The 143481-nt window shown below is 42.2% G+C and overlaps 7 protein-coding genes, 1 long non-coding RNA gene and 2 pseudogenes across 25 annotated transcripts in view; 9 read left to right on the forward strand and 1 right to left on the reverse strand.

Moving 5' to 3' along the window:
- The first annotated feature begins 4568 nt into the window (after window positions 1-4568).
- LOC149984122 (uncharacterized) lies at window positions 4569-7736 on the forward strand (annotated as a pseudogene). Its single transcript, XR_016495005.1, has 3 exons — window positions 4569-4605; window positions 4697-4749; window positions 6446-7736. The product of XR_016495005.1 is annotated as an uncharacterized LOC149984122 (transcript).
- Window positions 7737-10454: 2718 nt separating this feature from the next.
- On the forward strand, window positions 10455-11413 carry LOC149984123 (uncharacterized; annotated as a pseudogene).
- A 380-nt stretch (window positions 11414-11793) lies between these two features.
- On the forward strand, window positions 11794-12859 carry LOC149984124 (uncharacterized). The gene is made up of 2 exons (XR_016495401.1): window positions 11794-11929; window positions 12044-12859. It is a non-coding gene; the product is annotated as an uncharacterized LOC149984124 (long non-coding RNA).
- A 2943-nt stretch (window positions 12860-15802) lies between these two features.
- On the forward strand, window positions 15803-21296 carry LOC110522302 (DNA repair protein RAD51 homolog 1). Of its 2 annotated transcripts, XM_036975877.2 has the most exons (10): window positions 15803-16143; window positions 16675-16783; window positions 16954-17091; window positions 17218-17335; window positions 17454-17545; window positions 17689-17783; window positions 18002-18115; window positions 19970-20099; window positions 20291-20412; window positions 20581-21296. In XM_036975877.2, the coding sequence occupies exons 2-10, from the start codon at window positions 16703-16705 to the stop codon at window positions 20702-20704; spliced, it is 1014 nt and encodes a 337-aa protein (XP_036831772.1). In that variant the 5' UTR covers window positions 15803-16143; window positions 16675-16702; the 3' UTR covers window positions 20705-21296. The 2 variants fall into 2 exon arrangements, with proteins under 2 accessions (XP_036831772.1, XP_090089043.1); XM_090232917.1 differs by lacking the exon at window positions 18002-18115 and having other exon boundaries at window positions 15830-16143.
- A 256-nt stretch (window positions 21297-21552) lies between these two features.
- On the reverse strand, window positions 21553-26798 carry rmdn3 (regulator of microtubule dynamics 3). Of its 2 annotated transcripts, none has more exons than XM_021600580.3 (12): window positions 25903-26798; window positions 25559-25736; window positions 25288-25428; window positions 23971-24310; window positions 23738-23840; window positions 23587-23647; window positions 23424-23499; window positions 23163-23240; window positions 22946-23044; window positions 22778-22831; window positions 22575-22655; window positions 21553-22481 (listed from the first exon to the last, which is right to left on the reverse strand). In XM_021600580.3, exons 1-12 carry the CDS (start codon window positions 26117-26119, stop codon window positions 22395-22397), a joined length of 1515 nt encoding a protein of 504 aa, XP_021456255.3. In that variant the 5' UTR covers window positions 26120-26798; the 3' UTR covers window positions 21553-22394. The 2 variants fall into 2 exon arrangements, with proteins under 2 accessions (XP_021456255.3, XP_090089042.1); XM_090232916.1 differs by having other exon boundaries at window positions 26676-26755.
- Window positions 26799-38995: 12197 nt separating this feature from the next.
- Window positions 38996-43528, forward strand: LOC110522305 (cdc42 effector protein 3-like). Its single transcript, XM_021600604.3, has 2 exons — window positions 38996-39239; window positions 41121-43528. Exon 2 carries the CDS (start codon window positions 41198-41200, stop codon window positions 41813-41815), a length of 618 nt encoding a protein of 205 aa, XP_021456279.1. The 5' UTR covers window positions 38996-39239; window positions 41121-41197; the 3' UTR covers window positions 41816-43528.
- A 5802-nt stretch (window positions 43529-49330) lies between these two features.
- Window positions 49331-63946, forward strand: LOC110521060 (inverted formin-2). Its single transcript, XM_090232920.1, has 5 exons — window positions 49331-49530; window positions 60647-61065; window positions 61153-61268; window positions 61527-61686; window positions 63909-63946. Exons 2-5 carry the CDS (start codon window positions 60669-60671, stop codon window positions 63944-63946), a joined length of 711 nt encoding a protein of 236 aa, XP_090089046.1. The 5' UTR covers window positions 49331-49530; window positions 60647-60668.
- LOC149984125 (inverted formin-2-like) lies at window positions 63834-78975 on the forward strand. Its single transcript, XM_090232918.1, has 18 exons — window positions 63834-63942; window positions 64115-64256; window positions 64339-64471; window positions 64573-65382; window positions 65523-65662; window positions 65792-65853; window positions 65961-66063; window positions 66219-66304; window positions 66390-66490; window positions 66599-66669; window positions 66798-66976; window positions 67104-67227; window positions 67379-67543; window positions 67765-67867; window positions 68833-68985; window positions 69421-69927; window positions 70056-70093; window positions 78674-78975. Exons 2-18 carry the CDS (start codon window positions 64167-64169, stop codon window positions 78725-78727), a joined length of 2919 nt encoding a protein of 972 aa, XP_090089044.1. The 5' UTR covers window positions 63834-63942; window positions 64115-64166; the 3' UTR covers window positions 78728-78975.
- A 548-nt stretch (window positions 78976-79523) lies between these two features.
- On the forward strand, window positions 79524-92967 carry LOC110522301 (adenylosuccinate synthetase isozyme 1 B). Of its 2 annotated transcripts, XM_036975885.2 has the most exons (14): window positions 79524-79983; window positions 88050-88152; window positions 88292-88354; window positions 88502-88552; window positions 89034-89100; window positions 89391-89498; window positions 89640-89721; window positions 90016-90142; window positions 90550-90704; window positions 90870-90994; window positions 91159-91256; window positions 91410-91559; window positions 91663-91743; window positions 92212-92967. In XM_036975885.2, exons 1-13 carry the CDS (start codon window positions 79816-79818, stop codon window positions 91713-91715), a joined length of 1350 nt encoding a protein of 449 aa, XP_036831780.1. In that variant the 5' UTR covers window positions 79524-79815; the 3' UTR covers window positions 91716-91743; window positions 92212-92967. The 2 variants fall into 2 exon arrangements, with proteins under 2 accessions (XP_036831780.1, XP_021456268.1); XM_021600593.3 differs by having other exon boundaries at window positions 91663-92967.
- A 9861-nt stretch (window positions 92968-102828) lies between these two features.
- Window positions 102829-143481, forward strand: part of LOC110522300 (RAC-alpha serine/threonine-protein kinase) — a 61292-nt gene continuing 20639 nt past the window's right edge. For 2 of the 14 annotated variants that reach the window (XM_036975887.2, XM_090232928.1), the window contains exons 1-3: window positions 108849-109012; window positions 131420-131544; window positions 137847-138027. In XM_036975887.2, coding sequence (XP_036831782.1) covers window positions 137982-138027 — 46 coding nt within the window. In that variant the 5' untranslated portion in view covers window positions 108849-109012; window positions 131420-131544; window positions 137847-137981. Of the gene's footprint in view, window positions 103248-108726; window positions 109013-109832; window positions 110596-131419; window positions 131545-137846; window positions 138028-143481 lie in introns of those variants that run through there. The other 12 variants (XM_090232924.1, XM_090232929.1, XM_021600585.3 and 9 more) reach the window with 11 other exon arrangements.

Below are 143481 nucleotides of genomic sequence, written 5' to 3' on the forward strand. Positions count from 1 at the left end.
TTTGCACGCCCAATTTTTCAGTTTTTGATTTGTTAAAAAAGTTTGAAATATCCAATAAATGTCGTTCCACTTCATGATTGTGTCCCACTTGTTGTTTTTTCTTCACAAAAAAATACAGTTTTATATCTTTATGTTTGAGGCCTGAAATGTGGCAAAAGGTCGCAAAGTTCAAGGGGGCCGAATACTTTCGCAAGGCACTGTACTTGTCCTCTTGCTCAGTTGTACACCGGGGCCTCACACTCCTCTTTCTATTCTGATTAGAGACAGTTTGAGCTGTTCTGTGAAGGGACTAGTACACAGTATTGTACAAGATCTTCAGTTTCTTGGCAATTTCTCACATGGAATAGCCTTAATTTCCCAGAACAAGAATAGACTGACGAGTTTCAGAAGAAAGATGTTTCTTTCTGGCCATTTTGAGCCTGTAATCGAACCCACAAATGCTGATGCTCCAGATACTCAACTAGTCTATAAAAGGCAAGATTTATTGCTTCTTTAAATCAGGACAACAGTTTTCAGCTGTGCTAACATAATTGCAAAATGGTTTTCTAATGATCAATTAGCCTTTTAAAATGATAAACTTGGATTAGCAAACACAATGTGCCATTGGAACACAGGAGTGATGGTTGCTGATAATGGGCCTCTGTACGCCTCTGTAGATATTCATTTTTTTTTTTAAATCAGCCGTTTCCAGCCACAATAGTCATTTACAACATTAACAATGTCTACACTGTATTTCTGATCAATTTGATGTTATTTTAATGGTCAAAAAATGTTTGCTTTTCTTTCAAAAACAAGGACATTTCTAAGTGACCCCAAACTTTTGAACGGTAGTGTACCTACTTATTAACAAAATTAATGAAGTTTGTTTTAAATTATTCATAAATATTATCCTGCCAACCACTATATGAAGAAGTAAAAACAATACATAAATTCAAATTTCCCTCAAGAATTTCCCTGTATTTAGCACCATCCATCATTCCTTCTATTCTGACCAGTTTCCCTGTGCTTGCCAATGGAAAAACATCCCCACAGCATGATGCTGCCAGCACCATTCTTCACTGTGAGGATGGTGTTCTCAGGGTGATGGAGAGGTGTTGGGTTTGCACCAGACATTTACTTTGATGGCCAAAAAGCAACATTTTAGTCTCATCTGACCAGAGTACCTTCTTCCATATGTTTGGGGAGTCTCCCACATGCCTTTTGGTGAACACCAAGCGTGTTTGCTTATTTTTTTCTTTAAGAAATCTTCTTAGGGCTAGGCCCCTTTTTTCTCCACTTCCTGCCTGAATGATGTGCCCAAAGTAAACTGCCTGTAGCTCAGGCCTGAAGCCAGGATATGCATATAATTGCTATCATTGGGAAGAAAACACTTTGAAGTTTGTAGAAATGTTAAAATAATATAGGAGAATATAACACAATAGATATGGTAAGAGAAAATCCAAAGAAAAAACAACTGGAAATGGGGTGTTTTGAGAGACCATCCTCTTAGAAATATGAAGAAAGATTTTACCTAACAAAACGACAGTACGTGTTATAGTTGGGACCCTTTGGAAGACAAATCAGAGGATGATTTACAAAAAGTAAGTGAATATTTAATCGTTATATGTGAATGTATGAAACCTGTGCCAGTGGAAAAATATTTTGATGTGGGGCACCTTCCTCAAACAATCGCACAGCATGTTTGTGCTGTAATAGCTACTGTAAATCAGAGTGCAGTTAGATTAATACGAAGTTAAGCTTTCAGCCGATATAAGACACTTATATGTAGCTAAATGTTTAAAATCCATAATATTTATGAATATTTATTTGAATTGCGCGCCCTCCAGTTTCACTGGAAGATCCTTAAGTTAAACAATGGCTTTTTCTGGCCACTCTTCTATAAAGCCCTGCTCTGTGTTGTGTACGGCTTAAAGTGGTCATATGGACAGATACTCCAATCTCCGCTGTGGAGCTTTGCAGCTCCTTCAGGGTTATCTTTGGTCTCTTTGTTGCCTCTCTGATAAATGACCTCCTTGCCTGGTCCGTGAGTTTTGGTGGAAGAAATTTGTCTTGGCCCCAAAAACCCTCACAAACTTTTAGAGATGCACAGTTGAGAGCATCCAGTCGGGCTGTATCACCGCCTGGTACGGCAACTGCACTGCCCTTAACCACAGAGCTCTCCAGGGGGTGGTGCGGTCTGCTCAAGGCATCACCGGGGGCAAACTACCTGCCCTCCAGGACACCTACAGCACCCGATGTCACAGGAAGGCCAAAAATATCATTAAAGACAACAACCACCCGAGCAACTGATTGACAAAATAATTCTCACTCGACCAACAGCCTATCAACCACAATCTACCAGTCAACTACATGGGGTCATCCCTAATATTTGGTGTGTAGTTGGTTGGCTTTGCTAGTTAGCAAGCTGAGATCTCTGCTCAAGTTGGCTAACGTTAGCTCAAACCAAAATAAAATTATAGTTGTCACATGCGCTGAATACAATAGGTGTAGACCTTACTGTGAAATGTTTACTTACAAGCCCTCAACCGTTCAAGAAATAGAGTTAAGAAAATATTTACTAAATAAACAAATGTAAAAAGGAACCCAATAATATAACAATAACGAGGTTATATACAGGGGGTACCGGTATCAAGTCAATGTACTGGGGTACAGGTTAGTCGAGGTAATTTATTAATGTAGTGAGGGGTAAAATGACTAGCATGCTAGTGATGATTTAGGGAGAATAGGCTAGCTCCCTGTAGGATCAAGAGGGGATGGGGAGAAGATTAGATGTGCAGGTGCTTCAATTGGGTTGTTGCAGTACCCAGATGAGATGACAGTGACATTCTGGTGTAATGTCTATTAAATATTACAGCCACAACATCATGACCATGCATCTGCAGACCAGCGAGGAGGAGAAATGCCTGCTTTGGTGAGCTAGAACAACATCAACTATAAATATCAGATGGACATTTTCTAGGAAAAGCATGGACAGAGCTAGCCATCTGCAGTAACATTATTACTTGACAACACCTATCTGTATTAAATATGATTATGTTTTCATCTTTTTGTACTGTAATGCTATATGTCTTAAGTTGTATAAATCATCAGCATGAAGAATCCAGAATTCTGCTGAATTGTCAAGTGGACTGAATTCTCATTCAAATAATGTTGTGCCTCTTTCAGATCTGCCAAACAAGCACAACTCTGCTTCTGTTGGGTAGGCTCCTTCCATGATGGCCCTGTCTAGGATCAGTTTAGCCTTTTAGATCATAATGAATCAAATGATATGGACTGATGGGACCTGACCCTAGATCAGCACTCCTACTCTTGGATGCTTTGTGAATATGGACCCTGTGTGATTGTAGGCATGCCTTCACTAATTTTCACTGATTAATGTGAGACAATAGTCATTAACAAGAACAGTGAGTGTTGTTGGAGTTGTTCAGACATATTTTGTAAATGGGAATGTTTAACTGAGCTGGAGTGGACTGCATTTCAATTTAAATGATTCTCTAGGATGTCTAACATCTATCATTATCCATGACTATCATCCACATGAAATCCAACACCACTTTTCTAATGAACACTCCTCAATCTATTGTACATGGAACAACGTTCTCTAAATTCATGATTAATATTCCCTTTTGTCAATAATCGCTTCAAAACATCGTTGCAACATGTTTGACTGACTTTAAGGAGGTTAAGGGGCCCATCAGATTTCATATTATGTCAAAGTTATCAATTCGGAAGATGGTGCCTGACTGTTGATGTTCACAGAATTCTCCAGAGAAATTAGCACCTGTCAACCTCGGATATGCATTAAGTAAAGTGGACTTGTAAAGTGAACAAACATGGATAAACAAACGTCACTGTCTGTCACCTGAAACATGTCTCTCGACCTGTGTGCACCTACGTTGTAAACTTTCATTCATAGGCTAGGTTGTAGCAACCTCATTATGTGTATAGGGAAAATGTTAGTATCATGTTGTAGCCTAAACCTATCACTATTACATTGAACTGGGTGAATGGAATATGAATGACAGTCATCCAATGTGACAGTCGTCCCTCATCCTAAATGGCATTGACCGCCACTGGTGCAAATCATACTTTACATGCTTATACACTTATTACATTATTTTACCTTCATATACGTAGGGCTAAAATAACAAATGGAGTCAAACTTGCTTATACAGCTTTTGTTGTAAAAGTGGATGAAGATTTATTGACGTCCAGGAGGTCGCAGTATAACGTTTGTATCCACACAAACCAGACAGTTTGAAGAAGTTGATCCGTCTGCGCATGCTCAAGGGGGGGCGGTTCAATTCAAAACCAACAACAACTTTGATGGCTACTAGCTAACATATTACAATTGTTCGAGAACAAGTTGCTAAGGTATGAATGTGGCAAATTATACATTTCCGTTATTATGTGAGCAACTTAACTAGCTAACGTTAAGTTAGTTCTTTACTTAAAAGTCGTAAGTTCCGACACATCCAGCACTTCTTGCTCACGTTAAATACTTTCATTTCATCCAAACTTTCAAAAATGTCAGTGTTTTTTCATGCGTTTAAAACACAAGTATTCATATGGGTTCCATTGATGATGGGGCTCAACCAATTACAGGTAGGCCTAGATTCTCTGATATCTTAGGTATACACTGTAGAATGCACTCTGTGACCAAGACGCCTGTTTTGCCTTCCGTTTGTGAATGTAGACATAGAAACCTTGTTGAATGCTCCCCTCCATGTTTCACACCAAAGAAATAAGGTAAGCTATGACTGAAAAATGGGATGGTTCTTTAAGTTGGACATTCCGATGGCACAGCTACATTTATCCAATGTTTATATACAGTACCAGTCAAAAGTTTGGATACACCTACTCATTCAAGGGGTTTACTTTATTTTTATTATTTTCTACATTGTAGAATAATAGTGAATACATAAAGTATGAAGCATCATATGGAATCATGTAGTAACTAAAAAAAGTGTTAAACAAATCCAAATACATTTTAAATGAGATTCTTCAAAGTAGCCACCCTTTGCCTTGATGACAACTTTGCACACTCTTGGCATTCTCTCAACCAGCTTCATGAGGAATGCTTTTCCAACAGTCTTGAAGGAGTTCCCACATGCTGAGCACTTGTTGGCTGTAGCCACCCCACTCTGACCATTGTACTCGCCCCAGCAGAGCTGGTTAGGTTGTTTTCATGTTATCCTGAGTGTTAGTGACTGTGCTGCTGGCAAAATTGTATTATCTTTTCTGCCGACGTTTACTGACACCGGCCATATTCAACGGGTGTTGAGTGTTTGTAAATTCATCAGTTCTGGCACACTCAGACGAGAGTACTCTGAAATCGGAGTAGATGGCCCGACTGAATTTACGAACGCACCCGAAATGTTTACTTGCATAGTGGAGTCTTTTGGTAAGACATGTAGCAAACTAGCTAAACAATGAACATCATAACTCATGACGTTACTACCCTGCATGAATCTGCAGGTAGCTAACAAATGTCTATCAACAATTGTTAAATTCCACTTAACTTGGTCCTCCAAAAAGTGGAGAGTAAAATGTATGCATTTTTACTACGCGGTACATAAAAAATAAAATTAAAAAAAAGCTGCGTTAGATACGATCGCCAAAACATACTGACCAGCTCAAATAGTTATATGTTATATGGCAAACCAATCCAAACTCATCTCTCGGCATGTCCAGCCCACTCATTATCTCAGCCAATCATTCCTAGCGGGAAGGTTGCTGTTTTTTTCTGTGGCTAAACCAACTAGGCTTGTAATTTTGCAATTGTATTCGTTCACATGTTTGAGAAGGCATTTCTGCCAAAAAACTATTTGCGTTCAAACGGCTCTCCTGTGAAATAGTTAATCGTGACAAACGCATAGTTTCCTGAAACTGGTCACATATGGAGTTGGTCTTTTACCAAATAGGGCTGTCTTCTGTATACCACCCCTACCTTGTCACTACACAACTGATTGGCTCCAATGCATTAAGAAGGTAAGAAATTCCACAAATGAACTTTTAACTAGGCACACGTGTTAAATGAAATGCATTCTAGCTGATTACCTCAAAGCTGGTTGAAAGAATGCCAAGCCTGTGCAAAGCTTTCATCAAGGCAATGGATTGAAGAATATAAAATATATTTTGATTTGTTTAACACTTTTTTTGGTTACTACATGATTCCATGTGTTATTTCATAGTTTTTATGTCTTCACTATTATTCTACAATGTAGAAAATAGTAAAAATAAGAGAAACCCTTGAATGAGTAGCTGTGTCCAAACTTTTGACTGGTACTGTAGGTACTTACAAATTCATGAATCATATGAATAGTATTAACTATTGCCCCCCCAAAAATGTACCATGCAAGTGCGCTACGTACTGTGTTAGTCTTTGTAGTAGTGGACTTCGCTATTAATGAGACACTAAAGTAATTTATGTTTCCCCTAATAGGAAAATGTAATGTTCAACCAGGATGATGATGGGGAGAAAACGATTATGTTCACAGGAGAGGAGACAGCATTTATGTCTATGACTCACAGTCACACAATACTCATCGCCAATGATTCAGAATCCTCTATTGTTCTGCCACATGAAAGCAATGTAAATATATCTAACTATGGCAACGTGGATTTTACTTTTTCAATTAAGAAAAGTGAGACTGTGTGTTCCCAGGACTCAATAGAGAATTGTGCCCTCTTTAAAAACACTTCCACCTCAGTCAGAGATATAGATCCAGAACAAAATCATGTGGCCCCAGGGGCAATCCAACTCCCAAATCCTCAACTACAATGGCATTCCACAGAGCTGTATCCCCTCCAGAAAAAATGGACAACAAATGTTTCAATGCTGCGCTCAATGCGCGCAGGTCTAGAGTTGATAAAGAGAATCAGGTTCCAGCTTTGTCGACAACGCGGAGAGACCGAACAGTGGCCTCAGTTAGCCCTAAAAGGCAAGGTCCACAGTTCATGAATACATCTACGATGCAAACTGAACAGGATTAGTTGGATCTGACAAAAAGCCATACAACTTTGATAGATGGCAAAGGAGTATTTCAGTGTCTACAAACTGTAAGGTCTGAAGAACACTGGCTTAGGGGAAGCCCTTTCAGCCAGGTTTCTGTCTCTACTGATCCAAATGAAATGGAGTTGACCTGGTGCCAAACTTTTGCCATTGACTTCAAAGCCATTGGGATGATAGGCTCAAATCCCCTTCGGAACATTGAAAGCATTAGTGTGGTCTTCACATCAGATCCCAATTAAACCCAGATCTTCTCAGATGATGACCATGGTATGGAGATGACTGCAGCTCTCAATGTACCTCTCCAGGAGAATGTGTGTGCTCTGACCAAGAAAGGTGAATCATCAAACTGGATGTTTCCCAAGAAAAACAGAATCTCCTTTGAGCCAAATCAACAGACCTTTCATATCACCTCATGCCCAAACTGGGATGACATAGAGATGACAAGATGTCAAACAGTTGCCTTTGATTTCAAAAGTGTAGGCCTAATCATAATCCCCTTACTGGGGAATACAAACCACAGTTTATCCTGCATGAAATTCTCTCAGAAGTGTTTGTTACAGAAGACTGTAATGGTATGGATATGACCGAGGCCCTCACTAGAAATATTGTGGCCAACAGTGACCAATGAGCCACTCCAGTTGCTTGTTCCCCACAACAGAGATGTCCCTTCATGCTGATCGAAGTACCAACATGGAGAGACCAACTCAGAGAAGTTGTAATGTATGGGAACCTGCATCCTCTGATCCAGATGACATGGAAATCACAAAAAGCCTAACTGTTGTTATTGATTCCAATTCTTGTGTGATGGAGAGGCCTTCTCTTAGCAAACCCAATACCGAGTTTGACCTGGGTCTATCCTTAGTGCCATCCTCTATGGAAACTGCCATGTTCTCAGACAATGCTCACAGTGTGGAGAGGGCTCTGCATCAGGGAAACGTCAGAGGGTTCAGTGTTTCTGTAGCCATATTGGATCCTGATGACATGGAAATAACTAGAAGTCAAACTGTTGCAATCAACACCAAAAGCCTCAATGTGGTCAATCGCATGCAAAACCCTACTAGGAAAAATATCTCCTTCATGTCAGCTTCCAACAGAGCCAGTCATCTATCAGAGGATGACTGGTATCGACATGACCAAATCTCTCACTGTGTCTATAGATCACAGAAATTGTCTGAACATAACAGATGAGACCACTAGCAGATTGTTCCCCATAACAAAACACCAAAAGGAGAGGTTTGAGGAGAGCCAGGATAGAGCAGAACTTAGTACCGATGACATGGAAATCACAAGGAGCCAAACTGGGGTCATTGACGCCAGATGTTTTGGTGTCGCAACGCCTTCACTCCGAGGTGGTAAAGGAAGATCTGTCAGCACGTTGGATTCAACTAAAACACTTCTCGGGGAAGATGGCAATGGTATGGACATGACTCAAGCTCTCACTGCACAGATATGGGAAAATGTTTGTCATTCTGCCAATGGGAATGAGACTTTGGCTAGGATGTCCACCATCTCAAAGACACATTTTAATAGAGAAAAGGGCAATTATTTTGTTGGAGTGGGTCACAAAACCGATCAACATCAGTCTTTTGGATTCAGATTATATGGATATGACAAGAAGTCAGACCGGTGTTATTGAGTCTGACAATATCAAGATGGGGCTTCATGACCCTTTCAGTGCGAGGAAACATTTTATCCAGTGTGAGTGGGACCCTGCAGATGGTTCCTCCCTCAGAGCAGAGTGCACGTGGTGGGATTACATTTCAGTAAGGTGCTGAAAGCGTCTGCAGTAGTAAGGCACCTACAGTGGGGAGAACAAGTATTTGATACACTGCCGATTTTGCAAGTTTTCGTACTTACAAAGCATGTAGAGGTCTGTCATTTTTATCATAGGTACACTTCAACTGTGAGAGACGGAATCTAAAACAAAAATCCAGAAAATCACATTGTAATGATTTTTAAGTAATTCATTTGCATTTTATTGCATGACATAAGTATTTGATACATCAGAAAAGCAGAACTTAATATTTGTTATAGAACCCTTTGTTTGCAATTACAGAGATCATACATTTCCTGTAGTTCTTGACCAGGTTTTCACACACTGCAGCAGGGATTTTGTCCCACTCCTCCATACAGACCTTCTCCAGATTCTTCAGGTTTCGGGGCTGTCACTGGGCAATGCGGACTTTCAGCTCCCTCCAAAGATTTTCTATTGGGTTCAGGTCTGGAGACTGGCTGGGCCACTCCAGGACCTTGAGATGCTTCTTACGGAGCCACTCCTTAGTTGCCCTGGCTGTGTGTTTTGGGTTGTTGTCATGCTGGAAGACCCAGCCACGACCCATCTTCGATGCTCTTACTGAGGGAAGGAGGTTGTTGGCCAAGATCTTGCGATACATGGCCCCATCCATCCTCCCCTCAGTACGGTGCAGTCGTCCTGTCCCCTTTGCAGAAAAGCATCCACAAAGAATGATGCTTCCACCTCCATGCTTCACGGTTAGGATGGTGTTCTTGGGGTTGTACTAATCCTTCTTCTTGCTCCAAACACGGTGAGTGGAGTTTAGACAAAAAGCTCTATTTTTGTCTCATCAGACCACATGACCTTCTCCCATTCCTCCTCTGGATCATCCAGATGGTCATTGGCAAACTTCAGACAGGCCTGGACATGCGCTGGCTTGAGCAGGGGGACCTTGCGTGCGCTTCAGGATTTTAATCCATGACGGCGTAGTGTGTTACTAATGGTTTTCTTTGAGACTGTGGTCCCAGCTCTCTTCAGGTCATTGACCAGGTCCTGCCGTGTAGTTCTGGGCTGATCCCTCACCTTCCTCGTGATCATTGATGCCCCACGAGGTGAGATCTTGCATGGAGCCCCAGACCGAGGCTGATTGACCGTCATCTTGAACTTCTTTCATTTTCTAATAATTGCGTCAACAGTTGTTGCCTTCTCACCAAGCTGCTTGCCTATTGTCTTGTAGCCCATCCCAGCCTTGTGCAGGTCTCCAATTTTATCCCTGATGTCCTTACACCCTCTCTGGTCTTGGCCATTGTGGAGAGGTTGGGGTCTGTTTGATTGAGTGTGTGGACAGGTGTCTTTTATACAGGTAACAAGTTCAAACAAGTGCAGTTAATACAGGTAATGAGTGGAGAACAGGAGGGCTTCTTAAAGAAAAACTAACAGGTCTGTGAGAGCCGGAATTCTTACTGGTTGGTAAGTGATCAAATACTTATGTCATGCAATAAAATGCTAATTAATTACTTAAAAATCATTCAATGTGATTTTCTGGATTTTGGTTTTAGATTCCGTCTCTCACAGTTGAAGTGTATCTAAGATAAAAATTACAGACCTCTACATGCTTTGTAGGTAGGAAAACCTGCAAAATCGGCAGTGTATCAAATACTTGTTCTCCCCACTGTACATCTTCTGGCTCTGATTAAATGGAACTGACAAGGAGCTAGACTGTTGCAATTGAATCCAAATGGATTAACGCAAATTGAACAACATGATGCACTCACCAATGTGAAGAGCCCTTTATCCACCACAAAGGCAATTTCTTTGTTTCTACCGGAGGGTCAACTTGGAGTAATCCCCACTAACCTTAGAGAACACTTTAATGGATTGGCAGACATAAATGATCCTGATCTGAAAGACGAAGACTGCTCCTGTATTCCTAACAAACCAGAAAGATCATTGCCTCTTCAGTCTCAAAATATGATAATGTACCTCCAAAGAAGGCAAAGACCAGGCGAATGAGTTTGGCCGATCTCCAGTTGAAACTTAATCATATGAGCCGCATGATAAACGAATCCACTGAAGTGATGGGTAGCTGCACTGCACCTTCATCTCAGCTGGCGAGGACCTCCAACAAACACCGTGTAAAGACAGAATCCTGAACAGCTATAGATTACAGGTCTAAAACCATGGGATTAATGACTGAGAATCCAGCAAGTGTTGCATTGGCAGACCATTTTATTATTAATATCAAACCTAATATGACTACTACTTTGAACTGGAAGAGTAAAAGCCTTACATCACGACTGTCATTTGGTGGTTTCCTGCCCAAACTCCCGCAAAAGGGCCAAACCGTCAGAACTAAACCAGACTGAGTGCAATAGTGTGACTGATTTTGGGAAACTTCTGAAGAATTGCTTGGGTGGCACTCATGGACTGAGGAGCAACAACCTGATGGACAACATTGATAATGAAGTGCTTCCAGATATTAGCAGTGAAGCAGAATTATCTGAAACTTGGGACACATTCTCCTCAGATGGTCAATGACGGGGAAAATATTTTCCAAGGCAGATTACCCACTCGCCGTCGGATCCTTACAAGGCACCCAGACCTATGTCACCGATATCTCTGTCTCTTTCTTCTGCGAATGACGGGGATGAGAGCCTTGCCAGGTGTCTGGAGTAAATCCTTCGCGTACGACTCGTTAAAGGGAGGGGGAAAAAATCTTCCAGTACGGGGTGAGTAATCGCTGTCCTGATATCTAGAAGCTCTTTTCGGTCATAAGAGACAGTGGCAGAAACATTATGTACAAAATAAGTTAGAAATAATGCGAAAAAACAATCACAATTGGTTAGGGGACCGTAAAACGGCAGCCATCTCCCCCGGCGCCATTATAGATGGATCACACACCATACTGTAGAAATACAACTCATAGAAAGAACATTCACCCTCATATCAGACCACCAGAGTATGTTGACTGAAATGGGACTGACCATTCTTGGACATTTTCTATATATAGATACATATAATAGATATCTGATTGAAAACATTTTTCTTTATATCAGAGTTCGAATCCTGTTTTCCAATCTCAAGACATTTACCAAGTTTGAGATGACCGTAGTTGTTACCTCCACCTACCCCATCTGTCTCCTTCATGTGCAGAACTTCCAAAATCACATTGGAAACACAACGTAAGACTTAAGGTTTATCTTCTCACGCACACTTCTGTTTCTAGGCAATTGATTGTACTTTGTTGCATCAGGGCACCTTAAACAACTGTAACACTCTTCATTGTTTCTATACAGGAAAGACCAGGTGGAGGACATTGTATCATCAGTAACACCAGCCAAGAACTACTTGATCAAGATTGTCAAGAGGATCCATGAATGTCTGCTGTGAGACCAGCTCCAGTAAATAATGGTGCTATATTCCATGTAGTGAATGAAAAAATGTACACTGAACAAAAATAGAAATGCAACAATTTCAAAGATTTTACTGAGTTACAGTTCATATAAGGAAATCAGTCAATTGAAATAAATTCATTAGGCCCTAATCTATGGATTTCACATGACTCGGCAGGGGTGCAGCCTTGGGTGGGCCGGGGATGGCATAGACCCACCCACTGGGCAGCCAGGCCCAGCCAATCAGAATGAGTTTTATCCCACAAAAGGGATTTTTACAAACAGAAATACTCCTCAGCATCTCAGCCCCACCCACCCCTTCACAGGCAATATGCCACACCTGGCAGGTGGATGGATTGTCTTAACAAAGGAGAAATGCTCAATAATAGGGATGTAAACAACTTTGTGCACAAAATTTGAGAGAAATAAGCTTTTTGTGCGTATGGAAAATGTCTGGGATCTTTTTATTTCAGCTCACGAAACACCCCATTATGCATTCTATGCGATAGTTTTAAATGTTGTCTACTGTACATTTGAATAATTATTGTATCATTTTTAAGGGAGGAATAGTTATCTTGTATTGTAAAAGCTTGCATTTGCATATCACCATGTATTGCCTCAAGAAAAACAATGGAGTGAATGACATTGACAACTGAAAAAAGCTTGAACAACACAAATTGTCTTAATTGACAATCGTTATTAAAATGTTAATACAACTTTTACCCATGTTTTCTCCTCTGTAGGATAGCAATTCTGTCTGTAAACTTGGCTCTTCATTACCCTTTCTGTGAGCAAATGGGGGAAACGGATCATGTTATATTGTATTGACAATCATACCGACATGATTTCATAGTATGGAAAGTCAACAGGATCATTACATTGACATACTGGTATGCTCATATGGCTCCATCTCAACAGTCTAAAGTGGTCTCCTCTTCATCGTCTCTGATTTGTAATGAGTAGGACTAGCAACAGCATAGGCTATAATAGTGCGCCCTGCCCACTGAATTTTGCTTGTTTCCATATACGCTGTGTTTTTCCAGATCAGTGCAGAGAAAGATTCTAAATGGTGCAGATCAAGGGGATGAAACACGGTGAGGAAGTTGATTTAGAGATGCAACCCAGCCTTTGAGGTAGAAAAGAACCAAACACTTTCAAATCCTAGCCCAAAGGAAATTGGAGGTGAGCTCTCCCATCCACATTGATGGGGCTGCAGTGGAGCAAGTTGAGAGCTTCAAGGTCCTCTGTGTCAAAATCACTAAAGACTTAAAATAGTCCAAACACACACAGTCTTGAAGAAGGCATGATAGCGCCTCTTCCTCATGAGGAGTTTGGCATGGGCCTTCAAATCCTCAAAAGGTTCTACAGCTCTACAATTGAGAGCATCTTGACTGGCTGCATCACTGCCTGGTATGGTAATAGCAGCTTCCTCGATCGCATGGCGCTACAGAGGGTGGTGCGGACAGCCCAGTACATCACTGGGGCCAAGCTCCCTGCCATCCAGGACATCTAGACTACATGACCAGCAGTATGTGGACACCTGCTCATCGACCATCTCATTCCAAAATCATGAGCATTAATATGGAGTTGGTCCCCCCTTTGCTGCTAAACAGCCTCGACTCTTCTGGAAAGGCTTTCCACTAGATGTTGGAACATTTCTGCAGGGACTTGACCATTAGTAGGTCGGGCACTGATGTTGGGCGATTAGGCCTGGCTCGCAGTCGGCGTTCCAATTCATCGCAAAGGTATTTCGATGGAGTTGAGGTCAGGACTCTGCAGGCCAGTCAAGTTCTTCCACACCAATCTCGACAAACCATTTCTGTATGGATCTCACTTTGTGAACGGGGGCATTGTCATGCTGAAACAGGAAAGGGCCTTCCCCAAACTGTTGCCACAAAGTTGGAAGCACAGAATCGTCTAGAATGTTTTGGGGCGGCAGGGTAGCCTAGTGGTTAGAGTGTTGGACTAGTAACCGAAAGGTTTCATGTTCAAATCTGTCGCTCTGCCCCTGAACAGGCAGTTAACCTACTGTTCCTAGGCTGTCATTGAAAATAAGAAGGTTTTTTTTTTAAAGTAATTGTATGCTGTAGCATTAAGATTTCCCTTCACTGGAACTAAGGGGCCTAGCCTGAACCATTATTCCTCCTCCACCAAACTTTACAGTTGGCACTATGCATTGGGGCAGGTAGTGTTCTGCTGGCATCCACCAAACCCAGATTTGTCCGTCAGACTGCCAGATGGTGGAGCTTGATTCATCACTCCAATGGCAGCAAGTTTTACACCACTCTAGCCGACGCTTGGTGCTCTTATGCTTGTGTGCAGCTGCTTGGTCATGGAAACCCATTTCATGAAGCTCCCGACAAACAGTTAATGTGCTTACATTGCTTCCAGAGGCAGTTTGGAACTCGGTATATGAGTGTTGCAACAACGGACAGATGTTTTTTTTTACACGCTTCAGCACTCGGTAGTCCCATTCCGTGAGCTTGTGTGGCCTACTACTTCGTGGCTGAGCCGTTGTTGCTTCTACTAGATGTCTCCACTTCACACTAACAGCACTTACAGTTGACGGGGGCAGCTCTAGCAGGGCAGAAATGTGACATACTGACTTGTTGGAAAGGTGACATCCTATGACGGTGCCAAGTTGAAAGTCACTGAGCTCTTCAGTAAGGCAAAATATATAGCCAAAGGGGCTTTAACACAAATTAAAATTGATATTCGTGCTCCACAGGGTAGAGGTGAGGCCAAATGTAAGATCAGAGCCATTTTGTGTGGCAGAAGAGTTGGGACTCCGAGCCAAAGGCCTGAATTTATATGCCCTCCAAAGAAAGGTTGGTGGACCAAGATTCAAAGGTCAGTTTAGGAAGGAAGAGGTGGTGTTTGCTTGGTTGCACCTAGGACATTTTACATTTAAAGTGTCATTACATTTGGTTGGCAAGCATGTGAATGGTTTCTGTACGGCCGGTGTATATGGTTGATGAAACTATGGAGCATGTGCTATTGTATTGTTGTATGGGGAAGAGAGTGAAAGATTAATGTGTAGGGTTAGAGGTTGGAAGGGTTTGTTAGAAGTTAGTAGGGCTCTTTTTTATTTTCTTAGTAGTGCAGGATCGGGTAGGAGTAGGAGGGTTTGGTTTTCTTAAAGGCCCAGTGCAGTCAACAACGCAATTTTCCTGTGTTTTATGTATATTTCTACAGAATGAGGTTGGAATAATACTGAGAAAGCGTGAAAATGACGATAATGCCCCTTTAGTGGAAGAGCTGTTTGAAAGGACCACCTGAAATTTCAGCCTGTTTTGGTGGAGTTTTGGTCTGCCTGGTGACATTACCAGGCAGTAAATTAGTTAATAGGTCTATAAGAAAGAGAGTTACAAACCTCTCTGTCAATAACAGCTAGTTTTCAGTTTTCCCCTCCCCACTCAGACCACTCCTAGACAGTCCTAGCAAAATTCTTTGTTGAGAAATATGTCTTTGTGGAGAAGCTATTTTTGTTTCTATTTGACTATTTTAATTGAAAAACAATCACACTTAATTGTTACCCAGAAATTATTTGATATTGTTATAAAAAGGCTGCATTGGACATTTAATGTTTCGTTCAATTCTTATATCTGTGATCTGTGATTGACTTTACACCCGGGTACAGTAGGTGGCGGCATGCGCCTCTTAACGTTTGTTTGCGGCCCACTATTATATTAGAGATGAAGCGCTCCCAGCGCTCTGGACGTCACTAGTTACCACAGACACAAAGTCATAAACCCCGCATATTTCTAGTTTCTCTTCTTAAAATGTGATTTTAACCCTAACCATACTCACATATTTCTAGCCTTACGCCTAACCTGGAATTAAGACCAAAGAGCGAATGTTGTTTTGACCAACTTTGTGGCTGTGATTACTAGTGAAACCCCAACCCTCGAGTGAAAGTACAGCGTATTTACGTAGCACGCTCAATAGCTAAATTGAGTTACGAGCGGGAGATTTTTGTTCAAGGAAAGCAAGAGAAACTAGTGGTAAGTGGACGCTGTTATTGTAACATTGGACATCATATTCATCACTTTAAATTAACATAAGCTAGCGACTATTTTGAGCGAAATGTGGATAACTCAGCCTTATTGAAGTACACGAAAGCCATGTCACAAACCATTTCATTGTTGGCTCAGCTGAACAAATAGCTTAAGATAGCTACGTTTCATAACACAATATCGGTCATACTCAAAGACTTCAGTATTTAACGTTAGGTATTTTTACTATCTAGGTAAGTCTTATATGTTCAAGTACATTTTTATGTGATAACAAGATGCGAAGAAGTCATCAACAACTTGACTATGTTAGCAAGTCAGTTGCAATTTCCAGTTGTGTAAACTAGCTAACTAGAATAATTTTGGATTCCATTCCAACAAGAAAACAACCCTGTCTTGATCAAGTTTAATAGCATTTGAGTGTGTCTCAGTAACTAACACAGAAGGAAACGACTAACGTTATATGCCTTTCAGTTTCACCCTCTGTGAAAACAACTTAACGTTATTTTATGACCTTAACAGACATACCTCGCCTGTCCATAAAAAAAAGATGGCTATGAGAAGCGAGGCCAGGGCAGAGGCAGAGGTAGAGGAGGAGAGCTTTGGACCACAGCCACTGAGCAGACTTGAGGTAGGTGTTGGAGCATTTATGCCCATACTAATTTATCTGGGTACAGTATTAGTGTGTTTGGCTGATATTGACTGAGGATATTCCCTGTACTAGGCAGAACTGACGATCAATATTAACATGTCTAAACGTCAAATGCATGATTGCAAATGATTCTACAATGTCCCACACAGCAATGTGGCATCAGTGCCAGTGACCTAAAGAAACTGGAGGATGCAGGGTTCCACACCATTGAGGCAGTGGCCTATGCCCCCAAGAAGGAGCTGCTCAACATCAAGGGGATCAGTGAGGCCAAAGCAGACAAAGTCCTGGTTAGGTCACCTTAATTTACCAATCTCTTGAGTTATTTTCTGCTCATTTTGGGTTGCCCACAGCTGATATTAGGCCTGCTATTATGACTGAATGATGTTCCTATACCTCTATGGTAACTCCTTCAGGCTGAAGCTGCCAAACTAGTGCCCATGGGCTTCACCACAGCAACAGAGTTCCACCAACGCAGAGCTGAAATCATCCAGATCTCCACTGGGTCCAAAGAGCTGGACAAGCTGTTACAGGGTGAGGATGGAGTCTCTTTACCAGTTACTTAGAACCTTAGACATGACTCTGTTTTTCCACTTGCCCATTTTTATTTGTCACTATCATGGGTATGAAAGGCTTTATCACTCTCTCTCAGGTGGGATAGAGACGGGCTCCATCACAGAGATGTTTGGAGAGTTCCGAACAGGAAAGACGCAACTGTGCCACACCCTTGCAGTCACCTGTCAGGTACTTGCCATGATGACATTATTTAGCACTAACAAAGGTAGACTTGGCTGTATACTCCTATCACATCTGCTGACATCTTATGACAATAGCACTCTCAGAACATTGTTTGTGTTCTTGTTCTGTAATGTTTTCCCCCAACTCAGTTGCCCATTGACCAGGGTGGTGGAGAGGGCAAAGCCATGTACATTGACACTGAGGGGACCTTCAGACCAGAGAGGTTACTGGCTGTAGCAGAGAGGTGAGTTCTCTCATGGACCAACACAATAACAATGGAGTAACTACTGGGTTATATGACACTGACACTTATGACACTGAGTGAAATTTGGAGCAACACTATTCCACTACAGGAATAACGCACATCAATTTCTGTCTGTTCAGAGAGTTACCATAGTACATGCAGTACTTCCTTCAAAAAACTGTACCACACTAGAATGTACTGTTTTTTTTTTTTATTAGGTATGGACTTGTTGGGAGTGACGTTCTGGACAACGTAGCCTACGCTAGGGCCTTTAACACAGACCACCAGACCCAGCTGCTTTACCAAGCCTCAGCCATGATGGCAGAGTCTAGGTCAGACCCCCCATCCCCCCCTCCTATCCATCTCCCCCTCCTATCCATCCCCCCCTCCTATCCATCTCTCCCCCCTCTCCTATCCATCTCTCCCCCCTCTCCTATCCATCTCTCCCCCCTCTCCTATCCATCTCTCCCCCCTCTCCTATCCATCTCTCCCCCCTCTCCTATCCATCTCTCTCCCCCCCTCTCCTATCCATCTCTCTCCCCCCCTCTCCTATCCATCTCCCCCCTCTCCTATCCATCTCCCCCCCTTCCTATCCATCTCCCCCCCTTCCTATCCATCTCCCCCCCCTTCCTATCCATCTCCCCCCCCTCTCCTATCCATCTCCCCCCATCCATCTCCCCCCCCTCCTATCCATCTCCCCCCATCCATCCCCCCCCCCCTCCTATCCATCTCCCCCCATCCATCTCCCCCCTCCTATCCATCTCCCCCCCCTCCTATCCATCTCCCCCCTCTCCTCTCCATCTCCCCCCTCTCCTATCCATCTCCCCCCTCTCCTATCCATCTTCCCCCCCTCTCCTATCCATCTTCCCCCCCTCCATCTCCTATCCATCTTCCCCCCCTCCATCTCCTATCCATCTTCCCCCCCTCCATCTCCTATCCATCTCCCCCCCTCCATCTCCTATCCATCTCCCCTCCCTCCATCTCCTATCCATCTCCCCCCTCTCCTATCCATCTCCCCCCTCTCCTATCCATCTCCCCCCTCTCCTATCCATCTCCCCCCTTCTCCTATCCATCTTCCCCCTCTCCTATCCATCTTCCCCCCCTCCATCTCCTATCCATCTTCCCCCCCTCCATCTCCTATCCATCTTCCCCCCCTCCATCTCCTATCCATCTTCCCCCCCTCCATCTCCTATCCATCTTCCCCCCCTCCATCTCCTATCCATCTCCCCCCTCCATCTCCTATCCATCTCCCCCCTCCATCTCCTATCCATCTCCCCCCTCTTCTATCCATCTCCCCCCTCTCCTATCCATCTCCCCCCCCTCTCCTATCCATCTCTCCCCCCTCTCCTATCCATCTCTCCCCCCTCTCCTATCCATCTCTCCCCCCTCTCCTATCCATCTCTCCCCCCTCTCCTATCCATCTCTCCCCCCCCTCCTATCCATCTCTCCCCCCCCTCCTATCCATCTCTCCCCCCCCTCCTATCCATCTCTCCCCCCCCTCCTATCCATCTCTCCCCCCCCTCCTATCCATCTCTCCCCCCCCTCCTATCCATCTCTCTCCCCCCTCCTATCCATCTCTCTCCCCCTCTCCTATCCATCTCTCTCCCCCTCTCCTATCCATCTCTCCCCCCCTCTCCTATCCATCTCTCCCCCCCTCTCCTATCCATCTCTCCCCCCCTCTCCTATCCATCTCTCCCCCCCATCTCTCCTATCCATCTCCCCCATCTCTCCTATCCATCTCCCCCCCCTCTCCTATCCATCTCCCCCCCCTCTCCTATCCATCTCCCCCCTCTCCATCTCTCCCCCTCCTATCCATCTCCCCCCCTCTCCTATCCATCCATCCCCCCCGCTCCTATCCATCCATCCCCCCCGCTCCTATCCATCCATCCCCCTCTCTATCCATTCTTCCCCCTATCCCTCATCCATTCTTCCCCCTCTATCCATCCCCCTTTTCTCGATCCATCCCTGCCTTCCCTTGATCTATCTATCTATCCCTCCCTTAACCCTGTTCCTGAGGGTTCTGATCCTTCAAATGTTTTTCTATTTCTCACATTCCTTGTTTTCCTTCCATGTTGATAGTATTGTTTATGACATGAATTGAAGTGATCTGGAATAAGGCCACTACCCTCTGGTCACCCAGTCTGCAACGCTATACATCTCTAACCATATGGCCCCTTCTCTCTCAGGTATGCCATGCTGATAGTGGACAGTGCCATGGCCCTCTACAGGACAGACTACTCAGGGAGGGGAGAGCTCGCTGCACGGCAAGGCCACCTGGGACGCTTCCTGAGAATGCTGCTGAGACTAGCAGATGAAGTAAGGCCAGGGTTAGAATTACAGGGGCTTTGTCTGTTTGCTGAATTCCTTATCCATGACTCTGGTGTCGATCTAATACAATACGTTTGGCAGTAATGTTCTGAACACTACCTTATGGGCCCATGTGTGTGTGCACAACTCTCTTCACAGTATGGTCATAATGCTAAACTTAGTCTCTCTCGCCTTGTCAGTTTGGCGTTGCTGTAGTGATAACCAATCAGGTGGTGGCCCAGGTAGATGGTGCTGCTATGTTCTCTGCAGACCCTAAAAAACCCATCGGGGGCAACATCATGGCACATGCGTCCACTACACGGTGAGTAGCTCCATTGACCACATTGGGCGTTGCAGAATAAAGACTGGGGGTTAGTTTTTTACATTCTGCTCCCTATTTGTTACGTTTTAATGGTTTCTAACATAGCATACCACTTGTTAAGCCCCTGGTGTTCTAGAGCAATTTAGCTAAACCTCTCCTTGTTTTTAGACTGTACTTGAGGAAAGGCCGTGGGGAGACGAGGATCTGCAAAATCTATGACTCACCCTGCCTCCCTGAGTCTGAAGCCATGTTTGCCATCAACGCAGATGGGGTGGGTGATGCCAAGGACTGAGCTCAGTTGGAACCATGCCACGTGAGAGCATGGTTGCATTTCATGAGGCCATGCCACTGTAGACTTGCACAATGGCAGCTCTCTTGGGCTGTGTACACTTACCTGAGGTAAGGGCTAATATGGGAGATGCTGGCCATAACGGCTACTTTGCATGGAGTGTTGCCCATTTCCCAGAAGAACTCAGTGATGCACATTCTTTGGCCAACACTGTATACAGATCTGTATGGCCCTATGAAGCTGAGAACCAGAGGGAGCTCAGCTTCACATAAATGTGGAATTTTTTTCACCAAACCAATAGACTTAAGATAATTATTGTATTAACTCCACTGGAGGATATGGACTTATTATTTAAGAAGTGTTGTATTGTGACTTCGGTTTTTCAAGGATGTCTGGTTTTCTACAAGTGTTCTTCTTTACAACCATTGTTTGGATTTGACATTCCCACTGTATATCAGATCTATTCTATTATTAAGAGCAGATGTTTGAGTAAACATACCAGTACAGACCCCTTGACACTCCTTTTTCCCTATCATTACAGAACTATACTTTCTGTATAAGATGCATTGTATTAAAACCATTAGGATACCCTGTCTCTGGTCTACATCTGAAGTTATTTGAATTCTGACTTAGTTGACAAATCATAATTTCCCAATTGTACTAATGACCATTAAAAAATACCATGGAATTGTTGATCATTTTTGGCGACAGATTACCATACGACAGTGGATAAACAAAGATGCATTTAACTGTGGTCCTCATGAATATACTACAAGTAAATAGTACAATAAAAAGCTTTTCAAAACCAGGCCAGTTTCATAACTGTCACAGGGAAAGATTATGACAGGACATCCATTAAAGGACTTTATTTTACCAGGTAAGTTGACTGCGAACACATTCTCACTTACAGGAATGTGTATATGAATGTTAAGCAATAACTTGCCCTATTGAAACCAGCAAATGGAGGAATATAAATGCAATGAGTGCCAAGTAAACGTTATCTTTAACAAACAAATAAATAATCAAAGGTAAACATTTTCTCAAACAAATCAAAGGCAGCATAACACTCTGGAATTAAAGTAGACAACCTAAGGGTCCATGCTTCTAAAATGGTATTACATGGACTTAAGACTGGACTTGTGCTTAGGTCATTGAAACATTACACACAAAATATCTTTAATAATAATCTTGCTATCTATATGAGCTGTGAGGCTAAAGGGGGACATGTTTTGATCCCATTTGGTTTTACATTTAGGATAGGTTGTCAACATTGTATCACAACACCATCTAAACAACGGTAGGGCTTATGTTTGTACAGGGGGATTAGTCCCGATCTAAGTTACTCTCCACACAATGCACACATTTGGTCAACAACACTAGCAAGAAACAAACATGCTAAATTACAGTAGTACCGGTTAGATGAAAGTGCTTTGAAAACATAGCATATTAAGTGAAGTGAAAGGCAAAGATCATTCTGAAGAAGGTACTTACTCCAATTGAGAGGTCATGTGACTGCAATATAAATAGCTCACTCCATATCGATTCAGTGACATAGGAAGTTGAATATCTACTTGGCGTACTGAGGAGAGAGAAAGTTGTCGGTAGACGTTTCAACTACACAGCTGATTGGGTGGCCTGTGATGAGCGGACTAGTTTGCCAATGGCCATCCAGTGGCAACTGCTGTGTCCTGCCCTATTTGTCCCCACCGTCAAGGGAGAGCTCAGTCACTTTGTCAATCAAGGCTCCCAGCTCTGCCTCCAACTTAGCACTATCCTCCTCCTAAAGAATGAAAAGAAAGGTAAGTGCTGCCTAGAAAAGTCAACCCTGTGTGCAGTGAGTGCTCATCTCCATCTCAAAGAAATGTCTGCTTACCTCACTGGAGCCACTAGGCATCTTCAACGCCAACAGGGCCCAGTTTTTGGCCTCTGACACATTCCCCAGCTCCTTGTGACACTGGAAATCAAAACCACCAAGAGAACAAATCAGAGGATCAAAAAAGTTACCTTTTACACTAGTTACAAACTGAGAAATCCACTGTTTAATTGATCTTGTCTACAGAAGTGCATTTCCAATACCTTGGCGATGTAAAGCCTCACTGTCTTGGAGAATCCTGGGTTCAGCTCCTCTGCCTGAAATCAAACAAGGTGGAATAAAAAAATAAAACTGACAAAACATTTAAATTATTTTTTCCCTTCTGTATAGAGGCTAGCAGTCGATTTGGCTTTGGACAACTGATTAAGTACCTTGAGGAAGTTTCCAAGGGCGTCGTCGAGAGTAGATGTTGGTGGTTTGTCATACAAGGCAGCTGCCGCCTTCTTCTCCAGCCAGCCAAGAGTGGAAACCTACAGAGGAAAAAGGATAGGAAACACGTTTTAGTTAGCATAGGACTGGTTGTATGGTTGTTGTTTTTCAGTCAAGTCCCAAGATAAGGATTTGGGATAAAAAGCTTGTTCAGCTTACCTCATAACACCAGCGCCCCAAAAGGTAGAAACACAGTGGGTCATCGTCCCTAAGGGCAATCGCTCGGTCTAAATGCTCCTAGCACAAAGGAAGGGTGAATAGTGCATACAAAAGTCACTTTCATTGTTTACCGTTTACAACATTTTAGAAAAGTGCAGATCTTGACATTTACAATTGTTTTCTGATATAGATTACACTTTATGAACGGAGGACTTGGATGACTATTCCAATAGGATTCTGAATAGAGTAACAAAAACACACCTTTAGAATGTGACTGCTTTTCAGTTTGCTATGCATAGTCTCGTATTGGGAGGTAAGGCCTGTGAGAACAGCAAACCTGTGGAGTATTGAAAGTGATTAAAAATATATATTTTACCATTTTGCAAAGGGTCAGCGCAACATCTGACGGTTTTCAGTGACTCACCACTTGTGACATTCCGCATTCAGGCCATTCTTCTTTAGAGCAAACTCTGCTTCTTCCCGACCTGTGGAGAATAGATCAAAGGTCAAAAGCGAACCATCTGACAGTGCGTGTTAAAGTGAGAGTTCACTACAAAATCAAATGTTTTCTTTACCTTGTTCTGCATACGACTTCTTCTCCTGCTTGTCCTCGGTAGAATCATACATGTCACTGTAGGCACGGGCCAGTCGCCATAGAAACTCCCTGCTGTCGCCATACTGGTATCACAAAAAAACAAAATATGACAGATGTAGCTACTGAACAAAAAAATATTTTAACTTCAGCAACATGAAAACAAAATTTGCCACAAAAGATCCACATTCTCAGACTCCTTTCATTTGGACTGACCTGTAGCTTGTTTGCAAGGAGCAGATGGAAGCCCTCTGCCTTCAGCCTAGCATCACCCGTATGAAGGATATCACTCTGGGCCAGGAGTAATGCCAACTCCCCACTTGGCACTTCAGCCATCACCTCCAACATCTCCTCCTCATCGTCGTCCTCATTATCTTCGTCTTCCTCCTGTGGTTCCTCTCCCTCCTCCTGGGAGTCCTCCTGGCGTAGAGTGATGGTCGTGGCACAGCTCTTGTCCTCATCGGAATCCTCCTCCGGCTCTCTTTCTGCCTCCTTGTCGGTCTCCCGATCCGTGTCCCGATCCGTGTAGTCTGACTCAGCGTTGGCGGTGGAGTACCTGAGACAGTATAGGCAGACAGTTAATGTCACTACAAAAGTATAGTCCAAGGGCCACCCATCAAAATGGTGTTGTTCCGTGACCCAGGAAACAAAACTGCAAAATGTCAAAAACATTACATAGGTAATGTTATGAATATGAACACTGTTTCAAACTTGTAAAAGTTGCACATTAGTTATGTTTATGTTATGTTTATGTCGCAAAATCATTGCGCATCTTGTGTAATTTCCCTAGCAATGTCCCGACATTGCCATGTTTCACCTTGGTTACTTTTGTTGCACACTGCCTCACAGAACTATGTGAGATCAGTGCTCATCCTTGCATAAGCTCAAGCAACACGTTACCGATCCTTCACTGATCCAGTTGAACCACAAAACAAAGAAATGTTTTAACCATATACAGTGGTTCTCAGTTAATCTAAGACATTTTGGCAGGTGTATTTAGCCTACAAGGGACATCATTATTTTGCCTGCTAGCCAAACTAAAGACAGCACATCGGTTTCTAGATAATACAGCTCACAAAACATTTAAGGTCACGACAGCTACATAAAGCGCTGTTCTGGCATCAGAGAAAAATCAATTTAGCAGCTTTCAACAGCTTTTTATCTTGTATTATTTCGGATTCCTCAGATCCGGTACATACCTTGCTTTCTGCAAGCATGGACAACAAAATGTGCGTAACAATTGCAACCTCATTGCTGCTAGGGGAAATTACCCAAAATGCACTATGATTTCAAAATTGTACCTTTGCTTTAATATTTAACGTGCAACTTTTACAAGTTTGAACCACACAGTGTTCATATTCATAAAATTAAGGAATGTAATGATGTTGAAACTGTTGTTTTCTGGGTCACAGAATGCCTTTTCTGAAGCCTTTTTTGGTGGGTGGCTCATGGACAATTAGCCCTATGCTCATGTTCCTACAATGCTATCTATCCCATATCTATCCCAGTGATTGCAGTCCATGCTGATCTTACCCTCCCTCGCTGGTCTCCCCTCCATACACGCCTTGACTGGCAGAGAAATAGATGGAGCTGGAGCTCATGGAGTCAGTGCGTTCCCGATGGCTGATGATGTGGCGGCGTCTGCGTGCCCTCTGGCTATCCTCAACACCCTTCCTGCACAGAGCAGCAAAGAGACATTCAACATACATGTCTTGAACAAAAGACACTGAACAAAAAACCTGAAACATGATATATCCTAGATTCAGTGTCCACTTTGTGAACCCATGTGGCCACCACCACTCACTTGACATCCTGGATAATCTGCTGGGCGATGTCCTGCAGGCCAGTCCTGAGCTCAGCCACCTCGAAGCGGAGGGAAGACACACAGGTCAGCACCTCATCCAGTTGGTTCCTCAGCTCCACCTGCTCAGGGGACAACCCCTGCACCACCGCCTCCAGGGCCTGCTGCTGGGCCACCACCTCTGTGGAGGGACAAACGGAGACAGAAGAGATATAGCTAGGTTGTCTGGGGGGGCTGTATAGACACACACCATTGCAAATATACTCATTACACACGTGCTGACAGCTAGACACACAAACGGACAGTCTCAGATTATGCTGCTATGCCATGCAGTGCTTACCACCTACCTTGTTCAAGTGACTCAATCTGAAGGGGTGTTCCATCTGGGCTGTCTATCAAGTACTCAGGGGGGTTAGTGTGGAGTAATAATGTTTGAGATCTTTTTCTACTAATTTCTTTGTAGATTATAAATGTAATCAAGCCTACACCCGCGGTGGCTCCTACACCCAGTCCTATCATCCAATTTCTCCCTAACGGCTTCATGTTGTGCCAAATTGGGACCATAGCAACTTCTTTAGATATCTTATTTAGCTAAGTTTTTGTTTGATAATTGCCTTGGTCTATTGATAAAATTCTAGCTAGCTAGCTAGATAAATGACTTATAGGGTAACTGGCAATAACTTTCTGTCCGTCTCGAAAACCCTCATGGTAGCGATATTGATAACGTCAGTCACTTTTGCTTTCGAAATGATCTGACAGCTAGCTAGCTTACTATCATAGATACAGTGAAATAAACGCTGAATTTTAAGGTTAGCTAGCTATCTTGCAATCAATAACGCCAAGCTATCTGACATATTTAGCTTTGTTAATCAATATTTAACATTTGCTGTAAATAAAATAGAGATCTGCTAGCAAGCGATGTTAGCTAGTTAGGAACGATTAATATCGTCACCCTCGGTTCTAGCTGTCAAATCAAGACGCTCGCATCGTGGTACTACTGACAGTGTGACGACTAGCAAACGTTTCAGGAAAATGCTGTTAAATTATCTCAGCTAGCTACCTACTCTATTTCCGCCTGCTGATAAGATACGTTTAATTGGTATAATGTAAGAACAGTAACCTTAAAACGCCACATTCGCTTGCATTTCGATCTGTGCGGAGGGGGAAGATAAAAATGCTGGACTCCATGAAACGTGTCACATATGAATAATTCCGTCGAGAAACTATGTTTCCATAAACGTTTCTAAAGGTCTTTGGGAGATTTATTTTGCGACCAAAAATGGTGTTTCCCAGCTATTTAAATTACCATCACCAAACATCGGTTTCATGATAGGCAAGGTTCTTGCAAGTCAATAATATTTGTTTTGTATTTATCATTTAGGCTACTTTTCCAGTGTAACATTTGTTTGTAGCACATTTGATTGAATTAGACCAGGGCAATCCAACCCTATTGCTGGAGAGCTACCGTCCTGTGGTTTTTGCTCCAACCCTAGTCTAGCATACCTGATTCTAATAATTAGCTAGTTGATAAGAATTAGTTTAATTAAAACTGGAGATGGAGTGAAAATCTACAGGAGGTTAGCTGTCCAGCAAACGGGTTGGAGAAACCTCAAAACTAATTTGGTGAGTGAAAATGGATCTAGGAAAACATGTTTTTCAATATCTTTCGGGTTTTCCAGTAATATTTCCTCAGCACCGAATGGCAAGTTCACAGACAGAGTTTAAAACAATCTGTCATTTTACTGTAGCATAGCCTTAAAGGATATTAAAGATAGTGTCTGTTGACTTGTCATTGATTTTAATCAGTGCACAAACCACTCACCCAGTTAGCTCTATCATCTGAAGCAACCACAAAGCGTTATTTTTCCACACGGAGAGCGACATCAAAAAGTCCATCTGGGAAGTTTTTTTTAAGGATGCTTAGATACTCATCAGCACACTATTCTGCCTGGTCAGTAGCCTATTTCTATTTTCAACATTGATTTATGCACATGTTGAGAGCGACATGCAGTGGTGGAAAAAATATCCAATTGTCATACTTGAGTAAAATGTATAGTTACCTTAATCAATAGTTACTCAAGTAAAAGTAAGTCCCCTAGTAAAATACCACTTGAGTAAAAGTATTTGGTTCTAAATTTACTTAAGTATCAAAAGTAAAAGTATAAATCATCTCGAATTCCTTCTAATAAGCAAAGGTGGCACCATTTTCATGTTTTTAAAATGTATGGATAGCCAAGGGCGCACTCCGACATCAATTACAAAGAAGCATTTGCGTTTAGTGAGTTCACCAGATCAGAGGCAGTAGGGATGACCATGTGTTGTCTTGATAAGTGTGTGAATTGGACCATTTTCTTGTCCTGTTAAGCATTCAATATGTAACAAGAACTTTGGTGTGTCAGTTAAAATGTGTGGATTATGTGTGGATTAGATTATTTTATTTAGGAATGTAGTGAAGTTTTAGTGAAGTTGTCATATATATTTATAGTAAAGTACAGATGCCCCAAAAAACTACTTAAGGAGTACTTTAAACTATTTTTACTTAAGTACCTTACACCACTGGTGACATGTATGTCTGCTACAATCTGTTTTATTTAACTACAGCCACACAATTATCTCAATTTAATGTAAACATGTGTTGTGGAATTTCTGCAATTTGTGTAGGAACTAATTGGTCATAGCCATAGCAAATGAGAAAAATGTCAGTCCAAATGCCGAATTGCATTTGGGAGGTCATTTGAAATGTAATTTTACCTTGCATTGTCACTGTGGTTTAGGAGACTGGTCCAACAAGGGTTGGTGGTGAGTTTTCAGACCCATCCATAATAAACTATTTATGAGCCAGAAAGACATTTGGAAACAACTTGTGGTGAATTTGAATAATTTACAGTTTTTTTTTTAAAGCTCAGAATCTACAGAATTTGTAGTCTAACAAGTGTTTTATTAACATGCCTTCATAGGGCAAACAAATGCCCTAGTGTTACTTTGAGTTTCTTTATGAATTTACAACAAATACCCAAACACCATAGTGTTTGTTTATAAAGCCTTTTGTCTGCCATGGATTTGCAATGTACATACTTTTTATTATGATGCATAATAAGGCAAATAATAACTAGATAATTGCATTTACAGTTGGGAGTACCATGTGGATGAGCCTCCCTGGGTGATTCTGGAGAAGCTGGGCTTCTCTGCAGCGACCATGACAGGTGTGGGGCAAACACTGTTGTGGCATCTACTGTACACAAGCACACCATGTGACAGTCATTACACAAACCACTGTGTGTCACTGCTGCAACAAGGCATGAGTATTTTCACCATAGTCGGTCAGAATTGTACTACTGCATCACTGTGTGTTTGATTGGAGGGGTGTCCATGGTCAGTGCTAACTTTGGTGAGGATGTATTTTTTTCTCTCTAATGTATGTCTGTGTCATTTTATTGTTGATAATAGAATATGACGTGGCTACAGTACTGATGTCATAGTGTAACTACAGTGCCTTCAGAAAGTATTCACCCTGCTGGACTTTTTCCAGATTTTGTTAGACTGATGGATTTTAAATGGATTTTGTCACTGGCCTACACACAATACCCTATAATGTGGAATTACGTTTTTGGCATTTTTATAAAATAGCTTAACATTAAAAGCTGAAATGTCTTGAGTCAACTATTCAAGTTATGGCAAGCCTAAATACGTTTAGGAGTCAAGGTTTGCTTAACTTGCATAATTTGCATGGCCTCACCCTGTTTGACTACCTCATCTCTGTACCCCAAACAATTTTCTGTAAGGTCCCTCAGTCGAGCTGTGAATTTCAAACCGATTCAACCATATAGACTAGATAGCTTTTCCAATGCTTCACAAATAACGGCACCTATTGGTAGATTATACATTTTTTTAAATAAATAAAAAAAGAGACATAATTACCCCCAGTCACTACAAACATACATGCGTCCTTCCTAATTCCGTTGCTGGAGAAGAAGGAAACCACTTGGGGATTTCACCATGAGGACAATGGTGACTTTCAAACAGATTTTAATGACTGTGATAAGAGAACTGAGGATGGATCGACAACATTTTAGTTACTCCACAATTATAACCTATTTGACAGAATGAGAAGGTAGGCTTTACAGATTTTTCTTCAAATGTGCATGCTGTTTGTAATAAGGCACTAAAGTAACACTGCAAAGAATGTGGCAAAGAAATTAACTTTGTCCTGAGTACAAAGTCTTATGTTTGGGGCAAATTCAACACAACACGTCACTGAGAACCACTCTTCATATTTTCAAGCATAGTGTTGGCTGTATCATGTTATGGGTATGCTTGTCATTGACAAGGACTAGGGAGTTTTAGGCTTAAAAGAAACAGAATAGAGCTAAGCACAGGCAAAATCCTAGAAAAGTTGGTCTGCTTTCCAACTGACACTGGGAAACAAATGCACCTTTCAGCAGGACAATAACTTAAAACACAAGGCTAAATATACACAAGGTGCTTACCAAGAAGACAATGAATGTTCCTGAGTGGCCTAGTTAGTTTTGACTTGAATCTGCTTGAAAATCTATGGCAAGACATGAAAACGGCTGTCTAGCAATGATGAACAACCAACTTGACAGAGCTTGAAGAATTAGAATGTGGAAATGTTGCACAACCCAGGTGGGCAAAGCTCTTAGTCTTACCCAGAAAGACTCACAGCTGTAATCGCTGCCAATGGTGACTCTATGTATTGACGCAGGGGTGTGAATACTTACAGTATGTAGATGAGATTTCTGTATTTCAATAAATTTGCAAAAATGGTTTTACTTTGTCATTATGTGCTAGTGTGTGTAGATAGGTGAGGGAAAAAAGTCTAATTTGAATTCAGCCTGAATAACAAGCGGTATGAATATACTTTTGAGACATTCAAACAAATTGAACAATGATGTAGCTACATTTACTATTGCACATACAGTCCTCTGTCACTAAATTGTTGGTTGTGACAAATCTTATGTTGCACATTTGGTTTCATGTATTTTAAGACATCAGTAAATCACAAAATAAAGTTACCCCAGTTTTTGTGCTAATGTTTTCTCATTATATGCTGTTTATTTATGACTGCAATGTTCCAATCTATTGTATTCCTCTTGCATACCAGTGGTAATTGTGTAAAGTGGTTTGTAGCAGTGGCCCGAGGCTCTATACACATATTTTGCATAAGTAGAAGTTTCGTGTGAACCTGCCACAGAGTTGAAGGGGGATGTTCATGCTGTTTCTGTCTGTTAAAGTCATCAGAGATGGAATTAAGGTTGACTGGCAAAGTAAGTTTTATTATTGGCTGTTTTCTTGCACTCTCTTCACAGCTCACAATACCAGTCACTGACAGACGTAAACTAGAGATCTTAGCCGATGAGTGACATCCCTTATTTGGCTACAACAGGTCTAAGGTGTGCAAAGTGAGTGTCTGCCTCCCATATTGCTCTGTGCATTTTTCGCAAGCTTCAGATTAATGTACCTTTTGTCATCTTCCTTCTGCTGCAGAGGGGAAATGCTTATGAAATCTGAAATAGCCTGGTAGGCTATTTCTCACAGGGGATCATCACCTGAGCATGTTAGTGAGATATGTGCAACAGTCTCAGATCAACAGCACTGACACACATTTACCCCACCAGATATGCCACCAGTGGGTGTTTTTACAGTCCCCAGGTCCAGAACAAATTCAAGGAAACATACAGTATTATACAGAGCCATGAGTGCCTGGAACTCCCTTCTATCTTCTATAGCGCAAGAGAACAACAGACCTGGTTTCAAAAACAATTCAAGCGACACCTCACGGAACAATGCCTCTCCCCCATGTGACATACGTGTGCGTGTGTGTACTGACATGTACAGTGCATTTGGAAAGTATTCAGACCCTTTGACTTTTTTCATATTTCACAGCCTTATTCTAAAATGGATTATATCTTCTTCTTTTTTGCTTATCTAAACACAATAACCCATAATGACAAAACAAAACCTTTTTTTTTAGACTTATGCAAATGTATTAAAAACAAAATGGAAATATCACATTTACATAAGTATTCAGACCCTCCACTCAGTACTTTTGTTGAAGCACCCTTTGACAGCAATTACAGCCTCGAGTCTGCTTGGGTGTGACGATACAAGCTTGGCACACCTGTATTTGGGGTTTCTCCCATTCTTCTCTGCAGATCCTCTCAACCTCTATCAGGTTGGATGGGAGCGTCGCTGCACAGCAATTTTCAGGTCTCTCCAGAGATGTTCGATCAGGTTCAAGTCCAGGCTCTGGTTGGGCCACTCAAGGACATTCATTGACTTGTCCCGAAGCAACTCCTGCATTGTCTTGGTTGTGTGCTTAGGGTCGTTGTCCTGTTGGATGGTGAACCTCATAACTGAGGAACCTGTATAAACAGAGTTAGGGTAATGTGGCTGTATTGTCTTTAATGAGGTCACAACCATGAAACAAAATGGACTGGGTCGTAGCTGGCTTCTCTACTGACCGTTTCCACATTCTCCCGAATAGGAATATTGTTCAATTCTCAAATTCTGGGATGTAGTAGAATTTGTCGGGAGAGTTCCTTTGTTCTACTGTGACCCCCTCTCTCCCATATTGCATGGTCAGGGAGACTGTCTCTGCAAGGAATTTACGATATGGTTGTAAAGTCAAACTGTAAAGTACAAAATTCATGACACTACCCACAAGGTGAAGACATCAGGGCCCATATTCATAAAGTGTCTCAGAGTAGGAGTGATAAACCAGGATCAATTTACTTTTTTTTAGATCATAATCAATATTATTATATGGCCAGTGTTGACATGATCTTAAATCAGCACTCCTACTCTGACACACTGTGAATATGAGCCAATTGATTGATATTCTTTGGAGAGATTGCATGTTCTTCAGGTGTGAGGAAAATGGGTTTGTTTGCATATTAGATCAACATGATGGTGCAAGAAATCCTTATCTAATGATTGTGAGAAGCAAACCGGGTCTGGAATGCACCATGTGTACATAACAGGCCGACTTTCTCTTAGAAATCAAGGTGTTCAGCTAGTGATTTACTAATGCAATTATTTCTGAATATTTGAAGGGTACATTTTTCCACTTGGTCATGGACTGGAAAACCCTAGGACCAGACTCATAATTTGCTGTGCAAACCAAAATGTTGTGTGCCTTCAAATTCACGATTCAGAAACAAGCATAACAGTCTATCATAATGCTCAAATCCACAAGTTGGCAAAGAAAAGGAGAAAAAGATAGATGCGACAATTGATTCACAATACCATGATGTACTGTAAAATAATCTGAGTCAGTGTTTATAGCGTACTTAGTATTCTAGTGAGAGATTTATTAGATAATTCACCCTCAGGACTATCATGGCAAACTGAACATTGTGTCTCTGAGTGGCGTTTTCTATTTCAATACTGAAGGGATTGTGCAAGCTGAGGTCGCTTCTTACAGACGACAGGCGCCATGGCTCCACATGGCCAGGTGAGTTTCAGTTGGACCTGTGCCATAGGGACTGGGTGTCAGCATAAATTAGTCCACGTCCACATTAGTCCACGTCATTTCAACGAGGATAATTGGGTAATATTTGGTTGAGAAATTGATCAATGAGATCACAACCTGTATTCATCCACTCAAAGACAGCCAAAAGACGTTGTTTTAAACATAAATTCATAAAAACATAAATTCATATCCCAAGATGGCATAGCAGTCAGACGTCCTTTGTCCTTGTCTTGTCGTGTCCCATACATATATATATATATATATATACATATATATATATATATATATACAGTGCCTTGCGAAAGTATTCGGCCCCCTTGAACTTTGCGACCTTTTGCCACATTTCAGGCTTCAAACATAAAGATATAAAACTGTATTTTTTTGTGAAGAATCAACAACAAGTGGGACACAATCATGAAGTGGAACGACATTTATTGGATATTTCAAACTTTTTTAACATATCGAAAAATGAAAAATTGGGTGTGCAAAATTATTCAGCCCCTTTTACTTTCAGTGCAGCAAACTCTCTCCAGAAGTTCAGTGAGGATCTCTGAATGATCCAATGTTGACCTAAATGACTAATGATGATAAATACAATCCACCTGTGTGTAATCAAGTCTCCGTATAAATGCACCTGCACTGTGATAGTCTCAGAGGTCCGTTAAAAGCGCAGAGAGCATCATGAAGAACAAGGAACACACCAGGCAGGTCCGAGATACTGTTGTGAAGAAGTTTAAAGCCGGATTTGGATACAAAAAGATTTCCCAAGCTTTAAACATCCCAAGGAGCACTGTGCAAGCGATAATATTGAAATGGAAGGAGTATCAGACCACTGCAAATCTACCAAGACCTGGCCGTCCCTCTAAACTTTCAGCTCATACAAGGAGAAGACTGATCAGAGATGCAGCCAAGAGGCCCATGATCACTCTGGATGAACTGCAGAGATCTACAGCTGAGGTGGGAGACTCTGTCCATAGGACAACAATCAGTCATATATTGCACAAATCTGGCCTCTATGGAAGAGTGGCAAGAAGAAAGCCATTTCTTAAAGATATCCATAAAAAGTGTTGTTTAAAGTTTGCCACAAGCCACCTGGGAGACACACCAAACATGTGGAAGAAGGTGTTCTGGTCAGATGAAACCAAAATTGAACTTTTTGGCAACAATGCAAAACGTTATGTTTGGCGTAAAAGCAACACAGCTCATCACCCTGAACACACCATCCCCACTGTCAAACATGGTGGTGGCAGTATCATGGTTTGTGCCTGCTTTTCTTCAGCAGGGACAGGGAAGATGGTTAAAATTGATGGGAAGATGGATGGAGCCAAATACAGGACCATTCTGGAAAAAAACCTGATGGAGTCTGCAAAAGACCTGCGACTGGGAGATTTGTCTTCCAACAAGAAAATGATCCAAAACATAAAGCAAAATCTACAATGGAATGGTTCAAAAATAAACATATCCAGGTGTTAGAATGGCCAAGTCAAAGTCCAGACCTGAATCCAATCGAGAATCTGTGGAAAGAACTGAAAACTGCTGTTCACAAATGCTCTCCATCCAACCTCACTGAGCTCGAGCTGTTTTGCAAGGAGGAATGGGAAAAAAATTCAGTCTCTCGATGTGCAAAACTGATAGAGACATACCCCAAGCGACTTACAGCTGTAATCGCAGCAAAAGGTGGCGCTACAAAGTATTAACTTAAGGGGGCTGAATAATTTTGCACGCCCAATTTTTCAGTTTTTGATTTGTTAAAAAAGTTTGAAATATCCAATAAATGTCGTTCCACTTCATGATTGTGTCCCACTTGTTGTTGATTCTTCACAAAAAAATACAGTTTTATATCTTTATGTTTGAAGCCTGAAATGTGGCAAAAGGTCGCAAAGTTCAAGGGGGCCGAATACTTTCGCAAGGCACTGTATATACACACACACCTTTCTTCTCGTATCTTTTATACATTTTCTTTTCCAAAAACTCAACTCCAAAACACTCTCCTGCAACCCGCCTCACCAATTTAAAAAAAAAAAGAAAAGGTATAATTTACCTCAAATCTGAAATCGAATAGAAGCTAGCCAGAAGCTAGCCAGTTTACTGGCTATAACGTTAGTATTCAGCTAACCACTGTTTGTGGTCATCAGCTATCCTTTAGCTCGAAAATCTATCGCCAGTTTTGTACAACGCGACTCAGACCAGAACATACCGGATCTATTTCTCTCCATATCCCTGGATTTCAACCGCAAGCTCTGGACAGTTACACCTGGATCTCGCAGCTAGCTAGCTGCTATCCGTGTGACTATTGGCTTACGTCGATCCCGGAGCAAACATCAATTATTCCGGAGCTAGCCAGCTGAAGAGTTCCATCAGCCACTTCTGGGCTACAATCACCTATCCGGTCCCGTTTTTACTGCCAATGCGGAGCCCCACCGGGCCTTCACGATGGGATAGCAGCTAGCTAGCTGCGAGATCCAGGTGTAACTGTCCAGAGCTTGCGGTTTTAATCGACCTGGCCTGGGTATCCTGGAAGGATATTGATCTCATCCCGTCAGTAGAGGATGCCTGGTTATTTTTTTTAAATGCCTTCCTCACCTTCTTAAATAAGCATGCCCCATTCAATAAATTTAGAACCAGGAACAGATATAGCCCTTGGTTCTCTCCAGACCTGACTGCCCTTAACCAACACAAAAACATCCTATAGCGTTCTGCATTAGCATCGAACAGCCCCCGTGATATGCAACTTTTCAGGGAAGCTAGAAACCAATATACACAAGCAGTTAGAAAAGCAAAGGCTAGCTTTTTCAAGCAGAAACTCTGCAAACTCAAAAAAGTTCTGGGACACTGTAAAGTCCATGGAGAATAAGAACACCTCCTCCCAGCTGCCCACTGCACTGAAGATAGGAAACACTGTCACCACCGTTAAATCCACTATAATTGCGAATTTCAATAAGCATTTTTCTACGGCTGGCCATGCTTTCCACCTGGCTACCCCTACCCCGGTCAAAAGCATTGCACCCCCCCACAGCAACTCGCCCAAGCCTTCCCCATTTCTCCTTCTCCCAAATCCAGTCAGCTGATGTTCTGAAAGAGCGGCAAAATCTGGACCCCTACAAATCAGCCGGGCTAGACAATATGGACCCTTTCTTTCTAAAATTATCTGCCGAAATTGTTGCCACCCCTATTACTAGCCTGTTCAACCTCTCTTTCGTGTCGTCTGAGATTCCCAAAGATTGGAAAGCAGCTGCGGTCATCCCCCTCTTCAAAGTGGGGGACACTCTTGACCCAAACTGCTACAGACTATCCTACCCTGCCTTTCTAAGGTCTTTGAAAGCCAAGTCAACAAACTGATTACCGACCATTTCGAATCCCACCATACCTTCTCCGCTATGCAAACTGGTTTCAGAGCTGGTCATGGGTGCACCTCAGCCACGCTCAAGGTCCTAAACGATATCTTAACCGCCATCGATAAGAAACAATACTGTGCAGCCGTATTCATTGACCTGGCCAAGGCTTTCGACTCTGTCAATCACCACATCCTCATCGGCAGACTCGACAGCCTTGGTTTCTCAAATGATTGCCTCGCCTGGTTCACCAGTTACTTCTCTGATAGAGTTCAGTGTGTCAAATCGTAGGGTACAGGGTTCAATTCTCGGACCGACTCTCTTCTCTGTATACATCAATGATGTCGCTCTTGCTGCTGGAGTCTCTGATCCACCTCTATGCAGACGACACCCTTCTTTGGACACTGTGTTAACAACCCTCCAGGCAAGCTTCAATGCCATACAACTCTCCTTCCGTGGCCTCCAATTGCTATTAAATACAAGTAAAACTAAATGCATGATGTTCAACTGATCGCTGCCTGCACCTGCCCGCCTGTCCAACATCACTACTCTGGACGGCTCTGACATATGTGGACAACTATAAATACCTAGGAGTCTGGCTAGACTGTAAACTCTCCTTCCAGACTCACATCAAACATCTCCAATCCAAAGTTAAATCTAGAATTGGCTTCCTTTTTTGCAACAAAGCATCCTTCACTCATGCTGCCAAACATACCCTTGTAAAACTGACCACCCTACCAATCCTCGACTTCGGCAATGTCATTTATAAAATAGCCTCCAATACCCTACTCAATAAATTGGATGCAGTCTATCACAGTGCCACCCGTTTCATCACCAAAGCCCCATACACTACCCACCACTGCGACCTGTACGCTCTCGTTGGCTGGCCCTCTCTTCATACTCGTCGCCAAACCCACTGGCTCCAGGTCATCTACAAGACCCTGCTAGGTAAAGTCCCCCCATATCTCAGCTCGCTGGTCAACATAGCAGCACCCACCTGTAGCACACGCTCCAGCAGGTATATCTCTCTGGTCACCTCCAAAACCAATTCTTCCTTTGGCCGCCTCTCCTTCCAGTTCTCTGCTGCCAATTACTGGAACGAACTACAAAAATCTCTGAAACTGGAAACACTTATCTCCCTCACTATTTTAAGCACCAGCTGTCAGAGCAGCTCAGAGATTGCTGCACCTGTACATAGCCCATCTATAATTTAGCCCAAACAACTACCTCTTTCCCTACTGTATTTATTTATTTAGTTCCTTTGCACCCCATTATTTCTATCTCTACTTTGCACATTCTTCCACTGTAAATCTACCATTCCAGTGTTTTACTTGCTATATTGTATTTACTTCGCCACCATGGCCTTTTTTTTGTTGCCTTTACCTCCCTTTTCTCACCTCACTTGCTCACATTGTATATAGACTTATTTTTCTACTGTATTATTGACTGTATGTTTGTTTTACTCCATGTGTAACTCTGTGTTGTTGTATTTGACGAACTGCTTTGCTTTATCTGGCCAGGTTGCAATTGTAAATGAGAACTTGTTCTCAACTTGCCTACCTGGTTAAATAAAGGTGAAATAAAAAAAATAAAAAATAAAAATAAAAAGGTACAACATATTATATTCAAAGTTTGCTTATGCTGAAATTTGGTTACCATGATGACATTACCATGCGGTTGAAATTTCACCCTTTTTTCAAATCCAATGTATTTTCTACGTAACAATACATTGACAAATTACATTGAAACAACAGATTCAACCAGTTTGTGTCCAGTGTGTGGCTACTGGGACCACTTAACAGCACTCAAAACCGAAAATTCCTTTCACAATATCCAATCATTACAGACCCAGTCAAGCTGAATTTGTTTACTGTATTTATGAATCATCAAGCTGGGGTGGCACACACATAATTACAAGGTGTCTGTATGCATAAAACAACAGGATATTCCATCTCATTTTCATATTCTAGACTTAAGATCTTTTGATTGCTGTTTATACACTACAGGCAGGATATCCTCCCTAGCAAACCTCACCAAACATCCTACTCATTCTATTTCTGTAGTGTTATATCAAACTAGAGTATTCTGACTTGCTCCACGCATCCCATACTTAGGTTAATGACACACTGGGTGCCGATAGCAGCCACGATGCAATATGATTCATAATAGATTCTCCACAGTTTTTGTTGTATTCCACATTTGACAGATAGGAGCAGTTATGTTTATTTTTAGAGAAATGTCAGAGGGAAAATGTTTACATAAACAGTGATGTAAATAGTGAATTGACTTAAATAGATATCTGTTTTTGAGTATTTTGTGGCGAATGCCTGGTGATCAGAAGGTAGTGAGTGATTTTTATTTGTCCCCCCCCAATCCTACCCCTTCCTATACATGTACAGTAGACCTAAGTAAGTTCCATTGGAAAACCCACACCCTATAGGAAGAGATGCTTTGGCTTCTTCCCCAGGAATTCACCAACCCATAGGGCAAGTGATACAGTAACATCTATCACTGCCCCCTTTCCCTACCTAACTTGAAGAAATGCAAGCAGTGTAGAGTTCACATGAGCGTCACACTTCTACAATAAAAGGTGATCCTCTTTTCTACAGCTTATTTAGACTAGAGAACTACCCGAGAGAAGATAGTCACAGGCACACAGACAGAGATTAATCAAGGGGGAGGGACTGGAGGTTTATCACTTCATACAAACGCCCCACAGACACAGGTGAGCTGATAAGGCTGTCCGGGGCGCTCATTCAAACACAGAACGTCTGGAGAGCTGTGTGTTCTAACCCAACAGAGAAGAGTGAAATATATTGAGTGAGCATAAAGTTACCTCAGGATATAAAGACAGACACAGGTAAACTTTCAAGACTTTTAAGCAATAAGTGAATGAACGCCATGCTTCTGAAAGAAAGGTGCTATCTAGAACCTAAAAGGGTTCTTCTGTTGTTCCCATAGGAGAACGCTTTGAAGAACCCTTTTTGGTTCCAGGCAGAACCCTTTTTGTTTTCAGGTAGAACTCTTTTTGGTTCCAGGTAGAACCATTTCCACAGAGGGTTCTACATGGAACCTAAAAGGGTTCTACCTAGAGCCAAAAAGGGGACAGCCGAATAATCCTTTTGGAACCGTTTTTTTCTAAGCGTGTACAGTAAAGGTTTTTCCTCACTACAACTTGATCAAACGGTGTGGCCTATACACGGCTTTAGTTAGTGGTTACCGTGTTGACTTTGTCAGTAGAACAACTACCTTTCCAAAGAAATTGTTTATATTAATCTGGAAACAGCATAACAAGTTGTCAGTCCTACTGGATTTGAATCATACCAGCCACCTCAGTTTACCTGAGGCAGTATCTGACACATTGTCCTCATAGCTGCAGTAAGTAACTAACCACTATCAAATATCCCGATCTCTGAGAAACCTTTAAAAGCCACATACAAATCTTAGATAAATAATTGGGTCTCCATTGGAGCTAATTTGTTGAGGATCCATAATTGGAACTATCATGAAGTTTGTTGAATCTTGTACTAACTGTACAGAACTGTACAACTTGGATTTCTGTATTGTCTGAAAGATAGGGCAAATTCCTTAAAAGCAGCATTTTTTTGTGGGGGGGGGGGGGGGGGGGGTTGACTAACAATACAAGCAAGACAACATAACCTTCACATTTTAGACAAATTAAGAAAGTCCCTAACCAGTTTGTCTTCCAGTCAGGAGTGAACGTTTTCCTTAGAATTCCCAACTGTTGTTCCATTACAGGTATATGAATATGAAACACTAACCTTGGGGAAAAAATATGATCTTTCCAATCTTAATCTGAGTGAAATGTGGAACTACCAGTTAGAACAAGCCATGATTGCAACACTATCTCAAAAGTTCAAGCAGCTTTAGACACATATGGTGTGAACCAGTGGAGGCTGCTGAGGGGAGTACGGCTCATAATAATAGCTGGAACGGAGCAAATGGAATGGCATCAAACACATGGAAACTTCAGCCATTACCTCGAGCCTGTCCTTCCCAATTAAGGTGCCACCAACCTCCTGTGGTGTGAATGATGACATTGAGTGAAATCAAATCTAATGTAATCATAGCAACATTCAAAGAAAAAAACGTTTTTTAATGCTTTAAAGTAATAAAAGCAAGCCTCCAAGATTACTTATTAACAAACTAAGGTACCCCAGTGTTCACGTTCCAGTACAAGAGGTCAGAGGAGGCTGGTGGGAGGAGCTTTAGGATCAATGTAATGGCTGGAATGGAATCAATGGAACAGAGTCAAACACGTTATTTCCAGGTACCCTTCCATTGTTTCCATTGCAGCCATTAACATTGAGCCCCATCCTCCTATAGCTCCTCCCCAGCCTCCTCTGTACGAGGTTGTTTAGACTTTTCCCTCTGTGAGACAATTAATTCAACATTTTTTAAGCATCAACTCTTACTAGATTAACCTTTGTGCAGAAAGCTATGTGTGTGAAGTTAGAAGAGTATTACAGTGTGTTAGCTTTGACATGCACAATAAAAACTGGTTCCTATATTATACAGTCACTGCTGCAGGAACCAGTCCATAAATGGAACAATCTCAACCTGGAATCCAAGGTCATGGCAATTGTGGCAAATTTTAGCAAAGGTTGGAATTTGGGGTGTATCTATGAAATGCCAAAATGAAAAATAAAACTATGGAATGATTATCAGATAATTATAAATGAGTTTTCTCTATCTATTTTGTTTGTCCTCACAATTTCAGAGTTGCCCAAAGGCCAACTAGACCCTTCAACTGAGTGACCTTGAACTCACTAACTGACGTTACACACAATCAAGTCAATGCCTCTGAAGAATTCCCTGTACTTGAAATCGGCCACGATGCGCTGGCCCCGCAAGCAGAAGCGCCGTGAGCTTCTGTCAGTCAACATGATCAGCCTACCACTGGGCGACTTCCGTCACCTCTCCCACATCGGATTGGATGCCCACGGTGATACCTTCGGCGACTTCACAGCCTTTCACCGGACTGGTAGTCTCATCCTCCACAGCTCTCAAAGCCACCAGGACCTCTACTGCAAAGGGACCTCCCCAGCCCCACCCAAGCCCCCACGACTCCTCAGCCCAGAAGAGATGGATGCACAGTCCGCCGAAGCCAGAACCCTTCCCCAGGCTTTCAGGCACAATAAGTGCCACTCCCTGCCTTTACTGGATGATGTGGAGGTGGTGGAGCATGATGGGTTGTACCAACGAGAGGAGGTAAAGCAGGAGCAGGAAGAGGAGGGAGGGTTAACTATGGGTCCGGATGGATTTGAATTAAATGCGGCCCCCCAGCAGGTTCCTTGTCCCCCAGTGGAGGCCTCTCCAGTGGTCGAGGAAGACTCATCTTTTGCCCTGAACCTTGACCTGGGGCCATCCATACTAGAAGATGTCCTGCAGGTGATGGACCAGCTTTACCAGTGAGACTTTGAGAACAGTGCCCCTCATACATATGATTGTAATATATTTTGTTCTAAGGGCCTTTCAAGAAACCCAAGACACTGTACCAGACACTATACATAGGGAGAACTCCAAACTCCTTCCTTTCTAATGGGAATTGAAAGAGGTTGTGCCATGGATGGACAAATTGGCTGAATCATTGTCAACTGTCAGGATGCTAATCGGCACAATTGTTTTCAATTACTGCCTACATAGAGGACAGATTGTATAATATTTCCTTCTTTTGGATGCAATATTATATAATTAGAGGGATGTGTCATATCTGGGTCAACGCATTGGACATTTACCCTTCTCAGGTGAAAGCTCTGTGAGCCAATGACACCACTCCACCTGGGTCATGTGACCTAATGACGGACAATGTCACATATTTGTATCTAGAGGAGACATGTTGTGAAAGGGAAGAAAGACAGATTGTAAACTATGAGACAGGGCTGTGAGACAGACATTTATGACTGAAGCTTGTCTGACAACTTCTGTGGTGAAACACCGAAAGAACACTGGTTGCTAATGAGAACTAGCTCTCCCATAGTATCTAAGTCAGCTACAGTATGACTCACTCAAGTGTATACGTATAGACCGATCTCTTGTTTTTCTTACCAAGTACTCAAGGGGAAAGTTCACTAACAAACCTTTATGAATATACTACTTTATGCGTCTTTATGACATGGTTTATGGCTTGACTGTGAATAGTATCAGTCTATAAAAGTTTCTTCGGAAAAGCAAAGATCACCAACAATCCTTTTCCCATATCATAATCTGTTAGACTAAAGTGGAGCATGAACTCTGCCCAGCACAATGAAAGCACATTGTGTTTAAACTCTATAGAATAAGCTTTCATTTGTGAAATAAAAAACAGAAAGGTAAGATAGTGCTTACTTTTTGCATCTGAGCCAATTTATTCTTTAACATCACTGCTTCCTCCTGGTGGCCCATCTTGTAACAACTATCACATCCATTTGTCTTTCTACACCACCTGAAGGACATATTTCACAGCCTTATATTGGCTGGTATGTGCATCTTCAGTACTTCATGGTCCAATGGGTCAATGTCCATTATTTAAATATATTCGTTTTTATAAATCTCCCTCAAGCTTTTTGACAGAAACTACTGTATCAAGAATAATCCAGAGCAAATTACAGTTGAGTACCTACTTGTTTTACTTGTTTTTACTAGGGACCACAACGCTACTTTGCCCCATAACAAATATACATTTAATAAGATCTATAGTCAGTATGGCCATCCATGTTATTATAATGCATTCTTTATTTATCACACTCATTTCACTCCCTGTATCCTATGTAATATCCTCCATTTTGTTCCCTCGACTCTTGGGATTCATGCAATCTCAACAATGGGACTGAGGCACAACCACACCAATTATTGTGTTCTGCATCTGTGTGAGATAACATGAATCAGCTTGTTGTCTGTGGAAGATACACTGTGTTTACCCGCTGCAAACCCATTCAAATACACGGCTGTTCTCAACAAGTCTGCCTTTTTGAGCAGACTCTCCTTCACAGGCTTGGTAGAAGCCTGGGCACGGCATAGGTTGTCAGAAAACCGACGCTGTTCCAAAAACATCCGTTGTGAATGTTGACATGGCCATTTTATTGGAATAATTCATCCAGGCTACTATTTTATGGGTTGGCTTAAATAAAGGTAACTGATGAAGGGTTATCGTACAGTTTTATTGACTCAAATTGTATTGGTCACATACACATGGTCAGCAGATGTTAATGTGAGTGCAGTGAAATGCTTGTGGTTCTACTTCCGACAGTGCAGTAATATCTAACAAGTAATCTAGCAATTCCACAACAACTACCTAATACACACAAATCTAAAGGGATGGAATAAGAATATGTACATATACATACTGTATGGATGAGCGATGGCCGAGCGGCATAGGCAAGATGGAATAGATGGTATAAGATACAGTTGAAGTTGGAAGTTTACATACACCTTGGCCAAATACATTTAAACTCAGTTTTTCACAATTCCTGACATTTAATCCTAGTAAAGATTGCCTGTCTTAGGCCAATTAGGATCACCACTTTATTTTAAGAATGTGAAATGTCAGAATAATAGTAGAGAGAATGATTCATTTCAGCTTTTATTTCTTTTTCACATTCCCAGTGTGTCAGAATTTTGGCCCATTCCTCCTGACAGAGCTGGTGTAATTGAGTCAGGTTTGTAGGCCTCCTTGCTTGTACACATTTTTTCAGTTCTGCCCACAAATTTTCTACAGGATTGAGGTCAGGGCTTTGTGTTGGCCACTCCAATACGTTGACTTTGTAGTCCTTAAACCATTTGCCACAACTTTGGAAGAATGCTTGGGGTCATTGTCCATTTGGAAGACCCATTTGCGACCAAGCTTTAACTTCCTGACTGATGTCTTGAGATGTTGCTTCAATATATCCACATGATTTTCCTGCCTCATGATACCATCTAGTTTGTGAAGTGCACCAGTTCCTCCTGCAGCAAAGCAACCACACAACATGATGCTGCCACCCTCGTGATTCATGGTTGGGATGGTGTTCTTCAGCTTGCAAGCATCCCCCTTTTTCCTCCAAACATAACGATGGTCATTATGGCCAAACAGTTCTATTTTTGTTTCATCAGACGAGGACATTTCTCCAAAAAGTACGATCTTCGTCCCCATGTGCAGTTACAAACTGTGTCTGGCTTTTTTATGGCAGTTTTGGAGCAGTGGCTTCTTCCTTGCTGAGTGGCCTTTCAGGTTATGTCGATATAGGACTAGTTTTTACTGTGGATATAGATACTTTTGTACCTGTTTCCTCCAGCATCTTCACAAGGTCCTTTGCTGTTGTTCTGGGATTGATTTGCACTTCTCACACCAAAGTATGTTCATCACTAGGAGACAGAACGCGCCTCCTTCCTGAGCAGTATGACAGCTGCATGGTCCTATCATGTTTATACTTGCGTACTATTGTTTGTACAGATGAACGCGGTACCTTCAGGTGTTTGGAAATTGCTCCCAAGGATGAAGCAGACTTGTGGAGGTCTACAATTTTTTTCTGAGGTCTTGGCTGATTTCTTTTCATTTTCCCATGATGTCAAGCAAAATGACACTGAGTTTGAAGGTAGGCCTTGAAATACGTCCACAGGTACACTTCCAATTGACTCAAATTATGTCAATTAGCCTATCAGAAGCTTCTAAAGCCATGATATCCTTTTCTGGAATTTTCCAAGTTGTTTAAAGGCACAGTCAACTTAGTGTATGTAAACTTCTGACCCATTGGAATTGTGATACAGTGAATTATAAGTAAAATAATCTATCTGTAAACAATTGTTGGAAAAACTTGTGCCTTGCACAAAGTAGATGTCCGAACCAACTTGCCAAAACAATAGTTTGTTAACAAGAAATTTGTGGAGTGGTTAAAAAAACAGTTTTATTGACTCCAACTTAAGTGTATGTAAACTTCTGACTTCTACTGTACATATGAGATGCGTAATGTAAGATATGTAAACATTGTTAAAGTGGCATTAATTAAAGTGAGTAGTGATCCATTTATTATAGTGGCCAATGATTTGAGTCTGTATCTAGGCAGCAGCCTCTCTGAGTTAGTGATTGTTGTTTAACAGACTGATGGCCTTGAGATAGAAGCTGTTTTTCAGTCTCTTTCAGCTTTGATGCAACTGTTCTGGCCTCGCCTTCTGGATGGTAGCGGGGAGAACAGGCAGCAGCTCGGGTGGTTGTTGTCCTTGATGATCTTTTTGGCCTTCCTGTGACATCGGGTGCTGTAGGTGTCCTGGAGGGCAGGTAGTTTGCCGCCGGTGATGCATTGTCCATCCTCTGGAGAACCTTGCGGTTGAGGGCAGTGCAGTTGCCTTACCAGGCGGTGATACATTCCCAACAGGATGCTCTCAATTGTGCATCTGTAAAACGTTTGTCAGGTTTTTAGGTGACAAGCCAAATTTCTTCAGCCTCCTGAGGTTGAAGTGGTGCTGTTGCGCCTTCTTCACCAGTCTGTCTGTGTTGGTGGACCATTTCAGTTTGTCTGTAAAGTGTAGCCCGAGGATCTTTCCACCTTCTCCACTACTGTCCCGTCGATGTGGATAGGGGGTGCTCCCTCTGCTGTTTCTTGAAGTCCACAATCCTCTCCTTTGTTTTGTTGATGTTGAGGAAGAGGTTGTTTTCCTGACACCCCACACGAGTGCTCTCACCTCCTCCCTGTAGGCTGTCTTGTCATTGTTGGTAATCAAGCCCACTACTGTAGTGTCGTCTGCAAACTGGATGATCGAGTTGGAGGCGTGCATGGCCATGCAGTCATGGGTGAACAGGGAGTACAGGAGGGGGCTGAGCACGCAACCTTGCGGGGCCCCAGTGTTGAGGATCAGCGAAGTGGAGATGTTGTTTCCTACCTTCACCACCTAGGGGCGGCCCGTGAAGAAAGTCCAGGACCCAATTGTACAGGGCAGGATTGAGACCCAGGGCCTCAAGCTTAATGATGAGCTTGGAGGGTACTATGGTGTGGAATGCTGAGCTGTAGTCAATGAATAGCATTCTTACATAGGTGTTCCTCTTGTCCAGATGGGATAAGGCGAGGGTTAGCCTTGCGAGGGTTAGCACGTTTAAATGTCTTACTCACGTCGGCCACGGAGAAGGAGAGGGGGGTCCTTGGTAGCGCGGCGCGTCGGTGGCACTGTATTATCCTCAAAGCGGGCAAAGAAGGTGTTTTAGTTTGTCTGGAAGCAAGATGTCGGTGTCCGTGACGTGGCTGGTTTTCTTTTTATAGTCCGTAATTGCCTGTAGATCTGGCCACAAACGTCTCATATCTGAGCCGTTGAATTGCGACACCACTTTGTCCCTGTACCGACATTTCAGTTGTTTGACTGCCTTGCGGAGAGAATAACTACACTGTTTATATTCGGCCATATACCCTGTCATCTTTCCATGGTTAAATGAGGTGGTTCGCGCTTTCTGTTTTGTTCAAATGCCGCCATCTATCCACGGTTTCTGGTTAGGGTAGGTTTTAATAGTCACAGTGGGTACATCTCCAATGCACTTCCTTATATACTCACTCACTGAGTCAACGTATAAATCGATGTTATTCTCTGAGGCTTCCCGGAACATTTCCCAGTCCATGTGATCAAAACAATATTGAAGCGTGGATTCCAATTGATCAGACCAGCGTTGGATGGTTCTAGTCACGGGTACATCCTGTTTGAGTTTCTACCTATAGGACGGCAGGAGCAAAATGGAGTCCTGATCGAATTTGATGCCGTTCTGAAGCCGAAAGGGGGGTCTTCCTAATGTTTGGTATACTCAGTGTGTGATCGAAGAATGTTGCTCTTATACAGTCTGTAATGGGATCTGTATTTGGAACTTTTGTGCTGACATCATGAGAAATAATGATTGCAGTAAGCATGACTCAATGTTCACACACCCACGGCTGAAAAATCTATTCAGCTTCTATCAAATTTGGAAGTTAAAGTAGTGTTCCTTTTACAGGTGCATTGACACAAAGTTTCAAATACAGATCCCATTGCAGACTGTATAAGAGCTACATCTTTTGATCACAGACTGAGTCTACCAAACATTAGGAACACCCCCTTTGGCTTCAGAACAGCCTCAATTTGCTGGGGCATGGACTCTAAAATGTGCTGAAAGCGTTTCACAGGGATGTGGCCCATGTTGACTCCAATTTTTCCTATAGCTGTGTACATCTGGCTAGATGTCTTTTGGGTGGTGGACCATTCATGATCCACATGGGACACTGTTGAGCGACGGACACTGTCTCCTCGACGGGCTGTGGTGGAACAGGTTGAGAGCTTCAAGTTCCTTGGTGTCCACATCACCAACAAACTATCATGGTCCAAACACACCAAGACAGTTGTGAAGAGGGCATGACAACGCCTATTCCCCCTCCAGGAGAATGAAAGATTTGGCATGGGTCCTCAGATTCGGAAAAAGTTATACAGCTGCACCATCGAGAGCATCCTGACCGCCTGGTACGACAACTGCTGTAAGTGACATTTTGCTTATTGAAAATCCTATATCTTGAAAACTTGACTGCTGACATGCAAAATATTTTGGGACTGTATCAACAGTGGACTAATAAAAAAATAAATCCACAAAGTTTTTTTTTCTTTTAACGCAAGACATCAATGACAAACGATGCAAGGAATAATAGCGCCATTTCGTGGCAGCAGGGCTACTACCTAGAGTAGCCAATATTAGGGTAAAAGCCAGTAAGCACACGGATACAACGCATACAAGCAACAGTACAACCATCATGACTACTTTTAATTTTAAAAAATGTACAGTTATTTGTAACAGTGAAATATGACTCAGACTCATCCCCTGGCTTTAAAACAGAAGTCCAAACTCCCGTGGTAAGGTAGTTGCATGGTTAGTAACCTCATCCAAAGAGGAACAAGTGAAGTGAGAGATTTTGCACACACCAAAATATGTCCAAAATAAGCCCAATTAATTTCTATGGGCTTAATATGCAGACCTAGGCGTGTCACCTGCCTTCCTGCCTTTGGGACAAAAACTCCCATTGTTAGTGCAGAGACATGAGCATCTCGTCATTATACACAGATCTCTGCTTCATCCCCAGGCTATTGCGCACAGAGCATATAAGCCTTGGATATTATCAACCACTCAATGTGGTAAGAGGTGAGAGGTGTTGTTGATTCTTTCTGCCCAGAGGCCAAATGCAAGCACTCCAGCAATCACTGACTGGAAATGAGGATGCTGCTCTCAGATGCAGGATAGGCCATGTATATGGTCATATGCAGCAGTGTGTAGGAGGGAGATTCTGAGATGTGAGAAGTATGCAGGGCATGGGACAAAGGAATGTCTAGTATCGGTGGAAAAATCTGTGTGTCAATTGGGTGCCCATGTTGTTGGGGATCAGAAGTCCCCGGTGCGAGAGAGACAGGTTGAGGTTGCCAGGGTCCGAGTAGAACAGAAGGTGTCATATGCGTGAGGCAGTGATGAGAATAGAGGATGATGGGTCAAGGGTGAATAGTTGGTCTAAGCCAATACAGAGTGAAACACATTTTTACTTCAGTGAGGTTGGCTTCTTAGCATTCATTGCCATAGTTATCACCTGTACCTCAGAAATGGAATGTAAATCACAGAATTATAGACGTTGTGATGGAAGCTGCAGAGAAGTATGTGGATGCCTGATGAAGACCTAAGGGTCGAAACGCTGTAAATAAATATAACCTGGGAGCATGAGCAGCAGTGTGCAGCGTTTTCCTTTCTGTTTTCCAAGTATGTGGGTGTACAATGTTTTACTGCAGAAGAGTTATAAGGTACCTTTCCATCGACACAGCTCCATCATACATTACCATGTGCCTGTCCTCCCCAATTAAGGCGCCACCCACCTGTGTTGTAGGGTTTTTGAATCACAAAAGGTAACATGATCGACCACACACTCCCGCACAGTAGGTGGCGGAATGCACAAACAAAATGTGCAAGCACCATGATATTAAAGAAGAAGAAGTACCACTTAAAGTTGTCCTGGTTGATGCATGCAATGTCTGAGCAGGGGAACGCAACCCTAGTATGTTTGGAGAACAGCGCCGCAAGGTTTGGCCAGTGTATTTCTACCAAAGCGCGCACACAGGAATTGTATGAAATTGGTAACTACAAAACGTTACCTTCGATTCGCTGTGGAAATCGAGCAGTTGAAGGGATAAGTACGGTAAGAGTAACACACGTTTTGTAAACAGGGCGAAATTGGTCTGTAATTTGTTAAACTCATGCACTTGGACGGGGAAAAGGACTACTTCACTCGCAAACAACTTTTTGGCCAACATGTATGCTGTATCATGATACACATTGTGTTGGCTTGCTCATGCCAAGCCTGGGCGAAGTTATCTTGGCTAAGTCAAGTACCACTGTCAACATTTCAGTAATACAATGCGCAACGTTCTGCCAAGCTTGTGGATGTCATGACAATGGGTACAAAGTATTTGCAATTAGTAATACAGATAAAAGGGCCAATCCACCAATGGAGTACATTTTGGGTAATGTAACTTATAAAAAAACGAATTACACCTAATTTGTGTTCTATAACGAGTACATGTTCAACTTCATAAACATGTTGTCTCACATCAACGTGGTTTAAAAAAACGTGACTAGTAAGTGCCAAGTAACGGTTTTCATCTTAAATTAGACAAATTCTGTTACATGGGGAATGTAAGTGTGTGTGCAACAGGGAGGGGCAATTGGATGCAGACTTAAGAAATGAAAGGCTAGACATGTTAACAATTTAAGTTATCTATGAGTAACGGTGTTATGCTCAGTTTCCCACCACAAAACACTGGGGGGACAGAAGCTTGTAAGTTACCAGCAACCGTACAACACTACATGACCAAAAGTATGTGGACACCTGCTAATTGAACATTCCATTCCAAACTCATGGGCATTAATATAAATTTAGTCTCCCCTTTGCTGCTATAACAGCCTCCACTCTTCTGGGAAGGCTTTTCCCTAGATGTTGGGAAATTGCTGCAGGGACTTGCTTCAATTCAGCCACAAGTATTAGTGAGGTTGCGTGATTAGGCCTGGCTTGAAGTCAGCAGTCCAAAGGTGTTCGATGTGGTTGAGGTCAGGCCAGTTAAGTTCTTTCACACCGATGTAGACACTGTTTCTATTTGGACCTTATTTTGTGCACGGGGACATTGTCTTGCTGAAACAGGAAAGGCCCTTCCACAAAGTTGGAAGCACAGAATCATCTAGAATGTCATTGTATGCTGTAGTGTTAAGATTTCCTTTCACTGGAACTAAGGGGCCTAGCCTGAACAATGAAAACAGCCCCACACCATTATTACTCCTCCATCTAACTTTACAGTTGGCACTATGCATTGGGGAAGGGAGTGTTCTCCTTGCATCTGCTAAACCCAGATTTGTTCGTTGGCCTGCCAGATGGTGAAGTGTGATTCATCATTCCAGAGAACGCGTTTCCACTGCTCCAGTCCATTGCGGTGAGCTTTACACCACTCCAGCCGACGCTTGGCATTGCACATTGTGATCTTAGGCTTGTGTGCGGCTACTTGGCCATGGAAACCCATTTCATTAAGCTCCCAACGTACAGTTCTTGTGCTGAAGTTGCTTCCAGAGGCAGTTTGGAACTCTGTAGTGAGTGTTGCAACCAGCCAGAAATTTGACGAACTGACTTGTTGGAAAGGTGGCATCCTATGACGCATTGAAAGTCACTGAGCTCTTCAGTAAGGCCATTCTACTGCCAATGTTTGTCTATGGAAATTGCGTGGCTGAAATGGCCAACTCCTAATTTGAAGGGGTGTCCACATACTTTTAGATATATAGTGTAGGTCTAATAGACACCTGGATTCAGGATATGGTGCATATACATTGGAAATATAAATGGGTTATGTCCACTGAAATCTAGTGCAGGGATGGGCTACTTTGATAAGGGTGGGTGCCACAATTTCTGAACTCATTAAGTGGCTGCAGTGGCTCGTGGGTCTGCTTACCCATTTCCACAAATGCAGTCAACTGATTTGTGAAATCAATCCATTTGTGCAGTTAAACTGCTTAACTCTCCTTTTGGGTGCCCAAAGCGAGATTTGGTTGGTTGGTTTTTTTAAAAGTACATTTTCTGTAATTCTACACTTTTTGCCATGGGGCATAGACAATGTTATTTTTTTATAACATTTCCTACAGTTTTGCCATGACTGTTGACGTGTTACTATGAGGGTGACTAACAAAATCAATGGGGGGGGGCCCCTGGAGGTCACGGCCCCTGGGCACGTGTTTAGATAGCTGGCTAGACTGTAAATTAGTCTCAAAATTGTTAGTGACTGACAACTAAACTGCTGGTGCACAACCAAATTTAGAAACTGCACTTTGTGTATTCTACTATTGTAGCTCTCAAAAGTAAGTTGAGTCCTCGACTGAGTACCTAAGGGTACTCGGCAGTGAGTGTTGCAACATGGCAGACCCTGCTCTAGGAGGACTAATGCCCTTGGCCATGTATTGGTGATAGTCAGTATTACCATGGCATTACCCACCTCATTCACAACTTATGACAGGCTGGTGTTTTCTACAGCACACGGGAACACATTGCATTAGATGAGAAGAGGTATGTGTGCGCCCGTGTGTTTATGCTGTACTGTATGCAGTTGCTCACACCCATGCATTCTGTGAACAAAAATAAACACAGTTGACCCTCGGCTTTGCGTTCTTTCTGCCACACAAATGCAGCTGATTTTTATTGTAAAACATTGTGTAGAACCAAAGACAAAGGGAGGAAAGTGGCCCATTATGTTAGAATGAATTTGGTTGGTTTAAGATTATGTTCCTCATTAACATAGCGATTTGTATTTTAGTGAGTTCCCAATACTAAATTGATGTAAGCACATTTTCTGAGAGGATGAAATTTGTTGTGTTGGCAATAGTGATGCTGACTAACTGCTGACTGGGTCCCAGAGGGTGGTGGCCTGTGTATATATAGGGAAGAGAATCTCCACTAGCAGTTCATCTGCTGACAGAGGTGAATGCAGCTTACTAGGAAGGTCAACAACTGTTTACGTATGTTACTGCACCAGATATGAGACGGCTATAAACCATTCTTTTGCATGAGATAAAGGTTTATTATTGTTCAAACTTCCATGGCTACTGAAATGGTATCACTATAAAATATAAAACATCATTGTGAACTGTGTAGATTTCTCAATTGCTCTGTAAGCTTTCACAAGGTCCAGAAAGGTAGATTAGCAGGCCACTCGTGTTGTATTTTTGTCAGGATGTATTGGAGTTAACAGAGCCTACCATAGGAAAATGGGAGGGCTTCTTCTGATGGTGATTGTGGATCATCAGTCTCCCAAGTTAAACTATAATGTGGCCACCAATATGCTGACATCCCTAGTTATTCAGAAACGCTCAACGTGCGCTCTGCCTCTCCCCTCCTAATGGCTATTTCTTGCGTACCTAAGAATGCTTCAGTAGAACACGTTTTTGGTTGGAGGGAGGAATTCGCTCAAAGTGATTCTAACGATGGCTATCCTCCACAATTTTTGTAGTATGAATGCTGCTGTTTACTTGAATAACTTTTTATAGTTAGTCTTTGGTGTGGACGGCCCTGTAAGAAGTCACATCACGTAGCCCAGAGGCTTGTTCCTTATTTCACATGACCCAAGGAAGATTCTCTCTGCCAGGGTCATGCTGGTATAGCATTTCTCAAAAGTGCTGGCTAATGATAATCTTGACAAGAATTTGCATTGTAGAGTATATGCAGCACATTAACATTTGCATCTTCAGGAATGTCATGCTACACATTCTAAGGGATGTAATTTGCCTCTATCAGACGGTGATATGTGAATGAAGAAGCAGAGTTTCTGCATACTTTGCATGTAGGCTTATAACAATACTGAATGGCATGTGAATGTCTTAGACAAACACTTTTGTGATGCAATTTACTAACTTGATTTGATTCAGTTGACCACAACCCTGTTGATAACTGCAAGGTGTTGCCATCGAGGCCTCAATAACCCAATAATGATGTCAAGGTTACTTCAGAAATCTGTCCCTATAGTCAGGCAACTCCTCATATATTATCTCAGGTCAGGTTTGGGAGGAATGTGACAGAATAACACAACAAAAGTTAATCATTTACAAAGCATGTTAGTCTCGGCCTCTGTCTGTCGCAATAAACTGGTGTTTCTTTGATTTGAAGACATTGGGGGCTTAGTCCAAAGCCAGTGTGTGGGGGGGCATCCTTCTCCGTCAAAGAATTTCAACAGCAAAATGCATGAATTTTGTGCACTTTGAGATTTTATTTTGTTCAGGTAATTTGCACCTTTCCATCTGCCATAGCAGACACTGCCAGTAGTCCATTACAGTAGCTACTGTGGATCTCTATTCTGGAACACTGTCATTTTCTACATGTTTTATCCCAGGTTCCCAGAACATTCCCTTATTAAAACTCAGAAAATTAAAACTTGTAAAATTCTCGTGTGTGCACCCCTTTAAGATATCGTGGCTCTAGAAAAAATGGGAATCTCCTCAAACCCAAAGGAAATAGTACACATCAATCCATATATACACTGCTCAAAAAAATAAAGGGAACACTAAAATAACACATCCTAGATCTGAATGAAATTCTTATTAAATACTTTTTTCTTTTTACATAGTTGAATGTGCTGACAACAAAATCACACAAATTATCAATGGAAATCAAATGTATCAACCCATGGAGGTCTGGATTTGGAGTCTCACTCAAAATTAAAGTGGAAAACCACACTACAAGCTGATCCAACTTTGATGTAATGTCCTTAAAACAAGTCAAAATGAGGCTCAGTAGTGTGTTTCCTCCACGTGCCTGTATGACCTCCCTACAACGCCTGGGCCAACTCCTGGACAGTCTGTGGTTGGTGGATGGAGCGAGACATGATGTCCCAGATGTGCTCAATTGGATTCAGGTCTGGGGAACGGGCGGGCCAGTCCATAGCATCAATGCCTTCCTCTTGCAGGAACTGCTGACACATTCCAGCCACAGGAGGTCTAGCATTGTCTTGCATTAGGAGGAACCCAGGGCCAACCGCACCAGCATATGGTCTCACAAGGGGTCTGAGGATCTCATCTCGGTACCTAATGGCAGTCAGGCTACATCTGGCGAGCACATGGAGGGCTGTGCGGCCCCCCAAAGAAATGCCACCCCACACCAGGACTGACCCACCGCCAAACCGGTCATGCTGGAGGATGTTGCAGGCAGCAGAACGTTCTCCAAGGCGTCTCCAGACTGTCACGTCTGTCACATGTGCTCAGTGTGAACCTGCATTCATCTGTGAAGAGCACAGGGCGCCAGTGGTGATTTTGCCAATCTTGGTGTTCTCGGGCAAATGCCAAATGTCCTGCACGGTGTTGGGCTGTAAGCACAACCCCCACCTGTGGATGTCGGGCCCTCATACCACCCTCATGGAGTCTGTTTCTGACCATTTGAGCAGACACATGCACATTTGTGGCCTGCTGGAGGTCATTTTGCAGGGCTCTGGCAGTGCTCCTCCTGCTCCTCCTTGCACAAAGGCAGAGGTAGCAGTCCTGCTGCTGGGTTGTTGCCCTCCTACGGCCTCCTCCACGTCTCCTGATGTACTGGCCTGTCTCCTGGTAGCGCCTCCATGATCTGGACACTACGCTGACAGACACAGGAAACCTTCTTGCCACATCTCGCATTGATGTGCCATCCTGGATGAGCTGCACTACCTGAGCCACTTGTGTGGGTTGTAGACTCCGTCTCATGCTACCACTAGAGTGAAAGCACCACCAGCGTTCAAAAGTGACCAAAACATCAGCCAGGAAGCATAGGAACTGAGAAGTGGTCTGTGGTCCCCACCTGCAGAACCACTCCTTTATTGGGGGTGTCTCGCTAAATGCCTATAATTTCCACCTGTTGTCTATTCCATTTGCACAACAACATGTGACATTTATTGTCAATCAGTGTTGCTTCCTAAGTAGACAGTTTGATTTCACAGAAGTGTGATTGACTTGGAGTTACATTGTGTTGTTTAAGTGTTCCCTTTATTTTTTTTGAGCTATGTGTGTGTGTGTGTGTGTGTGTGTATATATATATATATTTTAAATATATTTTAAATATACAATCAACTAATAGTTCTACACTTTGTTGCGTGTGGGTATTTGCAACGCCTAGGTTAACAACATTTCCAGTCCTTTTCAATTTCGTTAGAATATGCCTCGATCTCACTCATTCCCTCCAAGATTACAGCCCACTCCTTTTCCCAGAAAACAACACAACCACTTGGTCAGCATTCATTATACTACACCGATTCAGAAACCCAAACTACGAACAAAACATAATGATAATTCCATTGTACTCCCTCCAATCATTAGTTTTAAACTTCCTCAATAGTTAATGTACTTAATTGAACATGCGCTACCCTTGGATACCATACTGTACTTCCAATCTATGGAAATCCCCCAATTAGGGTACAGTATTGTATCCAAGGGTAGCGCATGTTCAATTAAGTACATATAAACACAACTTTTACGATGAAATAAACTGAACTATTCAGACCTGAATCCCTTACAGCCAAATATAGCCCGGCGAGCACAACTAACTCACCTATTCTTCCCAGTAGGCGAAAACATAACCCCCTACTCAAACAACGTTCTGCCTTACCTCTATTGTAAGAGTAAAACTTTCCCTTCTCTTTTGGCTTCACCCTTATGAAATGTCCAAGACTTAAAAGTAATATGCAAATCGCCAAATTTATAACATACATCAGTCAACCCTTTAGAATAAAAAAAACTTTTCGGTGTGCACAACTCTATCTGCATTAGATTTAGGTAACTGTTCTGTGATTCAGTTATTTAAATGCGACTCCTATTCTCAATAAAATATTCCAGCAGACCATTTAGGCAACAGACAACGTATTACATCGAAATCGCCTCGCTATTATTTTTAATGAATTAGTCTTTCAATTGAACCTAAACAATTTATTAACATTCAGTTTATATCTTAAACACTAACAACCGTATATTTCCAGGCAACATACCAATAGTTGAATTTCAATCCGAAATCCAGATTTGAGTCTATTGGTGCATAGGCTGGGAAACGAACCCGAGTCTCCCGCATTGTAGGCAAGAATTCTACCACCAAACTACCAACGCTATTGTAATGGTGGAGACTCCTCGCAAATAACACTATTTATAATTGTCTATAGTCCTTCAGGCACATATTACTGAGACAATTCTCAGAAAATAGCCCTAATTTAAAGGTCCAAGCATTTCTCTTGCGATAATTCTCATTACTCTCTTTCTCTCTCTGTTCCCTTATCTTCTCTTTTATTTTATTTTCCTTGACTTTTGTCACTATCTCCTACTCATAATTTAGGAATAATTACTATTGACTTTTAAGTTAATTAGGTCTCACACGCACAAGTTTTTCCCCTGTTGAAACTTTCTCTCACCCTTTCTCTGCACTTGCCTTCCTGCCTTTTTCAGGCTTCAGACTAGAGGTCGACCGATTAATCGGAATGGTAGATTAATTAGGGCCGATATCAAGTTTTCGTAACAATCAGAAATCTGTATTTTTGGACACTGATTTAAAAAAAATATATATTTTTAAATTTTTTTATACATCTTTATTTAACTAGGCAAGTCAGTTAAGAACACATTATTATTTTCAATGACTGCCTAGGAACGGTGGGTTAACTGGCTTGTTCAGGGGCAGAACGACAGATTTTTACCTTGTCAGCTCAGGGATTCAATCTTGCAACCTTATGGTTAACTAGTCCAATGCTCTAACCACCTGCCTCAGGAGGAGCCTGCCTGTTACGCAACTGCAGTAAGAAGCCAAGGTAAGTTGCTAGCTAGCATTAAACATATAAAAAAAAATCAATCATAATCACTAGTTAACTACACATGGTTGATGATCTTACTAGTTTATCTAGCTGTCCTGCGTTGCATATAATCAGTGTGCATATGTGAAAAAGGACTGTCGTTCAAGCCTATCAACTCCCGAGATTAGGCTGGTGTAACTGATGTGAAATGGCTAGCAAGTTAGCGGGGTGCGCGCTAATAGCGTTTCAATTGGTGACGTCACTCGCTCTGAGGCTTGAAGTAGTTGTTCACCTTGCTCTGCAAGGGCCGTGTCTTTTGTGGAGCGATGGTTAACGATGCTTCAAGGGTGGCTGTTGTCGATGTGTTCCTGGTTTGAGCCCAGGTAGAGGCGAGGAGAGGGACGGAAGCTATACTGTTACACTGGCAATACTAAAGTGCCTATAAGAACATCCAATAGTATATGAAATACAAATGGTATAGAGCGAAATAGTCCTATAACTAACCTACAACCTAAAACTTCTTACCTTGGAATTTTGAAGACTCGTGTTAAAAGGAACCACCAGCTTTCATATGTTCTAGTGTCCTGAGCAATAAATTTAAACGTTAGTTTTTTTTAACATGGCACATATTGCACTTTTACTTTCTTCTCCAACACTGTTTTTGCATTATTTAACAACCGTTCCACAGGTGCATCTTCATTAATTGTTTATGGTTCCTTGAACAAACATGGGAAACGGTTTTTAAACCCTTTACAGTGAAGTTATTTGGATTATCTTTGAAAGACCGGGTCCTGAAAAAGGGATTTCTCTTTTTGCTGAGTTTATATTAATATGGGCTATTTTCAGCCCTTTCCTGGGTAGCTTATCAGAGACAATCTGGAAAATAGCAAACGAATCTAGATAATTTACATTCAGCAGTCCTGTAATCAATTAGTGTGTGTGCTGCGGGTGTGAAGCTACGAAATGTCATTTAGTCAGTTCTACCACCTCAACATTGCCAATTTTTAAACGGGGTTCATGTAAAGTTCCGCTTCAGTCCACATGGGGGCACTCTGTCACTGTCAAGATACTTGCTTCAGTCAAAATCTTCTGTCTCGGCTAGCTAGCCAGCAAAGCTAGCTACAGAAACACAACCCATCAAATACACTTGCTGGTAATGAACACTTTTTCTAATACCATGACTTATGTCAATGTCCTTAGCTTGCCCGTTCACTAAATATACTGTTAAATAACTGCCACCCAATAGGTTAAAGAGCGACTGCCTTTCAAAAGGAAAAATGTAATCCCTTAAATGGTCTGTCATTGCTATGAGTCAGTTATTCTAGTGTAAACTTGACCGTGTAAATAGGATAATTCTGGTCATAAAGACTTGTCTTTATGACAGCTGCGGTGATTGCTCTCTATCCAATAGCATAGACATGGTCCGCAGCTTTGACTGTTTACATAAGACAACACCTCACTTTTTTTATATAACTTGAGAAATACTGCCCCAAGCACCTTTAGTTGTAGCAACTGAAACATCCTCTGCAAAAACGTCAATTAATTACTCAAGAATTCTGTAATTTTGTATCTTAGATTCATTCTGGGGATTTTGAGGAAGTGAAATATAGGCTTCCACATCTCCAGTGTCTCATGGGGGATAAATATCATGAATCACACCTCCAAGACTGAATTCTTGTGTTTTTCCTGTTGCTCATTAGTAAAAAAAAAAAAAACACTTGCTTATTGGCCTGTTCAGTGGATCTCTAAGGATGCTGAGCGCTAATGCTAGCTTATTAATATTAGCCAACCCTTATGCTGATGGAGACTAGTGTTTGCTACCACTGACTTTGCAGTAACTGCTGCTGCTCCTGCTGCACTTTGATTTTCTGGTTCTACCCTCTTCCACCACATTTGCAGCTGGCTGCTTGTGCTCAACCTGCTTTCTTTTTTTGCTTCCCTTTCGGAAGAAATTCTAATAATCCATATTTGCTCTGTGCTATACTGCAGACTGACTGTGACAGGGATTTTGCTGAATTATGACATTGACATCTAAGCGGTGCTGTGGTAGAGGTGTCAAGGGATCATGAGCGTTCCACTACCTTGTGAAATCTTGACCAATCACATCAGCGCCCTCATCACTCCAGGAGCTTCTTGCAGGTTTCCACTTGATAACACAGCCACAAAGTCAAAATTGGGGGGGGATTGCTTTTTGATCTTTAATTCAAGGTTAGCAGTGTGGTTTGGTTTAAAATATTTTTTTTATTTTTTTTTAAGAAGATGCATTGTAGAAATGGGCAGGGTTTAGCCATAATTAAGACTTTGGCTGTAACTAGTGACAACCCTACCACTGCCTAGAGCAGTTTCTTTTTGTCCTAAAGATTTCAAACTTTTTTAATATACTGCATAATGCAAGTGATGTGTGCTAATGGAAACTCCTATCCTATGGCTGGTGGCCCATTCTTAATACACACAAACTGTTGAGCATGGAAAAACCCAGCGGTGTTGCAGTTCTCGACAAAAAAACGGTGCACCTGGTGACTACCATACCCTGTTCACAGGCACGTAAATCTTTCCTTGCCAATTCACACTTTTGAATGGCACACATACACAATCCGTGTCTCAATTGTCTCAAGGTTTAAATGCTATTTTAACTTGTCTCAACCCCCTTCATCTACCCTGATGGAAGTGGATTTACCAAATGACATCAATATGGGATCAAAGCTTTCACCTGGTCAGTCCATGTCATGGAAAGAGCAGGTCTTAATGTGTTGTATTTACACTACCGTTCAAACGTTTGGGGTCACTTAATATCTGTTTTTTAAAGAAAAGCTTACAGGCTCAAAATGGCCAGAAACAAACACCTTTTCTGAAACTCATCAGTCTATTCTTGTTCTGAGAAATGAAGGCTATTCCATGTGAGAAATTACCAAGAAACTGAAGATCTCGTACAACGCTGTGTACTTCTCCCTTCACAGAACAGCGAAAAATGTCTCTAACCAGAATAGAAAGAGTGGGAGGCCCCGGTGCCCAACTGAGCAAGAGGACAATTACATTGGTGTCTAGTTTGAGAAATGCACGCCTCACAAGTCCTCAACTGGCAGCTTCATTAAACAGTACCAGCAAAACACCAGTCTCAACGTCAACAGTGAAGAGGTGACTCCGGGATGCTGGCCTTCTAGGCAGAGTTGCAAAGAAAAAGCCATATCTCAGACTGGCCAATAAAAATAAAATATTAAGATGGGCAAAAGAACACACAGAGGAACTCTGCCTAGAAGGCCAGCATCCTGGAGTCGCCTCTTCACTGTTGACGTTGAGCCTGGTGTTTTATCAGGCAGTTGTCCTTTGAAAATGGATACCTTGCTTTTACTACCTCCAACTTTCCTGTCTTCCAATCATATTTTGTAGTTACTCTGAATCCAATCAATACATAATTTAGACTTATTTTTAAATGTTCTTTCTGTTGTCGGTCTGTTTTCACGTGTCACAACCCAAACATTGCACCCTTTTTTTCTTTAGCTCCCTTTTTTTTTTGGTTGCTATGGCAGCCAAGGCATCGAAAGGGAAGTGGGGGGCCCTGAAGGAGCACCTGACTAGCAGCCCCCCCGACCGAGATGCTCACCTTGAGGCCAACTTGGAGAACTCAGTTCCAGAGCTATGCATACGACTGCTACAGGTACCCACAGTGGTCAACTACTCAGGGGTGCGGCGGCGTCTAGAGGGGAGTGACCAGGAATGGATGGTGCAGTTCCTGGAGCTCAATGGACTGGATCTGCTGATGGAGGCTCTGGAGAGGCTGTCTGGCCGGGGTTGTGCCCGCATCGCTGACGCCCTCCTCCAGCTCACTTGTGTGGCCTGTGTGAAGGCAGTGATGAACTCCTCAGCTGGGCTGCACTTTATACTGGACAATGAGGGCTACGTCAGGACCCTGTCACAAGGTGAGAAAGAAGGCTAGTAAGCAGGGAGGTGAACAGGCCTGTTTGTCTGTCTGTCCGTTGGGACATAATCTCTGTTTTGATTGGCAGCCCTGGACACGTCCAACACCATGGTAAAGATGCAGGTGTTTGAGCTGCTGGCGGCCCTCGCCTTGTTTAACCCACAGGGACACCACCTGGCCATGGATGCCCTGGAGCACTATAAAGTAAGGCCATCTTTTTTTCATACAGCATAACATCATAAATGTACATAGAAAAATGATAATTATACTCATTGTTCACTTTCAAAGAAATTGCCAGATTGAAGCAGCGTTGATAACCCATGTGCTCATGCAAAGTATTAAAAGGAGGCTTATGGAAATATGTTTTCCCTCTAAGGGACGGGAAACATATTTTTAGAAAATACTTCTATTTGTGATTTAGGGATGATACCCATAAGTAATCTTTATAACTGTCTCTGACAGAGTGTGAATATGCAGCAGTACCGCTTCAGCGTCATCATGAATGAGCTGCATGCGACTGACAATGTTCCGTACATGGTCGTCCTCATGAGTGTGGTCAATGTGATCATCTTCGGGGTAGAAGACCTGAGGAAGAGGGACAAACTACGCAAAGAGTTCATCGGTATCACTCTTAAGCTTTTTCAAAACTCGTGTAATAGAGAAACACCGGTATTGGTGTGAATAGGAGATGAAGCCCCTCATTGTCTCTTGAGAAAGGTTTCAATTGCCATGTGTACAGTACCAGTCAAAGGTTTGGACTCAACTACTCATTCCAGGTTTTTTCTTAATTTTTACTGTTTTCTGCATTGTAGAATAGTGAAGACATCAAAACGATTAAATAACACTTATGGAATCATGTAGTAATCAAAAAAAAGTGTTAAACAAATATATTTTGAGATTCTTCAAAGTAGCAACCCTTTGCCTTGACGACAGCTTTGCACACTTGGCATTCTCTCAACCAGCTTCATGAGGTAGTCACCTGGAATGCATTTCAATTAACAGGTGTGCCTTGTTAAACATATTTGTGGAATGTATTTTCTTCTTGCACTTGAACCAATCAGTTGTGACAAGGTAGGGTTGGTATACAGAAGATGGCCCTATTTGGTAAAAGACCAAGTCCATATTATGGCAAGAACAGCTCAAATAAGCAAAGAGAAACGACTGTCCATTACTTTAACACATGAAGGTCAGTCAATTCAGAAGAATTTCTCAAGTACTTTGAAAGTTTCTTGAAGTGCAGTCACAACCATCCAGCACTATGATGAAACTGGCTCTCGTGAGGACCGCCACAGGAAATGTAGACAGTTACCTCTGCTGCAGAGGATACATTCATTAGAGTTAGCAGCCTCAAATTGCAGCCCAAATAAATGCTTAGAGTTCAAGTAACAGACACAACTCAACATTAACTGTTCAGAGGAGACCCTGTGAATCATGGTTGAATTGCTGCAAAGAAACCACTACTAAAGGACACCAATAATAACAAAAGACATGCTTGGATCAAGAAACTTCAGCAATGGACCTTACACTAGTGGAAATCTGTCCTTTTGGTCTGAGTCCAAATTCAAGATTTTTGGTTCCAACCACTATGTCTTTGTGACTCTGAGTAGGTGAACGGATTATCTCCGCATGTGTATTTCCCCCCCCCCCCCCCCCCGTAAAGCATGGAGGTGTTATGGTCTGGGGGTGCTTTGCTGGTGACACTGTCTGTGATTTATTTAGAATTCAAGGCACACTTAACCAGCATGGCTACCACAATATTCTGCAGTGATACGCCATCCCATCTGGTTTGGGCTTATTTGTTTTTCATCAGGACAATGACTCAGCACACCTCCAAGCTGTGTAAGGGCTATTTAACCAAGAATGTGCGTGATGGAGTGCTCCATCAGATGACCTGGCCTCCACAATCACCCATCCTCAACCCAATTGAGATGGTTTGGGATGAGTTGGACCGCAGAGTGAAGGAAAAGCAGCCGACAAGTGCTCAGCATATGTGGGAACTCCTTCAAGACGGTTGGAAAAGCATTCCAGGTGAAGCTGGTTGAGAGAATGTCAATTGTGTGCAAAGCTGTCAAGGCAAAGGGTGGCTATTTTGAAGAATCTCTAATAAAATATATTTTGATTTAACAATACTTTTTTTAATTACTACATGATTCCATGAGTTGATGTATTCACTATTCTACAATGTAGAAAATATAATTGGAAACCTTTTGAATGAGTAGCTGTCATACCTTTTGACTGGTACTGTATGTCTAATTGACGTGGAAACAGTCGAGGCTTAAGGAGTGTCTGAACTCTTACAAGCTAGAATCCATAGTTGCTACATACATTTTTGGACTTAATAATGAGATATACCCATTTTAATTCTTGAAGAACATAGCTTAGAAATGCCTCATGAGCTTAGTTTAACTGTCGTACCCCATCAGAACCCAAAATATAAGTTTGTTTTTTACACCAATGTTTGTCAAACACTGTATAGCCTCAACATGGATAGTCATAATTTTTGTTATCATGGATGGTCAGTTTCTGTTTCCATAACTCTATGAATTTCTGTGGATACAGTTCTCCATGCCTTTCCTCAGCTTTTTACCAAAAGAGGCTGCTCTATTTTTGTTTGAATTAAGGACTCTAGCTTTAAAGATCAACCTTGCACAAATTGATTACTAGTATCAATAAGTACCACACCAGTGCTTACTTGGTGTTGTGTGACGTATGTTGCAAAAATAAATCTGAATGATGAAGATATTGCAATCGTTATAAGCAATGACTTGAATACAGGAAGTGGAGATGGACATATCAAACTGGTTACAAATGTTGAACCTAGCTGTGCCATTATTTGTCTCCCAGGGCTTCAATTACTACAATTACTTCCAAAACTTAGGTAAGTTAAGTTTTTATTTTTTTACCCCCCCATTATTTTCGATCATTTAAAGTATTTCACAGGTTCGGAACTTTTTGTAAATTAGCAAATGCTTTGTTCTGCGCTGTACACATTTTCTGTCACACTGCGACTTGTTTTATCCTGTGGAAATACATATTTGGGTGTGTTACAGAGAGACCGAGGATGTGGACCTGAACATCCAGTGTGAGGCCTTTGAGGACACCATGGCAGAGGATGAGGAGGAGATGGAGAGGGTGTACGGGGGCATCGACATGAGCAGTCACCAGGAAGTCTTCACCACACTCTTCACCAAAGTAAGCACCAATAGTCTATTTGTAAATGGAAATCCACCACAGATAATACAAATAATATAACGTTCTCTCCCCCTCACTCCAGTTGAGTAGCTCCCCTGCATCGGTGCAGCTGCTGTCGATCCTGCAGGCTCTGTTGTTGGTAGGTCCGGAGCAGAGCGAGGTGTGGCTGGCCCTGGAGGCCCTGGCAGACCGCGCTACTTTGCTGGCACAGGACCGTGAGTCTCGCATCAATCACCTTCTCATGGTCCATAAACATTGTGTGGCCGTGTACGCTGACATGCTATGGCCGGTTTGTCTGTGCGTGTGTGTTCTTTAGCTGATGTTGACTCCACCAAGCGCCTGATGGAACGTCTGGTGTCCTCCAAGGGTCAGCAAGGGTCACCTAAGGTCAAGACCACAGACCGGGGCGTTCAGATTGACCGATCAATCTGTCCATCAGGTCTATCAGATGTCCTCATTAAAGAATCTACCACCCCTGTTGCCACTTCACCTCCTCCTCATCTACCACCACCCCTACCAAGCATGAGAACTTTTGTCCCACCACTTCCTGGCTTCTCTGGGATGCCTCCCCCTGGCCTCCCTCCTCCGCCACCACCTCTACCACAGATGGGACATGGAGGTCCACCGCCTCCCCCACCCCTGCCAGGCATGATGGGTCCACCGCCTCCCCCACCAGGCATGATGGGTCCACCGCCTCCCCCACCCCTGCCAGGCATGATGGGTCCACCGCCTCCCCCACCCCTGCCAGGCATGATGGGTCCACCGCCTCCCCCACCCCCACCAGGCATGATGGGTCCACCGCCTCCCCCACCCCTGCCAGGCATGATGGGTCCACCGCCTCCCCCACCCCTGCCAGGCATGATGGGTCCACCGCCTCCCCCACCCCTGCCAGGCATGATGGGTCCACCGCCTCCCCCACCCCTGCCAGGCATGATGGGTCTACCGCCTCCCCCACCCCTGCCAGGCATGATGGGTCCACCTCCTCCCCTTGGTGGCGATGAAATTATAGTGGCCCAGAGTGTGCAGATGCGATCCTGCTACGCCTCTTCACCCAAGGTGGGCCGCTGCCCCACACTGCGTATGAAGAAGCTCAACTGGCAGAAGCTGCCATCCAGAGTGGTGACTGGTAAGGGACCTGTCAGAATGTCACCTTTGAATTAAACTGACACATACAGCTGACCTTGATAAGTGCCCATTGGATTAATTCAAACTCTATGTAATTTATGAGTCAATTAAAACACTGTCCATTATTTTCTCTTGCTAAAGATAGTCACTCCATGTGGACCTCGGTACAGGTAGATTCTCTGGAGCCTGACTACTCCAGTATTGAGGAGCTTTTCTGTCTGCCAGTGACTGACTCAAAAGCCAAAGGCAGCACCCCTGCAGTCAAACAGGAGCCCAAAGAGGTAGATGTGGTCTCATTGTAGTCTTTGAAAGGGTCTTCTAATCGTACTCTCTCCACTGCGATCGTTGTCATTTTCCTTACCCCATCCCCTGTTTTAATTTCAAGCTTCATGCTTTTTCTCCATCTACAGATTTCTTTCATTGATGCCAAGAAAAATCTTAACCTGAACATATTCTTGAAACAATTCAGATGGTGAGTATTTTCAGAGAAGGTAATATGAAGAAGAGAACCTTAGTAGAGGAAGCATCTTAAGACTATTTACAGTAGGAGAGTTAAAAATACATGTTGTCCCCTACCAGCTCGCATAAGGACTTTGTGGCCATGATTCAAAAAGGTGACCGGTCCAAGTTTGATGTGGAGGTGCTGAAACAGCTGCAAAAGCTACAGCCAGAAAAGCATGAGGTGCGTGCCGGCCACAGGAACCCCTGCCAAGTCGATGGTTAAGCCGAAGTGGCTATACTGTATTTTTAGATCTATATACATTTTCAGTTGTAGTGTTGTAAACCAAATGTTTGTCAGATTATGGTCATAGAAAAATGATATTATTTCCACCACAGATTGAGAACCTGAAGTCCTACCAGGGAGAGCGGGAGAAGTTAGCTGGTGTGGATCAGTTTTATCTCCAGCTCCTAGCTGTTCCATGGTAACGTTTTTGACAGCGTTCAAAAAGCTAGGACTGATTCGCCCTAGATGTTGACCTTGGTCCTGTGTATGTATTTTACCCCCAGCTACGCGCTGAGGATCGAGTGCATGTTGCTGTGTGAGGAAATCAGCTCAGTGTTACAGATGATGCAGCCTAAAGTTAAGCTGCTGGACGAGGCCTGTGAGAGTAAGTCGAGGCATCAGGCTAGCGGCTCTACCACCTTCATCTCCCCGACCGCTAATTAAACGTCCTTTTTATTTTATTCTCTTTAATGTGTTATTTGTATCCTGCAAGGTCTGAGAGTGAGCACTCGACTGCCAAGCTTCTGCATGCTCATTCTGGACGTTGGAAACTTCCTCAACTATGTAAGAATACCTAATGTGATACCATACAATACATATAACCAAACACACACACAATAGGGTCTCACAACAACGTTTTTAGTGAGGGAACGACGACTCCTGACGCTGGTCTGTCTAACTTTGTTCTACAGGGAAGCCACACAGGGAACGCTGAGGGCTTCAAGATCAGCACACTGTTGAAACTCACTGAAACCAAGGCCAATAAAAGTCGCATCACGCTGCTCCACCACATCCTAGAGGAGGCTGAGCAGAACAATGATGACCTGTTGAACCTTCCAGATGATCTAGAGATCTGTGAGAAGGCTGCTCGGTAATGGGGGGGGGGAAAGCTGTATACAACTTTTGCAATTTTTCAGTGGTGCCAACATTGTAGAGTAATCAAAGCTTGACATGGGAGGCTATGCTAATCTTACCAAGTTTGTAATTTCTTTCCACAGTGTGAATTTGGAGTCTCTCCAGTCAGAGGCGAGCTTGCTCATCAAGCGGTTGAAAGATTCAGAGAAGAAGGTGGCTTCCTCCTCTGTGGCGGCCATCAAGGAGCAGTATCTCACTGCCATACAGGTGGGTTGCTATACCTCTCCTCATCACCAGAGAGCAGGTGACTGTGGTTTCACACAAGCGGCCCTTTAATGGTGTCAGAGATTAGCATGCCATCAGGTTGGTTGCCAGATCATAACTAAATACAGCTCCCTGAAATGGCTGTCTACTCTAGGGAAGCCAGGAGGCCTGCAGGGAACTGGAGGCGAGGTTTGCCTCCATCGACAGGAAGAAGGAGGATCTGGCACAGTATCTGTGTGAGGACTCATCCCGTCTCTCCCTGGAGGACTTGTTCAGCACTTTACATTCCTTCAGGGGACTCTTCATCAAAGCTCTCAAGGTGAGAGAAACAAATTACTTATGGACACTTTGTGTCTATTGACTTTCCTATATAAAACTTGAAGCATTTATTCCAAAAACTGGGCCATAACTTTGGACTGGATAGGTCCCCAAGTTTTGTTTAGAGACTAAATATCACATTGCTATGGTTTCACATTTGCATTGTGGACACCTGTGCTGCTCTGTTTTCTCTTGCTTTTTATGTTTTTATTTTTATCGTAGGACAATCAGACCCGCCGAGAGCAAGCGATTAAGGCTGAGAAGAGGAAGAAACAGCTGGAAGAGGAGGATTCCAAGAGACCAAGGGGGGAGAACAGGAAGATAAGTAAGTATAACCGGCAGCCAACACTCCAAATAAGTGTTACCTCATGGCCATCCCTGGTAGAGCCCTGCACAGGCATTATTTTAAAGCCTACCCATGCCCACGATGTTCAGGCCCCACCCTACCCAGGTCCACTTGCTTCTGCCAAATTTAAGGCCCTGCCCGAATCAGAAATAACTTCCTCCATTAATATCCATTAGCTGCTAGTCTCTGTCCCTTGCTCCCTGTGCTGCTCGCACTGCAAGCACACTGCATGCACACTGCATGTCTCTGCTAGTGTGAGTATCCCTAGCAATGCCTCTGTTCAATGACAGAACAGTTGATTGTAAACTAGCTACTTTATCACTCTAAACTCAGTCAACTCAAGGAACATTATTTTCAGTAAAATAATCTTTCATGTGGACTCGTACAATGTTCTGGTCTTATATTTTACAACATTGAAGAACTTCTGACGCATGATATGTACTGTGCAGCAGAGCATGAGCAAATGGCTCTGCTTAAATGTTAATTATCAATTTAGTGATGCATGAGCCCTACCTGTACGTACCCTAGTTATAAAATAAAAAAAAACAGGCCCCATCTGGCCCTAACCCTATAATGTCGGGTAGCAGAGCTCTACTTCCTGGTAACTAGTCACGTGTCCCATTACCAACTTCAGACTGCTACTGAAAGGGTTTCTGCCTGACTGTCTTGATACTCTTCAGAAGATCCCTTTCCTGGTCCTCTCCTTTATCTGCACTGATCTAGAAGAACTGGGGAAGTGAAAGCATTGCTCACACAAGACTCTTTGCTTTTAAATATCCAGCCTTTCATCGCTCAGTGCAGATGAAGGAAAGGAGACTAGTAAATGATAGCTTTCGAGGACGGTCAACACCTGATAGTTGACCAGTGCAAATTCAAACACACTACCAGAACATTGCATGTATCAAGAGTGGACTGTTGAGATTCACCCCCTCTCTCACCCCCAGTTCGTAAAGCCCCCCCGGTCCAGGAGGGCTGCATCATTGACCACCTGCTGTCTGACATCAGGAAAGGCTATGCGCTGAGGAAAACCAAGCACCAGGCTGACAGAACCAGCCTGCCTTCTGAGGACAAGAAAGGGGACAGCATTCAGCCTGGTGGTGAGCATGAAGATGGCACCGGTCATTGATTCTGCCGCTGCCCATGGCTGTTTTTGAAATGCAGTATGTTATTAAGGCCCTGTTCAGTAACTTGGGCTGGGACGATACCAGTATCGCGATACTAATGTTGGAAACAAACATGTTATCCATTCACATATTTATTTTCCAACCTTTAGCACCCAATATTTTACATACAGGAGGATTTTAAAGGACCAAAGAGTTTGTTCAGCTTTGAGTTTTCATTTTTGCCATGGAAGAAAATATTGTGATACTGGTATCACAGCCCTACCAGTAACACTCCCTTACCTCTAACCACTAGGCACTTGGAGATCTAAAAGGGTTGAATGTAGAGGAGGTTTGTAAAGGAGGTAACTGTAGTTAAGCGTGCTTTATGTCAGTCTTTAATGAATCTTTTTCCTTTCCCTTCTCCCTTAGAACAGTGCACCAAGCTTAAGGGAACATCTGCTATAGATGCCAAAGAGGAAGTTGAAAAGGGGACTTCACCCATTGACCTAGGACAACAAAGTGGAGATCTGGTCGTAGTGGAGTCCGGCCTCCCCACAGACCCCTCACTTCAGTCGAGTTCTCCCAAAACACCAGGCCCCTCAAACCTTCATACCACCACCAAGGATCACATCCAGAGTGAAGACCTCAAGCTTGGGATGGATTCCTCTACTGACCGCCAGCTCAAGGAGTCCCCAGAGGGGGAGGGGTTTAAGGCCGCTGAATCCAAGGTTGAGAATGTGAACAGGAATGCATTCTCAGCTGCTGGGGATGGTCCAAAGAGCAGAGATGCAGAGACCGATGGGAACAGAGAGAGTGGAGCTGATGGAAATGGGTTAGAGAAGACTCCATCATCAGAGTCCCCCTCAACCACAGCTGATGTCGACGCAGAGTCCAAACATGCACAGAAACGGGGGAGTACTAAGAGACATGGCAAAGGTAATGTATTCAAAACTAACCCCATCTCGATAGAAAATTAACCATGCTTGGGAGCATATCTTGATTTCATATTTCTTTAGGCCTGTAAGAAAAACATTGTTTCTTGTCTTTTAATTCTCTAAAAACAGCCAAGCGCAAAGGAAAAGACCACACTAAACTTAAAAAGGTGTGTGTGTTACAATGAGGGAGGTTCTCCTCCTTTCAGGCTATCAGAAACACCATCCACTAAGCTTGCATGGATCTCACTGGATCCTTGGTGATTTAAGGGTCCTGTTTCACTGGCTATTCTGCATCTTGGCCATCCTGCACATCCCTCCCTTTTCCTTAGTGACCTTTCTGAAGCTATTTGCAGTTACTGTTCCTGCTTGAGCTCTCTTCCATGTCTGTGGTATGGTTAGCCTGGCTGGCTTCCTGTTGGTGCTTTATGGTTGACTTCCAGGGGCTTTTTGGTGGTTGTATATTGTCTGTCAGCTAATACCGGGTGGTTGGAGATTCATAGGCTTGCCATCATTGGATCCCCCTAGTACATGAGGTGCCCTTATGATGGGAGATGTGATACCCCTCGCGCCTGACGAAACGCATACCGACTCACTGAACATTGCGGGACCTCAGCCAAACTCTGGACCTTAGCAGAACTCTGCCTGTTCTCCCTACCAACACACAGAGATCAGATCTGGGCCAGTGGTTTTTGTGGGTCATGACAGTGTTGATTCACTTAGTTTGAGTAACTTTTTGTGGATTTCACATTTTGTCAAAGAACATTGCCTCTATAAATGTTGCATTTGATGTGAACACCAACTACTGATTTTTGCCAGATTGTTCTCCATTTCTTTTTTTATGATGAACATGTCAAGAAAGTAGTTTGTTAGTGTGTTGTAAATCTTTGTCACTGCCAAGGGATGTTACAATCACAGATGTCCCCTAAAGATGACATCACTTCATGTTAGGTGTGGGGTCTATGGATCTCGTCTCTTCTAATCGCCAGTGTGCAGAGTGCACTGAGCAAGCGGCTATGGCTCTGTCAAGTTTAAATGTTTTTGCCTCATACACAGGATACAATGGGTGTAAAACATTACTCTGTGTGCTTTTTAAATGCACTTTTCTTGATTGATTTAGATTTTTATTAGGATCTCTTTTTGTCCTCATTTGGACTAATTGTCCAAGAGTCCTTAACTTTAAAATACAATCCAGTTTTCACAAATAACATGCTGGTACAAACATACCATAATATATAAAGTAAATTAGAAAAAATAACTAATGACGATCTGAAAAGAGGTTGGTTCAGTCATCTACCATAGTCGTGCACAACATCACAATCCTATTTCCTAGTGGTTCTAAAGTATTCCTGAAATGATTTATTGAAAGATTTATGGTTTCTCAATTTGTATTTTCTTCTTTTCGCTTTGAATCTAAATGTTTTACTTCTTTGCTGGTGTAAGACATGGATGGTCGATATCCCATTCTTTGTATTGACTGAATGTCTCTTATCAACTGAATCCTGCAGTGAATAGATTTTGGCCATAATAAAAAAAGGGTGCTCACTTTATCTTGTTGATTGCTGACCACTTAAGAACATTGCATGACTACAACAGAATAATCATATCACCGCCTTGCACAGAAGAAAGCAGCAATCTGAAGCTTTCTCACTTGTTGATTCATTTCCCCACACCACAGAACGGTAGTTCACCCAACTTCCAATTAATATTTGGGTTGTTTACCTAAGACTCTTTCCCAGTTTGATATATATATATATATAGCTATCCTTCTGACCATGTACCCGATCTTCATTATTTTATCAAATCAAATGTATTTATATAGCCCTTCGTACATCAGCTGATATCTCAAAGTGCTGTACAGAAACCCAGCCTAAAACCCCTAACAGCAAGCAATGCAGGTGTAGAAGCACAGTGGCTAGGAAAAACGCCCTAGAAAGGCCAAAGCCTGGTTCCTCTCTAGGTTTCTTCCTAGGTTATGTGGGGGGCCGGGTGAAGATTTATAACAGAACATGGCCAAGATGTTCATAAATGACCAGCATGGTCCAATAATAATAAGGCAGAACAGTTAACTGGAGCAGCAGCACGGCCAGGTGGACTGGGGACAGCAAGGAGTCATGTCAGGTAGTCCTGAGGCATGGTCCTAGGGCTCAGGTCCTCAGAGAGAGAATTAGAGAACGCACACTTAGATTCACACAGGACACCGAATAGGACAGGAGAAGTACTCCAGATATAACAAACTGACCCTAGCCCCCCGACACAAACTACTGCAGCATAAATACTGGAGGCTGAGACAGGAGGGGTCAGGAGACACTGGCCCCATCTGAGGACACCTCCGGACAGGGCCAAACAGGAAGGATATAACCCCACCCACTTTGCCAAAGCACAGCCCCCACATCACATAGAGGAGTTATGAGCTGACCAAAGTTGAGAATGGCGCTGGGATGTATAGCGGCCGTTTTACAGGCTCTTGACCAAATTATGCTATTTAGTGTGTTTGTTTTGCGCTGACATATTTTTTTTTACATAATGTTTCCTTTGACTGAAAATAGCTGTTCTGATGTCCAGAAGCGATCATTAACCTCGAACTGGATGAAGAATTCTACTTCAATGCCTCATCCGTGCAGGACATACTGCTCACCCGGGACCAGGCCCTAATCCCCAACGCTCTGAAGTGGAAAAGCCGGGGCACCTTGGGGGCACCTTGATTAAATAAACCGCCTCTACCCTCTGTTCTATTGGTGAATGTACAATCTCTGGAGAACAAACTAAGCTCAGTTCGAGACTATCCTGTCAACGGGACCTGAAGAAGTGCAGTATCCTATGTCTCACAGTATATTAACCAACGAGGACGGTTAGTATTCAGACGCCTTGACTTTTTCCACATTTTTGTTACGTTACAGCCTTATTCTAAAATGTATTAAATATTTTTAATCAATCTACACAATACCCCATAATGACAAAGCAAAAACATTTTTGCAAATGTATTCAAAATAAAAACCGATACCTTATTTACATAAGTATTCAGACCATTTGCTATGAGACTTGAAATTGAGCTCAAATGGCTCTTCAACTTGATTGCAGTCCACCTGTGGTCAATTCAATTGATTTGACATTTGAAAAGGCACACACCTGTCTATATAGTGCATGTCAGAGCAAAAACCAAGCCATGAGGTAGAAGGAATTGTCCGTAGAGCTCCGAGACAGGATTGTGTTGAGGCACAGATCTGGGGAAGGGTACCTCAACATTTATGCAGCTTGGAATTCCCCAAGAACACAGTGGCCTCATCATTCTTAAATGGAAGAAGTTTGGAACCACCAATACTCTTCCTAGAGCTGAGCAATCTGGGGAGAAGGGCCTTCGTCGGGGAGGTGACTAAGAACCCGATGGTCACTCTTGACGACAGAGTTCCTCTGGAGATGGGAGAACCTTCCAGATGGAAAACCATCTCTGCAGCACTCCACAAATCAGGCCTTTATGGTAGAGTGGCCAAACAGTAGCCACTCCCCAGTAAAAGGCACATAACAGCCCGCTTTGTTTGCCTAAAGGACACTGACCATGAGAAACAATATTCTCTGGTCTGACAACCAATATTGAACTCTTTTTGGCCTGAATGCCACGCTTCCTGGCACTATCCCAACTGTGAAGCATGGTGGCAGCATGCTGTGTGGATGTTTTTCCGGAGCAGGGACTGGGAGACTAGTCAGACAATGTTTTTGCCCAAATGCATCTTCAATTTTTGATGTCGGATTAAAATTGGGAAACAGCGTCCATAAAGTAACCATTTAGATCCATTTGGACTGAATAAGTTACGTTTTTATTACACTCTCAATTTACCACTCTCACGTGCACATTTCTGCCCACTATAAACCAATGATGTGCTTGCTTTTGTAGTATTTCTGAAAATGCTAACATCCTTTCAGCTAAATCTCAGTTCTAAAACCGGATGCTACTCCGTTGCTTCGCAACAGTAGCAGCTAGCTACACCAGTTGCATGAGAAGCAAAAGGAAGGTATCTAGCTTTGGTATGTTTTGTAATGGAAGGTTTTTTTTATATGGCTGAAGTCATCTGTGTAAACTGCTGACCTGGACACTTGCGTGTAATCAGAGCACAAATAAGCTAGCGAACGTCCTTGGTTGCTATTATAGCCAGTTACATACACCAAACTGGGAAAACTGCCACGCTGCTAATACAATCATGCACCAGAACAGACTTGTTGCTGTTGGAAGATGCAGAGCAAATTATATCCCTTACCTTAAGTATTAATTCCATACGCTCTCTCTGTCACTGCAACTATCTTCGTGTAATTATAATTCAATACAGTGTCAAGTTACTTTTTGTGTTCCCGCAAGTAAAAAGAAGCAAGGGTGCAATTGCAAACGAAGCACACAGATAAAACAACAACATAATAATTGTTGTTTGCTTGCGCAGTCAAAAGAGAACGCCATGCTTGCTAACTTGATTAACTGTGATAAAACGAAACTGTTTTCAACACCAATGTTTGTGATTATTAAAAAAAATAAAATAAATACCAATCAAGAGAAATAAACATTCGTTCAGTGAGTGAATGAACAAAAAAAATAATGGAACGAACACGTGCTATCATCAAACCATTTAAAATGATGTCAACTTGACGTATTTATAACGGAGTTCGTAGCATAATGTGATTTTGAAGGTCCTGGGTTAGCCTACCGGAGTTTTTTTTTTTTAAAATTTTTTTTTTACCATTCTGTCATTTTCATTTATTAGGTGTCTCTTAACCCTTGTGTAGTCTTAACATTCTGTGTACTCCCCTTGTCCTAAGGGTCAAGAATTACCCGCCTTCACCAAACCGCTAATATAAAACGGCTTAATTTAATTTTAAAGCCCAAATCTATTTTGCATGAAGAAACAACCTGTCATTCATCAAAAACTTTGAATATTTGGGTTTTCCTTCTTCACAATGCAGAAAGACTGCATTTTAATCTGTGGACAACACTAATTTTTTTTATTACAACACACCTGTCATTGTTTTCACTAAAGTAGAGGATTATTATTATTGCTAGAGGTACTGCATAAGTGTGTAAACTATTTTTTTTTAGCAAGAGATAGCACTTGTATATCCTAAAGTAGTTTCTAATGCATTTTATGGAAGGGAAACATTGAGTCTTGAACTTTTTTTGCAACATAGCGATATATTCTGTACAATGAGGAATTCAAATACTAGTCTTCTTCCCCAAAAAATTAACCATTGCCCCCACCCACAAGGTGTATAAACAATAAGAATAAGATACAAACACAACTCTAATTAGCACATGTAGGACAGTGTGCATGGACTTTCTCAGATGTATTTCTCACATGTGCAGCACCTGTATTTGTTTTACATTCATTCTTTGGAAGACACAATTGGCATCTCTTCCTTTTTGCCTGCCCCAGCTGCAGCCTCAAGTGGATCAGGACAAGATTCAGCCCCCTGAACAGCTTTCACAAGCGCTGCAGTGGCTGCTGTGTGGGGGAGATGCTCCCTTTGAATTAATAGGGTTACCAGTGCCTTTCCCAGTTGCTCCAAGAACACCTTGTTCTGCTTATCACTAAAGCATTGTATGAGGACATTTCAATGATGTTATGGAAGATAACCAGGGGCCAGCGGGCAGTCATCCTCCTGCAGCTGTAAGTTCCAATCACCTTGTCCATGTTGTCCAAGCCTCCTTCGTTGTGGTTGTAGTCCAGGATGATGGCTGGCTTCCTGTCCTCACGATCACTGATCTCAGCTATTTCGTGCAGTATGCTCAAGAGCACCACAGCCTTGTTCCTCTTTGGGGGCTAAGAAACTACTGGTGGTGGGGGTGAAGGCAAACTTTGAGAAGGCCTCTCTCCCCCTTGTTGCGAGGAGTGCAGGGGGGGAACTCATCTGTCAGATGCACGCCATCCCTACGGTACAAATGCATGCGATAAGGCTTGAACAAGAGAGCCTGCAATAACCCTGTAGCTCTTCAAGAGCAACTGTGGCCATCCCTGAATTGTACGTACAACATTTACTGTATCTGATGTACGTTTTGATTGTGATATATTTTGTATTTCAAACTGGGAGGTTTGAGCTCTGAATGCTGATTGGCTGACAGCCGAGGTATATCAGACCATATACCACGGGTATGACAAAACAATTATTTTTACTGCTCTAATTACATTGGTAACCAGTTTTAAAATAGCAATAAGGCAACTCGGGTTTGTGATCTAGCCAATATACCACGGCTAAAGGCTGTGTACAGGCACTCCATGTCGCGCAAAAGAACAGCCCTTAGCTGTGGTATATTGGCCATATACCACACCACCTCTGGCATTATTGCTTAAATAACTCAGTATTATTTACAGGTAATGTAGTATAAATGTTGATTTCTTTTTTTTTTTTTTTTTGTATGTGTTTTCCGGGAGCTTTCTCAATTGTCTTGTTAAAAAAGATCAGGGAACATTTTTCTAGTTTACTCCATATTGGCTCAAGTTTTTGTTTTGTTTTTTTCACTTCCCTCTTACTATTAAATAATGACTAATAACTACATCATTTTTCTTGCCATTTGTCATTATTGTGTACTTTCACTTTACTGTTATTGCTTTGTTTTGCAGTATTATGTTGTATAATCACCTTCCGGTGTAAAAACCATGGCGAAAAAGGGAAGTGTGCATTGGTCTGAAGGATTGGTCTGAAACTCACATGAGCACCATAATGTGTACTTTCCCTCTACCAAGTTTTTCCAGTTCACAGGTTTTACCTACTAAAGTCTTCAGAGGGATAATGAACTTTAGTGTCCTGCTAATGAAGTTATGTATATAAAGTGCATTCAGAATGTATTTAGACCCCTTGACTTTTTCCACGTTACGTTACAGCCTTATTCTAAAATTGATTCAAGTGTTTATTTCACTTCAATCTACCCACACTATCCAATAATGACAAAGCAAAACAGTTTTTTTTTTTTTTTTACATTTCTGCACATGTATTAAAAATAAACTGAAATATCACATTTGCATAAGTATTCAGGCCCTTGACTCAGTACTTTGAAGCACCTTTGCCAGCGATTACAGTTTTAAAGTGTTCTTGGGTATGAGCTTGGCACACCTGTATTTGGGGTGTTTCTCCCATTTAAAAAATAAATATTCTGCAGATCCCCTCAAGCTCTGTCAAGTTGAATGGGGAGTGTCGCTGCACAGATATTTTCAGGTCTTTCCAGAGATGTTCGATCTGGTTCAAGTCCGGCTTTGGCTGGGCTACTCAAGGACATTCAGAGACTTTTCCCAAAGCCACTCTTGCATTGTCCTGGCTGTGCGTTTTGGGGTCGTTGTCCTGTTAGAGGGTTAACCTTTGCCCAAGTCAGAGGCCCTGAGCAGGTTTTCATCAAGGATCTTTCTGTACTTTGCTACTTTCATATTTTCCTCAATCCTGACTAGTCTCCCAGTCCCTGCCGCTGAAAAACATCCCCACAGCATGATACTGCCACCACCGTGCTTCATCGTAGGGAGGGTGCCAGGTTTCCTCCAGACGTGATACTTTGCATTCAGGCCAAAGAGTTCAACCTTGTTTTCATCAGACCATAAAATACTGTTTCTCATGGTCTAAGACTTTAGATGCCTTTTGGCAAACTCCAAGTGGGCTGTCGTGCCTTTCACTGATGGCTTCTGTCTTTCAGTGGCTTCTGTCTGGCCACTACCATAAAGGCCTGATTGGTGGAGTGCTGCAGAGATGGTTGTCCTTCAGAAAGGGTTTTCCATCTCCACAGAGGAACTCTGGAGCTCTGTCAGAATGACCATCGGGTTCATGATCACCTCCCTGATCAAGGCCCTTCTCCCCCAATTGCTCAGTTTGGCCAGGCAGTCAGCTCTAGGAAGAGTCCTGGTGGTTCCAAACTTCTTGCAGTTAAGAATGATGGAGGTCACTATGTTCTTGGAGACATTTTCGATGCTGCAGAAAGGTTTTGGTACCTTTCCCCAGATCTGTGCCTTGACAATCTTATCTCTGAGCTCTACGGACAATTCCTTTGACCTCATGGCTTGATTATTGCTCTGACATGCACTGCCAACTGTAGGACGTTTTTATATAGACCGGTGTGTGCCTTTCCAAATAAGGTCCAATCAATTGAATTCAACACAGGTGGACTCCAAGTTGTAGAAACATCTTTTGACCTTGAGATGTTTCTACAACTTGATTGGAGTCCACAGGATGCTCCTGAGCTCAATTTTGAGTCTCATAAGAGGGTCTGAATAATTATGTAAATAAGGTATTTCTGATTTTGTTATTTTTAATACATTTGCAAACATTTCTACAAACCTGTTTTTGCTTTTGTCATTAGGGTTCATAGTGAGTACATTTTTTATTAAATACATTTTTGAATAAGGCTGTAACGTAACAAAATGTGGAACAAGTCAAGGGGTCGGAATAGTTTTCAAAGGCACTGTATCATTAGGATGTATGTATTTTTACATAGGCCTGTTGTAAATGTATTGTAGCGTCTTAATTGCAAAAAGAAATATGAATACACAACTTTTAGCTACGGTCATTTGACAGATAATGAACTGTCCATTGTTCAGCACAGCAATTGATAAAACAGGACCTTTTTTAAAATTAAAAAATGTTAGTGAGGCATAACTTTAACTTAGGTGACAGAAGACTGGACAATCATCACAGGGAGCAAAGGTTATCAACTGTCTCCTCTTGTAGGGCAAATTAAATGGTATAGCTGTGTTGTGTATGGGACAGCACTGATCTTTTATCTCTATTTCTAGGTGGACGCAAAAAGAAGGATGAGCCCAAAGGCAAAAAGAAGCAATGAACTTTGACTCCATCTTCCAGTGCTCTGTTTTAGCTCTGCCAAACAAATTCTATGGCATAATATACATTTTTATACTGTACTTACAAATATCTATGTCAGCCATGTTTTTCTCACTGTTTTCAAAAGGAGTAGGCCTACCTAGCGAACCTAGGTTTGTTTTTCAAATGGAGACCTGCCTTATTACACCCATATAGAGGGGTCTTTGTATTATTTACTACATCAATAAAAGGTAATGTGGCAATGATATCACAGAAACCGCTTGGCAACCAACCACTTCATCATGATGATGGGACCATTTTGCACTTTATACTTTCATCATGGACCTTCAATGTATTGGACACAGTTTCATTGAAAAATGATACATTATTTTAAGAAAGTCAACATTTCTATGTATAACATGTTATGTGGACTTGTTGATACAGCCGCTGTCATTTCATTTGACAAATACAGGGCCAATTTAGCTTACAGTCATAGTAGGAATATTGGTTCATGATCAATTAAGTATTACATATTGACCATAAAAATCTCACCTGTTTTCAGACATGGTACCAGTTATTGTTTCTTTTTTTACACTCTTTGCATTCACACAAGCACAATTATCTGCATTGCAAATAGATTGGATAATCAGAAATGTAATGTAGGCTATTATGAAAATACAATACAATTATACATTTTGCTTTTAACCACACCAAATTAGGTTGTCCTATATTTATGTGTAATAGGGACAGTATGTTCACAGTTAAAAGTATTGCATTTAGGGTACATTGGTCCAACACAGTGCGCACGTAGTATCATCCGAACGAGACTTGGAGAATGATTCATTGAAAATGCACACAAAAACACGGCTACACTATATGATTTCTCATTGGCTCTCGCTTTGGTGGTAGCCTAACTCTTGAAACTGAGTGATAAGGGGCTGACGGTAAAAATAGACACGAGATCATGTGTAGTCTATCGTGCACGTGTCTCTACATCAACAGGCGGATAACCCGTATTTGGTTACACCGGACTCAGACTTGAGGGGGTATTTTTCCCATCACATAGGCCTTCGGGTTGTCGTTTCTACTGCGATCGGTGCACTAGTGTAGGCAAAACATGTCTCACAAAGCTTGTTACACAAACCCAGGAGCAGGGGTTAAGCGACCCCGTAACGACACAGGGAACAAGTTGACAGTTGTACTTGGTGCACAATGGGGCGATGAAGGGAAGGGAAAAGTGGTCGACTTGTTGGCGACAGAGTCGGACATCATTTGCAGATGCCAGGTGAGGAAATAAGATTAAAACGCACTCTTTTTTTCTTATTTGTTCTTTGTAATATTTGCATTTGTTTATTTTGGAGAAGTTGCACTTGCAAGATAATATGCGCAAAGGCGCATATTTTTTTATTTTGACCCAAATTGCTGTATGCACCGGTTATCTTGCAAGTGCCTTAGTATATTTATTTATGTGAGAAATGTCACACAGTGTACAGTATGTGCCATTGTGCAAAATGTATATATTGATTAATTGTGCAGTCAGGGGTCATAGCGCAATAGTTGACTTTGTTTCCAGGCGCATGAAAGAAAACATACTAAGGCATTCACTATTTCAGCACGGCACCGTAGAATGTTGGGTTGAAAGACACTGCGTTTATAAATAAAAGCACATTCCGTTATGTTGTAATAAGAACCCGGCTCAACAGAAGTTTGGAGCTCGTGTTGACGTGCCTAGCGTATCTATGCAAGCTCTATTACAGTATGGGCTCGCGGAGACCAGTGCCACAGTGTGCTATACTTTGTTCCAGACAGCCCGAGTGGTAAAGGTCTCAGCGATGTCAGTGGCATGCCGCATTCCCTTCAGTCATATGGCCTGATAAATGTCAATGCGCATTGAGGCGCGCAACAGCGTAGGTCATCAGTGTAGTGGTAGACTAACCAACTGTGATTTACGGAAGGGGACATATTACAGATTTATTGGAAAAGCTGCTGAAAATATATTGCAACCAATAAATGTAACAGTGCGAGTTGAGCCTAGCCATCTAACTATTTGAAGAATTTGAACCATTTTTAGACCCCTGTTAGCCTGTCCTTCAGTGAATGGATCTCAAGCCTCTCACAGTTTGCACCCATTTATTTCAGTGTATCCTGGGAAACAGCTTACAATAGGTCTACATTCCTTTATGCAACTCTAGACCCACCATGGTGGACTGAATAGACACTATCTCTCCTAATTATAACACTGATGTCACCAGAGGGAAACTTCCTCGATGTCATAGTTAAGTGACAGAGACATAGGTTGTCATGTCGACTAGCATGGCATTCACTAATCATGGCATGTTTGATATAAAATATGTTAAAATCAAGAATCAATTTTAGAAGCTTTAGCATTTTTTACATTTGGTCACTAAAGAGGTACTGCAACAGAAAAATACTGTCTTTCCCCCTGGAATTCCATTTTCATCCAAATTTATCTGGATTTTCTTGAGATGCTTGGGACATCAAGTGAGCACTTTTTCCAGTGATAACACAATACAGGAAGTTAGAGAGAACCGTTTATTTTGTGTATGTTCTTGTCGGCACTGTCGATACAGACCTCCAAAAGATGGAGGCCGAAATATTCTCAATCCAATAAAGAAAACCATGGCATTTTTTAAGAGTGGTGTTCAATTATCCAAATTGAGAGTGTTGGGCAGTGACAATGGGCAGCAGTGTCCTAAGGTCCCAAGGTCACTCCGACTATCATTCTGAGGACTGCTTCTGTGAAGATAAGCCTGTTTTAGTGCATAATGTAATCAAAGAGGAATTTGGGCAAAGTAAAGATACGTCACTGAACTATGACAAACGTGCTAAACCCTCAAGGTTCCAAATTTTACATTCTTCTGAAATAAAATCTTCCTTATTGAATATGTCAAAATGGTGTTTTATCTCCAAACTTTTGTTTGCATGTCTTACGGATATTGTATACTGTAACTATTTTTTCTAGATTAATTATTTGATTCTTGCTTCATATTGTTCACTCTGTATTCATTTTCAGTGCTACAGTAAAAATATTTGGATCAGGACATTCTGGTCTTTTGACTGACAAATCAACACTGGTTGATTTGTTAGAAAGTAACCTTAGAAATATGGCAGGGTCAATCTATATGAAGCTTCTGCTGATGACAGAGATGTCTTAATGTTTATTTATGTGATTGGCAATAAAAAGTGTTAGCATTTGCATGTTTAGTTTCCTCTTTGGCATTGAGGAAGGAAGGGATTGAGACTGGTATTGGTAAACCCAGCCAAGAGCTGCCCAGTGACGCAAGCCTACCAGACTAACTAAAAGCTTTTTATGCTTGCTTCGAGGTAAGCAACACTGAAGCATGCATGAGAGCACCAGCTGTTCCGGACGACTGTGTGATCACGCTCTCCGTAGCCGATGTGAGCAAGACCTTTAAACAGGTCAACATTCACAAGGCTGCGGGGTGTCAGGGAAAAATTACATACTTACTTGATTTGTTTGATATTAATGGTAAACAATTATATATTTAACTAAGAGTAAGGCTGAGTTTTTATGGTGTCCACTAGCTTCCTGCAGATAGTCTGTGCATTGAGGAAATTGATTTTACTAGAGGGCTATAAAACTTTACAGCCACATTCCTTTCTGTGACCAGTGGTGCACTGGGGAGATGTATTCCATGGAAAGGATGTGGGGTGGTTCTAACTGGGATAGAGATGGACTGGAACAAAGGGTCCTAGACATCCTGGCATCAGGGAAATTAAGCCAGGGTTGGGGGTTAGAACAACACCAATGACAGGATGAACCCAAAGTGGCTTATGATGTTTTTGATCTGCCTGAGAAGGATGGAACTAAACATTCTTAGTGTCCTACATAAGATGTCTGTTTTTCATTTTTAGAGAAGCTCTCGGTAACACAACTTAGAGTGTGTGGTCGATGGTTTCATTATTGCAATAACTAATCGATGTTGAATAAAGATGATTGTTTGAATAATTGTCCGTCAATAAAATGTATTTATAAAGCCCTTTTTACATCAGCTGATGTCACAAGGTGCTGTACAGAAACCCAGCCTAAAACCCCAAACAGCAAGCAATGCAGGTGTAGGAGCACGGTGGCTAGGAAAAACTCCCTAGAAAGGCCAGAACCTAGGAAGGAACCTAGAGAGGAACCAGGCTATGAGTGGTGGCCAGTCCTCTTCTGACTGTGCCGGGAATTTTAACAGAACATGACCAAGATGTCTAAATATTCATTAGATGAGGGTAAATAATAATAATCACAGTGGTTGTAGAGGGTGCAACAGGTCAGCACCTCAAGAGTAAATGTCAGTTGGCTTTTAATAGTGTATCATTCAGAGTATTTCTACCGCTCCTGCTGTCTCTAGAGAGTTGAAAACAGCAGGTCTGGGACAGGTAGCATGTCCGGTGAACAGGTCAGGGTTCCATAGCTGCAGGCAGAACAGTTGAAACTGGAGCATACCCCCGGACAAGGCCAAACAGGCAGGATATAACCCCACCTACTTTGCCAAAGCACAGCCCCCACACCACTAGAGGGATCTCTTCAACCACCAACTTACTATCCTGAGACAAGGCCGAGTATAGCCCACGAAGATCTCCCCCAATGCACAACCCAAGGGGTGGCACCAACCCGGACAGGCAGACCACGTCAGTGACTCAACCCACTCAAGTGACGTACCCCTCCTAGGGATGGCATGGAAGAGCACCAGTAAGCCAGTCACTCAGCTCCTGTAATAGGGTTTGAAGCAGAGAATCCCAGTGGAGAGAGGGGAACTGGCCAGGTTCAGGAGGCCTGTGTCTTGTGACCCTACGTGTAGGTATGTACGGCAGGACCAAATCAGAAAGATAGGTAGGAGCAAGCCCATGTAATGCTTTGTAGGTTAGCAGAAAAACCTTGAAATCAGCCCTTCCCTTAACAGGAAGCCAGTGTAGAGAGGCTAGCACTGGAGTACTTTGATCAAATTTTGTGGTTATAGTCAAGATTCTAGCAGCCGTGTTTAGCACTAACTGAAGTGTATTTAGTGCTTTATCCAGGTAGCCGGAAAGTAGAGCATTGCAGTAGTCTAACCTAGAAGTGACAAAAGCATGGATTAATTTTTCTGCATCATTTTTGGACAGAAAGTTTCTGATTTTTGCAATGTTACGTAGATGTAAAAAAGCTGTCCTTGAAACAGTCTTGATGCGTTAGTCAAAAGAGAGACCAGGGTCCAGAGTAACGCCAAGGTCCTTCACAGTTTTATTTGAGATGACTGTACAACCATCAATATTAATTTTCAGATTCAACAGAAAATCTCTTTGTTTCTTGGGACCTAGAACTAGCATCTCTGTTTTGTCAAAGTTTAAAAGTACAACATTTGCCGACATCCACTTCCTTATGTCTGAAACACAGGCTTACAGGGAGGGAAATTTGGGGCTTCACCATGTTTCATCGAAATGTACAGCTGTGTGTCATCCGCATAGCAGTGAAAGTTAACATTATGTTTCCGAATGACATCCCCAAGAGGTAAAATATATAGTGAAAGCAATAGTGGTCCTAAAACAGAGCCTTGAGGAACACCAAAATGTACAGTTGATTTGTCAGAGGACAAACCATCCACAGAGACAAACTGATATCTTTCCGACAGATAAGATCTAAACCAGGCCAGAACTTGTCCGTTTAGACCAATTTGGGTTTCCAATCTCTCCAAAAGAATGTGGTGATCGATGGTATCAAAAGCAGCACTAAGGTCTAGGAGCACGAGGACAGATGCAGAGCCTCGGTCTGATGCCATTAAAAGGTCCTTTACCACTTTCACAAGTGCAGTCTCAGTGCTATGATGGGGTCTAAAACCAGACTGAAGCGTTTCGTATACATTGTTTGTCTTCAGGAAGACAGTGAGTTGCTGCGCAACAGCAGTGAGGTCTCTTCGATATTGCACGGTAATGTCTTTCCAAGCTAGTCGGGAGACTTCCAGTTTGGTGTAGCGCCATTTCCGTTCCAATTTTCTGGAAGCTTGCTTCAGAGCTCGGATATTTTCTGTATACCAGGGAGATAGTTTCTTATGATAAATGTTTTTGTTTTTAGGGGTGCGACTGCATCTAGGGTATTGCGCAAGGTTAAATTGAGTTCCTCAGTTAGGGGGTTAGCTGATTTTTGTACTCTGACATCCTTGGGTAGGTGGAGGGAGTCTGGAAGGGCATCTAGGAATCTTTGGGTTCTCCCAGAATTTATAGTACGACTTTTGATGATCCTTGGTTGGGGTCTGAGCAGATTATTTGTTCTGATTGCAAACATAATAAAATGCTGGTCCGATAGTCCAGGATTATGAGGAAAAACATTAACATCCACAACATTTATTCCACGGAACAAAACTAGGTCCAGAATATGACTGTGGCAGTGAGTAGGTCCGGAGACATGTTGGACAAAACCCACTGAGTCGGTGATGGCACTGAAAGCCTTTTGGAGTGGGTCTGTGTTCACTTTTCCATGTGAATATTAAAGTCACCAAAATGTGAATATTATCTGCCATGACTACAAGGTCCGATAGGAGTTCAGGGAACTCAGTGAGGAACGCTGTATACGGCCCAGGAGGCCTGTAAACAGTAGCTATAAAAAGTGATTGAGTAGGCTGCATAGATTTTATGACTTGAAGCTCAAAAGATGAAAAGTATTTTTTTTGCTATCATAAATGTTCTGCGCGGGGTATATGGTCACTAGTGTAACCAGGAGGTGAGGCCTCTTTTAACACAGTAAATCAGGCTTAAGCCATGTTTCAGTCAGGCCAATCACATCAAGATTATGATCAGTGATTAGTTCATTGACTATAACTGCCTTGGAAGTGAGGGATCTAACATTAAGTAGCCCTAGTTTGAGATGTGAGATATCACAATCTCTTCCAATAATGGCAGGAATGGAGAAGGTCTTTATTCCAGTGTGATTGCTAAGGCGATTACCGCCATGTTTAGTTTTGCCCAACCTAGATCGAGGCACAGACACAGTCTCAACGGGGATAGCTGAGCTGACTACACTGACTGTGCTAGTGGCAGGCACCACTAAACTGGCAGGCTGGCTAACATCCTGCTGCCTGGCCTGCACCCTATTTCATTGTGGATCTAGGGGAGTTAGAGCACTGTCTATGTTCGTAAATAAGATGAGAGCATCCCTCCAGCTGGAGTCCATCACTCCTCAACAGGCCAGGCTTGGTCCTGTTTGTGGGTGAGTCCCAGAAAGAGGGCCAATTATCTTCAAATTCTATCTTTTGGGAGGGGCAGAAAACAGTTTTCAACCAGCGATTGCATTGTGAGACTCTGCTGTAGAGCTCATCACTCCCCCTAACTGGGAGGGGGCCAGAGACAATGACTTGATGTCGACACATCTTTCTAGCTGATTTACACGCTGAAGCTATGTTGCGCTTGGGACCTCTGACTGTTTCATCCTAATATCATTGGTGCAGACGTGGATAACAACATCCCTATACTCTCTACACTCGCCAGTTTTATCTATAGCCAGCACCATCTTCACCTCCCTAAACACCTCCCTCTGCAACTGGATCCTGGACTTCCTGACGGGCCGCCCCCAGGTGGTAAGGGTAGGCAACAACACATCTGACACGCTGATCTTCAACAATGGGGCCCCTCAGGGGTGCGTGCTTAGTCCCTTCCTGTACTCCCTGTTCACCCACGACTGCGTGGCCAGGCATGACTCCAACACCATCATTAAGTTTGCTGATGACACAACAGTGGTAGGCCTGATCACCGACAACGATGAGACAGCTTATAGGGAGGAGGTCAGAGACCTGGCAGTGTGATGCCAGGACAACAACCTCTCCCTCAATGTGAGCAAGACAAAGGAACTGATTGTGGATTACAGGAAAAGGAGGGCCGAACAGACCCTCATTAACATTGACGGGGCTGGAGTGGTGTGGGTTGAGAGTTTAAACTTCCTTGGTGTCCACCAACAAACTAGAATGGTCCAAACACACCAAGACAGTGGTGAAGAGGGAACAACAACACCTTTTCCACCTCAGGAGACTGAAAAGATTTGGCATGGGTCCCCAGATCCTCAAAAAGTTATACAGATGCACCATCGAGAGCATCCTGACCAGTTACATCACCGCCTGGTATGGCACCTGCTCCTCATCCGACTGTAAGGTGCTACAGAGGGTAGTGCGTACGGCCCAGTACATCACTGGGGCCAAGCCTCCTGCAATCCAGGACCTATATAATAGGTAGTGCCAAGTCATAGACTGTTCTCTCCACTACCGCACGGCAAGCGGTACCGGAATGCCAAGTCTAGGTCCAAAAGGCTTCTCAACAGCTTCTACCCCCAATCCATAAGACTGCTGAACAATTAATCAAATGGCCACCTGGACTATTTGCATTGGACTATTTGCTTTGACCCACTCCACCCCCTTTGTTTTTATACTGCTGCTACTTGCTGTTTATTGTCTATGTATAGTCACTTTACCCCTACCTGTATGTACAAATTACCTCAACTAACCTTTACATTGACTCGGTACCGGCACCCCCTGTATATAGCCTTCTTATTGTTTTTTTATTGTGTTACTTTAAAAAATATATATTATTATTTCTTAACTCTATTTCTTGAACTGCATTGTTGGTTAAGGGCTTGTAAGTAAACATTTCACGGTAAGGTCTACATCTGTTGTATTCGGCACATGTGACAAATACAATTAGATTTGATTTGATAAATCTGTGGTCCCACTGGTGGAGATGTAAGAAAGGTTCCTGCAGAGGGACAGGAGTGAAATGAAGCTGCAGAGGAGATACTGGAAGTAACAACATACACATTACTTTTAGGACAATGATAAAATGTCCTTATAGGTAACACTTAAAGTCCTCAAAGATTCTTCAAATGGGCTCATTTCTGTCTCCACCTATGCATCATTCAACAAGCAAAATAAAATAGTGAACTGTATCCTTTGTGCTAAGGAAGAGTTTGGGCTTGTCACTAGTTTACTGCTAAGGATCCATTTGTCCCTGGTTGCACAGATAAGAGGGTGTCCATTTGGGATGCCCCTCTTTCTCTAGCGTGCCTGCCAGGCCCAGGGGATAAGGAGGAGTTACGTGCCTGGGGAATCATGGATACATCAGAAGGGCATACTGCCCCGATCTCTGCTGCTGCTAAAATAGCCCCTACTCTAGTACTGCAGATTGTGGGTTAGTTTGATGTGGGAAGACCTACTGTATTTCCCCAGGCACCCCGCAGGCATGTTATAGTGTGACCAACCAGTCTTGTGTATCTACAGACAGTGGATAATTGTTGGATGGGATAAACTAACCCATACAGTTATCACATTCCTGAGTGCCCTCTCTGTTCTTCTTGTTCTCTGGCCACAGGGCGGTAACAACGCAGGTCACACGGTGGTGGTGGATGGGAAGGAATATGACTTCCACCTCCTACCCAGCGGGATCATCAACTCCAAAGCTCTTTCCGTGATCGGTGTGTACATCCCTATTCCTTGTCTTCAGCAGCTTGCACTGACCAGTCACTCGGCTCTTTGGTTTGCCAGTTGTAGGCCTACCATCCAACCATAGCCCACTGTGTATTCTTACACAGATAATCCCTTCTGTCTCTGCAGGCAATGGTGTGGTCATTCATCTGCCAGGCTTGTTTGAAGAAGCTGAAAAAAATGAAAAGAAAGGTGGGAAGATTTTGATATCAACATTAAGTAGTGTAATTAGCCTATAGTTTGTCTTAGAATGTGCATGTTGATAATCCATTTAGAAAGGAACAGCAAATGAGAGAACAGAGTGATTTTTCCTAACTATTTTATGTTTCCATCCCACAGGCCTTAAAGACTGGGAGAAGAGACTGATAATCTCAGACAGGGCCCACATTGGTAACTAACACTCTTATTGGAAAACAGCTGCATTTAGAGGAGAGGGCAAAGGACATATAGTTCAGATAGTGCTAAAAACAGATACAACAAACACAGTTGTTTGTTGAGAGTAACAGATGTGGTGTGATAGGATATAATTGATTATTGCTGATTGTCTACCAACCAATTGCTGATCGATTTATGTTATGCACTTTTTACAGTTACTGTAGGTTTTGTAACAATATGGCAATGCAATATTTAATATAGTTTGTGTTGTGACAACAGTTTGACATTGATCACCAGCTGTGAGATGTGGTGAGATGATTTTAAGAATACTTTTTACAGTGCTGGTTAACAGTTGTTGCAGATAATTTTAGGACATGGGAGAGACATGTATCCCATACTCTTACATGTTGCTCACATGTTCCGATGGCATGTTCTGCTGATGACAGGCATATGTTTGTATCCGTGGTGGGAAATAACCTGTGTACCCTTTGGACAGTGTTTGACTTCCACCAGGCAGTTGACGGGCTCCAGGAGGTACAGAGACAAGCGCAGGAAGGGAAAAAGTAAGAACTGGAAATTACACCTTTTTTTCCTGTAGGACTCAAACAACACTTTACTAAAGCCTGCAGGTGTAATGCATTACGATGCATTTAGAATGCATTGTAAAACGTGTCATAAATCGTGATACAGTATAAAAGCATGCGATGCTTGTAACATGTTGTTAAGCATTACCTGCATGCTTTAAGTAAAGTGTTACCAGATGAATTGTTTTATAAGAATCATAATTCCTGTAGTGTTGAAATGCTTATATTCCTCAAATATAGTGTTGTAATTCATAATTTACTTCATACAGTATTGGAACCACAAAGAAAGGCATCGGACCAACCTACTCAAGCAAAGCATCACGTACGGGGCTGCGTATCTGTGACCTTCTAGCTGATTTCAAAGACTTTTCTATGAGGTAAGTCTCACCTTCACTCACAGAGGCTGAGGGTTATGGGGAGTGCCAGTTTGGCATTTGGCTCTCTGGACAATGGGAACATTTATTATGGACATATTGCTACAGTATATTCATGTTCTTCTGATGGTGGCTTGGTTCTAGGTTCAAGAACCTTGCCCAGCAGTACCAGGCCATGTTCCCCACACTGGAGGTAGATGTTGACGGTCAACTGAAGAAATTAAAGGTGGATTTCATGAAGTGTGCATTTTTTATGTGTTTGTTTGTGTTTGTGTTGACATGTCGATGGGGTAAATACCCCTCAGATAGTAGAAAAAGTATGTCAGAATTGTAACAGAGTGGACACACTCATAACTCATCATCATCAACCCATAATAACCATGAAATCCTCTCAGTCATGGGGTGAGGTCTAAATTTAGCATCGGAGAAGCAGATGAGAATTACAGTAGCTCTGCTCTCATGATCCATCTATTCATACAGTAGGAACAAATCAAATCTTGCATCCTGTCTAATCATATAGGAGTATGCTGAGCGGATAAGACCCATGGTGCGAGACGGTGTCTATTTCATGTACGATGCTATTAATGGACCCCCTAAGAAGATTCTGGTGGAGGGAGCGAACGCTGCCCTGCTTGACATTGACTTTGGTAAGGGAATTCTATACTCCCCTATGGCTGACTGTATGAGACGGTTATAGACGCATGAATATGAGTAAGCACTGTTAGCCCAAGAGTCATGGTACTCACTACAGTTAGTCGCTCTGGATAAGAGTGTCTGCTAAATTACTAAAATATAATAGTTTGTTCATAGGCATGGTATGTTTCCTTAGAATGGGTTTGTGTTTGGTTTCTTAAGATAGGCTCAACAACTATTTGGGTCGACACAGTCCTTGGTTACACCTGTTGACACAACCACATATACAATAGTCATTATAATGAAATAGGACGTTTTAAAGGAAGACATTCCCCCACACAGTTTGCTAGCAAATGGTCTGGTGCTCATCCAGGAGGCTATCAGAAATGCATCCCTTTAGAATGTTGCTCTCGTCTCCCAGGAACCTACCCATTTGTGACATCATCAAACTGTACCGTGGGTGGTGTATGTACCGGACTGGGAATCCCCCCTCTGAACATTGGTGATGTGTATGGGGTGGTGAAGGCCTACACCACTAGAGTGGGCATCGGGGCGTTCCCTACAGAACAACTCAATGTGAGTCAAACCCCAAACATGATACACTAATGCAAGTAAGAGGAGCTATAGAGTGAAGAACATAATGTCAGAATTCAAACGCAAAGTAGTCAAGACTACACAGAATAGAGTAGTTGAATGTCTGATTGCTCAGACTTGCTTCTCTGCTGTCATCTGTCCTTACAGGAGGTTGGAGAGCTGCTGCAGACGCGGGGCCATGAGGTGGGCGTGACCACAGGGAGGAAGAGACGCTGTGGTTGGCTGGATCTGGTCATCCTGCGTTACGCCAACATGATCAACGGCTTCACTGCGTGAGTGTCGCTGCAGGGTCTGCCCTGCCCCGAATGTTGTGCAGTCCTGTTACCTTTATTGAAAATTTGGGCCACATTGCCACCTACTGGATCTTATGTGGGGGGTGGGGGGGGCTGGAGAGGAGAGATACATGCTACATTTTTTCCTTGTTTTTCAATCACAGGTTTGCATTAACCAAACTTGATATCCTTGATGTGATGGATGAAATCAAAGTGGGAGTGTCTTATAAGCTCAATGGCAAAAAGATTCCCTATTTCCCAGGTAAGACTGACTGAATTTAGTAGTGTATATATTCCTGTATAAATGTATGTGATGAAAGAAGTTGTTGGCTTTATGTTGGCTTATAAGATTATTTTTTCCACTAAACCTTTCTCCATGGACTGTATGACCCATGTCTCCTCCCTGTCTTCTCAGCTAACATGGACGTCTTGCAGAAAGTGGAAGTGGAGTACGAGAAACTGCCTGGCTGGAAGAGTGACACCTCAGCCTGTAGGAAATGGGAAGATCTGCCAGTCAAAGCCCAGAACTACATCCGCTTTGTGGAGATCCACGTTGGCGTACCCAGTAAGTATTCTATTCCAAATTCAGGACCTACCTGTTTTAAAAATAACGAGATCAATACATAAAAACTTTTCAATGGCTCTTAATCAACGTTTTCTCTTTCCAGTCAAATGGGTTGGAGTGGGCAAGGCCAGGGAGTCTATGATCCAGATGTTCTAGGACACAAGACCTTCCTCTCTCCATGAAGGTGAATTGAGGTGCTATGGCTTTATCTGCCCTGGTCAGATTTCCTCTGTTTTGAAAATGTTTTTCCTACTATACGGGGCTGGCGCAGCCACACAAAGTGAGCAAATATGAGACTTTGAGACATGTTCAGAAAATACTTATATTGATTGTGTCACAGTGGCCCTTCTCTGTCGCAATTTACAAACCATGAAATGATTTTAGGTGAGTTCAGATAGACTTGTTTATGTCCCAATTCCTTTCTTTGCACTGCTATAGCATTTGAGTATTTTGCAAAATATTGCTTTGATTTGACATTACTGTCATGTCAGGTAGCCTATGCTGTTTAGACTTGAATGAACCTTGGCCAGTATCTGATGCCTAATACTTGCATGCTGATGTAGAACCACAGCTGAAAAAACTATTTTGAACAATGTGTAATGGCCAGAATTATGTAGTCATGAGTATAACATTTAATTTTTTATTTAACTAGGCACTTCAGTTAAGAACAAATTCTTATTTGTAATGACGGCCTACCAAGAGGCAGGGACGTGGGCTGGGAGAAATAAAAAGTTGGACGAAACACACATCACAACAAGAGAGACACCACAACACATAAAGATACATATATACATAATAATAAAGATACATAAGATACAATACATAAAGAGAGACCTAAGACAACAACACAGTATGGCAGCAACACAACACAGCATGGTAGCAACACAACATGACAACAACACGGTAGCGACACAACATGGCAGCAGCACAACATGGTAGCAGCACAAACATGGTGCAAACATTGTTGGGCACAGACAACAGCACAAAGGGCCAGAAGGTAGAGACAACAATACATCATGTGAAGCAGCCACAAGTGTCAGTAAGCTTGTCCATGATTGAGTCTTCGAATGTAGAGATGGTGTGGTCTAGGTGTAAATGATGTGTCCTGTATCATGTTGTCCACATTTTGTTGAAAGCGCACAGATGATCCATTTTCTTTGCTTCTGTGACACATTTGATGATATAAAACAAATGTATTTTTGTACCAATCAAATCTCAGTCCCGATGTATTTTTGCACACGTCAAATTTCAGTTTTTCGTAATATTATGTCCCCCATTGATACTGTACTATAACAGCTAAGATGGCACTGTGATACCCCAAAAGTTATCTAGTGCAATATTGTTACAAGTAGAAATCTTTAAGAAGTGGAAATCTGATATGCAAATAAATCTGTTATATTGCACAATTGATCTGTTGTGTTTTGTCTATTTTGTCTCTGGCTCACCCTTCTGTCAAGAAAAAATACAAATAGTCACAACTCTGGTGAATACTGAGGAAATAGTGTCATCTGCTGGACTAGGTTATTTTACAGTGCCTTGCGAAAGTATTCGGCCCCCTTGAACTTTGCGACCTTTTGCCACATTTCAGGCTTCAAACATAAAGATATAAAACTGTATTTTTTTGTGAAGAATCAACAACAAGTGGGACACAATCATGAAGTGGAACGACATTTATTGGATATTTCAAACTTTTTTTAACATATCAAAAACTGAAAACTTGGGCGTGCCAAATTATTCAGCCCCTTTACTTTCAGTGCAGTAAACTCTCTCCAGAAGTTCAGTGAGGATCTCTGAATGATCTAATGTTGACCTAACTGACTAATGATGATAAATACAATCCACCTGTGTGTAATCAAGTCTCCGTATAAATGCACCTGCACTGTGATAGTCTCAGAGGTCCGTTAAAAGCGCAGAGAGCATCATGAAGAACAAGGAACACACCAGGCAGGTCCGAGATACTGTTGTGAAGAAGTTTAAAGCCGGATTTGGATACAAAAAGATTTCCCAAGCTTTAAACATCCCAAGGAGCACTGTGCAAGCGATAATATTGAAATGGAAGGAGTATCAGACCACTGCAAATCTACCAAGGCCTGGCCGTCCCTCTAAACTTTCAGCTCATACAAGGAGAAGACTGATCAGAGATGCAGCCAAGAGGCCCATGATCACTCTGGATGAACTGCAGAGATCTACAGCTAAGGTGGGAGACATTTCTTAAAGATATCCATAAAAAGTGTTGTTTAAAGTTTGCCACAAGCCACCTGGGAGACACACCAAACATGTGGAAGAAGGTGCTCTGGTCAGATGAAACCAAAATTGAACTTTTTGGCAACAATGCAAAACGTTATGTTTGGCGTAAAAGCAACACAGCTGAACACACCATCCCCACTGTCAAACATGGTGGTGGCAGCATCATTGTTTGGGCCTGCTTTTCTTCAGCAGGGACAGGGAAGATGGTTAAAATTGATGGGGAGATGGATGGAGCCAAATACAGGACCATTCTGGAAGAAAACCTGATGGAGTCTGCAAAAGACATGAGACTGGGACGGAGATTTGTCTTCCAACAAGACAATGATCTAAAACATAAAGCAAAATCTACAATGGAATGGTTCAAAAATAAACATATCCAGGTGTTAGAATGGCCAAGTCAAAGTCCAGACCTGAATCCAATCGAGAATCTGTGGAAAGAACTGAAAACTGCTGTTCACAAATGCTCTCCATCCAACCTCACTGAGCTCGAGCTGTTTTGCAAGGAGGAATGGGAAAAAATTTCAGTCTCTCGATGTGCAAAACTGATAGAGACATACCCCAAGCGACTTACAGCTGTAATCACAGCAAAAGGTGGCGCTACAAAGTATTAACTTAAGGGGGCTGAATAATTTTGCACGCCCAATTTTTCAGTTTTTGATTTGTGAAAATCAAAATCGTTCCACTTCATGATTGTGTCCCACTTGTTGTTGATTCTTCACAAAAAAATACAGTTTTATATCTTTATGTTTGAAGCCTGAAATGTGGCAAAAGGTCGCAAAGTTCAAGGGGGCCGAATACTTTCGCATGGCACAGTAATTGGCAACAGTCTGAAGCGGTTTCCTCTCCTTATCTCCGGCTGCATTTACACAGGTAGACCACTTTGGATCTTATTGATCACTAATTGGTCTTTTGACCAATCAGACCAGCTCTGAGTAAGCTCTGATGTGAAAACATCTAATGTGATTGATCAAAAGACCAATTAGTGGAAAGAAGATCAGAATGCCTGTGTAAATAGCCGAAGATAAGGGAGAGGAAACCACTTCTGACTGTCGCAGCCTCCTGTCCTTTATCTGTTGTCATGACGTTGCCCTCTTTGAGTACAGTGAGCACCATCCCCTGTTCTCTGCTTCTACAACCAGACTGCTGTGGTCAGAGGTCGTAAATTCCTGAGAAGACCTCATGGACACACAGTATTAGAGAAGAGGGTAAACTTTCACAGAGGACAAAGGAAATCCTTCCACGTCACAGTACGTGATGTACTAACAAATGTCATGTTCCAGAGAAAGTGTAAAAGATTGGTGAAGAATCCAGCTACGAACTGGTGCGTTTGTCACAACTTGGGAAGCTCATGGGAGATGGTATGACCATTTTCCATAACGCTGTTTATATAATAGCCTCAGATATGAGGTTTACATCTAATTGTTGTATAAGATGAATGAGTGAGTATGACTGTTTGTATAATGGTGTAAGATGATTGTGGACTGTTTAATGAAGAAAAATACAATTCCCTTTTGATTTGAACTAAATCAGAGGACCGCCCCTGAGCCCAGTTAGGGCCAGACATCCTGGGGCAGCCCCTTTTCTGCCATTCCGAATAAAACTCAACTTTGAGAAATTATCACCAGACCATGTTTTTTGTAGACTTGGTTGGAGACCAAGCTTACCTCAATTACGAGATGGCTAAAGGTTGTAGAATCTTTTAACCATGCCATGTGGTTAAACTCTTAGACTATCGATACCGACAGAATAAGAACAAGTCTTTGATATTGATTACTAGTCTGCAGATAGGAATTTGGTATCTTTCAACGTGAAGAATGACAACCGCCGAAACATCCATTCTATAACGAATGTCACTTTGAACTATCCCCTCTAACCAAGATAGAGAGAGAGAGGGAGGGAGACAGAAAATTCTACCAAAAGAAAGACTTTTCACCAGCGATCAAGATGGCACACTGAGCGTAAATATATATATTGATTGCAATTGTTCCCGAATGAGTGAGCGTTCATGTGTAAGGGATTAGCATTTTAATTGTTATAATTAACTTTTTAGGGACTTCTTAGTCGATCCCCATTGCCCCTTTGTCTAACAAGCTGCCATGCCGGTTCAGCCCACTAGGGCACATTCTATCATTTCATGTAACCATATTTACTGTTTGTTTATGCATTTCTGTGAATTACTTAGTTGGTAATAAATACATTTTTTAAGACAATTGATGTATGGATGACTCATAGTGAAGACAGGATTCGTGCAGATAACCAACAATTTACGACGTTTGGAATGAGACTAACATGAGGTAAAATAAATAAATAATTAATCAGAAGACTATTGATCATATATTAAAATATCTGAGAGGTTATATTAGGAAATTATAACCTTGTAATCTGAATATTTTTCCTTGGTGCCCCTATTTCCTAGTTAACTACAGTTACACGATTAATTAGTTTGATCACGTTATACTAATTACAGGGAATCTTTGATAAAACTATGTCTTCAATTTAATGATAGTAAAGACACAACACTGTTCTAATCTGAGAACACAATAGGTGAAATAGTACATAGTAAAATGTCATTCAAGGGACTTGCTTCCAACTATCAGAACTTAAAATCTCTCTATTTATTTGGCACTGGTGTGGATTGTAACCTGCTACGGATCAGTGGTGATGGGAACTTTGTCTTCATTTGGTCTCATCAGAAAGTCTAGTACCACTACATTGCTGAAATATTGGCAATGAGGCTCCTGTGCTCCTGTTTGGACATTGAGGTTATCTGATTAAGACCCTTTCAAATTAAATCCCAGCCACTTCTACCACACCTGCTCCCCATGACCCTTCCTCTCCCCTCCGAGTGTCACCCCAGAACGCCACCGCCACCACTGTCACTTCCCTGAAAATAGCCAGTTACTGTGACCCAGGGATGGCCTGTTTAACGAGAAGGTTAGGGCAAATTAGATAAGAGCCTGCTGGAGTTTCTCATTCGGTAAGCAAGGGGCCATTTTGGCTATTTTATTGACAATAAATCCATAGTTGCTGTGAGAAACTGTTCCTGGAATTGTGTCCCTGCAGGGGAGGAACACTAGGTCTTTCCATCTGGCTCGCCACTTAACGTGTCAGCCTCTCCTTGGACATTTGTATTTATGTGTTTGTGCCTTGTTTTCAGGATGTTTGTTTTCTGGATGCAAGTCCCTGCTGTGTTCCTCTGCTCCAGCAGGAGCCAATACTAATCTAATGTTGAAACAGTTCATACCTTCACTTCTGGCTTTATACCGGATGTTGGATGGGCATTTCATTGACGATGATGAGGAGGATATCCACATGTTCTTTCTTTCTTGTAATTTAATTTACAATATGCTAGAGTCTGCGTTGCAGAAGCATCTCAGAGAGAAGATGGCTCTGTTTTCTAACAAAGGCAAATAATAAACCACACATAGAAATTGTAGAAAACAAGCTCAAATACTTGAACAGTTACAATATTTAAATTTAGGGGAGTAACTTTGCTATTGATTTGTATTATATATTTAGATTGCAGTTATGTTACTGTAGTAGATTAATACAGCAGTTGTGGCTCAATCAGTGGTGGTCAGTGACGTTTAAGATGAGGGAGGACGATCCTTTTTATTTTTATGAGCATGGCTTTATTTCAGTAGGTAGTTACAAAACTGTAACTACCAATTGGATACCATGAAATTGAGGAGAAAAGGGGTAAAAATGTATTTTTAAAAAATCAAGGTGACAGTGACACATGTAGTATGGCCTTGCACACTCTTGCCTGCATCTAGCTTATCTAGGGTGTAATAATTAGTCCAACAGTCGCAAACGAGAGTTTCAATTGAACAAATTTAGGTATGTTTGTCCCCATTTCCTTCCGTTAGTGTCAGGACCTGATCTGTTTCACCTGTCCTTGTGATTGTCTCCACCCCTTCCAGGTGTCGCCGATTTTCCCCAGTGTATTTATCCCCGTGTTTTTCCTGTTTCTCTGTGCCAGTTTGTCTTGTGTGTTTCCAAGTCAACAAGCATTTTTTCCGTTCTCCTGCTTTTTGCATTCTCCTTTTTCTAGTCTTCTGTTTCTGGACTTTGTACCCGCCTGCCTGACCATTCTGCCTGCCTTGACCACAAGCCTGTCTGCCACTCTGTACCTTCTGGACTCTGATCTGGTTTTGACCTTATGCCTGTGCACAACCATTATCTTGCCTACCCCTTTGAATTAATAAACATTGTAAGACTCTAACCATCTGCCTCCTGTGTCTGCATCTGGGTCTCGCCTTGTGCCTTGATAGTTTGCTTCTGTTCAAGAAACATTTTTAAACAGAATAGACAGAATGAACAAACCCCTGATCATACACAAACACAGGCCACTTTCGTAGCAGCCACATACAAACAGCATGAACATTTTGCTTGTTATATAATTCCTTCTAGCATCTACGCACTCTCCTCCTCTCACACTTTCCCTTTGCTTGTGGACTTCAGAGCACAACACATGTGCCTGGGGCCATGCAAAAAAAAAAAAAAACAAGCCAAACCTTCATATCGTAGCCGCTAACCACTACACACAGCCTATGTTGTTGGCACCATATTAGCTAACAACGCTAGTAACGTCATAATCAACATAGCTACTATAACTAACGCATTACTAAACCCGGTACAATAATTCAGTACAGTGTACAGTCAGCAAGCAGTTCAGCAGTTACACCAGTGGGTGGCAATAAATTAATAAAACCAAACACTTACCTTGACTTGGAAGAGTTCCAGTGTCTGGATAGCCATAGCCAGCTAGCTAACATAGCATCCCTCTCTGTTTCAGCCAGGTGTTTGATTAGGCTAAACTAGCTACCTGTATTCGCTAGCTAAGTGAAAGTGAAAAAAATACAACTAAATATCTCTCTCGCTCTCTTGCTTCTCCTTCATTGTAAAACAAATTAATTTGTTCAAACCTGTTCAACTATTGTCTTTCACTCTTTAAGTCAACTACTAACCACATTTTCTACACTACAGTGCTAGCTAGACGTAGCTTATGTTTTCAGAACTAGACTCATTCTCTGATCCTTTGATTGGGTGGACAACATGTCAGTTCAATCTGCAAGAGCTCTGATAGGTTGGAGGACGTCCTCCGGAAGTTGTCATAATTACTGTGTAAGTCTTTGGAAGGGGGTGAGAACCATGAGCCTAGGTTTTGTGTTGACGTCAATGCACGCAGAGGAGGGTGGAAACTAGCTGTCCTCCGGCTACACCATGGTGCTACCCTACAGAGTGCTGTTGAGGCTATTGTTGACCTTCATGGCGAAATAGTGTTTTTACTCAATTATTTGATGACATTAATATATTTAGTATAGTTTTATCTAAAAAGGATACATTTTTGAATGTTTCACTTTTAATTTTTAAGAAATTCACTGAGGGGGATGGTCCTCCCCTCCCTCCTCTGGGGAGCCTCCACTGGGCTCAATTACAATAACCTTCCCAGTAGGGCCCTCACTATATATCCTAAGTGGGCATCACACGAAAGACAGAAAAGTCTTGAACAGAAAAGGTGCTGTGTGTGGCTTACTTTCAGACTAGCACTCAGAATTCTGCACAGTGATTTCTGTCACACCATCTGCCTCCCTCTCTTTCTCATTCACTCGTTCTTGCTTTATCTCTCTTACTTTCTCTCCCCCTCTCTGGGAAAACATTCAGTCATAACAACGCTCAGACCTTACAGATATCAGTGAAAATCATTTGTTGCAGCTCGAGTGAAAACATACAGCAATCATATCGTGGTTTGCCATGGAAGTTCCTTTTTGAAGAGATAACGACGTGCGCATTGAAGTGCTAAATGTCACATAAAACAGTTCTCGGCAGGTGTCTGTTGTCTTGGTCGATACAGTGCTGTATTTCTCTTTTAAAATGTATTGGGCAATACAGTACTGTAATTCTCTTTTAAAATGTATTGGGCAATACAGTACTGTAATTCTCTTTTAAAATGTATTGGGCAATACAGTACTGTAATTCTCTTTTAAAATGTATTGGGCAATACAGTACTGTAATTCTCTTTTAAAAGGTCTTGGGCAGAACAGTATTGTATTTATTTTTTAAAGAAAACAACAGCTTGCATCACTAAATGTATCATCACAAAGACCCGAGTGAAAACGGTTGTAAACGCTTATCTTCTCATGAATTGGATTTAAGAGCTCTATTTTTTTACTGGGTGTGTGCAATTGTAAGAAAAACACGTTAGACGAAAAGAAGGTACATGTCAGATGCTTTGTCAATCTAACCTTTGCTTGGGGGGGTTGAGATCTTACCGGATAAGATAGAAGGAGCGAGAAAGAGAAAGGGGGGGCGTCAATATACAGTATAATATACAGTGAAATGCTTGCTCATTAATCCATTCCTGTTGATGACTTTAGTTTAGACTACATTAGTACAATAAAAGCCAAACTCTCTGTGTCACAAAGTAAAGAGGTATTGATATGAACAAGCTACAGATAAGCTTCCTGATAACCCTCAACATTCGTACACCATTTAGCAACAAAAATAGATTCAAAAGTATTAACAATTTAAAAAGTAAATTCACTGGTTTAGATTTGCTGGTTTAGATGTTTAGATGTTCACCCAATGTGTTGGTATTGCAAAGCCAACTGTGGTCATGTGAGGCACGGCGCTTACAATGCCAATGGTTGTGGGTTTGATTCCCACTGGGGCCACCCATACAAAAATGTATTGTGGCAGACGGCAGGGAGGGGTGAGGGGAGTGGTTATTGAGGGGAGATATCTGGCTCCAACCCAAGCCTTATATGGTCTTCCTGCCCCAACGAGACAAGGCTGTGGTTTGTTAAGCCAGGGAGTGCTTGGGGATAAAGGAGGAAGCAGCCTGCACAAAGGGGCAGAGACTTTTCTCTATAAAGAACAAGTTGCTATATCAGGTCGTGAAGAAGAATGACGAATGTCTGGAGTTGTTGTTAGTGCCCCGTCCCTTTGTACCATCTATCCTGCAGTTGGCGCACTCCCACCTTCTTGCAGCTCACCTAGGGATGGAAAAGACCCTAGACAGGTATAAGGTACACTTTTACTGGCCATGAGTGAAGAAAGTAGTGGAGGAACACTGCCGCAGTTGCCCGGAGTGACAGCAGGTGGCTCCGAAAACTCATTTTCACAGTCCCTTAATTCCCCTACCCATTATTTCAGTTCCTTTCAGCAGGATTGCAATGGACCTGGTGGGACATCTACCCAAGGGTAACAGAGGGCACCAATACATTTTGGTGATTTTGGATTATGCCACCAGGTACCCGGAAGCCATTCCCCTATGCACCATGATGGCCACCAAGGGAATCGCATGTGAGTTGGTTATGCTGTTCTCCCGAAGTAGGCATTCCCGATGAGATATCGACCGACCAGGGCATCCCTGTTCATGCCAAGAATCATGAAGGATCTATGCAAGCTAATGAGAATAACCCATTTTTAAGTTTTTGCCTAGTGGAACGGAACATACGAAGTCATTGAGAAGGTGGGTGAAGTTAACTATAGGGTTAGACAGCCGGGACGTAGGCATCTGACCCAGATTTACCATGTGAACCTGCTAAAGAAATGGAATGCACGTGATATACTCTACTCTATTTTGCCGAAGAAGGCTAACAAAGAGACCGAGCCAGCCGCGGTGACAATAGGGGAGCAGCAGAAGCAGGAGCTGACGGAGTTGGTCAGCCAAAACCAGGATGTGTTCTTCAGTGAACCAGGACACAACAATTTTGTACAGCACCACATCATCACCGAACCCGGGAAAAAGGTGAAGTTGAGACCCTACTCAAGGAGAGAGGCTGTCAGGGCAGAGGTAAAAATGATGTTGGAAGCTGATCTAATCAAAGAGTCGAATAGTGAGTGATGCAGCTCCGATTCTGTAATGATTTTAGAACAGTAAAGGAAATCTCAATAATCGACTCCTACCCCATGTCCCGTATTTGATGAATTAATCGAACGGCTAGGGGCCGCCTGATTTATCAGCACGCTCGACCTGACAAAGGATTATTGGCAGGTGGCCTTAGGTCCCGAGGCACGGGAGAAAACTGATTTCGCCACCCGGGACGGTCTGTTCCATTACAAGAAGCTTCCCTTTGGTACTGCACGGGACCCCGGCCACCTTCCAGAGGTTGATGGACCGGGTTCTCCAACCCCATCGCATGTTCGTGGTGGCAGACATCGACAAAATATTGTGATCCATGGGTGAGCGCAGTAGTGCAGGCCTTACAGGATGTGGGGCTAACAGCAAACCCCCAAAAATGTTGGCTCGCCCTGTGGAGGGCTGCGTACCTAGGGTACATGATCGGTAGGGGATGTGTCAAACCCCAGGTGAAGAAAGTGGAGGCGATTCGGGACTGTTCCCGCCCCCTCACCAAGAAGCAGGTACCCACATTTGTGGAGTTGACTAGTTACTACCGGAGATTTATTCCCCACTTTGCCTCCCTAGCCAGCCCCCTGACAGATCTGACCAGGAGCCGTCTGCCCACTTAGGTGACGTGGCCCGAGGAGACGTAGGAAGCCTTCCAGGACCTAAAGGGAGCACTGTGTTCTGGACCCATGCTGGTGACACCGGACTTCTCCAAGCCACAGGTGGTACAGACCGATGCATCCGAAACAGGGGTGGGTGCCGTCCTATCACAGATACAAGAAGGTGAGGACCACCCAGTCATGTACATTAGCCAGAAGCTGTTGCCGTGGAATCAAAAATATTCTACGGTGGAGAAAGAACGTCTTGTGATGAAGTGGGCGCTGGAAACGCTGAAGTAATACTTATTGTGACGGCACTTCACCCTCGTAACGGACCATGCACCACTGGTTTGGATGTCACGGAATAAGGACAGTAACGCCCGGGTCACCCGATGGTTCCTATCCTTACAGCCCTTTGCTTTCTGTCGTCCACAGATCAGGTGCAGCCCATGGAAATGCTGATGCCCTCTCCAGGAGGGATGCTCTCGGGAGAGGTGAGGGGAAATATCTTACAGCCCACTGGCTCCATCCCCAAGCCTTATATGGTCTTCCTGTCCCAACGAGGCAAGGCTGTTTGTTAAGCCAGGCAATGCTTGGGGATAAAGGAGGAAGCAGCCTGCACAAAGGGGCAGAGTAGGAGAGAACCAAGAGTGTTATGAAGAGTGGGAGAAGCGAGAACAATATCGGTGTGATTACCCGTTGTGAACTGGACTGTCGGACTACTCCCCCTTGTGTACCGGACCGGATTGGCTCAGGACCCGAGTGTGGGGATTACCCCCGGAAAACGTAACGGACAACGAGAATGGCTTGTGGACTGTGAGGCGATTGGTGAATTCCCCCTTCTTTCCCCGTGTACCGATATCCTTAATAAACTCCCCCTTTTGCATTCGATTTGTGCTACTGGTGCATGTTTTGGTATTGAACTTGGAAACTTGGTGATTTGGAAACCCCACACCCTTGAGCCTGCTACAGTATGCACACATGGCGGTAAGTTGCATTGGATAAAAGTGTCTGCTAATTATTATTAACTGCATGACCAGACTGATGCAGTGTGTGTGCGTGTGCATGTGTGTGTGTGTGTGGGTAAACCAAATATGTCTAAAAAGAAACTCTTGGTCCAACTTTCTCTGCCTTTCTACTCTTTTCCAAAGTCAACATTTTTATCCTCAATTTCTTTTTCATCTGTCAATCAGGACTTTCCTCAATTTGCATGTGTGATTTGAAAGTACAAAATGTTGTGTTTTGCCCATGTCCTGTTGCTAAAAAAATCACAAAACATGTTAAACATTACAATTGTTTGATGCAGGGGTCACCTTTGATAACAATTTAGAAGAATTTGACAGAGCAAAATAGTCCTTTCCCTGGCCACAGTTAAATGCCTGAGAAAACATCATTAGCTAAATTGAAAACACATTTTGATCAGTTTGAAATGTCCCTTTGACAGCAGTAGCCTAGTTATAGGCTTTGACAGCAAGACAATTAGGCTACTCCAAATAAGGTCAATGAACCAAAGCAGTTTCACAGAACACTAAAAAGTGTCTTAGTAGTTTTCCAATAACAAATAGCTCATGAAGCACGGCTGTGTGTGTTTTTCATAGTTGAGCCAGCTGAATGGATGCCTTTTGTCCTGCTGGCAGACCCACTCTGCACTGACTTCTTGTTTACCGGCTGGGGCTCTGAGGGGATTTCCTCTGTGTGGGGAAAAATTAACCACCAAACCTATACCATCATAGAGGCTTTTTATCGAAACTGTGTTGAAGTGTTGTCAATGTGGCAAATACCTTATTAGTAGGCACACACACACACCAAGACATACTTTTTTGGGATGAGTCTGGGGTACCGTGAGTGTGCAGATGGCTGAGGCCTATCTGAGCCCGGGACACTCTTTGGCACACTGACATGATATCTTGGTAACAGTGTCCTGAGAAACCACTCTGTTGATATGGGTCTTGTGCTCAGGTGTGTCGATTGGGTATGGCATACCCTAGCTCAACACAAACAATTAAAATTAGACTACTAAAATAATTTATATCCCTATTAAAAGGCTAATGCAGCAACCATAGCCACGGGAAGATAGGTGGGAGTGGGGGGTGCTGTGATTTTTTATTTATGAACCCTTACAAAGAAAGTTTGCAGTTCTGAAACTGCAGTAAAAGTGTCGTAACTGCAGTCGACTGTGGTATTTTGGACTCAATAATATTACCTGTGTTCTCTGTTCGTCTGTTGCCAGTTCGTCTTGTTTCGTCAAGCCTACCACCGGTTTCCCTCTGTTCCTGTCTCTCGATTGTTCCTGGTTTCTAGTTTTCCCAGTTTTGACCTTTTCTGCCTAACTTGACTGCTGTCCTGTACCTTTGCCCCACCTATTTGGATTACTGACCCCTGCTTGCCCTTGACCTGTCTTTTGCCTGCCCCTGTTGAATTAATAAACTGTTGTTACTTCGATGTTGCCTGCATTTGGGTCTTACCTTAATGTGGTATATACTGCACTCTAACTGCATTATTTTTTCATGAGGGTATTTTCAGATTTTTCAGGGGGTGCTCCAGCACCCCTACTTTCCGTGGCTATGGAAGCAACCCAGCGGGCTGGCTTTAGGACTATGGACTGGGCATCCACACAGCTCTGCAGAGAACAACACAACTCTTCTCTCAAAACTGTGGAGGAGATAGATGGCTAGATAACTTCTGTTTGACTTGACATCAAACTAAACTAGAGTTTTTGATCCCGGTACTGAGCTAGTGAGTAGCAGCTAATTACTCTCTGACGTGTTTGTAGAATGTAAAGTCCACTATCGACTGGGGTGAAGGAAGTTACAGCAGCCAAGGTGATAATGGCTGTAGTCAATTTTGGATGTTTTTTTGCTATTCTTTAAATTGCATTTTAGAGTTTTTAAATGAAGTAAAAATGAGCTTCAACTTGATAAAAATTTAGAGTCACTTTGCTATACCCTAGGTTTAGCTGAAATGACGCCCCTGCTTGCGTTGCTGTCTCTTTACAATCAAGAAAGAAGAGCTAATTGTTTGCTATAATGCATATTGTAAGTAATTACCTGACATAACTCAAGAATGTAGCTGTGTTTGAATACCCATACTAACATACTGTATACTACATACTTAATGTGTAAATACTATATTCTATTAGTTCATTTTAGTATACTGTAAACAAACGGTATCCTTTCAGGGGAAATAGCGGAATCCGCGTTGTGGTAGCTATTGATAAAGAAGAACATCAAGACGAACCAGTTGCTTTACAAGTGGGATGCATTGTTGAGCGCTACATTCCGAGGGGTTCGTGCTGATTGTACGTTGATTGTGACAGTCAGTTAAATGGCGTCCCTTGACAAGGCAAGAACAAGATGTATGTAAGGAGAAGTACAGTATTATCATAAGGAGAGTTATACTTGGAATACGGGAGGCGCAGCGGTCCCAGCCGAATCCTGAGGGGGGGCCCAGATAGCCGGATGGGAAAAAGAGAGGCAGAGGAGGTCTAAGAGAGAGAGGGAGGAAGAGGGTGAGCTTGAGTCGGTTAAAAATGGTGGGGAAAAAGGATATGGTTTGTTAAAGAAGAATGGTAGAAAGTGTAAGCAGAGTCAGTTGAAGACAGGGGTAGAAATGGAAGTGAATGAGGGCAAAGTATCGAAGGTGGTAGCTGTGGTGAAGTTCTCGGAGCCCGATACTTGCACCGAGGGTTAGGATAAAGATAAGTCTGACAGTAGGAGTGAAGTTTTTGGAAAAAGTGGACCCTTGCCTTTTGGCTGATCCATTTGAGGTTTCAGGGCGAAAACAGAGTTGGGTGTTGTGGAATCAGTGAGGGTAACCAGAAGTGGTCTTGTGATAATTATGTGTTTCTGCTGGTCAGAGGGAGCAGATGCTCCATGTTAAACGAATGGTGGCAAGAGATTTGTTTTTTTTAATTGTTTTGCTCTCAAGAAAAGGGCTCCATTAAAAGGAGTGATTACTGGGGTAGCGGTAAATGTGAAAGCTGGTCAACTGAAGAGGAAGATTCCCAGTGTTTGTGATGCTCATCGCTTGGTGTGACGCAGACAGGGTGGTGTGAGTGGAGAAACAGAAGAGTCATTGTCTGTTCATTTGAGTTTTGATGTTGAGTCTTTGCCCGACCAGGTGATGTTAGGATATATAAGTTTTCCTGTACAAGCTTTTGTGACGACTACATTACGTTGTTACAGTTGTCAAGCTTATGGGCATGTGGCAGCAGTGTGTAGGAGGAAGGTCCCTAGGTGTGAGAAGTGTGCCGAAGGCATGAGTGAAAGGAATAGGTAGCTTTGGGGAAAGTAGTGGTATGTGTTAATTGTAGGTGTGCCCATGGGGCTGGGGATCAGAAATGTCCAGTGCGAGAGAGGCAGTTTGAGGTTTCCAGGGTTAGAGTAGTGCAGAAGTGGTCATATGCTGAGGCAGTGAAGAAAGTAGAGGAAGATGGGTCAAGAGGAGGGTTCCTGAGAGGAGTGGTGTGAGTAGTAGATTTGTACCAGTACAGAGGGATAAACCAACAAGTGATTATATGTTTCAGTAAGATTGGATTTTTGGCATTTATAGTAATGGTTATCAACTGTACTGCAGGGATGGATTGTAAGTCACAGAAAATAGTTTGTTGTGGTAGCTCCAGAGAGGTATTTGGGTGGTGATGTCCCATGCTTTCAGGCTGTTTGCCTGAAATAGGACTAAATAGATTTAAATAGTGGAGTTTAGTATTTATATAAGGGAGTTATATTCCAGTCTAGTAGGTAGCGGTAATGCAACATTTATTGGATGCCAACCTCCGCCGAACCTCATCGTAGAAGAAGGTATCCTTTCAGTTGAGCGAACTAGCGCTTCACCTGTCTACCAGAAGTTGATGCTGTTGCTAAGCAACCTCTTGTTAGCTTGCTAGCATAACAAATGACTAGCTAGACATTTTACGAATTCGGGTGTTTCATGATTTCAATCTGGAGTGCGCTCTGGGCTTTCGTAAATCCAGAGCATTGTCAGATTGTTCATTTGTAAATTCAGAGCGTTTCACTCTCGGAGTGCACACACTGGACACTCTGGCCAAGGAGTAGGGTTAATCCGAGCGTTCTGAACTCACAACGGCGGTCAAGCACCCAAGCGAACTGGCTAACGTCAGCACTAAGTGTGCTGCTGGCAACAATTTAATTACGTTTTTTGGGGCAACGTTTATTCACACCAGCCATATTCAATGGGTGTTGAGCGTTTGTAAATGCATCAGTTATTCTGCGATCCGGCACACAGACGAGATAAGAGTGCTCTGAAATCGGAGTAGATAGACAGAATTAACAATGCCCATTGAGAACGCAGAACGACTATAGCACTTAGCTAAAAATGCCATGAATAATCAAGCCAATAAACGTTGGGTAGTTAGTTAGGAAGCATATAGTTAATATACAGCCTGGCAAGTTAGATGTAGTAGCCAACTAACATTATAACGGTAATTAGCTTACATACCGGTACATACTGCTGTAATGATATGCTATGTGGTTCGTAAGGATAGCGTAGCTAACCAACATAACATGTAAGGTAACTTATTTGAAATGTCATTACTTTATTATATTGCTAAACATTTTCCTAACATTTGTCATAATTAGTTAAAGCAATGAATTTGTATTGCCATTTTCTTCAAATCTGAAAACGATGTGGAGCCACGCCCATTTTATGAAGAATTGCATTATGGGCCCTAAAAGCACGGAAATAGTGTCCACTGCTTGTGTACTTCGTATTTTGACGAATTTAGTACGACATCGGAGAACCTTTGGTATACTATCTATATCCATGCTATGACCTATAGGCATACTATATACTCAATTTACGTCACAAATAGTACGAATAGTATGAGTGTTCGAACGCAGTTGATGTCTAGATACCCATGAACATGTTTACGCATCAATCAGACTCATTGTCGGGTATTAAATAGACTCATAGTGGGTATTAGGCTACTGATCATTATAGCAATAATGAAGAATATCATTGATAGAATATGTCGTCATAAGTACATTTGGTAGATACAAATTAAGTTGCTTCTGCCTACAGTAAACTGTAAAAAGATCCACTTGCATTTTAAGTTGAATATTAAATTATAGGCAAATAAAATGTGTGATTCTCAATTGTCATCATAATCATCCCGTAAATAACGTTCAACACAGTTCCATAAAACGTGGCATTTTGCATCTTGAGTGACAATTGCACATTCCTGTATATAACTGCAATGCACACACTGAACTCTAAAACGGGGAAAAGCCAAATGAGGTTACGGCATAGAGATAGATAGAGAACTAATATTTGTATATGTGCTACTATAGTGTCTGTGACAGCATGCGCTGCGCCATTGAGGCAATCTCCATTTTGAAGTAGTCCGTTTTCTTCTTCAGGATTGGCTGATCCCTCCTTATGCCCCTGACTCCAATAGGGTCACCGGGAGGGATCAGCCAATGAAATTGGAAATCCCACCCAGTTGACCACATTAAAATGGTGGAAGCCCTCAATGGCGCTGCCAATGCTAAAATAGCCTTTTGGTAACTAGAGGCCTCTATCCTTCTTTATGGGTTATGGTATAAGAACTAGGTCGGCTTTTAGGACCCAGGGGGGATTCGGATGTTATGAGGACATAAGGCTCGGTTGATTTAATGGGAGAACGACTTTGAGTGCATGAGGATACATTAACTAATAATACGCATGGACAAATATGCTGATAAGTTGTCAAAGAGTCCGAACAATGACCCATAATAACGTTCGAATTGGTCAAGGTAAAGTTCTGTTTAAAATATTTTGTTTCAGTCATGCCAGAAATAGTAGTAGTTCGCATTGTAGTCAGTGGGGATGCGGATATCTTCACCCAATCTGCTCTGCTAGGCCTTGAACTGTCAAAAACGAGCCAAAATATAATATTGTTATGCCTACTGTCTGTAACATATAGTTGGTCGGGTATTAAATAGACTCATAGTCAGGGTATTACATGTGTTACATATGCCCGAAGAGTTAACAAATAATTACTGTAAAATCGTTTTTTATTTTGCTGTCGCGCAGGGTGTTGGGAAAAAAACGGATACTCTGTCATGAATTGTTATGAGTAAATTGGTTGCATGCCGCTTGGTTTCATTTGGCAACAGCAAGGACTGTAGTAAATCCGCGGTGTTTTAGTACACAAGCCCCCCCCCCCCCCCCCCCCCCCGCGTACTGTTGTGCTCTTGTGAAGCTCAGCCTATTTATTGTCTTAATTTAGTTGAAACGGTTGGTTGTTGAATAATTTTATTAACGCCAAAAACCTGAAATAAGAGGGACTTGGTGGTTGTTCCATTGAATTATTTCTACATTGTTTCCGAACCATAGAGGAACCTGCGCATTTTTTTTCTTCAGTAGTCTAACACGTGTGATACTTGAACCAGAATCTGGGTGTATAGTAACGTCTACCGTAAACCCAGACTCTGGTTCAACTGTAATCCTAATGTAACAATGGTATTTACTTTTTTTCTTTAGTGTGAAAACATTGTATCCGCATACTAATACTGTATATGCCCTGAAAGATTGGCGTAAACATTGTATTAAAATATGAATATTTTATTACAGAATTAATTTCACGAAAAGCAACCACCGAGCCCTTATTCTTGACGTCTCCTTTAACCTTGTGAGGGAAATGCGCCGACGCTGCCCAAATGCGCATGTAAGGTGAGAGCATAGTAGTGTTAGAATACTCATACTAACCATACTATTTGTGACGTAAATTGAGTATATAGTATGCTTATTGGTCATAGTGTTGGTATGCCAAAAGTTCCCGGATGTCGTACTACGTTCGCCAATACACGAAGTATACAAACAGTGGACACTATTTCTGTGCTTTTAGGGCCCATAATGCAATTCTTAAAAGTATTTTTAATATTTGAAGAAAATGGTGAAAGTCCAGCAAGAGCCGATACCAATTCATTGCTTTAACGAATTATGACAAATGTTAAGAAAATGTTGGGCAATATAATAAAGTATTGACTTTGCAAGTAAGTTACTTTACATGTTATGTTGGCTGACAATTTGTTAGCTACGCTATCCTTACGAACCACATAGTATGTATGTTAGCCAGCTACCATCCTAACGTTAGTTGGCTACTACATCAGGGAGTATATTAACTGTATGCTTCCTAACTAACTACCCAACGTTTATTGACTTGATTATTCTTGTCATTCTTAGCTAAGTGGAATAGTCGTTGTGGGTGTTCATTGGACATTCGGGTGCCGGTGTCAGTAAACATTGCCAAAAAAGCGTAATTAAATTGTTCCCAGCAGCAGTTTGTCACCAACGCTTTGGATAACAGGAAAACAGCCTTACCAGCTCTGCTAGGGTGAGTAAAATAGTGAACTCTCTGAATTTTCAAATGGACAATCTGAAAACTCTGAATTTACGAACGCCCAGAGTGCACTCTAGATTGAATTTAAGAACTCAACAGAAGGTGTAAAATGTCTAGCTAGTAATTTGTTATACTAACGAGTTAGTAAATGGTAGACAGGCGCAGCGCTAGTACGCTCAACTGAAGAAGGTATACTAAAATGAACAAATAGTATGTAGTGTATATACTCATGTAGTGTATATAGTATGTTTAGTATAGGTATTCGAACACAGCTCATGTCTTACCTCGGCTGGAGGTTGTTACATTCAGGTGAAACTTTGCTGAATTGCATACAGTAAATATATATTTTGTATTTGAAAACTTTCATACCAGCGAGAAAGAATCTAAGTTCCAAAGGTTTCCAAAACCATATTGCAAGCGAGGATTATTAACGTTTCTAAACGTTAAAACAGAGCATCGGGATTATAGTTCTCTTGGAGCCACCTGTGGTCCATACCTTCATCTGAGAACCCTAAAAGGGAGATAGATGGCTGTAAGCTCCCTTGGGTTTTGGAGAGCTATAAATTACCCATCGTACTGCATTAGTGTTTTTCACGATGTTGAACTAAACATCACAGCTTTGTCATGACATGCCATTTGGAAAATGCACACTATGTGGGCACTTACTCCCCCCCCCCCCCCTCCCCCCCCTTTTGCTGCTATAATAGCCTGCACTCTTCTGGGAAGGCTTTCCACTAGATGTTGGAACGTTGCTGCAGGGATTTGCTTCCATTCAGCCACAAGCATTAATGAGGTCGGGCACTGATGTTGGGTGATTAGACCTGGCTCGCAGTCTGCATTCCAATACATCCCAAAGGTGTTTGATAGGATTGAGGTCAGGGCTCTGTGCAGGCCAGTCAAGTTGTTCCATACTGATCTTGACAAACCATTATTCTGAAAACATTTTTAACCCTTTTTATTTCTCCCCAATTTCATGGTATCCAATTGGTAGTTAGTCTTGTCCCATCGCTGCAACTCCCGTACGGACTCGAGAGAGAGAGGCGAAGGTCAAGAGCCATGCGTCCTCCGAAACACAACCCAGCTGAGCCACACTACTTCTTGACACAATGCCCGCTTAACCCGTAAGCCAGCCGTACCAATGTGTCAAAGGAAACACTGTACATCTGGTGACCGTGTCAGCGTGCATTGTGCCTGGCCCGCCACAGGAGTCGCTAGTGCGTGAAAGGACAAGAATATCCCTGCCAGCCTAACTCAGACAATGCTGAGCCAATTGTGCGCCGCCCCATGGGTTTCCAGGTCACGGTCGGCTGCGACAGAGCCTGGACTTGATCCAGGATCTCTAGTGGCACAGCTATTCCTCCTCCATCTAACTTTACAGTTGGCACTATGCATTCAGGCAGGTAGCGTTCTCCTGGCATCTGCCAAACTCAGATTCATTCAAAATCAAAAGTAAGTCAGTATCTGGTGTGGCCACCAGCTGCATTAAGTACTGCAGTGCATCCCCTCCTCACGGACTGCACCAGATATGCCAGTTCTTGCCGTGAGATGCTACCCCACTCTTCCACCAAGGCACCTGCAAGTTCCCGGACATTTCTGGGGGGAATGGCCCAAGCTCTCACCCTCCGATCCAACAGGTCCCAGACGTGCTCAATGGGATTGAGATCTGGGCTCTTCACTGGCCATGGCAGAACACTGACATTTCTGTCCTGCAGGAAATCACGAACAGAATGAGCAGTATGGCTGGTGGCATTGTCATGCTTGAGGGTCATGTCAGAATGAGCCTGCAGGAAGGGTCTCGCATGAGGGAGGAGGATGTCTTCCCTGTAGCGCACAGCATTGAGATTGCCTGCAATGACAACAAGCTCAGTCCAATGATGCGGTGACACACTGCCCCACACCATGACAGACCCTCCACCTCCAAATTGATCCCGCTCCAGAGTACAGATCTCCGTGTAACGCACATTCCTTCGACGATAACCGCAAATCCGACCATCACCCCTGGTGAGACACAACCGCGAGTCGTCAGTGAAGACTATTTTTTGCCAGCCCGGTCTAGTCCAGCGATGGTGGGTTTGTGCCCATAGGTAACGTTGTTGCTAGTGATGTCTGTTGAGGACCTGCCTTGCAACAGGCCCACAATCCCTCAGTCCAGCCTCTCTCAGCCTATTGTGGACAGTCTTAGCACTGATGGAGGGATTGTGCGTTCCTGGTGTAACTCGGGCAGTTGTTATTGCCATCTTGTAACTGTCCCGCAGGTGTGGTGATCGGATGTACCGATCCTGTGCAGGTGTTACACGTGGTCTGCCACTGCAAGGACGATCAGCTGTCTGTCCTGTCTCCCTGTAGCGCCGTCTTAGGCGTCTCACAGCACGGACATTGCAATGTATTGCCCTGGCCACATCTGTAGGCCTCATGCCTCCTCCCAGCATGCCTAAGGCACGTTCACGCAGATGAGCAGGGACCCTGGTCGTCTTTCTTTTGGTGGTTTTTCAGAGTCCGTAGAAAGGCCTCTCTTTAGTGTCCTAAGTTATCATAACTGTGACCTTAATTGCCTACCATCTATGCTGTTAGTGTCTTAACCTCTCTAGGGTATGTGGGACGCTAGCGTCCCATCTGGCCAACATCCAGTGAGGTTGCAGAGCGCCAAATTCAATTACAGAAATGCTCATTATTTCTTGTTAAACCAACCAGTGTCATATTTATAAAATGCTTTTCGGCGAAAGCATACCTAGCACAGAACATACCTAGCCCAGAACATACATAGCCCAGTTGACAAATTATTACAAACAGTAACCAGCCAAGCAGAAGCGTTACAAAACTCAGAGATAAAATGAATCCCTTACCTTTGATGATCTTCATATGGTGGCAATCAGAAGACATTCATTTACTAAATACATTTTCATTTTGTACGATGAAGTCTCTTTATATCCAAAAACCTCTTAGTGTTTTCTTCAGTAATCCACAGGCTCAAACTCAGTCAAAACAATCACACAAAAAAATCCAAATTGTATCCGTAAAGTTCATAGAAACATGTCAAACGATGTTTATATTCAATCATCAGATGGTTTTTTTAGCCTAAATGATCTATAATATTTCAACAGGACAATAACGTTGTCAATATAAAAGGTAAACAAGAAATGCACATGCGTCTGAAAACTCTGCGTCACGTTAGGGTCCACTCGTTCAGACTGGTCTTACTCCCTCATTTATAAGAATACAAGCCTGAAACTATTTCTAAAGACTGTTGACATCTAGTGGAAGGCATAGTAACTGCAAATGGAGTCCTAAGTCAATGGATACTGTAATGGCATTGAATAGAACACTACAAAACCCAAAAAATAACTACTTCCTGAATGGATTTTTCTCAGGTTTTCGCCTGCTAAATCAGTTCTGTTATACTCCAACACTATTTTAACAGTTTTGAAAACTTTTGTGTTTTCTATCCAAATCTACCAGTTATATGCATATCATATCTTCTGGGCCCGATTAGCAGGCCGTTTAATTTGGGCATGCTTTTCATCCCAAATTCCGAATGCTGCCCCCTACCCTAGAGGTTAATGACCGTTCCACATGTGCATGTTCATTATTTGTTTGTTTAATTGAAAAAGAATGGGAAACAGTGTTGAAACCTTTTTTTACAACGATCTATGAAGTTATTTGGATTTTTATGAATTATCTTTGAAAGACAGGGTCCTGAAAAGGATGTTTCTTTATTTGCTGAGTTTAGTTCAAACTAGGGATACACAATATATCGGTAAGTATATCGGAATCGGACCATTTTAGCTAAAAATGCCGGCATCGGCTCTGTGTAGTTTAACACTGTCAAAGCTGACTTGCATACCTGTGTAACGTAGGTAGATGACGTAATGACGCCACAAAAAATACAGCACTACATGTGCAACACAGCATTCCTAACACAGCCTACTGTGTCGTTCTATTTTGAAGTTTCAAAGGAAGCTAACAAAAAGGTCATATGCAGCACAGCGTTTGATGCTATTAGTTCCTGAGGGGAGAAAGTTAAATCGTTCAATACCACAAACCTGAATACTCATTTGAAAGTGCTTCACCTCCAGATGTTCAGTGACTACTTAGAACAAAAGCAGAAAAATGAAGCGCACACTTCCAACAACTAAACCAGTTCAAGTCGAGCAGTCATTTGAAAGAGTAAGAATTTCAGTGAGACAACTCAAAGGTGAAATCCATTAACGCCAACACAATGGAATTCATTGCCCTTGACAATCAACCCTTCTCTGTCATGGATGATGTTGGATTTCACAGACTGGTCGAGCACCTCAAGCCCCGGTACACACTAGCAAGTAGGTGTTATTTTTCAGATGTTGCCCTACCGGAGTTACAGTATTGTTGAAACGCACAACCATGAGCTACTTGCTATGGGCGTCACTGCTATTAGCTTCACGACTGACATTTGGACTAGTGACGTTGGCCCCATGAGCGTGTTGAATCTGATAGCACAGTGGGTCGACAAGGATTTCGTACTGAGGAAAGCTGTCTTGCATGCTCAAGAATGTGCTAGTTCTTATACCGCTGCTGCCATTTCAATAGCATTTGAGAACATGTTTGAAACTTGGAAAATCCCAAAGAACGAAGTACATGCTGTGCTACGTGATATTGCACGTAAGATGACAGTCTTTGGGAGTTGCCAGTTTGCCATGCATGTCACACACGCTGCAACTGGCTGTGAACTAAGTTGTTTTGGCACAACGCAGCATAGTGGCAACAGGTAGGAAGATAGTGGGTCATTTTAAATGCATACAGCTGCCTGCAAGCAATACAGAAGCAGCTTGGCGTGAAAACGAAAAGGCTTAAGCAAGATGTTTCCACCAGATGGAACAGTACTTTTTACATGGAATGCCTGCTGGAACAAAAATGAGTGCTTGGCATGTACGCAGCTGACTGAGTTACCTGCAACAGTCAGTATAAACTTGTGGAGACTCACTGAAAACATGAACACACTCCTAGCTCCATTCAAACAACAGACTCAAGAAATAAGCTCATCTGCCGCAGATGTGATACCCTCTGTCATGGTTTTGAAACGCCTGCTCGACAACTGCCGACACAGACCATGGGGTTAACTTGAATCATGTCTGTGAGGATAACAGAACTCATTTAGCAGGTGAAACCCAGAGGACAAACAATTCAGATTTTTTTTCCTGAGGTCACTTTTCAATGGGGTTTCATTGGGAATCCAGATTTCTAAGGGATCTTCTTGCAGTTCCTACCTCTTCCACTGGATGTCAACAGTCTTTAGAAATTAAGTGAGGTTTTTCCTTTGTGTAATGAAGTAGCCCTGTTCAGAACGAGGGTCACTTCAAGTGTACTGTTAGAGGCGCGTGACGAGAAAGCTAGCTACAGTTTGTTTTCCTCCTGTATTGAACACAGATCATCCCGTCTTCAATTTTATCGCTTATTTACGTTAAATACCTAAAGTTGTATTACAAAAGTAGTTTTGAAATGTTTTGGCAAAGTTTACAAGTACAGTGCCTTGCGAAAGTATTCGGCCCCCTTGAACTTTGCGACCTTTTGCCACATTTCAGGCTTCAAACATAAAGATATAAAACTGTATTTTTTTGTGTAGAATCAACAACAAGTGGGACACAATCATGAAGTGGGATGACATTTATTGGATATTTCAAACTTTTTAACAAATCAAAAACTGAAAAATTGGCCGTGCAAAATTATTCAGCCCCTTTACTTTCAGTACAGCAAACTCTCTCCAGAAGTTCAGTGAGGATCTTTGAATGATCCAATGTTGACCTAAATGACTAATGATGATAAATACAATCCACCTGTGTGTAATCAAGTCTCCGTATAAATGCACCTGCACTGTGATAGTCTCAGAGGTCCGTTAAAAGCGCAGAGAGCATCATGAAGAACAAGGAACACACCAGGCAGGTCCGAGATACTGTTGTGAAGAAGTTTTAAAGCCGGATTTGGATACAAAAAGATTTCCCAAGCTTTAAACATCCCAAGGAGCACTGTGCAAGCGATAATATTGAAATGGAAGGAGTATCAGACCACTGCAAATCATCATGATCTCACTGGATGAACTGCAGAGATCTACAGCTAAGGTGGGAGACTCTGTCCATAGGACAACAATCAGTCGTATATTGCACAAATCTGGCCTTTATGGAAGAGTGGCAAGAAGAAAGCCATTTCTTAAAGATATCCATAAAAAGTGTTGTTTAAAGTTTGCCACAAGCCACCTGGGAGACACACCAAACATGTGGAAGAAGGTGCTCTGGTCAGATGAAACCAAAATTGAACTTTTTGGCAACAATGCAAAACGTTATGTTTGGCGTAAAAGCAACACAGCTCATCACCCTGAACACACCATCTCCACTGTCAAACATGGTGGTGGCAGCATCATGGTTTGGGCCTGCTTTTCTTCAGCAGGGACAGGGAAGATGGTTAAAATTGATGGGGAGATGGATGGAGCCAAATACAGGACCATTCTGGAAGAACCTGATGGAGTCTGCAAAAGACCTGAGACTGGGACGGAGATTTGTCTTCCAACAAGACAATGATCCAAAACATAAAGCAAAATCTACAATGGAATGGTTCAAAAATAAACATATCCAGGTGTTAGAATGTCAAAGTCCAGACCTGAATCCAATCGAGAATCTGTGGAAAGAACTGAAAACTGCTGTTCACAAATGCTCTCCATCCAACCTCACTGAGCTCGAGCTGTTTTGCAAGGAGGAATGGGAAAAAATGTCAGTCTCTCGATGTGCAAAACTGATAGACATCCCCCAAGCGACTTACAGCTGTAATTGCAGCAAAAGGTGGCGCTACAAAGTATTAACTTAAGGGGGCTGAATAATTTTGCACGGCCAATTTTTCAGTTTTTGATTTGTTAAAGTTTGAAATATCCAATAAATGTCGTTCCACTTCATGATTGTGTCCCACTTGTTGATTCTTCACAAAAAAATACAGTTTTATATCTTTATGTTTGAAGCCTGAAATGTGGCAAAAGGTCGCAAAGTTCAAGGGGGCCAAATACTTTCGCAAGGCACTGTATCTCACTGCCCCTTTAGGGATGTGGGAATCCGCTCAGAGTAAAATATACATCCACCTCTTTTTCGTTAAAAGGCGGTACAAGCCGGCATTTCCGACCAAGATCAAACTGAGGGTGCAGGATGGCCTGACTGGATTCAGTGTTACTGGATCTCTCTCTTACTCAAACGGCATGCTCACGTTAATGTCTGGCTGCACTTTCTTGTTTGGCTGCACGGTCATCTTGTTTCCCTGTGCTCCAACTCTAATTTCTGTTGTTCCAATCTCTCCTCACATTCTCTTTTCTTGTACTCAAGCTATAATTTCTGTTCAAGCAAAACATTTTGTTGCGCCACCTTTGCCTTTAGTTCTAACTCCCTTAGTTGCACGTCTACAGGATGTTCTCTACCCGTAGCACCCTTTTCATCAGTCTCTCTCACCGAGAAGATTTTATCCTCCACCAAATCAGTACCGATCAACTCTGACTACTACTTTTGGATTGCCAGATGCCACTGATGTAATGATGTGCAGATTTGCATCTCCCATGTTGGGTTTTCCACAAATGCTTCCAACTTAAAATCTTTGGCTTTAATTTTTATTAGCCTGTGTTTATGCAACTTCCAAAATGACTGCACCAAACTTACAACCCCTAAGGTCAATGTCAGTCTACCACAAAAGTGTATTTTTGTAGTCTGAATCCTGGCTTAGGAAGGCCACCAAAAACTCTGATATTTCCATCCTGATATAATCCAAAATTAAATCTAGAATCGGCTTCCTATTTCGTGACAAAGCATTATTCACTCATGCTGCCAAACATACCCTTGTAAAACTGACTATCCTACCGATCCTCGACTCCGGATATGTCATTTACAAAAGCCTCCAACACTCTACTCAATAAATTGGATGCAGTCTATCACAGTGCCATCCGTTTTGTCACCAAAGCCCCATATACTACTTACCACTGTGACCTGTATGCTCTCGTTGGCTGGCCTTCGCTTCATATTCCTCACCGAACAAACTGGCTCCATGTCATCTAAGTCTTTGCTAGGTAAAGCCCCGCCTTATCTCAGCTCACTGGTCACCATAGCAGCACCCACCAGTAGCACGCGTTCTAGCAGGTATATTTCACTGGTCACCCCCAAAGCCAATTCCACCTTTGGCTGCCTTTCCTTCCAGTTCTCTGCTGCCAATGACTGGAACGAATTGCGAAAACCACTGAAGCTGGAGACCCATATCTCCCTCACTAACTTTAAGTACCAGCTGTCAGAGCAGCTTTCATATAGCCTATCCAACTACCTCATCACCATACTGTTATTTTATATATAATTTGTTGCTACTTTGTTTAATTGCTATTGTAATTATTTCGCCACTATGGCCTACCTCATTTGCACACACTGTATATAGTGTGTGTGTGTGTGTGTGTGTGTGTGTGTGTGTATATGTATATGCAACACCTATAACTGAACCACTGTATCAGCAAAACATTTACATAATGTACTGACAAATCAAATTAAAAAAAGAATCACTCTCAATAATTATTTTGCCACTATGGCCTACCTCATTTGCACACACTGTATATAGGTCGCAATCGCATTGGGTCAGAGTTTGTTTTGATATTTTAACCTGCGTGTCGTGATCGCTTTTGGTGTAGGAGGACAAAATGTATGTATGCACGATGGTGCACGTGCGCAGACGGTTTGGGTTTTGTGAGAGCCCACTAAATTTGCACAAGGCAAAAAAAAAAAAAACACCCGACTTAGACAGGAAGCAAACCAAACAGTGGAGCAAAACAAAAACAAGGAAGATCAGAAAGGTTTGTCTAGAGAGCCAACTTAAAGGTCTTAACCCTCCATCTATCAAGACAGCTGGAGCACCGGGCCAGCAGCTCTTAAATATCTGTGCCAACATAGGTGAAACCTCCTTCCAACTAACGAGATGGACAGCCCAGCATAGGTGTAACACATGCTGACTAATGAGGAGACACCTTCCCTAAAACATGTTTTTCATTATTGGGTATTGTTTGTTGATGGGTGCAGAATAAAAATGATAATCTACACAGAACAAAAATATATAAATGCAACAATTTGACTGATTTTCATAAAGAAGTCAGTCAATTGAAATAAATTCATTAGGCCTTAAATCTATGGATTTGAGAAGACTGGGAATACAGATATGCATCGTGTTGGTCACAGAACTAAAAAAAGAAATGTTTACCTCATGCAGTGCGACATCGCCATTGCATAGAGCTGCTCAAGCTGTTTGTTGTGGCCTGTGGAATTTTGTCCCACTCTTTTAAATGGGTGTGCAAAGTTGCTGGATATTGGCGTGAACTGGAACATGCTGTTTTACACGTCGATCCAGAGCATCCCAAACATTTTCAATGGGTGACATGTCTAGTGAACATGCAGGCCATTGAAGAACTCTGACATTTATCTTCCAGAAATTGTGTGCAGATCCTTGCGACATGGGGCCTTGTATTATCATCCTGAAACATGAGGTGATGGCGCCAGGTCGCAGTTGTAAATAAACTTGTTCTCAACTGGCCTACCTGGTTAAATAAAGGTAAAAAATGAAGGGCACAAAAATTTGCAGTATCATCACGGTATCTCTGTGCATTTTTAAATTGCCATTGACAAAATGCATTTGTGTTTACTGTCCATAGCTTATACCTGTGGAGGTCTTCGGCTACCGTTGTTACACCTGGTCTGCAGTTGTGAAGCCTGTTGGATGTACTGCCAAATTCTCTAAAATGAAGTTGGAGGCGACTTCGTAATAAATTAAATCATATGGCAATTGCATGCTCCCTTAACTTGAGACATCTGTGGCATTGTGTTGTGGCAACTGCACATTTTAGTGGAATTTTATTGTCCCCAGCACAAGGTACGTGTGTGTAATGATCATGTTGTTTAATCAGCTTCTTGATATACCACATCTGTCAGGTGGATGGATTATCATGGCAAAGGAGAAATTATCACTAACAGGGATGTAAACAAATTTGTTTAAAATTGAGAGAAGCTTTTTGTTTGTATGGAACATTTCTGATCTTTTATTTCATCTTATGAAACGTGGGGCCAACACTTTACGTGTTGCGTTTTTATATATTTAATCCATTTTGAAGTCAGGCTGTAACACAAACTGTGGAGTAAGGTGATGGGTATGTGTATATTCTAAAGGCACTTTAGGACAGACACTTCAAAACCTTGTTCCTTAGGATACATTTGGACTGTTTTGCAATTTAATGTTATTAAATGTGTTTCAATGGGCTATAGCAATAAAGGCCAAATTCAATGTTCATCAAATTATTTCAAGATATTTTTGTATATGTACAGGGGTCTTAAAATTCTAAATCAAATGGCTAAATTATGAATTTGACAGTCTTAAAACAATTGTATATATTAGCATAGTAGATATTGCAATTTAAGTGCTTAGACCTAAGATGCACTATGCAGAAATAGCTCCACTTCTTTCCCAGTTGCTAAAATTCTAGTAGTTTGCCTATTTCTAGTAGTTTGCCTACAAGCAGATCTAGTGTAAAGCAGCGGTCCCCAACCACCGGGCCAGTACCAGTCCGCAGCACATTCGCTACATGGCTGCACGGAAAGGATTATTAATAAAATAAATACAAATTATCAGTAAAATAATTACATAGCCTATAAATTGTATTTGTGCAGTAATAACATTGAACTTGGTGTGGTCTGTTGGTCCTTTTCTCACCACTTTAATATCTCACGCCCACGACAGTTTATAGATTTTGAATTTGAGTAATCCGCGCACTGCGAGTTCATCACGGTCTGCGTGAGCTGTGTTGCCCACCAACTTTGTACTGGCTAGCTACGTTAGCTGACATGAATAAAAACTAACGTCACTGGAGAGCTTCTTCAGAAGGGGTAAGGGAGATAAAAGTCCTGTCTAATGCAGAGCCCGAGACTGCAAAAAAAGAGCCTCAAAATATGAGTCCTACCTAAAATATGGTTTTATTACTAAAGGTGACTCGCATGCTCCAAGCCCCCGGTGCGTAGTATGTGGAGATGGGCAATGACGCCCTTAACTGCTTCGGCACATTGAATCCAAGCACCCTGCACTTAAAGACAAACCTGTTGAAATTTGAGTGAAAACTTGGACAGAAGCAAGTCTTGAAAGCCACCGCATCAACAAACAGAGCGTTATACTTACTGGCTAGCTGTATTGGTAAGGCCAAGAAGCCTTTCACTATTGGCGAGGAGTTGATTCTACCTGCTGCTAAGGACATTTGCCGTGAACTCTTAGAGGCTGCAGCTAAAAAGATGGCACAGGTTCCTCTTTCACCTACCACCGTCACTAGGCGAATTGATGAAATAGCGGAGGACGTTGAGGCATAATTGTTAGAGGCTTAACGACTCACTGTGGTATGCAATCCAGCTTGACAAATCTACTGACGTCGACAGCAAGGCAATACTGCTTGTTTAAATGCGATATATATTTCAGGATGACACGCATGAGGAGATGTGGTGTGTGTGTGCTGTCCCTGCCGACTAAAACGGCCGCAGAACTATTCAAGTCTTTGGATGATTACATGTCAGGAAAATTGGATTGGTCATGTGTTGGCGTATGCATGGATGGGGCTGCTGCCATGACTGGACGGCTGTCTGATTTCACTACCCGGGTTAGAGGTTGTGCCTAAATGTGAGTCTGTGCATTGTCATTCAGAGAAATGCTAGCTAGCCGAAAAATGTCACCTGACTTGAACGTTGTATTGAATGATGTTAAAGTTATCAATCACGTCAAAGCACATGCCCTTAACTCATGTCTGTTTGGGCGGCTTTGTGACGAAGTGGACGCAGAGCACAAACACCTTCTCTTATACACAAGTCAGATGGCTATCCAGGGGGAGATGGCTTGCCAGAGTGTGAGCTACGAGACTGCTGCAGAGATTTCTTTAAGAAAAAAAAAGTCACCACTGGCAGCACATGTCAATGACTGAATGGGTTGCAAAACTCTTACCTGTGACGTATTCAACCTGCTCAATGAACTCCATCTGTTACTTCAGGGGAGAAAGTTGCTTTCATTTCCAACATCCTATCTCTGCGGTTTTCCACAGTAACTGCAACCAAAACAAAATTACAGAGTAGACTGGACATAGGAGATAGTGTCACTCTGTCCCTTATCACCCCTAGATGGGACCGTCTTGTTGCTGGGAAACAAGTTCAGGGCTCCCACTGATTCAGTGACATGGTGAGTTAGTGTTTTTATTAAATGGTCATTAAGAGAAAATATAAAATATGCACTTTGATTTTATATCATCACGTTAGACCTACTTGAACTAAAATGTTATGAAAAAGCGTCTATACTAAACTTATAGGCCTAATCGATGTCCTGGTCCGTATCGTGACCTCCCCTCGACGGCCTGTCCAGGAAAATATTGACTATATGAGACCAGTCCGTGGTGCAAAAAAGGTTGGACCGCTGGTGTAGAGAATCGTTGTATCTAAACTGCTGTGAATGATCTTTTCCATAACCAAAAATATTTTGAAGCTGGTGTACAACGATGAAAGTAAATGACGCAAAAATGAAACTTAAGAACGGGAAGTATAGATATAGCGTGCGCAGAACATATCTACCGCTTCTGAGGCTTGCTTTCAATGACTGACAGATCTATAACACTTCTATGTGAACATTTCTATGTGACTTTGGACAGGTTGCCCAAAAAGTTACATTTTGCAGCTGTAAGTTAAAAAAAAAAAAAAAAAAAAAACGTATCAAAACATTTTAAAATAAATAATAGTTTAACACTGTAGGCTTAAATTATATCAAACTCAACTGTATCCTTTCCAGTGATGAAGACATGGATGTCTCATGGGTGGGGTATGCACTTTCTGACCACTGCCATGGGCAAACATGTATGGAACGCTTTAAATCAAAAGGGATGCTGTCAAAGTGAATTCAAATGGATTTACCCATAAATGATCAAATGGTGAAAACAAACTGAAATGCTTTTGTCACGTTGACTCAAGTCGTTGACCACACTGTCATCAGAATCCCTCAATGTCGACACGATGCCTGCTAACGTCCCTTTCAAGCGGCCAACATCACCTGTACTTTGAAGAGCACACGAGCGCTGTGCCACCACTGGGATGAACCCATTGAACCATAGTCATCATAAAACCCTGCTACTTAGTGCTCTCTGCAGCAAGCCACATGTTAGGTAATGCTAAGGCATGACCACTGGCATGCCCCAAATCCCAGCTGTGGATGCATAAGGGTGCAGCTGCGTGGCATGTGGAAGAGGCCATCCTCTAACCACCTTTTCCTGCTGTCTTTTATACACTCCCTCTCTCTTCTCTGCAGCAGCTTTTCTAGGTTGCCTGACACTGGGGCGTGTGGTGCACACTTCACCATGAGCGAGGGCACAAATGTTGAACCTGGCTGGCGGTAGGGGTGGTGGCATTCTTAAGGGGCCTCTTTCCTCTACACCTCCCTCCTTTCCCCTCCACCATTATCTCCCTGTATCCGTCTTCCTCTCTCACATACACTTCATCCTTCTCCCCTCCCTCTCTGGCTTGGCCACGTGACCAGCTGTGAGGGAATTGGGTTCATTTGAGTGCTGTCGTGTGTTTTGAGTAAGCAAGTTTTTATTTGTATTTTATTTTTGAGGGAGCGAGTGTGTTGGCCACGGGCCCAGTCCATTTTCCTCCAGCAGCAGTGACTGGGTGGGTGGGCGAGCTTCAAGAGGGAGGAATGCTCTGGTTGGTAGCAATGTGCCTGAACCAGGAGGGGTTGTCCGTGTGAGATTCCAAGGGGTGTGTGTTGCAAGTATGAGCCATTCTTGTGTGATATTTGGTATGGTAGCACTGGGTTTTGTGTGTGCCTGTTCGCTTGACATGACCATTTGTATCAAAACCTATAGGTGTTATTGTGAGAAAAGGATGTGTTTACTGCATATGTTTGTGGTCCCATGTGTTGGACTGCATGCTTTAGCTTGCAGCTTGCTTGGTGTCCACAGGTGTGAGTATTTAAAAAAATTAAAAAATAAATCTTACACAATAACGAAGTTGCGCTGAACCTCTTGTCACTTAAAATGTATGCCAAACAAAAAACATTGATTTCAAAGTTTAGCAAACCATGCAACTCTATGCACGAGGACTACTTTTAATTTATACTGAAACATTTATAAAAATATATTTACTGGGAGAACTGTGCAGATGCTCAGTTTGGTAACAGAATTTTGGTGAAATCTCCTTCACGGTTTCCAAAAACTTGACTAAATATCTGCTCCGAATTAGGATTCAATGACGTCTGCGGGAAAGATGACATTGACACAATCTATTTTGGTTATTGAACTACAATTAGTGAATTGCGATAATGGAATTTCTTCATGGATGCCTGTACTATACAAAAATGTGTAATTATGGATGAGTAATTTGGACAGTAGAACAGAGTACAGTACATTAGTGTACTCAAATGTAGTATGCTCTACTGTGTACTGAACTATACTCGACTGTGCTGTCCAAACTTGTGAACCAATCTGTGGTTTGTGACTACTATGATTGCCCATTGTAGCCATTTCAATTGCAGAAATTCCATTACCGATTTGGAACCAATCAAAGACAACTTTTTAGTTCACAGGAACACTGTTCTCTTTCAGTGCATTCCAAAGAGCCAGACATAAGGGAGGGGGACGGGGGATGGAAAGGGTGTATTCCGCAGATTTTTTTTCCCCCTTGGACTTGGTCTACCTGTTACCGCCTCTGTTCTCATTGGCTAGTCCCAGTCAATAGTGCCCTCACTGTAGCCCCCCAGGTTCCTTTTGAAGTTATCATCACCGGATAATTTCAAGGTAATTCCTATGGTCTGCCTATAGGTCTGTCTGAGATTCATTATACTGTACATCCCATTCTGGGGGGAAAATTTGACATGAGGGATGATAGATGAGGGAAAATTGATAGTTGCATATTGGAATTAGAGGTTGACCGATTTTATTCGGAATGGCCGAATTTAAAAATAAATAAAGCATGTCATTTAAAAAAAAAGGTGATTTTGCATTATTTTCTTTACATTTTTTTCACGAGTGACAGATTTGACCTTGTCAGCTCAGGGATTCAATCTTGCAATCTTTAACCTTACGGTTAACTAGTCCAACACTAAACACCTGCCTCATGAGGAGCCCGCCTGTTACGCGAATGCAGTAAGAAGCCAAGACAAGTTGCTAGCTAGCATTAAACTTAATCAATCATAATCACTAGTTGTAACTACACATGGTTGATATTACTCGTTTATCTAGCGTGTCCTGCGTTGCATATAATCGATGCAGTGCGCATTTGCGAAAAAGGACTGTCGTTGCTCAAACGTGTACCTAACCATAAACATCAATGCCTTTCTTAAAATCAATACACAGAAGTATATATTTTTAAACCTGCACATTTAGCTAAAAGAAATCCAGGTTAGCAGGCAATATTAACCAGGTGAAATTGTCACTTCTCTTGCGCTCATTGCATGCAGAGTCAAGGTATATGCAACAGTTTGGGCTGCCTGGCTCATTGAACTAATTTGCCAGAATTTTACGTAATTATGACATAACATTGAAGGTTGTGCAATGTAACAGGAATATTTAGATTGATGAATGCCACCCGTTAGATAAAATACGGAACGGTTCCGTATTTCACAAAGAATAAATTTTTTTGAGAGTTTCTGGATTCAACCATATTAATGACCTAAGGCTCGTATTGCTGTGTTATTATGTTATAATTAAGTCTATGATTTGATAGAGCAGTCTGACTGAGTGATGGTGGGCACCAGCAGGCTCATAAGCATTCATTCAAACAGCACTTTCGTGCGTTTTGCCAGCAGCTCTGCTGTTTATGAATTCAAGCCTATCAACTCCCGAGATTAGGCTGGCAATAAAGTGCCTATAAGAACATCCAATAGTCGAAGGTATATGAAATACAAATGGTATAGAGAAATATTCCTATTAAAAACTACAACGTAAAACTTCTTACCTGGGAATATTGAAGACTCATGTTAAAAGGAACCACCAGCTTTCATATGTTCTCATGTTCTGAGCAAGGAACTTAAACGTTAGCTTTCTTACATGGCAGATATTGCACTTTTACTTTCTTCTCCAACACTTTGTTTTTGCATTATTTAAACCGTGTAGTGAACGACCAACGATTTCAAGACTAAAAGTGATGTAAGTCGTATCAAAATGTAGTAAAAATACAAACTAGTCCTTGGCCTATATCCTAATCTGACTTTGGTGCAGGTCGTGTTCTTATTACTGTCTCTGGTAAACACACTATCAAATAAAATCGAAGTTTATTTGTCACTTGCACAGTATATAGGTGTAAACAGTACAGTGAAATGGTTTTGAATAGTGGAGTCTTCTATAAAAAAAAAAAAAGTTTTTTAAATGTAGCTATAATCCTAAATGAACCATAATCCTAACTCTTAATGCAACTGGGAACTAAAAATAAAAAATTAAAAAAAAACTTCCTTGGAAAAATCTAACTGTCATCCAACTCGGAACTCGGGCCACTTTCTGGAGCTCTGACTTTCCAACCTCAAGATCACTGATGTCATGATTTAACGGAGTTCCCAGTTTTGAATGTGGCAATACTACCATGCATGAATCTGGAGGTAGCTAAAGCTAACCAACTATGTTCAATGTGAGCTAGCTAACATTAGGCTATATCTAACAATACAAATGGATTTTCTGATGTCCAAATAATATTACTCACAGATCATACACGTGACGTTAGCTAGCGAGCCAGCTAGCTAACAGTATACATTAACTTGCAATGTTAGAAACATACAAAATCTGAAAATGTAGCTTGACCCTTACCTGTAAACGTTGCCTTTAGTTAGAAGATGTAATCTGGAGATGGGTGTTATACAACAACTTTCTTTCTGTGTTATCTTTTTGGACTCTCCACATTTAGCAATCATCTCTCTGCTTCCACCTGGCATTCTTCTTCTGTGATGACATCTTTTCTTCCCTCCATTGTCACCGGAAGACTACAATGTCTGGTTAAATGAAAAAAATGTTTTTACCTAAATCAGGGGTTTCCTTATTGTCTGATTCATTTTCAGAGTCAGTCAGTATGGCACCATCATCCTCCAGAAAGTACAGAGCTTTGCGACAGCGCTATTAGCTTCAGGGTAGCAATGTTGAGCAGTAACGCAACTTTTTCAGTTCTTCATGATCATTTTCAAAAGCCACGGTTGGTAAGATTATCCACACATACTGAGCAGCACATGTTATAGATTGGTCTGCCATGTAGCATGCTTCTATCTAAACTCCTCTCTCGGCATGTCTAGCCCACTCATTCTCAGACAATCATGGTTAGCGGGAAGGTTTGTATTTTTCCTTTGCTAAACCAACTAGGCTCGTAATTTAACTTATTTATTTATAGATGGCATGGAAGTTCACATGTTCCAGAAGGAATTTCTGCCCAAAAATGCATACAAGTGAAAACTTCATACCTTTCTTGTGACGTGCGCCATAAGCCTAGTTTCTTGAAATGGGTCACATTATGGTGAGCTTTGTTTTAGAACATCGAATCACAAAATCATAGTATGGAATTGAGAATTGCAATGCGTATCGGCACCGAAGTATCGTTCATATCGTGAGGTCCCTGGCAATTTACAGCTCTAACGTATACCTAGGTCTGTGATTGATACCAGTATTGCAATATTTTTTTCCTTTGCGAAAAAACCTCAAGCAGACAACTCTTTGGTCCTTTTTAAAAACCTGCCTTATGTAAAATATTGTGTGCTATAGCTTGGAAAATACATTTTTGGATGACGACATTACAGGACTGCAAGACCTTTTTAGTGTGGTGTTTATGTTAATGGACAGCTTCCCACCAAGTCTAAGCAATGAAAAACAACTCGCATTCTCCCCCCTTCCTGGCTCCCTCACCTAAATCTCTAGGTAGTCCTGTCAGCCTTCTTCCTCTGCTATGTAGCATGAGTGTTTTAACACTGGGGCTCCATGTGCTTCCAAGCAACAAAGGTCACTGCAAGGTCACTGTGACTTCCTGCTTGCCTCAATGCAGACAAAAAAGCCATGTTTTCACCTTTGGGCGCACTGTACTACCTCCCTGGTGAACCAAACTAACTCCCCAGGGAGACATTACATTCAGACAACCACTTGACCCTTTGTCCTGCACAGATCAAAGGCCATCCCAGGGCCAGAGTAGACTTTCCTAATATTCTACTGAGGGGAGATTACATGCACCTTTTTGTGTTAAAGTAACTGCCCAGTGAATCTCTTAATATGAATTTGTTAACTCACACCCAGATAATGTTGACACTTAACCCCACCTCAAACAGACTATAAAAAAAATAATGGTTGCTATTTCCTCATAGAACATGCCATCTCCCTGCGAGGATCAGCGGTCTTGGGGAGAATGAGCTGGCCAATCAGCGCCCTGCATTCAACATTTTAGTAACCATTTATATACCCATACCGTTCTGTTAGGTTATGCCCACACCAACATTGAACAGCTTCTAGCCAAGGTTGCCAAAGTAATGGGCAACTGGGCGTTTTTATAAATTATCCTTAGAATGTTAATTAATTCAATTATCACACCTGTGTGGAAGCACCTGCTTTAAATATATACAAAAGGAGGACTTCTGGTGACAGTTTAGAAAATGTCTGCCTAGTTCTTCGTACAGCACATCGGTTGGGTATTTCTCCCCCCCTCAAGTATTTGCTCTAAGCATTATAATAACGTACACAAAATGGAAAATAGGAAAAGGTTGTGGAGCTTCAACAGTAGCCCGTAACAAGACCGCAGAAGATATAATCGTCGACGAAACAGATGGCTAATGCTAGCGCAAATAAGCTAGCAACAGCAAAATAACCCTCATTTCGTGAGGTGATAGAGGAATTGCGCGAGGCGCTCACAGGCTTACGAGAGGAACTTCGAGAAGATGTATGAAAATAACTGAGTTCAAGAAGGACATTAACCAGACTCGACAAACAAAATTATACAGCATATCTACAAGAATGGGGGATGCAGAACAGCGCATTGGGGAAATGGACACATGGAACACTGCAGTCAAGAAAATACTTGAACAGTCTTTGAAAAGCCATCACGCACTACAGGCAAAAGTGACAGAACTCAAAGGTTTTTCACATCGAAACAACACTTTATTCCGTGCAGAGGGCGCAGAAAGACTCTATGCCCAAATTCGTGGAGGGTCTATTCAAAGAAATACTTGAAGACAACACTGACCTGGGGATCGAGAGAGCACACCATGCTCTGGCCTCACCCCCTCCCCCAGCGGCACCCCACCAAGATCCCAAGATCCCATGGATCATTTTCGGCAAGCAGTGTCAAGGAAAGCGGGAAATCACCTCGGCGAGAAGATGTTCACATTCGAGAGACTCAGGCATTTCCAACGAGAAGATGGAAGACACTGAATCGGATTTAACAGACTATGACATAGTTGAAGTGTACCTATGATAATTACAGGCCTCATCTTTTTAACTGGGAGAACTTGCACAATTGGTGGATGACTAAATACTTTTTTGCCCCACTGTATATACTTGTCGCTTTTCACTTGTCGCTTATACACGTCGGTGAATTCCAAAATATTTTTGGTTCTAACAGGTCCTGTTCGCGACTGCATTACGCATTTTTATATTTGAGCGAGGGGTACCACCTGCGGACAGGCTCATCCCCTCAAACCCCAGAGGCAAGAGACAGTCCTTTGACATGGGAGTCCAAATACCAAAGTTTTTCCCCACTTTGGTTTACATTATCGTTCTTGTTTTTTTTTGTTCATTTTTAGGCTCATGTTAAGCAGGCAGATATGGTGCACAGGGTTTTCATTTATATTGATGCATCATCGGGAATATAAGGTCATAAGTCTCAATGTAAACGGACTGGGGAGTGACATCAAGAGAAGTAAGGTAATAGCAAAGATGAAACGGGAGGGCGGTGACATACTATTCTGTCAGGAAACGCACTTAACCACACCTGAACACGAGAAACTCAAGAAAATTGGATATAGGAATACTTTTTTTTCCTTCTTACAATATGGAAAGAAGGGGAGTTGCAATCTTGATCCCAAATTCAGTTAATTTTGAGTTTGTCAGAAATGAAAGATCATAATGGAGTTTTCCTTACTCTGATAGCAAACCAAGAAATACTCTATGGAGGCTTAATACAAGCATGCTGTGAGATCCAGCATTCAAGGAATCAGTAAAGACCGAATTGAACGTCTATCTGGAGAATAATGATATCGGTGAAGTATCTCCTGCTACATTGTAGGATGCAGCTATGGCGGCTATTAGAGGAAAGATCATAGCCACATCTCTCAAGAAAAAGATTAAAGCACAAACTGCTGAATTTACAATAAACATTAAACTTAGAACGGCCCCAGTCATTACAAAGACCCTCATATTACGAGAGATTCAAGGCTAAAACAAGAAATTGACCAGATTTATAGTGAAGAAGAGAAAAAGCTCAGATTCCTGAAACATCGGTATTATGAAGCAGGCTCAAAGGCAACGAAATTACTAGCATGGAGACTCAGGAAACAAGCACGGAATAGCATTTTCAAAACAAAGATTACATGTAAATTGGATGAAATACAGAATGCTTTTGAATCCTATTACACATCTGTACAAGCAACCAGAGAACGCAGAGGCACAGAAAATAGATTATTAAAAAAACAAAAAAACAAAACAACCTCTCCTCAATTGGGGCAGAGCAAAATGATAACTAACTTCGGAAGTAACTACTGAAGAAATTATTAAAGCAATATCTAAAAGTAAACAAGTCCCCAGGCACTGATGGCTTCCCTTTTTTATTTTTAGAATGGTTCAAAGCCTTCAGAGAACAACTAACACCTTAAGGCCTATTTTTAACTGGACTTTGCGGGAGGGTTTTCCACCATCTTGGAGAGAAGCCATCATATCTGTAATCCCAAAAGAGGGTAAAGGTAAGAAGGAATGCAGTTCCTTTAGACCAATTTGCAATTCTTAACACGGTTTATTAACTATATTCATCAATAATAGCCAAAAGAATGGAAGATGTAATCCCAGAATTGATTGATGGGGATCAAACTGCTTTCATACAAAACAGGCAGACACTTTTTTTTTTTTTTAATGGGATACACACAAGGCAATTCTTGTTCTTGTGGCATATCTTGGTTAAACTATCCCCAGTTCAATGGAATTGCAACCCTCTGCATGCACAGTGCACTCATCCATCACATATACAGCTGATTCTCAAGATTTTGCCCACTTAGACGTTATTGAGCCCACACTACTACACTGTCCGATCCAAGGACTACATGCTTTCTGGTAAGTTTTGATAACAATACTGGGTGGGGTGAATATATATTTTAGGACATTTGTCTTCACTATTAAATAGTAGCCTACTGCAAAGTGTGTTTAAATTATTTCTAACTTGTTAACAATTTCTGCTAGCTAGTTTTTGCTAACATGTGGGTTTTAGCTTGCTTGAGCTAGCTGAGTGTTAATTCACCTGTTTCCATACATGATTAATTTTAAAACATTTATCTTACAAAGGAGTTAGATTAAATTGCTTAACTATGTATCTGTACATGGAATTGTATTTTTTCCCCTAATCTTTACAGGAAAATACCACAGGCACTATCTGATGTATGGAGACATTTCACTGCAGCTAATGTAAAAGGAAAAGCTGTGTACATTTGCAAATACTGTGCCAAATCATATGTGAAGAATGCAACAAAGATGCAGAATCGTCTGGCTAAGTGCATTAAGTTACCTCAGCGCTCACAACAAGCAACCTCTGACAAAAGACCCCCTACTTCTATTTGAGGTGAAAATGATGAATCAGACACCTTATTGGTAGCAACAGCTCATGGTCCTCCTGGAATCAGTTTTTTTTTACTCAATGGAAGAACGTAATCAGAGAAATGCTAATGAATGTTTTGCTCAAGCTGTGAATGCAACTGGTTCACCTCTGCTCACAGGCGATGTGTATTGGAAGAGATTTCTGAATGTTCTTCGCCCAGCATACACTCCTCCAACCAGACATGCTTTATCTACTCATTTGTAATTAACTACATCGCCACCCCTCAACCAGGGATACACAACCCTCTGATACACAACCCAACCAAGCCGAACTGCTTAACACAGCGCGCATCAAACCTGCTTGCAGATAAGGAGAAGAAATCCATACTGCCCTGCCCACTTCACGGTTGCTCCAACGCTGTGTTAAGAAGCAGTGCGGCTTGGTTGGGTTGTGTATCGGAGGACGCATGACTCTCAACCTTCGTCTCTCCCGAGCCCGTACGGGAGTTGTAGCGATGAGACAAGATAGTAGCTACTAACAATTGGATACCACGAAATTGGGGAGAAAGGGGTAAAAAATATATTTTTTAAAGAGGATCCTCCTGGATGTATTTTGGGAGAGAGTAGTAAGCAGTCAAACTCCTGAAACCAATAGCAGTAACCATTACATGGATTGAGGGAGACAATGCCATCCTATCCGATATTCACTCTGCTTGCAGATGTAAGAGAAGAAATCCATACTGCCCTGCCCACTTCACGGTTGCTCCAAGTAGAGGAAACTGCAGTTCTGAAATGCATCAAAAATCATGAAGACTTCTGCCTGAAGCCCATGCACCCCGCAGTGTACATGTTGGACCCCAAGTATGCTGGTAAGAGCATCCTGTCTGGTGCAGAGATCAACAATTCCTATGGTGTCATCACTACCGTGTCTCGCCACCTTGGCCTGGATGAGGGAAAGTTTCTTGGCAGTCTGGCGAAGTACACTTCCAAGCAAGGGCTTTGGGATGGAGATGCAATATGGCAGTCGTGCCAACATATCTCATCAGCCACCTGGTGGAAGTGACTTCGTGGATGGATCTGAGGCTCTTTCCCCAGTTGCCTCATCCTCCAAATCCCACCAACATCAGCTGCCTCAGAGCGCAACTGGTCCTTGTTTGGGAACACACACCAAAGCATGCAACAGGCTGACCTACACATTTTTGGGTTTTTGAGCCTGAAAACAAGCCATCCTCAAGGTTGGAAAGTGATAGTGAAGATGAGTCCTAAGTCTGATGTTCAAGAGCTGGACATTGAGGTCCAGGGAGGACACATGGAAGCCTGAGAGGCAGACAACCAAAGCTTTAGTCTTGAAACTATAGTTTTACAGATGTATGTTGATGATTTTGGGTGATGCGATGGATCATTGGACATTATTCAATATTCCCTTTTGTTGTTCAGTGAAATCATGTGATGAGTCAACTCTCTAAATTAAAGTTCTATTCGTAACTAAATTGTTTCATTTCTATTGGAAGGATTTAATAATTTGCAATTGTCTACTTATGATAAGGTGAAAGGTTTATGATTCTGTCTCCATATGCTATGGTAAATGTATCAATGCACAAAACATTACATTTAAATTGTATTAATATTAATTTGCATATATTTCTGTTAATTCCCATGGAAAGTTTCCACAACTGAATATTCCCCAAAATGTGCAACCCTACCTCGAGCACCTCAAATTAATCCAAGTATTCACTAACGCATACAACTTGGAGTAAAAAACAACAACCTCTTTACTTGGTTATTCAATCCTCAAAGAAATATTCTAAACTATATTAAAAAGAAATGGGAGGAGGAACTTGACATTGAAATAACTGATGAAACATAGTTGAACATATTAGAGACTCAACATAGCTCCACCAACTCCAGGTCATGGAGAGCATTCTGTTGGAAGAATGTTATTTCTTCATAACACCTAAACTGAACTCAAAACAGGCTAGCTCCCTACACCGTTGTTGGAGAGAATGTGGGCTATCAAGGGTGGATCACTCTCATATCTTTTGGTCCTGCTCTGCAATCAAAACTTACTGGGGAGAAATAAGATCGAACATTGGAAAAATAATGGGATTTGACAGAACAAACATGAATTTCTTTGTACTTGGGTGACATACCTGAACTTACGCAATGGAGAAAAGTACCCCTTGAAGGTTCTACTGGCAGCCAGTAAAAAGGCTTTCACTAGGAAATGGCTACAAAAATGATGTGTGCTATAACTGCCAGATCCTTTTTGTTCTTTTACTTGTACTTTCTCTGTTCCGCAATAAAAACAAACTTTTGTGTACACACACACACACGCCTCTTCAAATTAGTGGATTTGGCTATTTCAGCCACAGTTTTGGGAAGGCCTTTTCCTGTTTCAGCATGACAATGCCCTTGTGCACAAAGCGAGGTCCATACAGAAATGCTTTGATGCGATTGGTGTGGAAGAACTTGACTGGCTTGCACAGAGTCTAGACCTCAAACCCATCGAACACCTTTTGAGATGAATTGGAACGCCGACTGCGAGCCAGGCCTAATCGCCCAACATCAGTGCCCGACCTCACTAATTCTCTTGTGGCTGAATGGACAAGTCCCCGCAGCAATGTTCCAACATCTAGTGGAAAGTATTCCCAGAAGAGTAGAGGCTGTTAAAGCAGGAAAGGGGGGGGGGGCAACTCTATATTAATGCCCATACTTTTGGAATGAGATGTTCAACTAGCAGGTGTCCACAAACTTATTGGTCATGTAGAGTATTTTGCATCCCTCGTTTACTCCATGTTTTTCATTTATTTTGGCAGTTACCTGTATCTGGCAGCTCGTTATTTACTCAAACAAATAATCTGGTGGGCTATGGTCGACAAAGGAGCATGCATGTTTAAAAATGTCCGGTCTTTGTGTTGGCCTTCTAAGCAGTTCACTGTTGGAACCTGTTCTTTTTACTCCAGGCGAAATGATACTTGATAGGTAGATCAAAAAAATTAAGGTGCAAAGTAAAGACTGTTAGTAGATGCTAGATGGAGTGTGCAATGTAGTGCAGTGGGGAGGGAACTTGGAAGTCATTGGATGACATCTCTGTCTCAGGAACCACATGTTATTTATTATCTGCAAAGATGTGCAGAAAATGTACATCTGGAATGTATTAGGGCTGGGAATTGCCAGAGACCTCACAATATGATATTATCACCATACTTAGGTGTCAATACGATATGTATGGCATTTCTCATATTGCGGTTTGATGTTCCAAACATATTCCTCACCATGACTGCTGCAGATGAGAGCCATGTTTTTTTTTTTTTTTTTTTTTTTTTGTATCAGTCATGGAAATAAGTGCAGAAAACATTGTCTCCTTATTTAAAGATGTACTATGTATGAATCGCTCTGCCATTTCCAGGTTACTAAAATTCAACTAGTTTGACAGAACAAGCACGTATAGTGTAGAGAATCATTGTACCATCTAAACCACTGTGAAATGTTTATTTTCAGCTGTTTGAAGCTGGTGTAAAAAACAAAGTAAAATACGCAAAACTTAAGCACGGGAATTATGGAAATGGCACACACAGAACAGATCTACCTCTTAGACTTGCTTTCAATGATAATGACAGCTCTATAACTCACATTTCATTGTCAATTTGGTTGGTTGCACAAAGTTACACTCCCGTTCAAAAGTTTGGGGTCACTTTGAAATTTTCCATGAAGACATGCATGAAATGAGTTGCAAAATTAATAGGAAATATAGTCGAGACATTGACAAGGTTATAAATAATAATTGTGTCCTTCAAACTTTGCTTTCGTCAAAGAATCCTCCATCTGCAGCCATTACAGCCTTGCAGATCTTTTGGCATTCTAGTTGTCAATTTGTTAAGAGATTTCACCCCATGCTTCTTGAAGCACCTCCCAAAAGTTATATTGGCTTGATTGGCACTTCTTACGTGGGAGCAGCTTGACTGTATGGTACAACAGCTCAATAGGGTTGAGAGCCGGTGACTGTGCTGGCCACTGCATTATAGGGGCGGCAGGGTAGCCTAGTGGTTAGAGCGTTGGACTAGTAACCGGAAGGTTGCAAGTTCAAACCCCCGTCGTTCTGCAGTTAACCCATTAGGCCGTCATTGAAAATAAGAATTTGTTCTTAACTGACTTGCCTGGTTAAATAAAGGTAAAATAAAAATAGACAGAATAACAGATGACTGACTACTTCTTCCCTAAATAGTTATTGCATAGTTTGGAGCTTTGGGTCATTGTTCCTGTTGGAAGATATTGGCTCCAATTAAGCGCTGTCCACTAGGTATGGTGTTGCAAAATGGAGTGATGGCCTTCCTCCTTCAAGATCCCGTTTACCCTGTACAAATCTCCCAGTTTACCACCCCCAGACCATCACATTGCTTCCACCATGCTTGACAGATGGTGTCCTTGAATTTCCTTGATTTTTTTTCAAAAACTAGGATATGTTTGACAAATAATATCCCGATTTTAATGTAACTGTATTGATACCCCCCATCACTAGAATGCACTTGCTGTACGAAGACAATGCAGTATCAGAATGTGATCCCGCATTACCCTCTCTATAATGCAGATCTTCTGTCAGTGCATTCAATAAGCTCTTTTCATGCCTTTTCATTTCACCCCGATAAACAGTGGTGCAATTTTATTTTAATATCATTGGGTTGCAGTCCGGGGCAGGATTTCCAGAAACAAAGGCACAAATCGAGCCCCTCAATGCTTGCTAACGGATATTTTTACAATTATATGAAAACTTATTTTTTTGCACTAATATGAATCATGGTATTGTGATCATAGTGTAGTTACAGTACAATAGTATAATTATTAGGCCTACCAAAATAAAGCTGAAATTTCACTCAGCCCCAGGTGTATATCAGGTTAACTACCTGACCTAACCTGGGAACCATCTTGATTATAATTCCATTACGTGATACATGTTGCATTGCACAAAATATATATCCAGGGGATGATAATGAAGCAATATTTCCAGTGTTGAGATATATGGAGGGATAAGTGGGGTTAGCCATAACAAAGTAGAATGATTTGACAGCTGCTAAAGGATCTGCATAGTTCTATGTCCCTGTGCTTTCAGTTACAGTAAGGGTCTTGTACTAACAAATACCAGAGGCTTGTTCAAGAGGATGCTACAAGACAGAAATAGGAACATGTAACATTTCATTTGCCGTTTATGTGTAGTAAAACTGTAATTATATTAACATTGCTAACATTTTGTTAACGGTGATTTTGTAAGTGCTTTGTATAGTAAGTAACTTGGTGTTTTTGCGCAATAAGCACTGATTGCCATTTTGTAATTCTTGTTTCTTTGTCTCTAAATGTTGCTCTCACTCTACCTTAATATTTGCAGCACTTAAGAATGTGTAATTTGCTGGATTTGAACTAGGATGCATTTCTTCCTTGTCCGTCTGTCTTTTAACCTCCCCAATAGGTAAACAGTGCTGGCTGAAACCTTCCCCAGCACTAGACCGCTCCTGATTTGAGTGAAGGGGACGAGAGTGACGCCTCCTTCTGTGGGACCACCTCAGCGGACAGAACCCCTCCCCCCATTTTTCCACGGGCCACCATGGGTGAAGTAGTCATTGTGAAGGAGGGATGGCTTCACAAACGAGGTAATACCTATACCCTCGATCTCACCACCCTCTTACCTATAAGGCTTTGGAAATCATACACAATCTAACATATATGTTGCCTCTGTCCTGCTATGAAATAAGTGTAGATTTTGTTGCTTTTTCTGGTTATGTTTGCATGCTTTTCAATTAGCCAACCTGTTGTCTCTTGAGATAAAAGGGCATGTAAAGTCGTCCCTGCGTCACACGTTTCTGAGATTGCTTCCTGTTTCAGCTCCATCGATAACCAGGTCTACAATGCAAGTGATGCAGTGTTTACTGTCTATAAGAATGTTTATGGTCCATAAAAATGTGGTTCCTGACACCTAAGGCCTGTGAATACATCCTCATAACAAACCTGTTAGTGTACACACTAGTAGAGGTTATATCAGGGCATTTGTAAAAGCTGATGAGAAATGTTTTATGTGTAAAACATTTGCCAATTTCTGGGGGGAGGCACATCCATTTAACTTTAAAGCTGTGTTTTTCAACCTTTCTCTTGTTTTGGATTAGTCTTTGTGCAGATTGAACTCTGGGTCTGCTGTGACCCAGGCCATTCCATGTGCATATTTTCCGGTCTCGTCTGGAATTGGTGTGTTCCACTCGCACCTGCTTCACCTTTGACCCTTTCCGTGTTCTATAAACAAAGAAATAGACACCCCCCCACTCTATTAACTAACTGTTGCCAGCATACGCTAGGGCTGGGCGATATGGCCAAAATATTATCACGGTATTTAAAAGAAATTGGATGGTTGGTTCCAATTTTTTTTTCTTTTTTTAAATAATAGTTGTACATTTTTGCTTTGAGTAGTAAATGATCCCAGGGTGGCAACACATCCATTCTCAGTGATGTTAGTAAGTCTTTCTCCATTCTGATTGTTTTATACGGTTCAATTCAACTTCAAACAAGACACATTTCAGCACTTCCTGCACTCAATTGCGGTGGTGGAAAGAGTACCCAACTGTCATACTTGAATAAAAGTAAAGATACGTTCATTGAAAATTACTCAAGCAAAAGTTAGTAACCCAGTAAAATACTACTTGAGTAGAAGTATTTGGTTTTAAATATACTTAAGTATCAAAAGTAAATGCAATTGATAAAATGTACTTAAGTATCAAAGGTAGAAGTAATTTCAAATTCTGGCCATCTGTAAAATGTATTTACAGATGGCCAGGGGCACACTCTAACAATTTACAAACAAAGCATTTGTGTTTAGTGAGTCCTCCAGATCAGAGGCAGTAGATGACCAGGGATGTTCTTTTGATAAGTGCGTGAATTGGATCATTTTCCTGTCCTGTTAAGCATTCAAAATGTAACTAGTACATTTGGGTGTCAGGGAAAATGCATGGAGTAAAAAGTACAGTATTTTCTTTAGGAATGTAATGAAGTAAAAGTAATCCAAATTAAAGTACAGATACCCCCCCCCCAAATTTTTTTTTAAAGTAGTACTTCAAAGTATTTTTACTTAAGTACTTTACACCATTGCTCAATTGAGAATTTCCATACTGCTGCGTAGGGCTGCATGATATGGACAAATCATCTAGGACTTATTTTTAACCAAATGTTGCAATTGCGTGCGATTTGACTTGCTAATTAGAGCAAAACTGTTGGAATCATGAAAATGGAATGACTAGTCTAATTCTATAGTTAGAATGTAATAGTGGGTACATTGAATACAGTGTTTGAGATGACAATGAATTAAAATGCCAGGGAGGAGTTATTGTGACAGGGTAGGAGCTAAAGTGTTTCCTAGGGGACCCTATAAGCTTTGGTTGGCTACATTGCATGTTTTCTCTTAGCTACTTCATGTATCTAACATATTCTTGCTTTGCATATTCCTCTTTGATTTAGAAGATACTGTTGCACAAACAACAAGCTGATTTTAGGTCTACGCCATCACTGGTATTATCAGGTTGTATTAGCTAGCTGCGTTTGCTCTAACTCAGTACATTTATTAGCTAGCTAGCTATTAGCATCTCACAAGATTTAGGGCAACTTGCTAAGAAAAGTAATACTAGCTGTTTGCTGATGTAAGAAACATGAACTAATAATGTCATTTGTAAAACGCTAGTGGATTTATATTAAGACGCAAAGTGAAAACGGCATCGTTGTCATCAACATTGTTGCATGTTCTGCATTGACCATGCAGACTGAATGCAAGTGTCTCGTGGTGAAGGAACGTCAAATGCACTCCTTGAGTGACAGGGGGCGTGGCTAGGTCTGTGTGGCACGGAGAGAGATGACTCAAGTAGCTAAGTAAACTATAAAAATTGACATTTACAAATGGCGTATCACATTCAACAAACCAAACATTCAAATACCGGTACAGAAGGTAAAGTAAAAACCCAAACCAGTCCCTGCATCAATACCGGTATATCATAACATATGGTGTACGCCGTTAAGCCTCAACATAGCTTTAGCCACAGGGACGACCAGATTGCAACAATGAAAAACGTTTCGGTTTTCACACATGAAATCTTCTATGATAGCCTATACTGGATATAATATAATATATTTTACGGACTCTCCAATATGGTATTTTCTAGCAAATGGTGTTATTGGGTTGTGTACAACACCCAACTCAACCAGAGGCCAACTTTCTGGAAAAGCCAGGTGGCGCAATGGAGCAGGGATTAGGGTGTGGCTGAGGATGGCAGCAGCAAGACTCCTACTACACAAACTGTGGAAGCTGGACCGTCGGAGTTTGCAAGGCCATTGGGTTTTTACTGGAGAGTCCTACCCCCTCCCTCCCTCCCTCCAGCCTTGGCCAGTCAGACAGTCGGACAGTGTAGCGCTGTGGCTAGGAGTTTGGGGGTCATCCCAGTTCAGCTATGCAGACAGACCCCACCCAGAATGGCTCTGGGCCCTGATCAAAAGGAAGGCAGCCAGCGCTGGATTTGCGCCGCTTAATGTGGCGGGGAGCCTGTTTTGTCCACAAGGGATTTGGAGATGTTTTCTCTCTTGATGTGACCATGGTGACATCACCCACAGGAAACTATGAAGGCTGCAGTGGTTCTGTCAGGCATTTTCTGCTCAGGGTGTATTTTGCCCACCTGTCACTCAAACATCCTACAACAAATTTAGTTTAGCAGCGTTTCCCCTAGGAGTTTTTTTCAACAGTGGTGGCAAAGGAAGCGTAGGGGGAGGGATAGTGGGTGTGTCCAATAGCATGGCCTCCAACTGAAAGTTTAGTGGCCCTCTTGGCCGCAGAGACTAAATGTAGCTGTTTTAAAGCGAATTACTTGCAACTCTACTAGGCCTGACCCATTTTAGTCGATTTGGTGAATTGTTTGGTCGATAGGCTGTTGGTCGATTGAGATTTCTTTAGTCGAGCAGTAGCAATAAAAATAATAATCATGGTGTACAAGACACCTGTCCGATTCTTGCATGTCTGAGTGTACTGATTAGAGCTCGACCGATTAATCGGAATGGCCGATTTTAATTAGGGACGATTTCAAGTTTTCATAACAATCGGAAATCGGTATTTATGAGCGCCGATTTAAAAAATAAAAATAAAATAAAAACCTTTACATTTTTTAATACCTTTATTTAACTAGGCAAGTCAGTTAAGAACACATTCATATTTTCAATGACGGCCTAGGAACGGTGGGTTAACTGCCTCGATCAGGGGCAGAACGACAGATTTTCACTTTGTCAGCTCGGGGATCCAATCTTGCAACCTTACAGTTAACTAGTCCAACGCAATAACGTTCTGCTTCTCTCTCGTTGCACTCCACAAGGAGACTGCCTGTTACGCGAATGCAGTAAGCCAAGGTAAGTTGCTAGCTAGCATTAAACTTATCTTATAAAAAAACAATCATAATCACTAGTTAACTACACATGGTTGATGATATTACTAGATATTATCTAGCGTGTCCTGCGTTGCATATAATCTGACTGAGCATACAAGTATCTGACTGAGCGGTTGTAGGCAGAAGCAGGCGTGTAAACATTCATTCAAACAACACATTCGTGCGTTTTGCCAGCAGCTCTTCGTTGTGCGTCAAGCATTGCGCTGTTTATGATTTCAAGCCTATCAACATTATTTAAATCAAATTGAACATGTTTCATTATTTACTTGAGGCTAAATTGATTTTATTGATGTATTATATTAAGTTAAAATAAGTGCCCATTCAGTATTGTTGTAATTGTCATTATTACAAATAAGTTAAAAAAATCGGACGGTATCGGTATTCTGCTTTTTTGGTCCTCCAATAATCTGTATCGGCGTTGAAAAATCATAATCGGTCGACCTCTAGTACTGATCCATGGGGATGGCACAGTACATCAGACATTTGCTATTTAAATTGTATGTGGTTATATTATGTAAGAACAATGTTGCATCACAAATAAAAATATATATTTTGCTTCCCCCTACCCTAGTGAAGTTAAGGTCACAGTTATGATAACTTAGGACACTGAAGAGGCCTTTCTACTGACTCTGAAAAACACCAAAAATAAGCCCAGGGTCCCTGCTCATCTGCGAAAACATGCCTTAGGCATGCTGCAAGAAGGCATGACGACTGCAGATGTGGCCAGGGCAATAAATTGCAATGTCTGTACTGTGAGACGCCTAAGCGCTACAGGGTGACAGGACGGACAGCTGATTGTCCTCGCAGTGGCAGACCACGTGTAACAACACCTGCACAGGATCTGAACATCACACCTGCGGGACAGGTACAGGATGGCAATAAAACTGCCCGAATGCACAATCTCTCCCTCCAGTGCTCAGACTGTCCACGAGAGGCTGGACTGAGGGCTTGTAGGCCTGTTGTAATACAGGTCCTCACCAGACATCACCGGCAACAACGTCACCTATGGGCACAAACCCACCGTAGCTGGACCAGACAGGACTGGCAAAATGTGCTCTTCACTGACTAGTCACGGTTTTGTCTCACCGGTGGGTGATGGTCTGATTCGTGTTAATCGTCGAAGGAATGAGTGGGATCGATTTGGAGGTGGAGGGTCCGTCATGGTCTGGGGCAGTGTCACAGCACCATTGGACTGAGTTTGTTATAATTGCCTGCAATCTCAACGCTGTGTGTTACAGGGAAGACATCCTCATGTGGTACCCTTCCTGCAGGCTCATGCTGACATGACCCTCCAGCATGACAATGCCACCAGCCATACTGCTAATTCTGTGTGATTTCCTGCAAGACAGCAATGTCAGTGTTCTACCGTGTCCAGCGAAGAGTCCGGATCTCAATCCCATTGAGCACGTCTGGGACCTGTTGGATCGGAGGTTGAGAGCTAGGGCCATTCCCCCCAGAAATGTCCGGGAACTTGCAGGTGCCTTGGTGGAAGAGTGGGGTAACATCTCACAGCAATAACTGGCAAATCTGGTGCAGTCCATGAGGAGGAGATGCACTGCAGTACTTAATGCAGCTGGTGGCCAAATACTGTTTCTTTTGATTTTGACCCCCCCCACCCCCCGCCCTACCTTTGTTCAGGGACAC

Source organism: Oncorhynchus mykiss, chromosome 4 (assembly GCF_057628025.1).
Source record: "Oncorhynchus mykiss isolate SJ-2025 chromosome 4, ASM5762802v1, whole genome shotgun sequence".
In the NCBI taxonomy this organism is placed as follows: Eukaryota; Metazoa; Chordata; class Actinopteri; order Salmoniformes; family Salmonidae; genus Oncorhynchus; species Oncorhynchus mykiss.

Excerpts from the sequence above, each read along its gene's own strand:
- LOC110522302 (XM_036975877.2), top strand. The coding sequence starts at position 16,703 with ATGGCTATGAGAAGCGAGGCCAGGGCAGAGGCAGAGGTAGAGGAGGAG. Across the intron at positions 16,784-16,953 it reads AGCCACTGAGCAGACTTGAG|CAATGTGGCATCAGTGCCAG; the intron begins GTAGGTGTTGGA and ends TGTCCCACACAG. Across the intron at positions 17,336-17,453 it reads GCTGGACAAGCTGTTACAGG|GTGGGATAGAGACGGGCTCC; the intron begins GTGAGGATGGAG and ends ACTCTCTCTCAG.
- rmdn3 (XM_021600580.3), bottom strand. The coding sequence starts at position 26,119 with ATGGTCCCAATTTGGCACAACATGAAGCCGTTAGGGAGAAATTGGATG. Across the intron at positions 25,737-25,902 it reads GATTGAGTCACTTGAACAAG|AGGTGGTGGCCCAGCAGCAG; the intron begins GTAGGTGGTAAG and ends GTCCCTCCACAG. Across the intron at positions 23,841-23,970 it reads TCCTTGCAAACAAGCTACAG|TATGGCGACAGCAGGGAGTT; the intron begins GTCAGTCCAAAT and ends TTGTGATACCAG.
- LOC110522305 (XM_021600604.3), top strand. The coding sequence starts at position 41,198 with ATGCCTCTGAAGAATTCCCTGTACTTGAAATCGGCCACGATGCGCTGG.
- LOC110521060 (XM_090232920.1), top strand. The coding sequence starts at position 60,669 with ATGGCAGCCAAGGCATCGAAAGGGAAGTGGGGGGCCCTGAAGGAGCAC. Across the intron at positions 61,269-61,526 it reads ATGCCCTGGAGCACTATAAA|AGTGTGAATATGCAGCAGTA; the intron begins GTAAGGCCATCT and ends TGTCTCTGACAG. Across the intron at positions 61,687-63,908 it reads ACTACGCAAAGAGTTCATCG|GGCTTCAATTACTACAATTA; the intron begins GTATCACTCTTA and ends TTTGTCTCCCAG.
- LOC149984125 (XM_090232918.1), top strand. The coding sequence starts at position 64,167 with ATGGCAGAGGATGAGGAGGAGATGGAGAGGGTGTACGGGGGCATCGAC. Across the intron at positions 65,854-65,960 it reads TTCTTGAAACAATTCAGATG|CTCGCATAAGGACTTTGTGG; the intron begins GTGAGTATTTTC and ends GTCCCCTACCAG. Across the intron at positions 66,064-66,218 it reads TACAGCCAGAAAAGCATGAG|ATTGAGAACCTGAAGTCCTA; the intron begins GTGCGTGCCGGC and ends TTTCCACCACAG.
- LOC110522301 (XM_021600593.3), top strand. The coding sequence starts at position 79,816 with ATGTCTCACAAAGCTTGTTACACAAACCCAGGAGCAGGGGTTAAGCGA. Across the intron at positions 89,101-89,390 it reads CAAGCGCAGGAAGGGAAAAA|TATTGGAACCACAAAGAAAG; the intron begins GTAAGAACTGGA and ends TACTTCATACAG. Across the intron at positions 90,143-90,549 it reads CCTGCTTGACATTGACTTTG|GAACCTACCCATTTGTGACA; the intron begins GTAAGGGAATTC and ends CTCGTCTCCCAG.